The following is a 144179-nucleotide window of genomic DNA, read 5'->3' as shown; positions in this document are numbered from 1 at the left end:
CGCCAGGGAGAGTGCGTGACGTGAGTGAGCGGTGCGTCGTCATCGTGTAAGATTGAAAATAAAGAACAATTAACGTCGCCACCCGATCATCAGACAGAGAACACCTGTCCGACTCCGGCACTATCTCGACTGTTCCCCAAGTCCGACCCTTCAAATTTGGAACGGTGAGAGTCTGACTCTGTCTCTGAGACGAGACTGCTCACAAAATATTTATAATGTAATCGCCTGTCTTTCCAGTTGAGCTGCCTAGTTATGTGAGTGTTAACAACATGTCTCAGATGCGCAGCGTAGTCAATACTGAATGGTTTGTCTGCATTATGCATGTTCACGACGCGCGTGTGTATGCACATTTGAGTGTGTGCCTGTGCATAACCGAGAACTCACGAATGCATGCGTCTGTGTGCTCCTCAACTTGTGTGTGTTCCTGTTGTGCGTGAGTGCGTGTGTGCGTGCATGCACATTTGTGCGTTCGTGAGCACGCGAATGTGTGGTTGTTTGCGTGAGTGTTTGTTTCTGGCTGCCTTTTATATGCACTACCGTGCTTGTTGATTTGAAGGGTGACATACGAGCAGCGAGATACGCCTTGGTTAATGGCAAAGTTCCCTCGAGCATACAATATGAACATAAATCTGATTTATATTAACGATGTTGTTTATCCGGACCGGAAGATTAAAGTGTCTTAGATTTTACGTGTCATTTTATCGCACATATTGATCGCACGTGCCCCTTTTCGATAAGCGGCGTGCCTTGATGTTCAGCCGTTTGGGTTAATTCTGTCACGTAGCGTGCACAAAATGAAATATAACAGACTGCCTGTCACGTGATTGTTCCGTGTCAGTGCCATCTCTCTTTTTAATAGATTATTTGGAGAGGAGGTCAGGCCGTGTGAAGAGGAACTGATAGATCTCCGCATTGCCTGTGTATTACTGACTAAGTAGTAAGTTTAAGTTAAAAATGTGGCAGTGCAGTGGCGGCACTGGGGCACACAAATGCAAACACGGCCCTGAGGTCCCTGTTCGGGCGGGTGCACCACCAGCCAGGCTCGAGTCAAGCTGGCTTAATTCTTCCTAACTCCTATGCCCCACGCCATAATTCTATATTAGGCATTATTTAAAAGGCTCATCCCTGGTCTCAGGCTCCATCTCAAAAACACGAATCCCTGTGCGTCCTGAGCCCAACCCCTGTACTGAGTCGAGAACAAAGGAGCAAGGTGACAGACGACCAAAATACCCCTTGTTCAGGCCTCAGTGCATGAAATGGAAATATTGAATTGCAGGCACTCACTAATTAGAGTACCTGCTTGCTCCTGAGAAGTGCTGGTGCTCTCCCATTAAATATGTTACAGCAGTGCTGAGAGGTGCAGATACTCTACCCTTCACATTCAGGAAGTGCAGGCACGCAGTACCGGGCAGTATCTTCCCATTTAAAGCACTTCCCTTTCCCTTTTCTCTAACCACTTCACCTCGCCCCTAGAGAAGACTCCACCCCCCCTGCCTTCTATTTATTCCCTGCGTAGCATGCCCCCCAGAGATGACCTCTGCCTTCTACTCTCGGCACAGCACTTCCCAGAAAAGAAGACGCCTTGCCTTCTACTGCCTGCATAGAGTCCCCCCTCAGAGATGACCCCTTGCCATCTACGCCTTGCATGGCATGGTGTGCCCAATCGGGGTGATGCTCTGAAGACTATCAGATTTTGTGCACTTGATCCTCTTCAGATTAATGCAGTGGGCGTGTGTGGACAAATCTACCTGGCTGGGTGGGAATATGATGATGCTCTCCAGTTGACAAAAAGGGCACCTTGGCAGATCTTTCGAGTGAGTGTTGCCGGGGACTGCGTGGTAATGGCATTTTGTTTGCTTTGATACTTGCACAAGTGCCACCATTGCCTTTGCCTACGAATGTAACGTTTGTTCTTGTGCTCAAGTGTCTACCATATATTGCTGTATTATACCTCCTCTAATTATACTTTGTTTTCTCTCGAGCAGGCTTCACTTTAAAATAGTTTATTGCAGGGGATTAGACTGTAGACACCTAGATCATTAAAACACCTTCCTGAGCTCCGCCCCGTCCGGACCCCCTCTTCCGGGGCCCCCACCTACGCTCCCTGCACAGGGCCACCATGAGCCTAGAGCCGGCCCTGTACGCCTCCAGATAATAGAGTCACCAATCCCCTCCCTGTGAAGCGGAGAAAATGGAAATGTTTTAATCAAGAGGCATTTCAATGCGCCCTACTTGATAATCTCCCTCCCCAAAGTAGCTCTATTCAGGAGACTTGGAACAGTTAAAGAAAATGGGTGACTGATGCTCTGGATGTGATAGCACCCTGGACATCCAAGGCCCCTGCTAGGCAATGTAAAACTGCCCCCTGGTTTTCGGAAAACCTTAAATTAGCCAAAGCCAGGTGCAAAAAATTGGAATGGAGCTGGAGAAAACACTATAACCCAGAGGATAAATTACATTATAAAAGGGAACTGAATAAATATCATAAATTGGTTAGATCTGAAAAAAGCTGTCACCTCAAGAACAGAATCGATCAAGCGGGCAACCCCACCAAAGAACTGTTTACCATCTATAGAGAACTTACGGTCCCGACCAGACTTGACGCCCAAGATACATACTCCAAAGAACTGTGTGACGCTATTGCCGATTTTTTTGTCGGCAAGATCGATAAAATCCATGCTACCTTTATGAAGGACGAGAATCTTTCGAGCAAACCTTCAGAAACCAAAAACACCCACATGGGGAATTCTCGTCTCACATGTTTTACTACCCCTGAGAGACAGGAATTATTAAGCATTGTCAACAGCATTCGATCTGGATCGCCTTGCGATGTGTGTCCCCCAACCCGTTTTAAAGGAGTTATGGAAAACATGATAATTGATCTGATCAGTCTCATTGTATCTCTTTCTTTCCAAGAATGTCTAGTGCTGGATGCTTGGAAAACGGCTCAGGTCATTCCCCTCAAAAAGAAATCCAACATCCACATTTCCCAATTCCAAAATCTTCGCCCCATTTCCCTTCTTCCCTTTTGTGCAAAGATTGTGGAAAAGGTGGTGAATAGACCGCTCATGAGATATCTGGAGGAACAATCTCTCCTACACCCCACCCAATCGGATTTCAGAGCTGGCTACTCTACGGAGTCAGCCCTACTCTTTTCCACTGAGTGCCTTAGGAAAATCGTGGATGCAGGAGAGACAGCAGCGTTGGTTCTCTTAGATCTTAGTGCAGCCTTTGACACCGTGCTGCACTCAACGCTGCTGTCTCGGCTGTCCGATATGGGTGTGGAGGGACGGGCATTAGCCTGGATTAAGTCGTTCTTGGCTGACAGGAGCTTCCAGTTGCATTGCCCCCCTTTTAAATCCTCTCTTAGGAAAGCAAGCCATGGGGTTCCACAGGGCTCGAGTTTGAGCCCTACCTTATTTAATATCTATATGGAACCCCTGGCTCGCATAGTGGAGGCATTTGGGGTGGGCATTGTCAGCTACGCTGATGACACCCAACTGATGTTCAAGCTCACGCCTGACCACAGAGAAGATGCCACCAATTTCTCCAACTGTCTGTCATCTGTGGCAGTTTGAATGAACAGCAATTGCCTACGCCTTAACGGCGATAAAACCGAACTGCTGGTAGTAGGGAAATTCGCCTCAGCATGGTCACACTTGTGGTGGCCTGCGGAACTAGGTATCTCTCCTTGCCCTGTGGACTCAGTGTGCAATCTTGGCATCACACTCGACTCTAATCTCTCCTATAAATCCCAGATTAGCAAGGTGACAGCCAGGTGTTTCAGCACACTGAAAGTTCTCCGCAAGGTCTTAGACATTCTCCCCATCGAATCCAGAAAGACCATAGTCCACGCCTTGGTAACCCCCCACCTTGATTATGGGAATGCGCTGCTTCTGGGTTTGAGCAAAAAAGGCCTTCACCAACTTCAGTGTGCTCAGAGTGCCGCTGCTCGCCTGGTGCTCAGACTCCCTCGCAGAGCATCTGGGAAAACTGCGCTGGCTAAACTCCACTGGCTCCCCATCAAGGAGCGAATAAAATTCAAGTCCCTCTGCTTTGTGCATCGTATTGCCCATGGAAAAGGTCCGAACTATCTGAAAAATCTTTTCACCATACATCGTCCCATCAGGAACATGAGATCATCCGGTACGATGCTGTTTAAACTTCCCAAAGTCACCAGAGCCAGGATGGGTGGGTGTTCGTTCAGATACCTGGCCTCCAAATGCTGGAACGACCTCCCGCTCGATCTTAGGATGGAACCCTCGGAAACTAGGTTCCGGGGAAAACTCAAAACTTTCCTTTTCCCCCGGTATAACTCCATTTTCTTCCCTCTGCACCTTTTGGCTTCCTCACTCATTCCTCGGGCAATTTAGCAGTATTCAGCGCGGGGACACACTGTTTTGTTGTAGCCAGGCGCTTTAAAAATGGTTTATTATTATTATTATTCCTGTGAGCCCCCCTGCCCTCTTTTGTGGACCGATCACTCACAGATTGATTTTCGTATCTCGTCAGCACATATATCTGAAGATCGTAATAACAAACCTAAGACAAGTTACAGTAGACAATGGCATAAAGTTACTCCAGACACTTTCACCAAAGAATTTGCCACTCTAAACATAGAAGAGGCAGAAGAAATGGAAGAGGCACTCGAAAAATGTCATGCATCCTTAAACACAGCCATTGACATCTGGGCTCTGAAGAAAATCCATTCTTCAGCTAGATAAGCTCCCCATGCACCTTGGTACATCTCCAAATTACGCCGGGAGAAAACCCAGTGTAAAGAAATGGAGAGACACTGGCAATCAGCCCACAACCCTGGGGATAGAGAAGTCTATAAAAGAATCCTAAGCATACTATCATGGAAATATCAAGAAAGCACGTAAAACTTATATCTCACAGCAACTTGATGAGGCTGGATATTCTTCTAAGGAACTATTCAAAATCCTCAATTCCTTTATCAGTCCTCTGGCCTGTATAACAGATACCCCACCTTCACAAATGCTTTGTGAGGCCATAGCAGACAATCTGGAAGATAAAGTAAATCAGAGCTATAACAATCTGTCGAGCTCATCATACTGTGTAAGCTCGGAATTTAAATGCACTCCAGTAAAGGCCCCCAACATCTGCATATTAGAGGAGTTATCTCCTCTCAATCTGGAGTCTACTCTCATAGCCTTGAAGGCTGCCAAATCAGGATCCCTTTCAGATATCATTACAGCCAAGATAGCAGCTACTTTATCTAATCAGCTGGCTCCGACCACATGCTCATTACCAAATCTTTCACTAAGCACTGGCAAAATTCCTGCGGAATGGAAAGCTGCGCAGGTCATTCCGATTCGGAAGAAGACTAACCTTCCTGCTTCAGACCCCCATCAGGGGTAACAAGCGCTATCTAAATGCAAACCTTTTTCCCTCAATTATCCTCCGCTATCCAAATAACTGACTAACCTATCCACTACTCAAATTACTTCCATATTTCACTATACTAATTCAACACTAATCCTTCTTGGGTTCCGGAGCAACGTGCTACTCACCGAAAAAGCGCTTCAACACCTCGTCTGGGGTAGTAAGCGCTATAAAAATGCAATTACAATACAATTACAATACATTATGCAATTATCGTCCCATATCGCTTTTCCCCTGGTTAAGCAAAATCATGGGAAGTCATATCAACAAACAACTGATGGAGTACCTTAGGATCTTTTAGACCAGTGCACAGCATTAAAACTGCAGTCTTAGCAGTTACGGACCATATTAGATGATGCCAAGACAAAAAACTGCCATTTATGCTTGTATTACTAGATATTTCCGCCACTTTTGATACAATACCTCACTCAAGACTGATACAGAGTTTAGTGGAGATAGGCATTCAGGGCACTGCTCTGCAATGGTTTAGAAATGTCCTGTCTCATCTCATCGAACCCAGACCATCAATCTGGGACCTTTTAGATCATGTACCATGGAAATTAACAAGGGGTTGCCTCAGGGCTCTTGTTTTAGCCCCACAATATTTAATATATATGTAATCCCCCTGGCAAAACCTATAAGAGCCTATGCGTTCACACCTCTCTCTTACGCGGCAGACACTCAACTTCTGATCTCTTTTGACAAAGACCTTTCCGCAATGAGAGATCATTTTACTAATGGGATGAAAGCCATCATGGCCTGGAAGGCTGAGAATTTCCTTCAGTTAAACAGCGGCAAAATGGAAATTATGCTTTTCGGCACTGCACAGCAGCTATTGTCTCCTGACTGTTGACCTTCAGAATTTGGAAGGGCACCTGTTTCAAATCCACTGTGAAAAACCTGGGCGTTCACATGGACCAGAATCTTACTATGAAAGATCAGGTAGTGGCTACCACTGGTACCTGCTTTCATGTAATGAGGCTACTGCGCAGAGTATTTCCATTGCTCCCACTTGCTGTGCCCAAGACCTTAGTTCAGGCTTTCGTGAATAGTCACCTGGACTATGGCAATGCTCTTCTTGCCACGGTCAATGAATCCCTTTTGGATAAACTCCAAATAGTCCAAAATACAGCGGCTCACTTAATTCAAAATCTACCTGCTACATCTGACTTCGTTCCCCAACTGCGCTCGCTCAACTGTCCGCCAGTGCGTAAAATATTTCTTTTCAAAATCTGCTGCCTAGTGCACAAAGCACTTAATAGCAAGGGGTCCAGATACTTCATGGAGAAACTCATTCCTTATTGACCAGGAAGGTCTTTAAGATCAATGAACACGCCACTACGTATGGTCCCACGAAATAAGAAATCTCACTCTGGAGGCAGAGCTTTTTCACTTCTGGGCCCCCATTACTGGAATAAACTTCCTATTCACATACGAGAATGTACTGCTCACCGTAGCTTCAGGAAATCACTTAAAACAAACTATTTTAGTATTATAGTCAACTGCCTGTGTTTTCTCCGCTGCGCCGATATACCCATCTGGGAGAGATTCATTAGCATTACAAATAGTTTTAGCATTAACATTCAAATTAACATTGGTGGTCCCCCAACGTTACAGGACCTTCCTACTGGGTTTAGTTCATCATGACATACCGCTGGTAAGACCTCTGGGGCAAGACAACACCTTTGCAAGGCGTGTTGTCCACTTCTTTTGGCCTCAGATGCATTCTGTAGGTCCTGTCCCACCTTCTAGGCCAGTGATAAGTCAGACAAAAAGTTTAAGGCTCCCCAGACTCCATCACCTGTCTTTGGCACTCCCTGTGAGAGGGTAGGAATCAACATTATTGATCCCTTGAACCCCAAGACAGCTTTAGGCAACAGGTTCATCCTGGTCTTGGTGGACAATGCCACTCGCTACCCAGAAGCCATCCCTCTTATTTTGGTGACTCACCTGCGGTGGCCAGGGCCCTGATAGGGATTTTTCACCCTTACGAGGTAGTATCTGAAAGAGTCACTAACTTCATGTTAGCGTACATGAAGTCCACGTGGGATGAGTGTGGGGTTACTTATAAGTTCTCCACACCCTATCATCCCCAAACCAACGGTCTTGTGGAGAGATTCAACAAGACCTTGAAGGGCATAAAAATGGTTCTAGCTGAGCCCTTAAGGCGCAAGTGCGATATCCTCCTTCCATGCCTTCTCTTTGCCCGCTGGCAGGTGCCACATATAGGAGTGGGGTTTTGCCCCTTTTAATTCCTCTATGACCACCTTCTCAGGGGACCTCTTAGCCTGGTAAAAGAGGGGTGGGAGCAAGCTCCCAGAAAACTCTTTCAAGATGCGGTCAGCTACATTGTGCACCTCCGTAACCTGAGGCACCACTTCTGGCAAAAGGTGAAAAGCAATCTTGAGGCCAGTCAGGAAGTTATGAAACTCTGGTATGACCAGAAGTTAACTCTGGTTTAATTTCAGCCTGGCCAGAAAGTGTGGGTCATGGAGCTGTGGAACCCAGAACTCTCCAGGATCACTGGACAGACCCATGTGAGGCGAAGGAGTGGAAGGGGAAGTCCACCTACTTGGTGGATCTCAAGACCCCTAGAAATCCCTTAAGGGGGCTCCACATGAACCTCCTCAAACCCCACTTTGAAAGGTCTGAAATTAGCATGCTTTTGGTGACAGTAGAGGGAGTAGAAAATGAGAGTGAGCCTCTTCCTGACCTCCTGTCTGCCCAGGAACACAATTCGTCAGTGGAGGGTGTCAACCTCTCCCCTACACTGACCCCAGAACAGCCAAGTTACTGGGGCAGTTCGCTTCTCTGTTCTCCCTCACCCCTGGACTCACACACCTGTGCGTCCATGACACAGATACTGGAGAAAGTCCATCTGTTAAAAATAGGATTTACATGTTGTTAGACAAGGTGAGGAACAGTATAAAAAATGAGGTCTCCAAGATGCTGATATTAGGGAAGATTGAGCCCTTCAACAGTCCGTGGTCCAGCCCTGTGGTGCTGGTACCCAAGGCTGCCCCACCGGACGCCACTCCAAAATGTAGGTTCTCTGTGGACTACCAGGGTCTCACCTCTGTCACAAAAACTGACGCCCACCCCATTCCCCAAACTGATGAGACCGGCTTGGCATGGCTATGTTTCTCAGTACTTTTGAAATTATATCAGGGTACTGGCAGACCGCTCTGACTGAGGGGGCAAAGGAGAGGTCTGCTTTCCCAACCCCAGAGAGCCACTTTCAGTTTCAGATGATGCCATTTGGTTTGGAGGATGCCCCAGCCCCCTTTCAGAGGTTGAGAATTGTCTGAGAGACTGGGTTTGTGATAAGCCAGGAAGTGTGGCGCCTTGCTATGTTTGTGTTGTGTGTGTTTAATATGTGTGTGACACGGTGCAACCAGGATAGGGGACGTACCCTATAACCCCTATATGTGTGTGGGAAAAAAACCTGCACTTTATGAGAAAAACAAGACCCCAGGTTCACGTTTTTAGGATAAATGTGCTTAATAGCAAAGTCTTAGAAATCGCAAACTATCTACTTAATATGTCCATTCAAGTTTTTTTGGGAAGTTTTTCAAATCTTTTACTCATTGTTATCGATAAGCACAACCAGCCAACACGTGTTTTGTCACAGCGGGAAGTATCCCGTGACTTCTTCAGGGCTGAAAAGCAGAACGGAGATTCTTCTAGACAACCCTCTAAACGGGTGATAATTCCAAACCGGATGGGCTGTGTTTGGTAATGGAAGGATTGAAATCAATGGTACAGGAGCATTTGAACCGGAATAGTGGAGATCCTGAGAGCGAAGTGTCTATGTAGAAAGTTGCGCGGCAGGTATGCCTATAACGCAACACGTAGAACTGTTCAAGGCAACCGCCTTGCTGGTGAAAATATCAGAGTGGCTGATCTAAATAATTAAGTGGTTTTCAAAAGGATAAGGTGGTAGAGTAGGAAAACCGAAATGATGGAGATCCTGAAAGGAACGTGCCTGTGCAGTGAATTGTGCAGCGGTAATGCCGTGAAGAACCAGAGCACCGGCGATCCTAATGCCGTTGACCATGACCTTAAGCGGGTACGCTGATGCAAAGAACAGGCACTGGTTCACCTCTGTCCCTAAAGTGAGACACACAGATTCTCTTGTTTAATTTCTTTACAACCTTGAGGAAGCCTGGGTCCTGAAGACCACGTAGGGGCGAAACACGTGTTGGCTGTATGAAAGTGCCTTTTTGTGTTTTACCTTGCAATGAATATTGGACAAACACAATAAACATATTTTGGATTCTTGAAGCAATTCCTTACCTAAAATGAACTGAGAAATGGAGGAGGTACTCACATACTTCTTTCCTTTTGTTGTTGTGTCAGCAAACGCTAAGCATTCAGAAATTATATTTACATCAGCTTTTTCTGAAACATAATATTAGAACATAACATGTACCAAAGCTGTAGCATTCTGCATGAGAACATACAACAATAAAATGTTCTTGGCCACACCATCCTATATTCAGGCTGCTTGGAAGACAAGAGCCTGAGTTCGGAAAGCATTGTGCATACTTCTCAAGCAAAACTTAAATTTAAACACAGATGTATAATAGGCCTCCACTTATCTTGAAGATCTCCTTTGATAAAAACCAGAGACTCCCCAAGCATTTACAATGGCGAAAGCAAGCAACTGTTCTGAACTCAACTAACTTTCTCCTAGACTTGTGCTGCAAAAAACGCATCACACGGTTTTAGTGAGATATTCCAACGGAGAAAGTTTTTCTTCCTTGTAGTTAATTTGGTGCAGTAGTACTCTGATTGTTTGAGGGGTTACTATTGAGGGCAGTATGAATGCACTTCCACTTTATGCTCACAAAAATAACTGTGTTTTAAGCATCCCTTGCCATGCTTTCATGTGTTATTTGCTTTTTAAGACATTGAAATGGTCAGAATTTAATCATTTTGCTTTTAGATTGTTAATGTTTCCCCTGCAACTATAGAAACATCCTTTTTGGCTTCATTAATAGTTGTAATAATCAAATCATAAAAGTTTAAGGATCATTTGTATTTTTATCATTTGTAATTCTAAAGCTAACTGCAAATTTTAAACGTGAAGGTTGTGTTTTTCATTGAGTTGGTAATTGTTATGGCCTACTTCGACTGCGAACAATAACATCTGGACTGTGTTGCAAAGACCTGGATCACCCCCACAGTCCTCAGAACTGACGCATCGTCCTAACGGTGTGGCGCATCCACAGCTCAGGTCCTTGAATCTCTCGTCAACAGCAGCCTCAATGAAGATAACGCACTCCACATCACTGCTTGGCAGCTCCTGGCAACGAACGCACTGCCAGTTGCGCTCTTTAAGCCCGATGCTGGACTGTGCATCTTAAACCCTGTTGATGCGATCCTCGACGAGAATGCAACAGGACCTCACACCACAGCCTCGCCCGTTCTCCGAACTGATGCATCGCTTCGACTGCATGGCACATCTTCGGCACGGATCCACGCAATGCTCCGCAACCAGGATGTAAGATACTCTGTTCAGCGGCCTATCCGGGTCTCTGTAGCTGGCCCTCACTCCATCGCGGTCAGCATGAACTTTGTCTTGGTCTGGCACGACCAAATATCTCCAATTGCCGTTTTGTGTTTTTTGGCTCTATTTTCACAAATAAATTTACAATTCAATATCTAGGGTTCTACTACTTGGAGTGTTGTCATTTTGGTCTTGTTTTATTTATTAAAAATGAGCCTATTGTTCTAAATCTTTTGTGGGCTCCTTTTGTGTTGTATTTTCACTGTTTTACTTTTGAAATGTTGCCAAATACTTTAGACATTACCTCTAAGTTAAAACTGACTGCTCTGTGCCATGCTACCATGTACAGGTTAATTTGGGGTTTGGTGGTGCCTTTCCCTGACGGATTGTGGTTGCTGCTTGACCAGGGCTTACAAACCAGTCAACCAACAACCCAATTTCTTACAAGATCTTTTTCTGTGTGTCAGACAGAGTCTGGTCTACTGACTTCTCTTGTGTAAAGTTCTTTTGTTTTTGTGAAACCCAGAGCCCGGCTATGAAACTCAGTGTGTGTGTCAAGTGCATAGTACATATATGGTAGTAGGACCTTGTGTGTGCTGTAGGTTTGAGTACTGGGGCCAGGGGGATCCAGTTTGGGTGCCCTTGGGTTAGTGTGGCACAACATGGAGGATCAGGACAGATTTCCCAGACAGTGGAAGTGTATTGGTTGTGTTCCTGCGGCCCAAGAGCAGAGACACAGACACTGAAGTGAGGTAGGATGGATACAAGGCTCCTGTTATCAAAGGGCTTCTGATTAGTTCTTCACACTCTTTTGTTAGATGGTAGTGGTGAGGGAAAGACCTGCAGTTTAGGTTATTCATGGTGAGGACGCTCATAGGCAGACCCTGTCTTGTTTCTGTCCTTGATTACTGCTTCAGGAAGGCTGGTGAAAGTCAAGTGCAGAGATCTCACACTTCATTGTGTCCTTCTTTTGGATGCTCCCTCTTGGGACCAACACCATTGCCCTGCTGCGAAAGCCATCCCCTTGCACAAAGACTGAGTCTGAATAGCAGCTAGAAAATGAGACTTGAAAGGGAACCAAGGTAAACAGGTCTGAAACCTCAGACAGTGGGGCTACATCCCCTCTGTGATTTAAACCACCCACCGTGTTTAAGTTCCAAGCTCTTGGCCAAACAAGGGAGTTCTTCCCTGAGTACTAGAAGAGTTACTGTGTGACCAGGGCTGATATCTGCATAATGGCTCGTATCCTAGAGATGTGAAGGCATCACCTGAAGTCGTCTGTGACACTATCAAGAGCATCAGCCAGAAAAGTGCCCACCTGCACCGCCTGACCACAACAGCATGACTAGATAACAAGGCCTCGCACTAAACACTGAACTAGATGCAGGGACTGTGTTCTGCTGTGGGAAAAATAACTGTTGTCTAAGGAATCCCTTTAATGTGGAAATGATCTATTGAACTAAACTGCAAGCTACTTCCAGTCAGTAGAGACCTAGTGAACTGCACCTGTGCCTAATTTGTACCTATTTTTTTTTTTAAATATATCTTTTATTAAATTCACAGCAGGAAAACCAAACATAAATGTTACATCATACATATTTCCACATCGCAGTGATGTCTGTCATGTTCGCAGGACGTATCACATTACAAAGTAGTACAACGCTTCATGTAGCTTAACAGTGGTATAATACAAATGTTCCAGCCGTGTCAGCCCAGCGAGGAAGAGGATACCAGAAAATAAACAACAAGGAGAAAAAAAATAAGGAAGTGTGAAATGGGGGTGAAGGTCATCTAACTTGGATGCGTGGTGTGTGTTTCGGATCGGGGGTGTATCAATGCATTGGGGGCTCATGGGTGCTATTGAGTAGTGACTACGAATTCCTGTCTGGTGTCGGGGAGGGCTATGGGTAGGTAGCGGGAGGCGTGCGGCATGGGCAGGGTGCCTGGTGGGGTAGCACCGTGGCGGTCAGGGTGGGACGTCACCGGTGGGCGCATCAGTGGCGTTTTGTGGGTGGTCATGTGTTTCCCCGTCGGGGTCGTCTGGGTTAAGGTCTATATTCTCTTGGCAGTCTCTATGTAAGGAGCTTAGCATCCCGTCCCACATTGTCGCAATCGGGAACTTTCTCAGTCCCGCCGTTTCCTCATTGTGGAGGGTGATGCTTTCTGCCTTTGCCCAGTTGTCTAGGGAGGTGCGCCAGTGCTCCGCCAGGGGTGAGGTGGTTCGCTTCCAATGTTTTGTAATCAACCTTTTGGCCGTGAGGAGTCAGAGGTCCCAGAAACGGGAGGGGACTTTATTGTGTTTGGTCCGCTTGTATAGGCCCAGTATGCATGCTTCCCATGTGTGTGGTATCGGCATGGCCATGCAGCGCTCTAGTGTCGGCAGCACCGCACGCCAGTATGTTTGAAGTTGTGGGCAGGTCCATAGCATGTGTAGCAGGTCTGCTTCCCCTAATGCGCATCTCGGGCAGCAAGCTGCGGCGCCCGGGAAGTACTGATTAATTTTGTCCGGTGTGAGGTACGCTCGATGTAGGATATAGAACTGGATCAACTTAAAGCGCGCATTTCGGGGGATGTTTTTAGGGCCTGTCAGGATAACCGTCCACTCTCCGTCCGTCCATTCCTTCCCCCTGTCAACTGCCCATTTGTCGCGTAGCGGCTGCGAGGAGCACTGTGTGTGTGACAACAGCGCTCGTGTCAGCCAGTGTACCACATGCGTGCCGTTTCCCATGACATGTAGGCTCTGTATCAGTTGATGTGTGGGTGGCTCCTCAGTGATGCTCCCCCATCGCTGCGTGTAAGCCATAACTATGGAGGCGTGCTGTAGGAACTGCCCCGCTGGAAGACCCGTGTCACTGGCCAGTGTCACGAAGGGTATCAGGGTGCCATCAGCGTATAGGTCCTCCATGGTGTCCACTCCCACGCGTGTCCAGTGTTCCAGTGCTACCTCCGTGACTACGGACGTGGTCTTGGGTGTGCCCAGGAGAGGAAGCGCCGGAGCGTACGGTGTAGTGTGTTTTGTTAGTTTTAAGCACCTGGTGTAGCATTTTACAGCCACGTCCGCATGTAATTGAGATGTCCTCCTCGTGTCCGTCAGGGGGTGGAACAGGGAGTGTATCTGTGTGTGTGATAGAATATCTGTTGCCGTGGCTGTGTCCCCTAGATTTTTCCCTGCGAGCCAGGCCGTCACCCATTGTAGTTGTGCAGCTAGATAATAGAGTTCAAGGTTTGGCACTGCGAGGCCACCGTCACTGACCGGCGTATATAATTTGCACAGGGCCACTCTGGGTCTCCCGGTGTTCCATATCAGGTCTCTGACCATGGTTTCTAGCTCTTCAAAAGTGCGAACCGGGACGTATGTTGGGATATTAGCGAAGTAATATAGGAGTCTGGGCAGGACGATCATTTTTGTCAATGTCACCCTGCTTGGCACGTTGAGTGGGAGGGTCTTCCAGAAGGCTATCTGGGATCTTATGGACGTTATAGCTCGTGTCAGGTTGCCGTCAAGGATATCCGGAGTTCTATATACATGTATTCCCAGATACTTAAACGAAGTATGGTGCCACGGCAGCCGTTCTCCATTGATCGTGACTTCAGGGTCTGGTGTGTCAGGAGCGAACGCATACGCCCCCGATTTGGCCCAGTTGACTTTAAGGCCTGACATGGTCTCGAAGGACCGGAAGATGTCCGACAGCTCAGGCGGCAACCGGGTAAGGTCCCTGACATACAAGAGCAGGTCGTCAGCATACAGCGAGACGATGTGTACGCTGTCTACCATTGGAATGCCCCAGTGAGTGCCTTTGGCTCGTAATACCTCAGCGAGGGGTTCTATAGCCAGTGAGAAGAGCAGCGGGGACAGTGGGCAGCCCTGTCTGGTGCCGCGTCGGGACCTGATGGCGTTGGATATCAGCTTTCCCGTGCGGACTCGCACCTCAGGGTATCTGTACAGTAATCCAACCAGTTCAATGTAGTCGTCCCCTAGCTCGAATTTGCGCAACACTGACAGCAAATAGGGCCATTCGACTGAATCGAAGGCCTTCTCAAGGTCCAATACTAGACAACCCGACCTCGGCCACTCTCGCACCGCATAGTTCTGCATGTGAAACAACCTCCGTATGTTGTGGGAGGTGCATCTTGCGGGCACAAAGCCGTTCTGGTCATTGTGTATCAGGGCGAGCACCAGGGCTGCTAGGCGTCGAGCTAGGGTCGACGCCAGGATCTTATAATCTGTGTTCAGCAGCGCTAGTGGTCTGTACGATCCGAGGAGCATGCCATCACGGCCCGGTTTAAGAAGAGACACCAGTGTCGCCTCATTCATTGACCGGGGCAGAGCTGAGTCTTCCAGCGCCGCCGAGTACACCCTGAGGAGTTCTGGGATCAGGATGTCGGAGCAGGCTTTATAGTATTCCGCCGGCAACCCATCCGGGCCGGGGGCCTTGCCATTCGAGAGGGAGAAGATGGCCTCGCGTAGCTCATCTGCCTCCAGCGGCGCTCCTAGGCCGTCCCATTGGTCATCCGATAGGGCTGGTAGTGTTATGTCGTCCAGGTACGCAGTAATGGTCGGTTGTGTGGCCATTAGCCGGGACTCATACAGCGCACTATAGTGTGCCACGAAGGCCTCGTGGATTTTCGCCTGGGTGTATACCACCGGGCCAATAGCCGGACAGATCGCTGTCACGGGAGATGTGCGCTCCTCACGCTGTATCAGCCAAACCAATAGCTTGCCAGGTTTGTCCCCAGTGTGGTGTGTGCGGGCTGAATGGGCTATGTAGTTGACATGTTTCAACCTAGCAATCAGTGTATCATGTTTCGCCTGTGCCTCCAATAAACCAGTGTTGGCGCCAGTGACCGCCGCCTGTTCTGCTTGCATCATGTCTGACTCTAAGTGTCTGAGGTCAGCTTCTAATTGTCGTCGGGAGTGGGCTTGGGTGCCCAGGCATTGTCCCCTGATGACCACCTTAAACGCGTCCCATTCGGCCTGTGGTGTCGATGCCGTGCCATTGTTGTCCTCAAAATAGTGGGCCGTTTGTGTGCTTATAGAGCTTCGAAATGGGCCATCCAGTAGCAGATCAGGCTGCAGCCTCCATGTGGGTATTGGGGGCCATGGTTGCTCCCACGTCAGGTCTAGGAAATGTGGGTTGTGATCAGAGTGTGTGCGGCCCATGTAACAGGTGTCCGTGATATGTGGTAGGATCTCACTGGTTACCATGTACCTGTCAAGTCGCACATGTAGGGCGTGAGCTCACGAGTAATACGAGTAGTGCCTGGTATGTGGGTTACGGCTGCGCCACGCGTCCTGTAAGTCCCATCGTGTGGACCACGCCTGAAGCGCGTTTGCCGCCTGTTGTGCCTGTGAGTTGGGTGGTGGAGGGTGGTGGAGGGTGGGAGGGTGGGAGCGGTCTAGTGCTAGATTGAGTGTGCTGTTGTAGTCACCGCCGAGCACCCAGGGGACGCCATGCCAGGGGGCCAGTGTATTCGACATCTGAGCAAGGAAATCCGCAAGTCCTGTGTTGGGCGCGTACACTGAGACCAGTACCAATGGGTTCCCGTCCAGTCTACCGTGGACCGCGACGTATCTCCCCCCGGGATCTGTGTGCACATCTAATGTTGTCCATGGAACGCCCGGCCTGACCCACACCAGTGTCCCTTTAGCATAGGATGAGAAACCTGTGGCATACAACTGCCCACGCCATCTACGACGTAGTGTGGGGAGTTCTGTGACGTTTAGGTGTGTCTCTTGTAGGAGGGCGATTTGAATGTGGTGTCGTTTGAGGTACGAGTAAATTTGGTAACGACGTGCTGGTGTGTGTATACCTCTCACATTCCACGTACATATCTTAACAGTAGACATTACAGTGCTTGAACAGTTCCAATCACCCAGTACGCCCATTCCCACCCCGTGCACCCCATGGTCGCCATCGAGCAATCGCCCCCAGTACTCGTGCAGATACATATGATTACACACCACATCATTGAGAACGAAGGAGGGGATAGTAACATGGCTATCGGAACAGTGAGCCATTGAACATTATGTACATTCAGAATACCAAAAGGTCAGATGCGAAACGTGCTCCCGTCCATACTCTCTAGGAGAGCAACAAAGTCTAAATCTAAGGGGGTGGTTGTGCTACGCGCACGGTGACAACAGTCACGAGTCAATAAAGTCGTTATGTGAAGGCCTGCCTCCTTCCCGGGAAGGACGTGCCGGTCTAAACCGCCCTTGCATACAGGGAACCCCATCAGCACATGTAGGAAATACCATACTTTACGTGTCTCAGCCGATCCGCTGCCAGGCGAGGCGTCACCGCAGCTGTGCGCCGGTCAGGTGCAGGCATCCATTGTCACTCATAGTCCCTTACCCTCTGGGGGGGGTGCTAGGCGTGAGTCGGCTCCACGCTGGACTTCCTGTAGCAAGGATGTAGTCCGTTGTGGTGTGTGTCTTCCGCTGTCGCAGCGTTGCGATCTGGCCTGCGTGTTCCAGCGGGATCTAGTGCCGTAGTCCATGACAATGTCTCCAAGGAGTGCCGACCCCTCTGTGTGGTTAACTGATGTAGTCCGCCGTTTGCGGGGTGACGTCCGGCCTGTTTCCTGATGCTTGTGAGTCCGGTATGCCATAGATGGCCTCATCATCACTGGGGAGGTCCTGCACGCTTCCGCCCGCCGCGCCGCTCCGCACAGGGGATCTGCTGAGCTCCATCACCAGGCGGAGGGCATCTTGTTTCTCCTGCCTCGCGGCGTCTGCTGGGGGGGGAGTACTTGTCGTTTCTTGCGCACCGGTCTGCGACCGCTGGCGGGGTCTGCGCCTCCTTCTCCTACCCCCGAATTGTCGCCGGGGCGCGGGGCCCGTGGCCTTTCTGGGGTCAGTGTCCACCCCGCTGTCCAGCCAGGATTCCACCTCTGTTGGGTCATTGAAGAAGTGAGTGCGCTCCCCAGCCACCACTCTCAGTTTCGCAGGAAACAGCAGAGAGTATTGCAGTCCCAACTGTCTCAGGCGTTTCTTCACCTCTAGGAAGGAGTGTCTTTGCCGCTGTACCTGTGCAGTGTAGTCCGGAAAGAACACCACAGACGTATTTTCAATCCGGATCTCGTGGAGTTTGCGTGTTTCGCGCAGGATGGAGTCCCTGTCTCGATAGTTCAATATGCGGAGCAGCATGGGCCGTGGGTTGGAGCCCGTTGTTAGAGGTTTGGTGGGGACTCTGTGGGCACGTTCTATCACGAAATGTGGGGAGAGCGACCCCTCCGGAAGCAAGTCCTTCAGCCACCGTTCCATGTGCTCCTCCGGGGTCTTCCCTTCCCATTTCTCCGGGACCCCAACCAATCGCACGTTATTTCTTCGTGCCCTGCTTCCGCATCCTCGGCTCTGTCCTCCAGGAACTCCACCCTGTTTAGCAAGTCCTGGATCTGCTTGTGCGTTTGGTCGGCTTGGGGCTTAAGCACCTGCATTTCGTCCTCCAGAGTTGTGGTGCGGTCCCCCAGTTTTTTATGGTCTGCTCTCAAGTGTGTCAAGTCTATGACCACGCTATCAATTTTCGTGGCCAGGGAGGTGCGAGTGAGCTGTATAGATTCTTCTAATCTCTCCATTGCAGCCAGCATGGTATCCAGTTTTGCCGCTGTTTGGTCTGGGTCGGTGCTCTTCCCGGACTTGTCCATCTTGCCCTTTGTGTTTGCGCCACCGGTTCCAGTTCGGGTTCTAGGCCCGTTAGACATCTGACTCGCTACGTCTCCTCCACCCCAGCGGCGCGGTCTGTCTCAGGTGGACTAGCTGGCGTGTATGGCAGCCTCTCGGCTACCGCGGCCCGGGCGCGGGCAGGTGTGCGTGACTGCGCCTTTGCGTCGGCAGTTAGTGGCGCCACGTGTCAGCTAGGCCGCTGATCCCTCTTTGGCTTGTGGTATTGTACCGGTGTGGGCCCCTCAGTGATGCTATTGATGTGGCTGTGGGTCGTGCGGGCATCCGCGCCGCCCACGTGGCGTAGTTGTCTTCGTGGACCCTGTGCTTCTCAGGCTGCGAACGTCCGTGTCCTCTTACCGCTCTCAGTCGACCGGTGGGTGTCCTGGCACCCAGTGGACGTTCCCGAGTCAGCGCAGCAACAGCGTCATCAAGCCTGATCAGCCCTGCTGCCCAGACTTCCCCCACTCGTTCCACACGGGTGAATAGCGCCCCTAACGTTAGTCACCTGGCGCTGGGGCGAGTGTTCGGGCCCTCTTGGGTGACAGCTGCAGCTCTCCGTGTGTGGTGGATCAGCTCCGCCTTTCCCGCCTCCGGTCCGCGGCAGTCCGGCCGAAATTGCCCGGCCGTGCGTCGTTACCCCTATGGGCAGGCCTCAGGGCGGGCGGTGCGTGGTGAACGGGACCTCCTGCTGGGTCGGGCCGGGCCCCGGGCGCTTCTGTCGTGTCACCGTGCAGTGCGCCGGGTTAGTAAGCAGGCCGCAGCTTGTGGCCTATCGCGCCCACCAGAGCCTCGGCCTTGCCTGGGTGCTCGCCGAGGTCGGAGGCGACGTGAGCGCCTTGGGCGTCCCGGATTTCTCGGTGCGGCGCGGATGCACCGATCTCCGCCAAAGTCGGTGGGGTGCTCAAGGGTGGTGTCCCGCAGCTGCGCCGGCAGTTTCCGGCCGGCTGAAATCGGCCTTTCTCCGGATAAGTGCGCCGGGAAGGGGAGCTCGGAGCGGAGCTCTACCCCAAGGCGGCCATTCACGATGCGCGCTTAGCCACGCCCCCTAATTTGTACCTATGACTACATTAGAGTAGAAGATCTATAGATGTGTTAACAACTCCTAGAATGAGGAGAGAATGCCATAGAGGAGGGATTGCTTTACTTTGCATCATAGTTAGATATCTCACCTTGTGTAATATTATGTTCTGCTGTTAACAAAATACTGTCTTGTTACTAAAATAAGCACTCGGTTGAACAACACATTTACTGTGTCTATTGTTTGATTGTTGATTTGTGAGCTCTTGCCTCTCACTGTACCTCCCTGAGTACTCTTTGATTACTTGCCCTCACTACCCCGAGAGTCAATTGCAGAAACATTGTACTTAGCTCAGTTTGCAGAACCATAGGAGGACAAACTCCATGACTCAAGTGGCAAACATACTCTGCCATGCTACTGGGCCGCACACAAGGGACACAATATCCCCTGTCTACCCTGTGGCTCCCTGAATCGGGTCCGACACCTAGCATAACTAACAATAACACCCATCATAATTAAACTGCCATAGCTGTGATATCTATCTACCATAACTACCTGCATACCTAGCAATGGGTATGTATCCTACCATATAAGATTGTCATACCCAACCTACCATACAAGACCTATATTACATTCTTACCTTTCAAACCTAACCTACCATTACCTATCTGACATGCTTCCATATCTTCCATATCTTCCCTAACAGGCCTAGCCTATCATACCTACCTACCTTACATATCAAGCATACCTTGTCTACCATACTTATCTACCAAACGCAACCTATTATGCTTTTGTATCTATCATACCTGCCATATTGACCTGTCATACCTAACTACTATACCTATCTAGCATAACACACATATCCTGCCATGCCTTCCTAGCTAACTTGTTTGCATACCTAAACTACCATTGCTAATCTACCATACCTATCTAATATATATCATTGACTACACCTACCTAAGATAGATACTATCCATACAAACTACACCATACCTATGCTACCATACCTAATGTACCATACTTACCAGCCATATTCCTCATTGTTTACTATAAACCTTTATTGGAAGGTGGATTCTTAGCAAGAGTAAGTGTGCACCGACCACTAGCAATTAGGCCACCAACACAATAAAAGTGAAGGTCTCAATAAATTATTCCCTTGGTCAACTCTTGGTAGCTGGCAACAAGCAGGCAGGCTTAAATTATGAAACAGGTATGTAACGCATTTAAAAACACCAATTCATCAAATAAGTAAGACACAACACACAATAAAAAATCTCACACCAATTTATAAAAATAGTAAATATTTGTATCTTTGAAATGACATAAAAAATAACAAAAATACAATATAGGGAGCAAGAGACATGAATTTTATAAGATTTAACAATTTCTAGAGCTTAAAAACATATACCACCAACTCGGGACATCTGGTCGAACTTGACCGTGACAAAGCCAAAGTTTGAGGCTGACCGCGTTGGAGCCCTGATTGGATATACTAAGCGGTTAAAATTTTACCTTTTTCTCTTGACATCGAACAGACCTCTTCAGCAGGCTGGATTCGGAGAGAGTTCATTGGCTTGGCTTTGTGCGAGGCCCTGGTGAAATCCTGGAAGTCTGGAGTTCCAGAGTTTTCAGCTGAACAAACCTGAAATTCAGGCTGGGTCGTGGTTGAGGGTAGCCGGCTTGACTTTAGACATCTGGTTGGTCTCCTTATGGAGCTTTTTCGCAAACGTTCTCCAATCTTTAGGAGATGCTTCCTTGAATTCCTTTTGGGGATTCAAATGTCCACAAACAAAATTCAAGCTTCCAGACTCTGAGTTGCTCCTCGGAAGTTTGGAACTACGATTAACGCAGTGCACCTGGCCACATCCTTAAAGGTCCACTGGACGCACTCCAGGCTGGGAACGTCTTGAGGGAGATAGTGCAGGGAAGCTCTGTTAACCTGTGATTTTCAGGGAATCTACTCCATAATCCTTTTTCAAGCAAGGCAAAGTACTCTGGGCTGTAGTTCCAAGTGTGCAGAAGGAGCAGTCCTTCAGATTGCAATCCTTAGGATTGCAGACCAGGGTTTTAGCAGGGCAGTCATTCTTCTTGCAGTTTCAGGCAGCAAATCCAAATTTAAATGCAGCTCTCACATATTTAGTCAATGGTCCTTGGCTGACAAGCAGGGGGGTCCCCCTATCCAATGAGGTGCAGGGTGCCACCCAAAACCATGACAGCTTCCTCCAAAGTGTGGAATATTATTGTCCCACAAAGCACTGTTCTTTAAAATGCAAGATGGAGAAAATCTCTCCAGTGGAGTAAGACCTGGCTAAACCAACCTATTAGTGTGTGTCATTTATATTAAAACTCCCCCTCCAGACCTTCTGCAAACGCCATTCCTGGGCCTGCCATCTGGGTGGGTTACTGGAAGAAAGGGTAGGCCTGGCTGGCATTCCTAGCTGTCCTGCTCTCTTTGAAGCTCAGTTTCATTTGCCCAGCCCCCTTTATGACCTGTTCTTTGCAGCTGCCGTGCTCCCCCACCAGATAACCTCTGCTCTGTGCAGGACACTTATCACATCATCAAAGCATCTTGGCTAAGAACAACTGCTAGAAGGCTGGATTTTGGCTCACAGAAAAGAAAGTTCTATAACTTTTTTCTGTACTAGTTATGATAAATACAACAGTGGCAAGTTGTTGGATTTATCATTACCAATCTTTAAGTCATTGAATGACATTTTGAGCCCCTCCTAGCAATATTTATACATAAATAAAATATTCTAATGTTAGTCAATGGAGCTAATAATCGACAATTGGAAAAAAAATAATTTGGCAGTTTTTCCCTCATCATGGCCTATGAAACATATTTTATAATGTCCCATAGTTACATGTCACTCCATCCCTGGGCCACCAAGGGGAGACGTTAGGGGTGCTGTCAGGTAGATTATCACTTGGAAAGTACCTTTAATTCTGAAGCCGGATTTGCATGTGGTTTACTTTTAAAGACAGTCTGCAAGCAGGACTGCCTTTAAAAATTGACAGTAGGCCCACAGCAGCGCACATTCTTGTGCAGGAAATCTACTGGGCCTCTACACCACCCTGCCCTATTGCATACTATTCACTTATAGGTAGTTTGAATCCATTGTGCCTTATTATATATTAGGTACTTTCAGGGGTCTGTCATCGCCAATTATAATTATACCTAATTACCAATACCTTTTTATTCAGAGCACTGGCTCTGGGGCTGGGAAGCAGAGCCCAGGGCACAGTCAGAATCAGTTACCACCAGTATCAATCAGGCAAAATGGGGGTGAAAAGGGCAAAAAGGGTGACATTCTAACAACCTCGTAGTGAAATGAAGGAAGGAGAGTGTGTGGCGCTGCGGCCAGGGCGACTGACGCTGGAATCTGGGGATCAGGGTTCGATCCCCGGCTCCGGCGGCAGGTTAGCCCAGCACCATGCGACTCTGGGCAATAGCTCGCTTAATCTACCCGACGGCCCCCAGCGCCTAGAGACCCTAACGGGTGATTGTGCGCTATACAAATGTGTATTATTATCATTATTATTATTAGAGTGGGAAAAATGAAACAAACATTAAGGACATTTTTGAAGAAGTGCAAACTGAGAATTTATGTCAAACCCACAAACCCAACAACTAAAATTAGCCCTGCCTCTGTGTAGGTTACTCAGAAATCTTACTGTAAGTCTCTCTGGGTGACCAGGCCACTGTGTGTCCCAGCCTCCAATGAACGGTTCTCCAGCATCTCCATGACAAGTGCTGTTTATGGCGTCAAGCTGTTCTTCTTTTCGGCGGCAAATACCAGTAGAATCGGACAATATCTAATGTATTACATGTAACCTACTTAACATACCTCCCCTACCATATCTGCCTACCTACCATACTTTCTCCACCCAACTAGCCAACCTCCCCAACCTACCATACCTATTCTTCTGATCGATACTTCCAAGCACAGATTCCACACCTTTTGATTATTCCTCAGGCATCAAACCTAGATCCGAAAACTTTAGAGCAGAACCTCTGCCCGCCAGTAGGTGGCACCATGCAGCTCCACACTGGCCCTGTTCCACTCTGAAATGACATGCAGGGTCACAGCCGGACTGGGTGTGTGGGGGGGGTGCTACTGAGAAGCGTTTGTCGGAGGGGGATGCTAGTGTAAAGCACTGATTCTGCTTTTGTTACAGGGGGTCGGTATTGCTGCATAACCGGCCCCCCATAACAAAACCGCCCCCCACGGGTCAAAAACCGTCCCTCGCCCTTCCGGCCCACCAGGAAAACGCCTGGTGCCCGCTACTGCCAGTCTGGCCCTGTGCAGGGCCTATGTGGGTGCCACTCCTGTGCACTGTTAGTTCCTTTCTTTCAAGGCTACAAAGACTGGATCCGGAGCTATCTCTCATCTTTAAGAGCCAGCTTTTCAGTCAAATTCTTCAGCCACAACAGGTTTTAAACCCGGGCGCAAACAAATGTCTGTGAGAGATCCTCATCAGGTTTGTCTGTGATGCCTAAGGTCGAACCCTGACTCTAAGGCATGCAGTGACTGCGCATCAATGAAGCCAATGACCAAACAGGACTGCGAGGCAAAACTCAATGTTGCCAAGCACCAGAAGACTCCGCAATAATACAGGTCCAGAAGTCACAAGAGTTGTTCCAGAGGTCGGTTGTCATCACACTCCAAGTCTTTGGGTAACTTAAAAAAAAAAGAGAAAGCCAAGCAGGATTCTTACGCCATGGTCATTGGTAGAGTGGCCAAAGTTCTTGACCTCCAACTTCTCACCTTGGAGGTCAAAAACAATGTCTTAATGGACATTCTCCAGCTGGGAACAGCATCTACTGAGCCCCTCTTGCTCTTCAAAGAGGCCTTTTGGGGTCATGGGCCTAACCTTGCTCTGGCCCTCCCAGTCAATCTCCAGATTGCGAGACACCAACCTGCCACAAGCAACCGTGCATTTTTGTCACAGCACCCCTCTGCTGAAAGGGGTGGTGGTGCAGGCATCTACAAGTCAGACAAACCTGAATACCTTTCTGACTACTCCCTACAATAGGGAGTTCAAATGAGTGGAGAACTTTTGGAAGAGGGATTTTTTCCATCTGCTTGGCTCTCAGGTCTGGGAAGGCCATCTGCCTTCTGGAATGCTATTTCCACGCTTTTTGGGGTTCAGTGGCTCAAGTCCTCCCAGGTGTTCCAGGTGACCACAACCTATCCTGACCAAGCCATTCAGGATGATTGTGCTGCAGCCAAGTTCAAAATGTGTTCCGTCAGGCAGGGCATTCACCGCCACGTCTCTCTGAAGTCAACTGGTTAATCAGTCGGTGTGCAATCATACCTTATGAACATGCCATTTGACTAAACTCGCCTGTTTGGGGACGAGGTAGATTGCACTCGGGAGTGGATCACGAAGAGCAGGGCCACAGCATACTCCCTGGGCTTATCTGCCTCGCCTTGTCAGCTGCATAAGCCCTGCTATTCCTTCTGCCGCTTAGGTCGAGCTAACCCATATCATCAGCCAATTCAGTCTCAGCAAGTTGCACAGCAGTTTCGGGCTGTTGCCATGGTGTCACCACGATCACAGACATGTTCAGTGTGCCTCTCAGTACACTTCCAGCCCCCCTGTACATCCCCACCTGCTAAAACCCTTTAGAGTGCCAATAGTGAAGTACGTCTGCCTGATCGGAGGCTAGATCTGATCATTCTTGCCAGGTTGGCCTCGTGGATTCTGCAGACAGTCATGCCCATTTTTGCCACTCTGCCACCCCTTCCACAATCCCCAGTGTAAATGACAAAGGATCATCTCTCTGTCGTATAGCAGGAAGTGCAAGTCCTTTTGACCAAAAGATCTATTGAACTATTGAATAGGTTCTTGTGCCAGAAGTAGGTTGCAGTTGTTATTCCCACTATTTACTGATGAAGAAAGACAAAGGCCTATATCCTATCTTAGACCTATGGCCACCCATAATGCCATCCTCTGGAATGGAAAATTCAAGATGCTCACATTGGCCCGGATCTTGGCTGCCTTGACCCTGAAGACAGAATAGTGATGTTGGACCTGCTGGATGCCTATTTCCATATACCCATCCTGCAGGTCCATCAGCGCTACTTGCGGTTCGTGGTGGGAGAGGAGCTTTTTCAGTTCACCGGGGTCCTCTTTGGTCTCATGAGTGTCCCTCGGGTGTTCATGAAAGTTATGGCAGTAGAAGCAACACAACTTTTAAGGTCAGGGATCCCAGTCTTCCCCTGCCTCCTCCAGACTATGGCAAACCTGTCCCCTTTGGGGTTCATTATCAATCTGCTGAAGTTACACCTGAATCCTTCGGAATCACTCCCCTTCATAGGAGCCATTCTGGAAACAGTGTGGTTTCATACCTCGCCATCAGAAAGGTGAGTCCAGGATATTCAACCTGTGTTCCCAATCTTTTAGCCTCCGTCCTGGATTTCAGTGACGTCGACCCTAAAGGTACTGAGACTGATGGTCTACTGCATCCTGCTGCTCGAGCACACCAGGTGGCATATGTAGGCTCTGGGGGATATGAGTTCTCAGTGAGCCCAACTTCAAGGGCAACTCTCTGACCACATCCAGATCTCGGAGGAGACTGCAGTGGTGATCACTATATCAGATCAGGTCAGCGGCAGACCCCTCTCCCTTCACCATAACGGAGTTTAGGGTGGGGACTGATGCATCTCTTCTGGGTTGGGGCAGACATCTTGAGGAGGTGGAGATTCCGGGAAGCCCGGCTCCATATCAACATCCTGTAGCTGAGGGTCACCCGCATGGCTATGAAACCCTTCCTTACATCCAACAAAGGGAGGTTGGTGCAGGTGCTTACAGACAACACTACTACAGTGTAGTACTGCAACAAGCTGGGAGGAGGGGGTCCTGGGCCCTGTGCCAGGATCCACTATGCCTCTGGACACAGCTAGACCATCAAGGCATCTTCCGGTGGTGAGCCACCTGACAGGATCTTTAAATGCCTGGGCGGACTAGCTCAGCCATCGACGTCTAGTGGATCACGAGCGACAGTTACACCTGGAACCAGTGCAAGCTCTCTTCTGTGAATGGGGAGAACAGTAGCTAGATCTATTAGTCACCACAGAGAATGTTCAGAGTGACTCCGTAGGGTTAGCAGTATCGCAAGTGAACCATAGCCTATTGCCATAAATTTAGTTACCCTGGTTCTTAGGATTACTGGGTAAATTCTGTAGATTATTATTTGTGGCAGGTGAAGTGGCAGTGGGTGCAGGTTAAAGGTTCTACTGTAGAACATGGGTTGGCCCGGTGGCAGTGTTTGTTGCAGCATCCGGGGTTGAGTGTGTACAGTTCGGCGATAGGGTATCTTCGGGGTAAGGAGGGCCAGGGGTTGTGGCGGTAGGCGTGGTTCAGGCGCAGATGGGAGTAGAAGGACTCAGAGGCACGCTCGCTGATCACATTGCGTCTTGCATGAAGTAGGTCCTGGTGTGGGCGAGATTCTGTTGGTGGAAAGAACGGGGACAGGGAACACCCGGGTGGGACAGTGGCATTGTCAATGGATCAGCCAGACTATGTTGCGCATTAACCTTCTTTGTCTCCCGGCCGCAGGCATTCTGCGGTTGTTAGCAGTTTGCATTCTGCCCTGGGTGATCTTCAACCACATGCCACTATTGGCCTAATTAGGTCTCTCCCTCCCCCTACCCTACAGCCAATGTGGCATCTCAAAGCTTGGTGCACACAGGATCCAGACACCTCTGACTATATAAAATCAGAGAGCCAATCCTTCTTCCACTCTTCTGATGGTTTCCCTGTTGCATACTACCGGAAATGTGGTTCCCTCCTGTTACTACATGTGCTGGTCTTATACAATGAGGCAGCTGACATGGGAACCTTTCCCCAGAGCTAGACAGGTCCAACACTGTGGTGATCCCTAGGGTGGGCCGACTGATCTTCCTTATCAACACGGAGATCAAGGTGTTTGCCAAGATCTTGGCCAATGGCCTGCAAATGACCCTGCCCTATCTGATTAACCTAGATAAATGCAGCTCTATGCTGGCTCTAGGTACGCTGCACTGCATCCGGATAGTTCAAGTAGCGCTCTCTCAAGCATAGGCCCTGAGACTTCGAGAAGGCCTTCAATACACTTGACTGGTTCTTCATGGATGCCGTCCTGGAGCATGCCTGACTAGGGACCTACCGCCGGGGCATTATCAAGGTTTTAGATTCCCACCTGTCCTCGCAAGTCTTAATCAATGGTCCCCTGTCCCTTCGGCATCAAAAGAGGCACCTGGCAGGGTTGACCCCTTCTGCCCCCCCCCTCTCTGCACTGGCATTTGAGCCCCTGGCTAGACTCATACACTTTGATCACTGTGATCCTCGTATATGGAGGTGGCCATGGGGCATGGGTTCAAAGGAACTGATTGCACTACATGCAGATGATGTCCTCCTCTTCCTAGTGGTTCCACAGACCCCTGGTCTGCATTGCCTGGAATTCCTTTACATCTAAGAGGAGGCCTCAGGTCTCCGAATGAACATAGACAAATCCCTGCTGGTCCCGGTATGGGGAGACCTGAGCACATGCGCTTGGAAGTCGGCGATCCCTGTGCATCGCCGGTCATTCCACTATTTGGGTATCCATATATCCCTGCTCCCAGAGTTGACATGGATTCTTAACCTGACTCCTCTTGTGGCCAACATGAAGAGACCTGGAGAAATTAAGACAAATTATGTTGCATTTAATAGGACAGGTGGCCCTCTTCAAAATGTTCCACTTCCAATCTCCAGGCAGTGGTTTCAGCAACAGAACTCCATGCTCTGCATTTTTGTGTGGGCAGGTGGACGTCCCAGCATAGCAAGAGTTAACTGTCGGAAGCCCCCTACGGCGGTGGATTGGGGATGGCAGACCTATAGGATTATTAGATGACATTGCAACTGGTCATAATTAACAAGTGCTTTAACTGACCCTGATGGGTTTGGATGGGGTAATGGCCATAATATATGAGGCCCAATCCCGATATCCCTCCCGGCAATGACTCAAGCAGTATTCCTCAGATGGAGAGCAGCACTCCAACTCATAGGGTGGAATGGTAGGCTGACAGCGATGACCTCCCGCCACCCCTGGGGGAAAAGGCTGAATCACACATCAGGATTAGAGGGGTTCTCCACGTGGGATGCTATAGGTACAACATATCTCTGAGATGTATGGGCAGGGGACCACTTTCAGGCGTTTTAGGAACTGCAACAGCAATTCCAGGTGTCACGCACTCAGGTTCACAAAAATGTGCAGTGAAGACATGCTCTCTTGGCTGACATTCCCCCGGACACAGACATCCCAGATTGTAGCCCCCTTGAAGCTAAACTGCTGACCAGGAGGCTTCACAGGGGTGCCATCTCCCAGATTTACTGCATCCTAGTTTTCAATGCACTGGACCACTTTGACAGACTGAGACAGAAGTGAGAGGTGTGGATTGGTGAGCTTGAGGACACAAGGTGGATGCCACAGTGATGGCCTTCAAGAGTTGCCCATTTCCACAAGGCTCAGATTGATCCAGCTTAATTACTTACATCTCACATATATGACCCTTCAAAGGTTACACCGAGGTTGCAAGATTTCCGAGGCAACCTGCTTCCGCTGCTCCTCACCGGACGCAGGCTTCTTTTGAGTGGTGTGCTCTCTCCTTCACTATGACAAACACTTTAGCTCAAAGCCAAGGGGGGCCTGCTGGAGGCCTTAGGCGGGCTGAGGGTAGAACGTTTGTTAATTGGGATCCCGACACTGTTTGCCATGAAGGACACTGCACAGAAGTGGAATTCAGAGGGGCTGGAGGGCGGGTGTAGACTGGTGCGCCCAACAGGAAAAAACTGTCTGTGAGGCCTGGGGATGCCCACAAAAGCACAGGAAGATATGGAGCAAATGGTGGTAGTATCATGGTTTGGGCGGGTGGGATTGACACTGTTTTGACTATGATGTGTGGAGGCTGTGAGACAATTGCAGGGGCTGTAGGTGTCTTTTTACTTGTAAAAAAACTCAATAAAGTTGGTTTTTCCCCAAAAATAATTCATAATGCTTTGTAACTGGAAGATTTGCACTATTAAAATTAAGAAATTCAAAATCAATAATACTTATTAAAAACAATCTCATTCACTTTCAATTCCCTTTAAAAGTCGGACAATTCCATATTATTGGTTCTATTCTAAAATTATAAGTACATATAAGTATCTATCACAATTCAAGTATATTGCACAACTAAATAAAAATGTAACACAAGATATTTCTCTTACATTAATGTTTTTAACAAATCAAACATTTACAACATGCAACATAAATAACAAGCCAGACCATGTAGAAAAGTGCCTCTTTTTGCATGGTTAGCCCCTACTTTTTGCTGGATGTCTGATGTAATTTCGAAGTGTGAGTGTACTGGGGTCCAGATACCCAGGTCCCCAGTGCCAGATCTCCTTCCCCCAAACATGTACCCGATTGATAACTTCAGTAAATCTTATAAGTCCTTAGTAAATGGTACCCCTGGTAACTAGGGCATTGTTACTGAAGAGGGGCCCCCAGAGCTGCAGCACGAATTGTGTCTCCCTAGGGACCCCGCACCCTGACCATGCTGACTGCCCTCGCAGGCTGCGTGTCTTGGTGCAAGAAAATCCGAAGAGGCGACATGGCACACAGCCCTGTGTAAAAAATCAAAAATAAATGATTGTGATACGCTCAAATACACAAATATCGACAGTTGTTAATAATTTACATTACAATATTAAACAGAATTTTATAAAACTTTGTGTGCAATGCTCTAGAAGTACTCCACCCTGGCCCAAAGTAAACTTCGAAAAAAGACTAGGACAGTAATGTCCTAAAGACAGCATGCACAGTAATGCCTTAGGGCTTCTTAGTACACAATGTGCTAAAACAAATTGTTCATCCGGTGATTCAATTGAGCAGGTAAACAGTCTTGCTCCAAGAAAAACATAAATGCATTCAATTGCTTGCGGCAAAATTATCCTCTCCACAAATGTTATCGTCATTTCATTTGCAAATTTTCAAGGATGTTGAGTCTTTACAGCAGATATATCCCCAAAATGTTGCTCATAAGGCCCAATGCATTTCAGGTGTAAATTACCCTTCATCGCGGGGTAACTATAAATGATGGAAAATCACTCTTTACAAATTTGTCTTAGTACAAAGTTCAATACCCCCCCAATCATATAGCCAGGGGGGTCCTCTTCTGATTTGCACATCTGATATGTTTGAGGTGTTCATTCTTTACCTTCCTGTAGCATGTTTTTAATCCATTTGGCATGTTTTTTGCTCAGGCGCATTATGTCATTTGTGATACAATATTATTTTACTGTGATTAGTAATATTTTTGTCGCTAAGGGGTTTCTCTGTTCATGAATTGATCACCGCAGAGAGGCATAAAGTGTTTACTCAGCAAAGACTGACGCTATCTCACTCGATTTACAGCAAGTTTGACCAGTTGAATAGTTTCTTGTGATTGATCCTAGAAGCCATTTTCATGGTAGCTAACCAATAAAGCAGCTTTCCAGATTCATCCCTCATTTCCCATACTAGCCTAGTACTCCAGTACTGCCAGGCTCTTTCAGGAGCAATTAGAGGTTGGGAGGCCCTATCTGTCTAATTGATGGTGGAGGACCTCTGATGTTTCCCTAAAGCAGCAACACTCATGTCAAAAAATCAAGATCTCCAGGGTGACACACTGTTTCTTCTTGTCCTGTTCCTGTTGTTGAACATAGGTCTTGGCCAAGCCTCTAATGCTAGTTTTCCTGGCTATCCATAGCATGCCTGAGGAGAACTTGAAGCCTTGATTCAACTCGACCTAAGATTGTATCTCTGTGGAAAGGTACTCTGAACACCGGTCATCAACTAAATGCCAAGCACCCAGTCTCAATATGGGGAGATGGTCGGTGTGTGTCACACCCATCCTAATAGTAATAGGGGAGTGGGCCGAGATGTCTCCTGGAAGAATGTTAGTCTCTCGAATGTGGTGTGTCCACTGTTTTAAGGAGAAAATGATCATTCCAGGATACAGTCTTGTGTGTCGCAGACGTATGTGTGTATTGTTTGTCGTGGCAATCTATATTCTACAGCCAGTCATGCAACACCTAGCCCTCCTTGCCCTTTTAGCTTTGGGTGCACCCGTGGAGTCCATCAAGGGAATGGGCAGGTCAATGACGTTCCCTTTGTAAATGTTCTATTATTAACCCTATTGGACACAGTATATTTGTCAGACAATATTTAAGCAATGATACACTAGTACCGTACCACACACTCCGTTCCACCCTTCTGACCAACATATGTACAAAACCTAACAACTAAAATAAATATGTTACACATAATCCTTCAAATATACACACATACCATCACATCTCTTAGGATGGAAAGGAAGCTATTTATGCCTTGCCGGAATGCCACAGTGCTTTTATTCCGTCTTCGACAAATTCAGTCTTGCCCAAACTATGACAAACCTTAACACACTTGCCATGAGGCACCGCAGACACATTATCTTTGTCCCACACTTTAATGTCCTCCTGATATCTCTACATCATCTTTCACATCATTTATCTCCCCTGGAGTTCAATGAATCCACACAGTCCTTTTCACTCTCAATACATCACCAACTATTACCTCCATAGCCTTTCCATGGTTACCTCTCCACTTCTCTTGGACCACTTGTCTCACATCCAACACACCACTAAAATGCTCCTCGCTCACGTTTTGTGTCCACCAACTCCCTGCCCCTACTCCTGCAAGGAAGCAATAATTCTACCCCTCAATAATGTGAACAGCAATACCATCTACTCACACGCGGAGAGGTAAGTACTGCCACCAATATACTTTTACACTGACGAGAGTGAAATGCACCTGTTTGTGTACCACTCTGTTAAAAAGCTTCAGTACCCGTTGCTTCTAGGATGGTACAAAAACATCCTAGCATGTCTAGTTCCTACTAAAGTTAAAAATTAAATCAGAAGTTTCCCCTCGTATTGTTTCCCTACAAAGTATCAACCACTTCTGATATATTCCTCCACAGCGGACAGCAAAGGATCCTCTCCAGACACATTCTTAGCATCTCCTCTGTACTTGCCCCCTACAACACTATAGGCAAATGCATGCATTGCTGTGTCATTATAGGAACTAAACAATATGAGCATGGCTGCAGCAGAGAATTAATTATAGTGTATGTCTCACTGAAGGGAACTATTCTGAGCAGAGGAAGATAGCTCCAGGTACGGAACCACATACAGAAGTGTACATTCATGTTTTCTTTACAATGATCTGTTCAACGTAGTTTGATGTACATGTTAGGTAACAGTATAAGTAAATGCAGGGAAGACTACAGTAAGAAATTCACACAGATAGGAAGGATCACATATGTTATAAGAGAAATAACAAAGATGGTTGCAACTGTATGGTTTTCAAGTTTGGTAAAATAGAAAACATGTATATCAATATGAATATATGTACATATTATTATACATTAAATATTTTGCTACACAATAGTGCTGTGTCATATTATGCAGGAAAGGTTATGGGAAATGTATCTTTGTTAGGAAAAGGAAATTAGGAAAAAAATAAAAATAGCTGATTCATTTGTTAGCATGCATTTGATATCTTCATAGCCAGTACCAAGCGTACTCTTTTACTACAAACACCAGAAAAAAATATCCATGAATAAATAGTAGATTTTATTGTCTCATTAATAAAAAAATCATTACAATATATATAAAACATTAATTACAACACTTCACACAGCAATACATTAATTGCAATCAAGGTACATCTATGTTAAAATTAAATAAGTATTGGCATAGCCAATAGGTCTCGCCTTTGGGACCTTAAGTGTTTAGCCGGAACTATTGGCTTTGCCAATGGTTTTAAGCTAGCAGTGTGGCTGCTGTGCACCATGTTGAAAAATTATAATAAAAAAGTGTTACAAGCATTTTTGTTACCTCATATTTAACCAAGAAGACATTATGTACAATTGAACAACCCTATTCAAAAAAGAATTAACACAAAAATTTATTCTAGTTTTTGGTCCCTTGCAATGTTGGCAACGTCTTCCTGTCTGTTGTAATGCTTGTTTCTAATAGTTTTTTTATTATTATTATGGTTTGAATTGCCAACATGCAAAAATTGAAAAGCATCATTAAATGAGCCCACACTGTTGCATCAAAACGTATCTGCTTAAAGGGCAAGAAGAAGGGTCCACTAAATGAAGTTTAAATAAATGATCAGAAAAACACTGAGAACACAAGCAAAAAAAGAGACAGATGTCCTTTTGAATAACTTATCCAACTAGCGCAAGTATAGTACATCGTAATACGCCGATGCCCAAAACCCTCACCATAGGCAACAAACACTTCATGCTTTGAAAATGCGAGTGCATTAGCAATCTAGCTAACCCCAGCCCTCCAATTGAGCATAACCGTAACCCGGAACCTTCACCTTCATTTGAACACTTAGACTTAACTAAGGCTCTAATTTTGGGCAGTTTTTTTCTGTGAATTGTACTTGCAATGATATGATATTTGCAATCAGCTCAGAGGGATAAATTATGTCAGATAGAACACCCCTAAAACTCTTAATCTGTTACCCTGATTGTCATCACCCAGTAGAAGCTTTCTGCAGAAGCTGGCTCCGCCCTCTTCATCACACCTACGAGACACATGTATTATCAGTCCTGCTCTGGACAAACAGTGTGATTCTGGGCAACTAGCTACCCAATTATAGAACTCTTAAACTGTTAGCCTGATCACCCTCACCAAACAGAAGCTTTCTGCAGAAGCTGGCTCCAACCCCTCTGCCTCACCTACGAGACATGTATTTTAATCAGCACAATTGGTCTGCACAAAGCTCCTTCAATCTATAAATAAAAATAGTGTGGTATAAGTGAAACGGATGCAGCGCCGAGGCAGATGCACAAAAGACTGCACATTCCATGTGTTGAGCTGAGCTCCTGCTGTAGTGAAGGGACGAAAGCTTTAAAATCAATGTTACCATTTACGTTTTACCCTGCCTGTGTTAAAGTAAATGCTATAGTCAACATAATGTTCATCCGCACAATTGGTCTGCATGACGCTCCGTCAATCTATAAACAAAAATAGCATGTTTAATTGAAAAGGGGGCTACGCTGAGACAGACGAACAATCCATTTCACTTATAAAAAGTGCTTGTTCGAAACTAAAAATGAAAGTCCATAGATACATAATACAAGGACAGATGTTCAAGTCCTGCGGTGATACTCCATGGGACATAATAATAGCGAAAAAGGTGGTCAAAACATGGAACTTTACCCACTTAGAAGCAACATTTTTTAAAGGACACAAGCATAAGCCAGTTAAAAGCTGTGGGCAGGGTCTAAGCCCATTGAATGAATACAGCATGTCTCAAAGACAGCGCATTCGCACTGAGTAGCTCGACCCAAAAATATATTGAGTGGCTATAACCATCATCTAGAAAAGGAGAGATTTACAAGTCGCTAAAAATTAGCTGCTAAAAAGATATGTAAAATTGTGCAAAATATTGTGCAAAGTAACTCTAAAGTGCTTAAGTAGTTACAATCTGTGTTAAAATATTAGGAACAATTGACCTAGAATTGGCTCTACAGAAATTAATGCAACTTGACGTTTGAGGTGCTTCAGTAAATATGGGCTGATTCAAAATGTTAAATGTAATGAGTCTAGAATCCCCTCGATACAGCCATAAAGAATATGAGACTAATTTCAACGTATTATCCACCAAAAGCAAGAACTTGATAAATCGACAAAATAGAGGGATTAATCTGCCAGATAAGCAAAGCATAATGGCTTGACTGCATGTTCTCACACTGATTCAATAAATAAAGGTTTCAAAAAAGATCGTCAGGCTTGTAGTAGACAAGGGCTGACAGAGACTATATGCAATAAAGTTTCTTTTGAATAGCCACATAGTTTGTAACAGTTTGTTGGCCATTGTTGTACCCACCTTGGAATGCCATCCTTGGTTGAGTACCTGCCAAGTCTTAACTTGAGAAATAAATCCCTAATATGGTTGGAAGTGTGTCCGTAAATAAAGCTGAACCTCAAGCTTTTCAAATAAAATAATGACAGCTTTTTGCAGCTAAGGACTCTTTATCCGATATAAAAGATAAACAAGAGCCCAAACGGCAGATAGTTGAAGGTATGAAAGCATACTGGTGGAAGGGCGAGATTTTGATCGATACCTTATCACTATTGATCTAAACCTCGATCTGGTCGACTGAACCTTTGTTGCCTGTCATTGAGGAAGAAAGTGCCTCTCTTACCAAGCTAGTTCACCCAATAAAGGACTCCGCTCCCAAAGATCACAAACAACTTCTAGCTTTCAAAAGTTTATTGTAAGCTTAGAATAAGCTGCAAATACAGGCATCTCAGAATGAGATTCACGAGATACACAGGTCCAACTACATACATGTGCTCTCGGAAAGCCCTCAGACGAGCAACGGAAATTACTAACACAAGTTCTAAGAATAATAAAGCTATCAGCATTGACGCATATTGAGATCTCTCCTTCATTTAAGTTGGAGGAAAAACGCACAGGTTAGGCTGTCCCTACCCTGCTCTAGATGGTATCCCTACTTAACCAAATCTCAACCTAACAAAAGGTGTCAGCAGTGAATGACCCCCAAGGGAAGTCACTCACTCTTAGTCTCTTGGTGAAAACCTATAGTTCTCCAGTCATGACCCCTCTCTGCCTACCCATCCGCTCTCTAAAGGGTCCTCAGGCATCTGCTCTAACTCCCCCCAGGGGTGCTGTCCCTAATACAAAACAGTCAACAACATTTGAGACGCCCCTCGTGAGACGCCCCTCACGTGGTGTAGCTTCTGGCTTTTTCCATGCTGCTTTGTATTGGGCCTCATACGTTGGAGTTGACCTTGCTTCTCAGACTCTTCTCCGGCCCGCTGATACCCCTTAAACATTCCGGAACCCTCCTCCATGTCTGGGCCGTCTCCTGAACAGACCTCTATTCATATTATTTATAATTGGATTCCCCCTTTTCTCTTGCAGACAGACATCTGCAGCCAAGATCCCAACTCTCATAGACTTCCAAAAAGGTTCGCAACATTTCTTGGCCCAGACCAGTACGTATAAACCAACGTTAAAACATTTCAGGCCTACAGCATTTCTCATAATGATTATAGCATTCAACTTCTTCATTAATTAAAGCATGTTAATACTCTTTATTCTATTATTCAGTAAACACATCTATAAATCATGGCCCATTAATGCAATGACCAAAACATTAGTGCAATCTATGTCGTGGAAAGAAACACCTTCCCCTTCCCTTCTAGCTCTGGCCCTGAGGCCTACCACATTCTACGTTTAACCACATGCCATCTTACATTTTAACAGCTACACGACATGGATTCAGGAATAATCACATCTAATAAAATCATATAGTGTCACACATTTCTGTATTTGTTCCACTTCTACTTAAATCTCTACATTAGCTATACATTCAGAATATAATTGCAGATACTATTAGCACTCATGGCATTTCTCCTCATGATTTGTGCTTACTACGGGTAAGTGTGATGCACTCATACATTTAGGTCAGTTTGCGCTCTCTCAGTTCCCCCCTTTGATGACCTCTCGGGGTCATCACTAACATTTAAACTGCAGTTATTGCTAGCATAACTTGTCTCTGTGTTTCCAGAGCCCTCAGACTCCTGTACTGATTATCTTGTATGGCAGCCAATCTCTGCAGCTGCTCTCTTTGGGCCCTTTCTGACCTTTTTGCTCTGTACCATTTGAATACCCTCACCAACCCCCACAATATGATCCCACAGATCAATATTATGATGACAGGTTTTAGTATATACCACACAAAGCTTTTGCCTAGGGTGGAGATCCACCCTCCAACTTCACTCATTCCGTGGCCCACCTTTTCCCAGACATTTTCTCTACTCAAGTCTTCGATCTCCTTGTGAATATCAGTTATGTTCCTAATAACTTTCTCAAGGGGCTTTGAATTGTCTGGAATGTAAGTACAACATTCCTGGACCTTCAAAGCCTTACAGACTCCGCCCTCTTTTGCTAGTAGGACGTCTAACGCAAGACGGTTCTGAAGAACCATAGCCCTTATCGATTGCATCTCTCCTTCTACCAGCATTAAGGACTGAGCAGTGCTGGCAGACAACCGGTCGATGACTGTTGCCAGTCGTCTAATTTTAACATCATTAAGGATTAGACCCAAAAGAGGGAACATAGCTCCAAAGACATCTCCAACCATTTCTGCATCTCCTATATCTCTCCTTCCCCTCGATGATGTCTTGCCCTCGATGATCTCTAAGTCTTGTGCATGATATATTTTGGGGAAGACAATTGCTAGGTAACATGATCCATACCAGTTGTCAGGTAGTCTCACGTAGGCATTTCTTCCACATACAAAATACACATTTGGAATCACTTGCATTCCCTTCAGGAAATCTTTAGTATAGTACTCTATATTGAAAGCATGTTCACAGTCTACTTCTCCCACGTATACATTTTCATAATACGTTTTGGCTCGGTGAAGACATAGCTTTCCTCTCTGCGTCTTATCTAAAGCTATTGGACCACTACTACCCTTTCTCTTGTGTGCCTTCTCTTCCTCGGTCCAATCTGTTTTCCATTGTCCTGATTTTTTCAAAATCTTTTGTCTCCTGTAACGATCATCCACCTGCCCTATGAACTTCTTCTCGACTTCTGACACCTTGCATGTCAGGTTATTTCTACGGGCATGTGAAGTATCTAAGGTATTCCAAGGAATGAAGAACTTGGCCAATCTGTCTTCACTCTTCCAGTAGTCCCATTTGTTCATCTGCTTATAATTTGGGACTTCCGGCAACACTGAATCATAGTTGGAGAAATAGTATTCAAAACTATCTCTCTCATAAAATATACTAAGCAATAAGCTACATGTAATGCCATATGTCAGCGGGAGGTGATGATATCTAATGCCTTCATCTACAGACGCCGGCAACTGCATGCAGACGTAACAGTCCTTAACCTCCATGGCATCCACGTATTCATATAAGAGTTTAGCATAAGCATTTGACCTAAAGTCTCCTTGGGACTCATCTACGTGTAACCTGCGGGCTTCTGCAGCTAATAACGCTTTCTCTTGAGTGTTTTCCCTTTTCTCACCAGCAACAGTGGGTGTAAGCGTTTCTACAGATTTCACATCAGTTACCTTCGCCTCTTCCTCATGTCCCTTTACATAAGAAATTGTTACCACTAAAGCTATCAATATTATCACTCCTACTATTAGTGTACCTATTATACATTTAGCTCTGCGGTTCTGGGTGCCGGCTTCCATTTCGTCAGACAGTATGGCTCTCTCTTATCTTGGCAAAAGTTCTTTTCTTCTCGTTCCTTTACAGTCTCTTTTTACTCTTTTTGTCTTTAGAATCCACACAACTGGAAGCTGACAACCTTCTTCGCAAAGGTCCTTTAATAGTTCAATAAAGACAACCCTAGCCCTTCTCCATCAACTCAAGGGAAGATCCCTAATATTCTCTGCTTCCTGGGCGCTAGGTAATCTTCTTTTTTTCTGCTCGCTTTATTTACAAAGTCCTTTAAGCATCTACTATCAGGTTTGTGCCTGCAGCTTCGATAGCAAAGTTCAGTATTTCCAAACGAAGATTGTGCTCTTCATGGGCTGTTATCGTTGTACCAAAGTCGGGGAATTGCAATTCTGAGAGAAACATGTGTTTTAACTTGCTGAGGCGGGGAGGTCTGGGGAGCATGAATGTTAGTGACCCTTCTTGTTCGACTCCGGGTACCAACAGTCGTATTTCCACGGTGACGATGGGCTCAGAACTGGACACCACCACCGCTCGGATCCTCCCTGTCTCCTGTTTCACAGACATTTGTCGCCAGATATGTCCACTCAGGGGTGGAGTATCTTCTGCTAGGCACACGCACTCTTCTTGACCTTCTTCGGTCCGGTGCTTCAGCGCCCTGAGCACCTTCTTCCGGGTCTGAGTCTTCTGATATCGGAGGAAGGGTTATCTCTGGAGTTGACCTCAGGCTAGAGCTCCTTCTTTGCGGCCAATTAGCTTCTCCACGTGCCCTTCTACTCCTTCTCCTTCTTGTCTGTTCCCGCTCTCTGTCAGACTTGTCAGTGTCTGACTCGTACTCCCAGCTACTTTCTCCTTCTGTAGCGTCGTCTGTTTCGCTGTTGTACTGACCGTCCTCAGCTTCGTCAGACTCGTTCCCTGCTTCCGCTGGCACCTCTACAGCTTGGCTAGCCCCCTCTATGGCTTCTCGGTCCTCCGCTGGACGTCTATCCGAGAGAGGAGCTGTTTCTTCCAGAGGTGCTGGAACCCTTCGCGTATGTGACGCGTGGATCCAATTGGGCAGGCCTCCCACCTTCACAGCCGTGTTCGTGATCAGGATGATCTGGAAGGGCCCACGCCAACGAACATCCAGGCAGCTTCTTCTCACATGTTTTTTCACCAGGACCCAGTCCCCAGGGTACAGGTCATGGCACGGGCCCTGGCACGATGGAACCTCGGCAGCCTGCACCTGAAGGGACACAGAATGAATGGCGTCAGACAGCCCCTTACAATAGTCCAGGATCATATCATCTGTGATATTTAACAGTGCAGTAGTTGGGACAGATGGCAGCCTCATTGCTCTTCCCATTAACACCTCATGTGGTGACAACCCCGTTCTTCTGTCTGGGGTACTACGAAGGCTCATGAGGACCAATGGCAGGGCGTCAGGCCAACTCAGGGTCGTTGAGGAACACACTTTTGCAATTCTGGCCTTGATCGTGCCATTGATCTGCTCCACAATTCCTGAGGCTTCTGGTCGGTAACTGCAATGCAATTTCTGATCTATGTTCAGAGCCGCACAAATCATCTTCACAAGCTCGCTGTTGAAATGCGTTCCCCTATCTGATTCCAAAAAGGCCGGCACCCCGAAGCGCGGAATGAGTTCCCTAAGCAGTAACTTGGCCACTGTGAGGGTGTCGCACCTACGTGTAGGGTATGCCTCAACCCATCTGGAGAATACACAAACAACCACCAGGACATAGCGGAGGCGGTTGCACCTCGGCATTTCAATGAAATCTATCTGCATTCGATTGAATGGACCTCCAGACCTTCCTATGTGGCTCAGTGCAACTGGTGTTCTTTTCCCTACGTTCAGCTGCTGACAGGTCACACAACGCTGGCACACTGCTTCTGCTGCTATTCTAAACTTAGGATTGTACCAGGTCTGTCTAAACACTCTCAGCATAGCATCTCTTCCTAAGTGTACGGGACCATGTATGAGTCTGGCCATTGGGCTCACCATCTCATTGGGCAACACTGCTCTGCCGTCTGCTGAGACCCAAAAATGGGACTCACCCACTACACATCCTGCCTTTTCCCATGTTTCTTTTTCAAAATCAGGAGCATTTTCTTGCATGTTTGACAGTTCATCCCAAGTATCAACAGTTTCCAATATCATGGCTAATTCAGTCCTTACATTTATTCCACCCACTTCCACCTCTGTGAAAGAGTACCCTTGCTCCGCGCAATACCGCGCAACTTCATCGGCATATCTATTGCCTTTCGAAACGAAGTCCTCATTTCTGGTATGTGCGGTGCACTTTACAACTGCGATACCTGCTGGACATTGCAACGCCTCTAACAACAGGCGCACAAACTCTCCATTGCGAATGGGAGAGCCTGAAGAGGTCATGAACCCTCTTTGAGACCATAACTGCCCGTAATCATGAACCACCCCATAACCATATTGGCTGTCGGTGTATATGGTGACTCGAATTTGATTGCTTGCCAAGCAAGCACGTGTCAAGGCAATAATCTCGGCTACCTGAGCGGAGTGTACTCCTTCCAGGCACCCAGCTTCCACAACTCCAGTAATTGTACAAACAGCATAAGCTGCTCTCAACTGCCCAACTTCGTCTCTTACACATGAGCCATCGACAAAGAAAATTTCGTCTGGGTCGGTCAGTGGCTCATCTACGATGTCGGGTCTGGGTTTGGTGCATAGTTCAGTCACATCGAGGCAGTCATGGTCTGTACATTCATCATCATCCTCGATATCATTTGGGAGTGGCATCAAGGTGGCAGGGTTCAAAACAGAGCATCTCCTGAGGGTCACATTCTCTGCAGCAAGAATAACTTGCTCATAGCGCGTGAGCCTGCTGTTGGTCAGATGCTGTGTTTTGGTCCTGGTCATCAACAGTTCAACAGAATGGGGCACGCACACCTCTAACGGGTGCCCCATGACGATATTTTCACATCTTTCAATGCTGACACCCGTTGCAGCAACGGATTTGAGACATCCGGGCAACGCTGCGGCTACTGGGTCTAAAGTAGCCGAGAAATAAGCAACTGGTCTACGGGCATTCCCATGGATTTGGACTAACACAGACAACGCGCAACCTTCTCTCTCACAACAGTAAAGCAAAAATGGTTTATTGTAATCAGGCATTCCCAATGCCGGAGCACGACACAGGTCCTCTCGCAGCTGTAAGAATGCCATCAAACAGTCTTTGTCCCATGGTACCGGATCGCTCACCTCCTTGTGCGTCAGTTTTTGCAAGGGCTTTGCTTTCAGTGAAAAGTTCGCGATCCACTGTCGGCAATAACCCACCATCCCTAGGAACATCCTGACCTCTCTCTGTGTCCTAGGCGCATTCATTTTCATGATCGCCTCTATCCTGTCTGGTGACACCTTTCGTTTTCCTTTCTCTATTCTGTGTCCCAAGTACTGCACTTCTGTCAGGCAGTACTGCAATTTTCCCGGGGACACCTTGTGCCCATTGGCAGCTAGGTGATTTAACAAAGCAATGGAGTCCTCCCTGCAAGCTTCTTCTGTTTCTGACGCCACGAGGAGGTCGTCTATGTACTGGACCAGAACTGACTTCTGGGGCAGCACTAGACTTTCAAGATTTTTCTTCAAAAGCTGGTTGAAGATCGATGGGCTTTCTGTATACCCCTGAGGAATACGACACCATGTTAGGACGCGACCTTCCAGCTTAAATGCGAAAAGAAAATGGCTTTCTTCGTCCAGAGGGATCGAAAAGAAAGCCTGACAAAGATCGATCACAGTGAACCACTCAGCTTGGAATGGAATCTGAAACAGTATCACTGATGGATTCGGCACCACTGGACAACACGAAACGACTATGTTATTAATCTTTCGGAGGTCCTGCACTATCCGAAATTTCCCATTTGGTTTCTGCAGACCCATAATCGGGGAGTTGCAGGGACTTCCCACGATTTCTTTCAGTATTCCCTGTTTAATCATGGACTCGATCACGGGTTTTATGCCTGCAATCGTTTCTGGAGTCAATTTATATTGGGGTGTTCTTGGGAACTCAGCATGCGGTTTCACTACAATTTTCACTGGGTCCACCCCTTTGACCAATCCTATCTCTTCCCCAGTGAAATCCCATACTTCTGGTGCCACTGTCTCTCTCAAGTCCCAGGGGAGCTCATCTACTGTCAAAGTAGGGTACAGCTCCACGCATATTCTTGAGTTTGCAACTTTGAAGTCTGCGTCATCATCATTAGTCAATACCTCCACTCCCTGAGGTGTACAGTATATTGTACAATTCAATTTACACAACAGGTCTCTCCCTAGCAGACACACAGGACTTGAATCGCAAACCACAAACTGGTGCTCATCGCTATACTTCCCTATTTTCACCTGTACCGGTTCTGTCAATTGGCTGGTTATTCTCCTGTTTGCGACCCCCACCACTTGTATGGTCTCTCCAGACATGGGCAGGTCTGGAACTGCAGCTGATCTGATCGTGGATCTAGTGGCTCCTGTGTCCACCAGAAATGTCGTAGGGCACCCTGCTACTTCTGCTTCGACATAGGGTCCCCTCTGGTCCACCTCCAAGGCTGCCCCGAGGGTGCAGTCTTCTCTTTCCACCCTCTGTCCGGTTAATGGGTCCACATAATAGCACTCTTCTCCTTCTACAAACAGGGGCATTTGTCTATAGGTCTTACCCATAGTCCCTACTCGAGGAGGTTGCGGGAACTGGGCTCGGGGAGGAGCCCCCCCCCCCTTTGAGCACCTTTCCCTGGTATGGCGTCACCCCTCTTGTAGGCGCGCTCTGGACCTCTTCCTCCTCTATCTCTTGTTCTCCTATCTCTACATTGTAGGGACACTCGCGTTTCCAATGTCCCACCTCGTTACACTGGTGGCACCTAGTCGTTTTCTTCAAGGCAGCTATGTCTATTCTGGGTCTAAAGGTGGAACTCTCCTCATTGCCCTTGTTCTGACTGTACTGCTTCTTTCCTCCTGTACCTGTTCCTTGCTGCTGTTGCTGCTGTCCCCCCTTCCCTGCTGCCTGCATCTGTACCACCATCAACTTTTCTTTTAGTTTCTTAGCCTTGGAGTCTATCTCATCACAGCAGTACCTGGCATATCTCAGTATTTCGTCTAGGGGTTTATTTTGCCAACAAATCAAGTGTTGCTGAATCATTAAACTAATATCCGGTCTCAGTCCCAGGACGAACTTGGACACAAATTGCCCTATGTCTTTTGGATCCATTACATCCAGGCCACTATACTGTTTAAACGCCTTCAGCAATCTCTCGTAATATTCGTGGACTGTCTCTTTGGGTTCCTGTCTAGTTCGGTCTATTCTGACCCAATCTATGTCTTGCATTGGCACTTTCTCTTTCAGCCAAGTCATCACTCTCTCGAATTTTGCCATCACAATCTCGGACGGCCCATTAGTCTTAGCATCTCTCTCCGGCTCCGTTGTGGGCCACTCAGCGCTAACCTTGCATGCTGTCCACAGATCTCCTGGTACTACAATGTCAAACAGCGTGTTCAGATCTATCCATAGGACCTTTGAGATTTTTACAAATCTCTCAACTTGCTTGTACCACTCCACTGGGTTTTCCCGCAATTTGGGGAAGGAGGTGGTAAAAGCAGCTAAATCTCCCCTACTCCAAGGGACATGCACATAGTTCCCATTTGCGACTTCACGCAAAGGGTATGCTTCTATTCCCTGCAGCCTTCCTGGTGTCATACCAAGCGTGCTTCTCCTGACGGTCCCTTTCTTGGACCACCTCTCTTCCCACTTATCTAGTGCCCTCCATGTCCTTATTCCAGTGATCAGTTCCCTTATGTGCGTTTTCAGCCCAATCGTTCTCCTCTCATCTAGGTCTCGATCTGTGTAATGTAGCCTGTGGTTACCCTGTAATGCTTTGGTTCTTGACAGGTCCACCATATATTTGCCTGCTAGTTCGACTAACTTCTCATGGATTGCTCTCGCCTTTCGAGTGATGTCCTTTGCCATATACAGTATTTCATCCTGCTCATACATTTCTATTCTTTCTAAAGGCAGGGTACCATCTACCATGTCATCCAGGTCTGACCTTAAGCTGGCGACATCGAGTCTCTTGGCTTTTATCTCAGCTCGCAATATGTCTTTCGAAGGGGGCTCACTGGTCTCCCTACCATCCCAACTCCGAGCTCTACGTTTGGGCTCGGGAGAGTTAATGAGTGCTCTCCCTTGCTCCCATCTCTCCAGGTCCCATGCTCGGCCATCCGATCTTGGAAGGTGATGGAACACGGGCCTGTTACCCCCACTCTTGCTCTGCCCACTCTCTTCTTCTTCTCTCCTTTCACCGTACGCCTCTCTGTTATTTTCCCTCTGGTCGCTACTCTCCCTTTGCCTAGTATCGCTCAATATCCGATACGATCCTTCCTGGTTCCCCATATTCCCTGGGCTGCGCTCGTGTCCGTCATCACAGGGACTATGGTGCGACCTCTCACAACTCCCATTCAGTTCTCTGGTGCCGGGCACACAGTGGGTACACTTAAAGCTGTTCCTGTACTCTTGCGTTCTCCTCTCCCCTTCACTGAGTATTGGGCGCGACACCCCTCCACTCCCGGGGCCCCCATTTTCCAGGTCCGTTCTATCTCCACTCCGGGCCCAATGGGTGACTCCCCTACTATCTCTCTCTCTCCCGTCCCACTCCGGGTTGCTCTCCCCAGCCCCGCAGTGAGTCCGAGCTCTGCTGTCCTGACTTTCCCTTTCAGCTTCCGCAGCTATGATGCTCTTGTGAGCCTCCACTGCCTCATCCCACTTCTTCATGTACTCATTTAGCTCTTGAAAGGATTTTCGTCCAGATCCCCTCATATCCACTGGCCATCTAGGGCCCCCAGGATCCCCTCCTGGATCCCCTGCTGGGTGCACCGGGGTGCTCCACTCTCTTGGTATCGGCATCTGACTTGGGAAATTGATCGTATCGTTCCTCCTTGCCGTCTCTGCTCTTTCTCCGTCCTTCCGTACCCGTTCTTCCCCTCTTGCTCTCTCTTGGTCATATATCGATATTATAGGACCTATGGTAACAGGTACCTGTAGTGCATCTGGTAATGTGTAGGATGTGGCGCACTTCGTTTCCGGCGCTCTTTGTACCACAAACCTCCCGACTACCTGTTGCACCTGACTAGGCTGGGACAGCTCTTTCTTTGCCTCAGGATCCCACTCTGAACTGGGAAGCGGTCCATGCTCTCCTGCATTGCCCCCCTTTTCTCTTTCACTATGCTCGATCTCCCCCCCTGCTCTATTATACGGGGGTGGCCTGTCTGTCAATAACCTGTTTATCAGGCTGTCCTCTGTTTCGCTCTCATCATCTTCTTCTAGGGGGCTTTTATTTCCGGGCACCTCTAACACTGGGTACAGTTTATTGACTTCCATGTTATGTACTCTCCATCTTTTAGCATCCGCATCCCATCTGGCATCCTGCACTGCCCTTACCGATCGTTTCACCCTTTCTTGTCGTCTGTTCATATTCTTTTCATGCGCTGCCCTAATCCATGCATCAAGGGCTTCAAACTGGGTCGGTCTAGGCAAGGGTCTCATTGAGGTCATGACTGATTTTAATCGATGTAACACCTCTAATCTGAACGTCCCGTACTTCGGGAACGTCAGTTCCTCATTTCCTTCCGTAATCTTACTCCACTCTGATATCCAAAGGATCGTATGCAGCCCAACATTCACTGCCATGTAACGAGCCGGCGTACCCTCCGGCGGGGCTTCTTCCCCTTCTTCCGATCCCCGCTTCTCTTTTTTAAACGCCGCTCTCAGCCATTTAAAACACTTCATAATTATACGCACAATATCCAGCCTCGCTACTCTGTTTACTTCCTGATGACAATCCACCAATCCTATCGCGGCTTTGCTAACTTGGCCTATCGCAGCGCGGTCTTTCTCCGGTCGGCCAATCCCAGCTCGACACTTTCTGACGTCTTTGCTAGCTGGCCTATCACAGCGCGGTCTTTCTCCGGTCGGCCAATCACAGCGCGACACTTTCTGACGTCACTTTTCTCCGCTTCGCAGCAGCACCCCTCCTTTCTCAACTCGTCTCCCGGTCATGCATGCGTCCCATTCATACACCGAAAAATGACTACTTCCGACCAAGCGGTCACTTCCCTCGACTGTACGTCCACAGTCTATATGTAACTGTCAACACAACTGACGAAATGTCTATCGTCTCTCTGATAGGTTGCTTACACACACAGTAACCTCCGACCAGCGTCCGTTACTCACGCACTCACTCTTACGTTCCCCCTATCTCGGTCTTTCGGGTGATCAATGGTACCTCATGACCCCCTTCACTCCAGTTGACAATTACTCTGGGTGTCCGATACACCCGAACCACTTAAGCTCTCCTTGAACTTAAGATTTCCACCGGTTGCGCGCGCTCACAACCTGTTCCACAGTCACTCTACAGACATTCAACTCCGCCAGACATTACAACATAGATACAATCCAAAAACACCGCAATCTAACACGCATGACCCTTTATACTCACTCTCGACCGATACTGCTGCTTTTTCTGTCTCACGTCATCCGGATCTTCTTCAGCGGGCGGTTCTTCTGATCATCGATCTCTAGGGGCCTTGGGGTAAGCTAACCTGGCCTAGGTCACCGTCCTCAAGAAGGCAACCATCCTCTGCTACCAACTGGAAGGGCGAGATTTTGATCGATACCTTATCACTATTGATCTAAACCTCGATCTGGTCGACTGAACCTTTGTTGCCTGTCATTGAGGAAGAAAGTGCCTCTCTTACCAAGCTAGTTCACCCAATAAAGGACTCCGCTCCCAAAGATCACAAACAACTTCTAGCTTTCAAAAGTTTATTGTAAGCTTAGAATAAGCTGCAAATACAGGCATCTCAGAATGAGATTCACGAGATACACAGGTCCAACTACATACATGTGCTCTCGGAAAGCCCTCAGACGAGCAACGGAAATTACTAACACAAGTTCTAAGAATAATAAAGCTATCAGCATTGACGCATATTGAGATCTCTCCTTCATTTAAGTTGGAGGAAAAACGCACAGGTTAGGCTGTCCCTACCCTGCTCTAGATGGTATCCCTACTTAACCAAATCTCAACCTAACAAAAGGTGTCAGCAGTGAATGACCCCCAAGGGAAGTCACTCACTCTTAGTCTCTTGGTGAAAACCTATAGTTCTCCAGTCATGACCCCTCTCTGCCTACCCATCCGCTCTCTAAAGGGTCCTCAGGCATCTGCTCTAACTCCCCCCAGGGGTGCTGTCCCTAATACAAAACAGTCAACAACATTTGAGACGCCCCTCGTGAGACGCCCCTCACGTGGTGTAGCTTCTGGCTTTTTCCATGCTGCTTTGTATTGGGCCTCATACGTTGGAGTTGACCTTGCTTCTCAGACTCTTCTCCGGCCCGCTGATACCCCTTAAACATTCCGGAACCCTCCTCCATGTCTGGGCCGTCTCCTGAACAGACCTCTATTCATATTATTTATAATTGGATTCCCCCTTTTCTCTTGCAGACAGACATCTGCAGCCAAGATCCCAACTCTCATAGACTTCCAAAAAGGTTCGCAACATTTCTTGGCCCAGACCAGTACGTATAAACCAACGTTAAAACATTTCAGGCCTACAGCATTTCTCATAATGATTATAGCATTCAACTTCTTCATTAATTAAAGCATGTTAATACTCTTTATTCTATTATTCAGTAAACACATCTATAAATCATGGCCCATTAATGCAATGACCAAAACATTAGTGCAATCTATGTCGTGGAAAGAAACACCTTCCCCTTCCCTTCTAGCTCTGGCCCTGAGGCCTACCACATTCTACGTTTAACCACATGCCATCTTACATTTTAACAGCTACACGACATGGATTCAGGAATAATCACATCTAATAAAATCATATAGTGTCACACATTTCTGTATTTGTTCCACTTCTACTTAAATCTCTACATTAGCTATACATTCAGAATATAATTGCAGATACTATTAGCACTCATGGCATTTCTCCTCATGATTTGTGCTTACTACGGGTAAGTGTGATGCACTCATACATTTAGGTCAGTTTGCGCTCTCTCACTGGTAAACAGCATCTCCAAACACTTGAAAAATCATGATTCATAAGTTCTTGTCAACACAAATTTGCAAAAGAGCCAGTTTCAGATAACAGCAGGACATGTAGACTTTTTAAAAAGGCAGCCTGTCTCACTAAAAGCCAAAAGAGCGGTGATAATATTATCTCCCTATCAACAACGCGGCACTAACATGCATTAGCGCATGTTAGCTGCCGCTTTTGTAACGCCACGCATCTTAGCGATATACATCGCTAATGAGATGCAAAGAAGGCGTTCCTGACCATTACTCCATGTAAATAATCGCTTACAAGGCTTCGCAATATTTACAAGCATGGAACAGATCTGAAAAGAGATGAAAAAAGCTGCGCAAACCGTGGTTTTCGCCGGAATCTAACACCTGATAAAAACCTGCCTAAGCTATCTGTAATATGGGAGGTGGATTTACAGGTTAAGTCCACACTCCCATATTATCAAGCATTCCCTTAGTGCTGTGAAATCATTGCTTGATTTCACACGCTATTGCCGATTATCGCCGTCTATCGCGGGTTTTCACATCGCCATTTAGCAAAGCGTTGCTAATACGCCGCTAACACGGCGATGTGAATCAGCAATAGACAGCGATAATGGTAAATGCGATAAGCGTGGTTTGCATTGTCTTATCACATTACCTTGATAATATGCCCCTCTATGTGTAGCTGGTCCAGTAATTTGCATCCAGACCTCGAAAGATTACAGAGCATTGGGCTAATGCAGCAACCAGTTTTGTATGCATGATTTTGACTAAATGCTCGAAGCGAGGGAATGGTAGCTTGTCACGCAAGGTTTTAAAAGCAAAGATGGGAGAAGCAGTTTTAGTTAGCCCTTAAAGTGTAAAAATGGCCCTTAAACAACACTCTGACTTTAAATAAAATTCCTAGATATTTGTAATATCTGACTGATTCAATCGCCATTCCCCATACTTTTCGTTCTCCGGGTCGCGGTCTAAGTCACCCTATTGACATTCATTTTGTTTTCTTTATATTCAATAAATAGGTACCACCAGACCTTTCCTTTCTTCAGGAAATACTTTAAAGTGATTTTGATAAATAATAAATAACCCATGAACCCCCTGCAGAAATCACTTTCAAGTGGTCCCATAAATAATACATAACCCTTTGAAACCCTACAGGAAGTAGTTTGATGTGGTTTCCATGAATAAAGGGTAGCCCCAGGCCACGTAACGGGATCTACTTTGAAGAGATTTCGTGATATAATACGTAACCACTGGACCCTGCAGGAAGTATACTTTGAAGCGGTTTATTGTTATAATATGTTACCACTGGACCCTGCAGGAAGTACTGTGAAGCAGTTTCTTGGCATAATATGTAACCACTGGACCCTGCAGGAAGCACTTTGAAGCGGTTTTTTGATCTAATACGTAACCACTGGACCCTGCAGGAAGCACTTTGAAGAGGTTTCTTGGCATAATAAGTAACAACTGGACTCTGCAGGAAGTACTTTAAAACTGTTTTTTGAGACAATACATAACCACTGGACCCTAGACCCGGCAGGAAGTACTTTGAAATAATTTCTCGATATAATACATAACCACAGGCCACCCTAAAGGAAGTACTTTTAAACAGTTTTTGATATAGTACGTAACCACTGGACCCCACAGGAAGTACTTTGAAGCGGTTTCTTGATATAATACGTAACCACTGGACCCTACAGGAAGCACTTTGAAGTGGGTTCTTGGCATAACAAGTAACAACTGGACTCTGCAGGAAGTACTTTTAAACAGTTTCTTGTTATAATACTAACCACTGCACCCTGGAGGAAGTACTTTTAAAAGTTTTTTGATAGAATACGTAACCACAGGCCACCCTAAAGGAAGTACTTTTAAATGTTTTTTTGATATAATACGTAACCACAGGCCACCCTAAAGGAAGTACTTTTATAAGGTTTCTTGATATAATACTTGACCACTGGACCCTATAGGAAGTACTTTGATGTAGTTTCTTGTTATAATACATAACCACTGGACCCTGAAGAATGTACTTCGAAGTGGTTTCTTGATATAATACGTAACCACTGGACCTGGCAGGAAGTACTTTGAAGCAGTTTGTTGTTACAACACGAAATCACTGGGCACGCTGTAGAAGGTATTTTGAAGAGGTTTCCATAAGTACTGTGTGCTGCAGGCCATACTACCAGCGGGTACTTAGAAGCAATTTCCAGAAATAATAAGCAAATAAACTCAGGCCCTACTGCAGGAATCAATTTAAAGAGGTTTCCATAAATAATACAGGAACAAGAGGCAATAAATAAAAGACCCAGCATGCCCTTCCCAACAGAGTCCCAGTAAAATTGCGCCCCATGATCCTTTGCTCTTAGTTCCAAGTTAATCTGCCGAATGCAGCCATCTTTTGCTTCTCAGCCAGGACCTTGATAGGAGGTGCTGAAATGTCCTTCAATAATCCGATGCAAACTCTGATTTCTGCCAGTTCTATTCAACTAGAAGAAAACATATATATTCGATAAATACAATGAACAATGGGGAATACAATATGATTTCATACAAGCACAGCAAGCCAATGAGTTTATTCTGCTTTTTAATGCACTAAGAATAAGGGCCTGATTTATATATTATTGGATTGTATACTCCGTTGTGATGGAGTATATATACTGGTAATATGAAGGTCTGCCCTGTCGATCTAAATACGGGCAGAGGGTGGCAGAGATTTTCTATGCCATGGCCAAACTCCTCCAACAGCCCTTGGGAGTAAGGGCCATCAGAGAAATGGCTAAATTTGGATGGGCTGACATGTAGTCAGTAGCAATACAATTGTTATAATGATCCCACGGCCATGGGAGAAGACTTCCATTGTGAGAAGAGCATTATATATTTTTTCAAAAAGAAAATCCTGGTTTAAAAGAAAAAAGGATTACTCTGTGCTACAGGGCTTCGTCCTGCTTCTGCAGCCCGTAGAACAGAGTAATTTGCATTGCCAGGAACTGCAGTCACTGTGGTGTCTGGGAATGCTTTTATAAATGACCACCTGCTTGGCAGTCATTTATAAATTCTCTCCACCATTGGGATGGAGTAATTTACTCTGTGCCCATAGCGGAATGACGGTATGTCTGTGTGAATTAAATCGGGTCCTAAGTTACTTACCTTCAATAACAATGTTTCTGATAGATTCTCTACCTACCTGCACTTCTCAACAACCAGGAAAAGCCATCCCTGGCATAAAATATCTTCCGCCAATCTAGAGAATGCTCTCTCTGTATTTGCTCCCACACCAATCCTGACATATTGGCAACAAATTATCAGATCTGGCTAAGTAAAGCCATAAATACGTAGCACTGACCATTTCAAATGGACAACGCAAAAGTGCTTCTGAAACTTGGTACTTCCCCAGTATTAAAGTACAAAAATAGGTCTGTCATAAGCTTGAACAGAAGTGGAGATCACAATATAACGAGGAGGATAAAATCAAATATAAGCAAGCGCTCAAAACTTATAAATCAATGATTTTTGCAAATAAATCTGCGTATTTCTCAGAGAAAATTGAATTAGACTCAACCAAGGAACTGTTTCGGATGTTTAAAGCCTTATCAAATACATCTCAAAACAAGCGGAGCAACACTAGTCAACTCTTTTGTAATGAGCTGGCAAAGACTTTTCAATCGAAAGTACTCTATGTTTTTTCCACTTTTACGACTAATGTTCCCAAATTATCTAGCTGCCAAAAGCCCCACCCAGAAACCATCACTCAATGTTGTTTTACTAACTTCTCAACTATAACCCAAGAACAAGTTAGGACGTGGCCACGCGACAAGATGGCTGCTTGAGCCCGGAGCTCCGTGCCTTGGGGAGCCCTGGATAGCGGCAAATGCTTTTTTACGGGCTCTGTGGCTGAAGAAAACAAGCTACTCAATTCGTGGAAAGCCCAGAATTTGACATGCAACATTTCCTGCTAAGAAAAACTACCCCTGTCACGTGTTGTGGGAGCTTGTCTGGCCAGAGGAGAGCAGCCCTGTAAAGCTCGGGAACAGCAGTCTTGGCCTGCGTCATAAATCAGAGTGGCTCAGACTAGCCTTGGTATTTCTGGAAACTCTGAGGAGAATTCTTTACTTATGCAACAATGAGACGCTGCTGCATCATGGTGTCTACCACTCTTCATTTCGGACAGGTCTGTTTTCATTTTAACTCCAGTCAATTCTTAGATGACTAAGCACATCACCGGATACACTGTTGCTAATAGCACAGACTACACCAGAGCGTACATTTGCCTGACCTTTCCTACTGTTGCTATTTTACCAGTATAATAGTGTGCTGAACTCGGAATTTTAAACTGACAAAAAAAAGTGCTGGTCCCACACTGCTATTATACTGCTGAACAACTATTAACCCGTTGGCTGCTTCCGCGATTTCGCGGCAGTGCGGCCGTTTTAAAAAACGGGCGCGGCCGCGTAAGCCATTGGCCGACGGCAGCACCAGCGAGGTAGTGCTGCCGTCGGCCAATGGCCGATGGCAGCATGGAAGGGTTTAATATAATACAACTCCTGTTTTGCAGTACAGGAAAACAGGTGAAAACATGCCTCAGATACAAAATAAGTATTGACTTATATTGCTATTTTACTTAACTCTGGTGTAACAACACAAATCATATGCAGTAGTGAGTTTATTTTACTAAATGTGAACATTGAAGGAGAACTACCTGACTCTTAGAGCTTAACTTACTGCAGATAAATATCAGCTTTACACCACGCTGATTCTGGTCCAGGACAGTTATCAAGATTAATAACTATTAATCACCCTCTACATATATAACTTGTTACCAAACAGGATCTAACTGAATTCAGCTTCGTTCTTTATTGGGACAGCCTAATTCATACACCAGCAGTTAACATAATATTTTCTACTTTGTGTGCGTCCTGCTCAACTACCGCTTACAGGTTTGGATTGACCCTATGTGACAAGCATATCAGATAAATGAGAGGATCTCAGAAGAAATCTCTACAATAAAGTTGATACAAAGTATAGATTTGAATTTACTTTTAAAACCATACAATAAATTACTACCTACTATTCTCCAATAATCCTTCATGATATAAGGTCTACTACTTTACTCCATGTGAAGTTTATTTGAAAAGAAAAATGTCCCTCACAGTTCTATATTAAAGGACTGCCGCTACGAAGAAGAAGATGCCTTCTGGTAAGATATAAATGGGAAACCTGTAAAACTGTCCCTTTTCTCAGAGGCTCTTAGCCAAGGTCGTTCTACATCGGATGTAAGGAATAATACTACTTTGACATTAAACCATCCTACTCCTATGGCATCATCATCTTCAGACTCCACTATGGAACGTATCCTCCAAGAAATTTCTGCTGTAAGCCGACGACTAGAGGGTATGGAATCTTCTATATCTACCCTTAACGATGACCTCGTCTTCGTCAGCTTGATGCCAAGTATGGTCTTTTTGAGCCTGCATGTTTACAAATCACCAAGGATGGGATTTCCAAATACTTCTTGGATCTAGAGGACCTTTGTCATTTTCTGTATAATCTTTCCCCCCAAAACATGGAATATGCATATTCCTTGCCACAAGCCCAATACCAGCTTCTACCATTGAAATCGATGATATATTCTGGGGAAACTCGACATGATTCAAGCGTTCCAGAGTAGAGGACGATATCTAGATCGACCCATACGTTCCTTAGGAGATTGAGAGGTCCTCCAGGCAGTAGCTACCCTTACACAGGAAAGAGACTGGGATAAATCACACTTTCCTCTAAAATCCTCTTCATTAGAAGAAGGAGTATCTTGATCTATGACTGATTAATTGTCTTTCTACATTAATCACCAGGTGGTTGTTCATCCCGTTGATGGTCATTGGAAAGGATGATCAGATTAAACAACAGTTGGGAACTTGTGCCATTGTAGCTTGCTGAAAAGATGATCGAATGAGTACTTGAACATCTCTTTATTTGTCATATGTATTTGTTATATATTATTTATAATTATTTGATTGGTTCATCCTTATTCTCCCCTCTACTTTTCTTTTAACCCCTTCGCCGCGGCATGAATTCTGCTGCGGCACTTCCGTGCTCATGACGGAACCGAGCCGTCATTAGATATGGGCGGCATGTGCTCATGACGGCGTGGTTCTGTCATGACCACGCCCGCTCATCAATTCGCCCACACAGGCGGGAAATCAGTGCCCCGTGGGCGGAGCGGCCGCAGCATGACAGAACCACGCCGTCATGAGCACACGCCGCCCGTGTCTCATGACGGTGTTGTTCCATCACGAGCACGGAAGAGGTTAACCGTGTATCAATGACACTACCTAATTATTATTCTCTTATTTTATCCTATTCTTCCTCTTATCTAATATATTCTAATATATTTTATTATATATATAATGTTTTGCTTCTCTGTTATAAACATATTTTAAGTTTCACATACACTACGTACCACAATATTTTTTCTTTACACCTTTCTCTTCTTTTTTATTATCGTACATATATAACAATACATTTAATTGCTTTTAATAGACAATTGTTTGGATATTTAACTATAGTGATCTGTATTCATAATATATCAGTTCTTAGGAATGGTACCATTCAATTGTTCTAATGGCAAAATTAGGAAATATTTAACGTTATTTATTCTTCTTCCTCTTTTGTGTAAAGTCTGTCTTATTATAACTTGCATATGATCTATTAATAACCTGTTCGCTAATATTTTCCCTCTTATTAGATATTGTTAAAACTTTATAATATAGACATGAGATTTATTGACTAAATAGATGATTGATCGTCTTTTGTTATGAATTGGACATGAATTCATTACGAATTATTGGTATTGCTTTGCTCCTCCTTTACCAACTTTTCCTACCTATCTTCCCCTTCCTCCCTTCCTCCTCTACTTAAATACTATAAATACTACATATGATATTACTGATATATTATTTATATATGGTATGTATTATTTAATTGCCTTAATATTCAATTATTTAATTATGATATTATTGTCTTTTTACATGATGTTATTTTTATAATGAGATCATATTTAAATGTGACAATAATTATATATGTTATTATTTGATATTTATTTACTAATATTAATTATTAAATAATGTTAATATTAGCTTCCTTGACTGTTCTATATATTATCCTGTTCTTTCTCTTATTTATTTTTTCCCTCTCCTTTCCTTCTCTCTTTCTATTCCCTCATCCCCTCTAACACAATACCCTCAAGCTATCAATTTCTCTTCTACACTCCTCTAGTTCTATAATTCTTCACTCCTTTATTTTTGTATTTCTCTACTCCTTTAACCATAATCTCAAATTCTATTCTACTGTTCGAAAACTGTTATTATTTTTATTTTTGCATAGTTGCATTCTTTATCATTTACTCTGCCGCCAGATGGGGCTCCTCGGGCACGAGTAGCCCACAAGTTTAGACCAGCAGTAAGCAGTTCCTCTCCCTGGTGCTGTGCTTTCTTTGCACAGCATATTTACCACTCTTTCCCTTGTATTTTCATTAGTCGTTCTTGATTTAGGACCCCAAGTTTTGTTGCATACATACTCTCTCCTTTCATTTTAACTTCATTCTATATCTTTACCCTTTCTCTCCTTCTTCTTCTTTATTCCTTCAAAAAACAAAAACTTATACATTGTTTACACTATACTTTTTAACAAGTTTGTTTTTCTCCATTCTTGATTATTCCTACATACCACACATGGATGCATTTGTGGTGAGCCAGGGTTCTTCTTTTCTATCTCTCCCTTCCTCCTTATATTCTTTCTAATCTCCTCTTCTCTTAACCTCGACAAGGACATGGTGTACTGTATTCTTATTTTTTCCTATTGACATTTCTTTAGCATGACGAGCACTCATCCTCTATGTACAGTTACATGGAATGTCCATGGTCTCACCCGTTACATTAAAAGGAAAATAGTGCTTTCTTATCTCCAATCCAAACACGTAGATGTGGCCTTAATACAAAAAAAACCATCTAGGTACGCTAGAATATGTTACACTATGCAGAGATTGGGTGGGGAGGGTCATTCACAGTAGCATTCGAAAGGGTGAATCCACAGACGCTGGCCCCATTCGCAAATGTGGAGTTGCAATTCTTCTTCGCAAATCACTCCCAGTCACCGGTCTCCAAAACATGGTTGGATTCTGAGGGATGTTATGCGTTTGCTAAATTGCATATTGGAGATTCTTACATTTGTGTGGGATCAGTCTACGCTCCGACTGGGACCAAGAAAATCATTCTTCCTCCAGTTGAACCGTCTATTAACAGAGATAGATGTCTCACAGTACCTCATTGGCGGGGATTGGAATCTGGCGCGAGATCCAATTCTAGACAAAACTGGTCCATTTGACAGGAGGAATGCTGCAGATGGAGCTCTATTAGATGACTTAATATCGGATAACGGACTAGTTGACCACTGGCGTCCTAGCCATCCAACAGACACGGAATACATCTTCTTCTCTCCCACCCATGGCACATTCTCTCGCTTGGACTATTTTCTGACATCACAGAAAGGGGTTCAAATGGTCACGGATCTCGCAACTTGGAAACAGCTTTATCTGACCATTCCCCTGTCCTCTTATCCCTAGAACTAGGAGTCTTTGGGCCAGGGAGTAAACCCTGGCGTATGAACATCCAACGACACAGGACTCCCAAGGGAAAATCTCAACTACAATCACATCTCCAAGACTATCTTTCCACTAACCAGTGTTCTGTTACCTCTACCAGGACTTTTTGGGCTGCAGCTATCAGGGGTCAGTTAATGCTTGATGCAGCACTTGTTAATAAACAGAATGCTGCACGCAAACAGAACTAGTACGCGACATTCAATCTTACTCTCGCCTGTACACACTAAGCCCAACCTTGCAGAATCGTAAATCACTGGAGCAAGCTCATATGGCTTTAAATAACCTTTTTACATCTAAAGCTGAATAGGCTCTGCAGAGAATGAAGGGGCGACATTACGAACAGGGGTGAAAGGCAGGGAGACTGTTAGCTGCCCAATTGAACCAAAGAGAGGCACCTATGGCCATTCCAGCTATTCGAACAGCACAAGGTGATATGCTTATGACACCACAAGATATTGTCAATGAATTTGCTTCTTTCTACCAATCTCTCTATACCCCAGGTACTCAGATAGATTTGGATAAGATGTCTACTTTTCTTACAAAGGTGGATCTTCCCCGTCTCTCTGATGATGGTAGAGCTGTGCTTGAAGGTGAAATTAGCAAAGATGAGATTTCCCGAGCCATTGCTAACCTACCTTACCACACAGCTCCTGTGGAAGATGGATACCCTGCTGAATTCTATCGATGGGAAGGACACAACGTTATTGATACACTACATGCTGCATTTTAAGAAGGGGATAATGTATCTTCATTGGGGCCTCTTTCTAACAAAGCACTCATCGCTGTGCTACCAAAACCTGGTAAAGATCCCTTGCTATGCAGTAGTTACCGTCCCGTAAATAAATTGTGATATTAAAATATTGGCCAGCATACTAGCGTCCCGCCTTCATAAAGTATTACCTTCCCTGAGACACCACACTCAAGTGGGCTTTGTCCCTGGGCGCTCCTCTCGGAACCATCTTCGTACATTAGCCCATAAACTGTGGTCTGCTAAACAACTTCCAGACGATGCATTAGCTCTTTCACTTGACGCAGAAAAAGCGTTTGATCGCATTGATTGGGACTACCTTTTAATAGTAATGGAACGATTTGGGTTGGATTGATCAATTTTTAACCAAGTACGCTTATTATATGACAATCCATCTGCTCAAGTGAATTGTGGTGGTTTTTCATCTGACACATTTCCGATTCGGAGAGGAACCCGCCAAGGATGCCCTTGATCCCCCCTTCTTTTCCTCTTAGCTATGGAACCATTAGCTGCCACAATTCGACAAACTGATGAAATCACAGGTGTTACTCTCCCAATCGAAAACTCTAAAATGTACATATATGCAGATGATATCCTACTCACCCTACAAACCTTCCCTGATCTATTCCGTCTCTCCTTGAACTACAAAAGCAGCTATATAAGGTTTCCCTTTTCATTGGCAACCTTCACAACTTAAATACCTAGGAGTTCTAGTCAATAAAGGTTTGGAAGACATGGTTATAGACAATTTAACTCCTCTGATTTCTCAAATGCAGTGTGATTTTGACAAATGGAAGGCTATAGGGCTTTCTCTTTGGAGTAGAGTCCAAGCTATTGAAATGGTCAATCTTCCATGTTTCATACATATCTTGGACATGCTTCCCCTTCAGATCCCTTTAGCCACGCTTTGATCAATCGACTCCAAGAGTAAAACCTTTATATGGGGTTCAGCTAAGCCTTGTCTTGCCGTGACAAAATTGAAAGCTCACCAGCTATATGGGGGTATGGGCCGCCCATCGATTGAACATTATGCCCTCACATTACACGTCTCTCAAATATCTTATTTGGTGCCAGGGATCTCCACAATGGGTGCATATAGAGCGCCATCTTTTATCCACAGATTCAGGTCTTTCTCTTTTATATGGAAGCGGCACTAGTCGTTCTGACCCCAAAAACCTGATTTTATCAGCTATGCATAAATCCTGGCAAAGGGGACATCGTTCACTAGATTCAAACCCGCGCATCTACAACAAGGTTCCCTTATGGAATAATTCAGGTAACATATTAATGGTGGAACTCTATCTTGGCCTTTGTGGCAAACAGCAGGCATTAACTCTATAGATCAACTTCTTCATAAGGGCGATTTCAAATCATTCTCACAACTAAGGGAGGAATTTAATCTTCCTGCACAACATTCTTTTAAATACCTTCAACTCCAACAGTATTTGAAGAAACATTTGGGATTGCCCCCTTGTTGTTTCAACTCTCACCAATATTATCCTATTTAAATACATATGGTAAACATAAAGGAGTAACTTCTGGTCTTTATAAAACATTCACGTTTCACCTCTTTTCACAATCCCTCTCTCATAATCTTCACCTTAAATGGCAATTCCGTTTATCAAACTCTTATACAGCTAATGAATGGGAACAGCTATTGTAGAATCTGCATAAAGGAACCCGTGAAGCAAGGATTACATTTTGCTTATTTAAAATACTCCATGATTGGCATTCGTCGCCAGTCAAATTGCATAAAGCCAGCCTACTCTCACATACTAATTGTTGGAGATGCTCCAATTCTGGCTGTGACACAACTCGCATTATCTGTGAATGCCCAAGTATGCAACATTTTTGGAAGTATGTTGGTAAAATTTTGCACTGCACAATGCCCTTACATCTACCACTCACACCTGCCAATACTCTTTTACATGATTTACATCATTCCCCAAAGCTCTCTAAACCACAACACCGTATTTTCCACACTGCATTGGCTACAGCTAAAATATGTATTTTACGTCATTGGAAATGATCCTCTCCAGCCTCACAGGAAGAATGATTAGTAGCCATGATACAAACAGCTTCACATGAACGCACGATCTATAATCTTCAGGATCAAACTGACATATTTCTTCAGACCTGATCACCTTTTGTAAAAACGAAAGCTGATGATACTACTAATTCTCCCGTTCCTCTTACTGCACCCACATAATGAGACTAACTTATTGTTCTACATCTTTGTTAATTATGTCTTTCCTATTTTTACTTGTTCTGTCTCTTCCACTTTTCCCATATTCTTTTCATTATTACCGTCCCTTGTCTCCTATTTTTCTCCCCCACCTCCCCGTACCATGGCTCTACCCCTCCACATTATCCTTCATATTTTATTTTTTTCTCCTTTTCTTTTTATTTACACCATTTTACTATTTTCGCCCAAATCTACTTTGTCTTAAACTTTTTGCAATGTGAATATTTTCCTATGATAACACATTTCTCTTTGATTATTATGATGATCGCATGCTAAGCTATTGACTCATATTTATATTTGATCTATTTATATTTAATTAATTAATCATATCTGCTGTATCACTTTTATTATTATAGAATCCCTCATGTATTTATTAACAATTTATTAATGCATCCTTACCATTATTTTCTTGATGTATTTTTATTGCAAAATTCAATAAAAAAAATTCAACACAAAAAAGAACAAGCCGGACCCTCCTTGCTAACACAAAATCAGGTTCTCCAGAATACCCATGTCCACCCAAAGTACAACATCTCACTACAGAGATAATCTCTGGACAGCTCACACTTGTATTTAACTAAGTCATATACACTGGTATTTAACCCAAACTTTGGAAGAAAGGAGCACTACTCCCCCTCATAAAGAAGGCAAATATCCCAGCATCAGATCCCTCAAACTATCGTCCCACAGCACTTTGCCAGCCAAAATACTAGACAAATTTCTAAATCAGCAATTATCCGCCTTCATAAAGTAATACAACCTATTAGAAGACTCGCAGTTTGTATTCCGGTGCCAACACAGCACTGAATCCACCCTTATAACTGCCGCAGAGGACAAAATGGGGCATTAATACTGTTGGATCTCTCGGGGGCATTGGACAATCATGACATTCAGCTAAAGTCCCTTTTTGAGATTGGCATTAGGGATAAAGCCCTCTCCCTATTAACATCATTGTTAGCAGCTAGAGATCAATACATCACCCTAGAAAACTTCTCATCCACCACTTGGAGTTTTCCCTTTGGAGGCCTTCATGGGGCATCACTGAGCCCTAATTTATTTAATCTTTACACTGCTCCATTAGTAAAACTCATCAAGATCTTTGGTTTCTCTGTTGTCTCCTGTGCAGATGACATGCAAATCATCGTGTCAGTCACAGCAAACCCTGCACACAGAGCTGCACAATTGTGCCTCGGTATGGAACAAATCCGAATCTGGATGGCTGAAAGCTGCCTGAGATTAATCTTTGTCAAGACCGAGATATTACTCTTCGGAAAAACATACTGATTTCTGGTCCCCAAGGCAAGACCCTGCTCTTGCCTTGGCACCAAATCCACCTTATCTTTCTGGAGTAAATGTTTTACTTCCTTTTGCAGCACTCGTAATGGGTCTGGCAGGAGAGCAGACGGGAAATGGTAGGTCGTACCCACTTTTCACAATTGGCAAGACCCGGAGGTCTAAAATAATGGCCCTCAAGGCTTGTGGAAAGGAGGAGACCTGTTCTCCAAACTAAGGTCTGACAATTGGGAACTAGGGCTACATCCCTGCAGAGGCTAGGAGGAGTAGGAAGAGGAGAGGGAATTGAAGGGAACAGTAAGGTACCTGTTTTCCCCTGCCCTCTATATTGTTTGAACAGTGGGTTTGCCTGCTGCTGTTGCTTGTGGAAGGATTGATGCTGATGGTCACAAAAAGAAAAACCTCTTGAGAAGACATGAAATATGTTAAACCGGTGATAAACTCTCTGCTGCGTCTGGAGTTCCAGGGATATTGCTGCTGTCTTACTTTCCCTGAACCTTTCTAAAGCAGAGTCAACTTTTGCCACAAAGAGACAGGAACCATCAAAGGCCAGGTCAATGAGTGTTGTCCGGACATCGTGAAAGAAAACAGAACTTGTCAGCCATGCATGGCAGCACAAAGAAATGGAAACCACCATATCCCTGGCAACAGAGTCTGTAGTGTCCAGGCCGACTTGTTCACTTGTTTTGTTGCAGCTAGTCCATCCCATATTAGCTCTGAAAAGAAATTTACAAATGATCCAGACGGTTAGGTAGACCCAGAGAGAGTACGTGGAACTTTCAATGAGACATGTGGCATTTACCTACTTGAGGGCCATGCTGAAAAGGTCTTCTCCGCCTGTTGTTCAATACTTTTGGATTCCCTATCTGATGGAGTACTAGGGAAAGCTCCGGGCAACAACTTCAAGGAACAAGATGCAAAACAACTAGGATTTCCAGTGGTGTATTGAACAAATGTAAAAATGGGCTCCCAGGTACCAGCCTATAGCATCTTGCAGTTGTCCTGTGAACTGCAGCGGAAGACATGGACGTTGTGCAAATCGCAAGAATGGTTCTGTGATTGATTCATTAAAGTGGAGCGAGGGCTCTGTGGTATGTGATGTAGATGCTGACTTTAGTTTCGGTGGTTGGACCCCGGAGGTCCAACATTTCCACTGCTATTTATATCACTGAATGATAAGTGGTGACCTCAGATGGAGACAGTCCAATTCAGAAATACAACTCCTAATTCCAGTGATGTATCCAATCCACTGGTGTCCTGTAACCCCGCAAAATACAGGTCCAAAGCCCCATAATCTGTGTCTTGGCTGGGGCCTTAGTAAGGATCAGGATCCCCAAAACAGAACATCCTTTCTTCGATGAGCAGCTACACCTCCTGGTATGAACGGTGTAAAAGGATTCTCAGGTGGGGGTAACGCTTCTGGCCGGGTTAGTTGAGGTGCTGATTGTGTGGGTTGTGGAGCCAGGGACAAGGGTTGTAGTGCTGAGTGTAGCTGAATCGTTTGAGTTGCCGGACAGATAAGAGAGGCCGGCACTGAAGTTGAAAAGCTTGATAGAAGGCTGCAGGTATCACTGGACTCGTAGGCAACATAGGAGCCGAGATTACCAGTGGCAGCGGGAGTAATTAAGTGAAAGGATCCAAGCGTATGCAATGGGAGGGCTCTGAAAGTGTATTCCATCTGACCAATGAGGTCAGTTGGCACTCCACAGAAGAGCATGCTTCTTCTGAGCACGTTGTACATAGAGTTCAGAAATATTGCTGGATCTGTTCTAGGGGTGGGAAATGCTGGATTTGGCTGACCAAGCCGAGGCCACTGGATGGGCGCCACAGGTGGTAGCATCTCCGGCATTGATGCAGGGCCCCATGTTATGGTAGGCGCCAGATGCTTCGTGGTATCCTCCACTACTTTGGGCTCTGATGTGGATGGTTGAGGGGAGGAAGTGGGTCTTGGCAATTACTTATGGAAAGGCGTCTCTCAAATTTGTGTCGCCTCTTCTTCAAAGACTTCAACAATGGCTATGTTTCTTTCTTTTGCAACATACTTGCCAGAACGAAGAACAGACTGAGGGATCTCTACAACATAATTAAACAAAAAACTAACCTCACCTCCCATCAGGAAATAATAGGCACTAATGAACGATGTGAAGAAATAGTTAAAATCTATTCTGAAAAAGTAATGAAAATGTAACCATCTCTTATCCTCATTGAAAGTCAGACAGCTAAGCTCTTCTACTCCAACGATGTACACATCTCTATAGTAATCCCTCACCAGGCTCTACCTCAGACCTGAGAAACACACAAAATCAAGAAGGATCTTCACCCATCAAAGAACACCAACTGGTCAGAGTTCACATCGCTGACAGAAGAGGACGTCCACAAGATAATTGCAAACTTCAACACCACATCTCATACCACTGATCCCCTCCCACCTTCCCTAGTACAGAACCTCAACCACTTCATCTCTCTGTTCTGGACCAAAATCATCCATCCTACTATCTCGTTGGGCTGTGTTCCTGATTCTCTCCAACTAGGCCAAGTCAAAACCTGGATCCTAATGGCCTCAACAACTTCAAACCTGTAACCAACCTTCCTTTACTAGCAAATGCAATTGAATAATGCATCTTGATCCAACTCCTCCAACACATCGAGAAATTCAACCTCCACAACACCTTTCACTCAGGATTCATGAAAGAGTGTGGCACAGAAACTGCTGTGGCTCAATATATCAAATGCCGTTCTCAAAACTTGAGATAAAGTTGCCTCTTGCCTCTTAATCCAACTTGATCTATCGGTGGCATTTGACACAGTTAACCACCAAGCTTCACCTGAGACCCTCAAGAATCACACTGGTATCAATGGTACGGTCTTGAGAGGACATACAAATCAGCAGTTTCCTCTCACAGCCTACACGAGTTTCACAGGGAGTTCCACAAGGCTCCATCCTCTCTCCAGTCCTTTTTAACGTCTTCATGGAACCCCCTCACAATTATACTGAATCAAGCAGGTGTGAAATATCACCTATATGACGATGACACGCAACTTTACTACAAAATATCCCATAATTATATATGCTATTTGAATTCAACACTAAACAACATACAAACCTAGCTAAGCACCAATCACCTAAAAATGAACTCCAATAAAACTTAATTTTAACTCTTTTCCCCCAATTGCAAGCCATTATCATTCGAAGAATGGCTCAAGAGCATTAATGCTATGAACTGTTCTTTCATACTCTGCAACTCCGTGAAGTACTGGGAAGAAAAGTCACCTTGCGCCTCTAAGAACAACTCTTAAGGCAGCCAGTAGACTCCTCACAGGCACCAAAATATTTAACCACATCACACCTGCACTCAAGAGTTCAATGGCTCCTTATAGAAGGAAGATGCATCTTATAGACAGCCTGTTTCACTCACAAAGCCTTTTACACTGCAAACTATAAATATTTAGAAAACAAACTTTTGAAAGAGGATTGAAATCAGGCCTTTAGAAGATCCAACTCACTCCTTCTCATTGATCCCAAACTGAACAAAACACCCCAGAAACGTTCTTTCTCAGGTAAAGCTCCATGGATTTGGAACTCAATTCCTGAAGACCTCTGTTGTAATCCTTCCTATATTTGTTTTAAACGGAACCTCAAATCACTACTGATGAACACATACTCCAACCCACTTACCAGAGCTTGCTAAACCGACAAGATCATTTGAGACGGCTGCCTGACCCAATTCAGCATTTAATCTGTCACTAATGCCTCTGGTGGGATTATGTTGCACTATTTGTTGCTTTTTGATTTTTGATATACATATTTAATGTTGCACTGTTTTTTTATTCCCCTTTGATATACTATGTCAAAGTTGAATCCTTCTATTAATGCTATGGTCTCGGTTCACTTGTCTTGTAAAGCACTCTAATACTCTTGGGTTTAGCTAGCAATATATAAAAATCTAAAAAAAATAAACAACACCAGCGTACTTCCACTCATCCTGTACTTGTGTCTTCTTTAGTGTTCATCCTTTGCTCAGGCCATAAACATCTTCCCTCTCCTATATGGCCTAGGGGTGCATACCCCAAGAAGAGCCTCACGCCTTCACATTATGGTTGGACCCATCAACAGATTTCAAGAGGGTCAGTGATTCACATCTGTCCTTCGCAATTCCTGCACTATTTGAATCTGTTCCATGTCGACAACCTCCTGAGATTTGCGTTTATGGCTTGGAAAAAAGGGAACTGGAGTGAGTCCTCCGACAGGGGCGCTTTATGGCTCTAGTGACGTCAAAGGTTTGCCGCTTCCAGCATTGAAGTAGAGTCAGTTTCCCCTGCTGGCGTGGAGAGCTAGTGAAAAGGTTCCGGGATTCAGCCTGGCGCCTGGGATATTTAAAAAATTAGGAATATCAGAATATAAGTATCCATCAGAGACAGTACTCCAAATAAGGCTTAGAGATCAGGACAAAGTGCAGCAGTGAGATCTAGAGAACTGGACACTGTATTCCAGATAAGGTCTAGAGAACTGCCATTAGACGTCCGATGAGTCCTAGAGAAAGGGACACATTTCTACAGTGGCACCTAGAGAACAGGACCAAGTGATCAAAATGAAGTCAAAAGAACTGGCACAAAACTCCAGGAGAGGCCCAGGGAACTAGGCACAATAGTGTAGGCGAGGCCTACAAAACCAGAATGCACTTTAAAAAACTCACCATTCTAGTAAAGGCCTAGTGGACTCCATCTGCATGCTCACATTTTGCTCTTGGATGTAACGTTACCTTTCACCTGGTGGCAACAAGAGCAAATAATGCAGAAATAAGACACTTGCCAAAAGGGCGCTAATACGGTGTGTGCACGTTAGCACTAAACTGAACAGAGGGCACAAACATTCAGCGATAATCAGCACAAATGTTGTGTGCTCTGGAGAGTTTTTTAGCCTGATTTTCTGTGCAAGGGAATACTGTTAACCGTTGGCCACCTGTGCAACTAAATTTGTTTCCAAAGGTAATCCCATATGACTGGTTGCTCCTACTCCCAGAGGTAGAGTGTGACTAGTCCCACAGACAAAGTGTGCCACCCATAGACTGTGTGTTTCCACTCCCACAGTATGCAACCCAAGGCTGGGTATATTCTAAACCCACAAACAGCATGCCCCCATAGTCTGGGTGTGTCCCTTCCAGACAGTCTACCCACATACTGCGTGTCCCTTCTCACAGAGAGTGTTTGGCACCCTGTGTGTCCACTGCCACAGTCGGAATGTGTCACCCAAAAACCATGTGTGCCGCCTCTCAGAATGCGCCACCCACTGGTACCCCAAGTGTATGCAACCGTAATCAAGTTTAAAAAATCCTGATCCATCTAATTGACATGAATGAGGATGCTGTTGTGCCAAACAAATATTTTGGAGGATTTAATTGCTGCTAGCATAATGTATCTTATTGATTATTCATGTGACAACCTTGGTTGGTGTGCATGTTTTTTCTGGTGCACAGGGTTTCTGTGTTAAGAGGCTACAGGGACCACAGATTTGATAACATCTGCCCTGATGATGGTCTCTTATACCGTAGAAATGAAAAGATCGAAACGTTGACTTGTGTTGCTGCTTTTTGTCACTTAACATAGAGATGGATGTACCTAATCTACTTATAATAGACATGGTTAATAGGATGAGTTTAGAAAACAACAGTGAGAGGGCCAAAGATGCAATGGTTTAATTGTGTGTCATTATATTTCTTGCTTTTGTAAGTTGTAATTAGTCCACAGTGTATTTTGTATAATTGAAAAAGCGATTAATTAAGTAGAATATTGAAAAACACTGATTGACCCTTGGTACGTGCCTGGCTACAGCGTCAACTTGGGCATATATGAGATGAAGCTGTAATAGCAAGTGGTTTCACAAAATTCTGTTATCTCACCAAGCCACAAAAACATTGTGCAATGCACCCACTTACTTGGCTCGTCATCTTCTGGACAGCGAACGTCTTTGCAGATGTCCTCGGCTTGAGCCCAGAAGCCCTCCTTGCATTCCAGAGCAGCAGTCAGCTTCTTTTTGGTGTCGTCTTTGGTCCTGTCCAAGAGCACCTCCATCAGAATATTCTCGTTGTGCCTCAGTGCCTCCTCTTTGTAGTTGATCTTCCAGTCTACTTCCCAGCAACTGCAATCCTTGCCACACTTGTAGCTGAACTTCAACGCCAGTCCGGCGAATACCAAGAATACCAGCATAGCCAGGCCAATCAACTGAGGAGAAGGGAAGAAGACAGACAGAAGGTAGTTACTACATAGCAGCGAATACGAAGAGCACCAGCAGAGCCAGGCCGATCAACTGAGCAGAAGGGAAGAAGACAGAAGGGAGGAAGTTACTACATAGCAGCGAATACAAAGAGCACCAGCATAGCCTGGCCAATCAACCGAGCAGAAGGGAAGAAGACAGATGGAAGGAAGTTACTACATAACAGTGAATATTAAGAGCACCAGCATAGCCTGGCCAATCAACTGAGCATAATGGAAGAAGACAGAAGGAAGGAAGTTACTACATAACAGTGAATATTAATTAAGAGCACCAGCATAGCCTGGCCAATCAACCGAGCAGAAGGGAAGAAGACAGAAGGAAGGAAGTTACTACATAACAGCGAATACAAAGAGCACCAGCATAGCCTGGCCAATCAATGTCAATGTCAATGTCAAATGTTTTTCTATAGCGCGCTTATCACCAAGGAGGTCTCAAGGCGCTTTGCAGAAGAGAGGCATTAACCTACCAGAGTGAGACACCTACAAAGAGACTTTACTAGGGAAAGAGCCACGTTTTTAAGCCCCTTCGAGACTCCAAATGATTGGAGAGGGACAGGAGGTGAGGAGGTGACTTATTCCATAGTTGGGGAGCCACATATGAAAAGGATCGGCATCCATTCCTGGACGTCCGTACTCTAGGCTGGAACAGCAGGAACTTAGAGCTAGAGCGAAGCGCTCTGGACGGATATACCAGGCTAGTTTTTTTGTTAAATAGGAGGGGCCTATACCATGAAGGAGTTTATGAGTTAAACTCAAGATTTTAAAATGGCATCTTTGGCACACAGGAAGCCAGTGTAATTTTTTAAGGATAGGTTTGGAGGCAGATCTAGGAGGCAGACCCAGCACTAGCCTTGCCACCGCGTTCTGAATAGTTTGTAATTTGGTTAGTTGATTCTCATTAATGGAGGCAAACATGGCATTTCCATAATCGAGCCCACTAACAATCAATCCCTGGACATGGGGCTTTCTGGCTTCAATTGGGAGCCATTTAGAAATTTTACGCAGTTGTCGAAGAATGCCAAAACATGTCCCGGCAACCTGGTAGACGTGAACCTTCATGGAAAGATCCCGATCAAGCATGATCCCTAGATCTCTTACAGCTTCTTTAGGCTCAGGGCAAGGCCCTAGATCAATAGGCTACCAGTCCTGCGACCAGAAGGTCGTGGCTATGCCAAATAGTAAGATTTCAGTCTTGCTGCAATTGAGTTGAAGCTTGTTATCACTCATCCAGTTTTTAATGTGGATCAGACATTGTTTGAAACGGATACAGGTTTCCTGGGAATTAGATCTGCAGGTAATGAGTACCTGCGTATCATCTGCGTATGACACGGTGGAGAAGCCATAGGATTTTATAATATGGGCCAGAGGGCAGAGATATACATTAAATAGGAGGGGACTGAGGATGGACCCCTGTGGGACCCCTACAGAGAGAGGAATAGTGGCAGATGTGTGAGAATTCATCCTGATGTGAGAGTGACGATCCTTGAGATAGTCCACGAACCAGGCCAAAGCATTGCCTCGGACACCAACCTCCCACAGCCGATGTTTCAAAATGCTGTGGGAGATGGTGTCAAAGGCAGCGGAAAGATCTAGTAATACCAGAATTGCTGATTCGCCCCTATCCAAGGAAAGTCGGATGTTATCCACTACTTCCATTACTGCGGTTTCCGTCCCATGAGCGGCACGGAAGCCTGATTGTGACGGGTCAAAGAGTGCATGGGTTTCAATGTAAGAGGACACACGTTTGTTTACCAAAAATTCAAGAACCTTGCCAAAGTAAGGTAATAGAGAAATTGGTCTGTAGTTGGACACAGTGGAAGGGTCTCTATTAGGCTTTTTGAGAATTGGCCTGACTTGCGCCAATTTCCAGCTACTAGGGAAAGAAGCACTCTCAAAGGAGGCATTAAAAATACTGGTCAAAACGTCGGCCAGCAATGGAAATAAATCATTGCACTTACGGGGGAGCAAGGGGTCATTAGGAGATCTTGACTTAATTTTCTTGAGTGCAACTAGCACTTCAGCAGGGGAAGTGGGCTCCAATTCTATCATGGATGGAGAATCCGTGGTTTCAGGGGCGGGCTCAGAATTACAGAGAGCCTCCACGCCTGCGGCCACACTTGGAGGTGAGGAAGGAAATGAGGAATATATTGACTGGATCTTATTGTGAAAATAGGAAGCCAGTGAATTCACCCATTCTGGTGAGGGGTCGAATTCAGATTGCTCGACCTGTGGTGTAGTAAACTCCCTGACTATTTTGTACAGTTCTTTACTAGATTGGGAGGCCTTATTTATTCTCAGCGAAATATAAAGAGATTTCGCTGCCTTTATATGTTTCATATAATCAGAATGAATTAATTTATACTTCAAGCGGTTTTCAGGCGTTCTGGACTTACGCCATAGTCTCTCCGCCGTTCTACAATCAATTTTCTCTCGTTTCAAGGTCACGGAAAACCAAGGTGAAGCTATCCTTTTCAAATTTACTTTCCCTTCCGGGATAATTTCGTCAAGTGTATTTCTAATAGATATGTCCAATTGCATGGCCATTGTTCCAACATCATTAGGATTACTGTCCGGAGGCTTAAAATGTGTCTTAAACGCCTCGGGAGTCATTTTATACCAAGGTCGAATATTATCTCCTAATGAAGAATAATTACCAACACTTGTTTAGTTGCTAATGCAGGAAGAAACTCTTCTCTGAAATCTCCCAGCAAAAGGCTGAGAAGGAAGAATCTAATCAAATGCAATAGATGGCTCTACCCCTATGGGCCTTACCCCTCTACAGCCCACCACTTTTCTTCACCTGTAGAGCCCACTTCTCCACCTCCCATGCGGAACCTCTTTCAAGCAGTTTCTGCGCTCTTTCTTATTCAACTCCCTGCGTTCCTCCCAGCAGTTTCTGCTCTCCATATTGTCCCCTCGCATCTTTACACTTTGTTACAATTTCCTTGCACCCCGTGCAACCGATGCCTCTCTTCACTTACATTGCCTATCACTCCATGGGTCAGATGTACTAACGTGTAACTTTCCGAATCGTAAATTGCTATTGTTAATAAATCGCATTTTGCAATTCGGTTAGTGAAATGTACTATCAAGTCAATGTTCTAAACAGCGATTTCTTAAGATTCGTATTTCTAAGATATCGCAAAGTAACGATTTATTCGCAGCTGCAAAATGTGAACATTGCACAAACACACATTATTGACATCAGAATTTGGAGGTGAACAACTTTTACAACGCAACTTTTACCACACAATGCCTTTACGACGCAACTTTTACAACGCAAACCATTACAACGCATTGCGCTGGGGGGCGCTCTAGGATAGGGAATAGGTTTAATGTACTATCCCACACCTTCCCTACTATCCACGGGGACTGGAGTTGGAATAGTAAATTAAACTATTCACTATCCAGCGCCCAAAAGCATTATGCGTTGTAAAGGTATTCGTTGTAAATACCGCGTTGTAAAGGCATGCAATGTAAAAGCATGCGTTGTAATGTCATACATCCGAATTTGGAATTACATTGTTTATATCACAATGGAAATCATAGCAGCTGCAAGGAAGCCAGAACTGAACATACCATCTACTGCAAACTACAACACTGTTGAGACAAGAACGTCAGCAAGACCACCATGCGTGGTGGGCAGAGCAGCTGGAAGGGACGGAGGAGTTAGGGAAAGACGCCATCTTCTCCACGTATAAGACAATCAATAACAATATGCATGCAGTGGCGGTTCCTCTACTAAGGCGGAGGAGCGTAACCCCACTGCTCTCGGAGCAGTGTGAAAGCAAAAATAAAATGATAATAACAGAAGTTATTTCTGGTATTATGTTATGTTATTGATGAAGCAAAGCTTCGCATTTGCGACTTGCTTTTGTCATGAACCTCGTCCATGTATAACCAGGTAATAATTTGTACGTCTTACTAACGTTTATTTCATGTTTAAACGAAATCAATGAAGCTTGCCTATGTGTATTCCTAATACAATTAACTTGAGTCCTAAAAATGGCCGCTGCTTTGAAATAGTGTCTGCGCATGCGTCAGTCACACTCACGTGTCCTGACGTGTTTGCAGGTTTGGAGGGAAATAGTTGCGCATGCGTAATACATAGCTTTGCCAGTAACGTGGTACTGCTCGTGCCACTGCTCTTGTGCTCGTATATATGTAGCTAACATTTACACTGCATAAGTATCTTTCTTAGTGATCAGTTGAAAGTACAAACCCTGTGATGTGTTTTCATAATGTTATTTCTATGTATTAATTTGTTCTCGCTTACTTTTCATGTACCGCGGGGAATGGGGGTCTGACTGAGCCGAAAGCCATCTTGGAGGGTACTTGTGCGCAGACTCGCCAGAAGCAATCTTGGCATTAAATTGCTGCCAAAGAAGGTTGATACCAGAAGCCACCCTGGGAAGCAGCACCTTCGCCCTGCAGCATCACGATATTGTTCTATTATGTTGCTAAAATGTATTCTTTCCCTGTATTCTGCGCAATTTTCTCATGGGAACCCCAATCTTGCTAGGCGGTGCCCTGAGATGTAAATAAGGCCTCCAAATGGTGTGTTCTGATTGGTGTGTTACCCAAAGCCTATCTTAGGACCAATCCAAATTGAGGGATTCTGACACTTTGCAACATTGGGGGGTGGTACACCGTCTCCAAACTGTATATCTACCCTGGGTTCACCTAGGGAAATTGTCCGACTTGTCTGGTTTAGCTGACCTCTCACTGACCCATCGCACTCAATAGGTGACTGAAGATACAGAGGGCTGCGGAGCACTCTGTCCGAAATTGACCATAGACTAAGGTTCTACTGAACCTTAAAGTGCTGGCGAAGCACTTTGCTGGGAGTTCGCTGACCCAATCGGGGTCTTGATCGATAGCTGCAGAGAGGGTGGAGCGCAGGCGTTGCTTCCGAACTGCGGGTGCTGGTCCTGTCCTGAGGGTTTCCTGTCCTGTCCTGAGGGTCCTGTCCTGATTCCTAATCTGAGGGTTTCCTGTCCTGTCCTGGGTGTCCATTCTGCACCTGCTGTCCATTGAGGGGTATCCTTCCTTGAGGGTTTCCTGTCCTTAACTGACCCGTGGCCAGGGTTTGGTTTCCACACCAGTCTAGGTAAATATTGCTCTAAATTCTTTGAACTTGCACCTTTCTATTTTTCTGTCTTTTGCTTCAATAAAGACACACCTTTGCATATGTGGATTTTCCATGCTTTTGCTGCAATTATTGAAACGTAAAGACATTGCATATTTTCATAACGTGTTCCCATGTTACCCTACCTGTTAGAAATCATATTTTGCATTGCAGTTTGTCATTTCCTGATATGGTCTAGAACGGCCTTACTTAAACTGTCTAAAGAACTTTTACCCTGAATGTATAGCGTTTCCTGATTGCATCTCATATTAGCATTTCCATGATTACCCTGACTTTATTTCTCTATAGTTATGTACTTTTCGTTATCTTGATTATTGATTGCCTTATTCTTGTAAATCTAATGCTTACCGAGAACGAACTTTAGATAAAGATTTTAAAACTTCCAGTTGTCCGTGGTCATTTACAACAGTATTGAATGTCATTTTGAGTTTGAATTTTGCTGCCTTTCCTTTACAGCTAGCTCCCTGATCCGTTGTGGTCATAGGTACCCGTGTCGGTGGATGGTAAGTCGGGTACGCTGAATAATAACAGTAGGGAATTCACACAAATTGGTAGCAGCCCGTGAAGTCACCCGGTCAATGTATATGGTGAATTGAAATATATGGGCCCGAAGCCGGAAACGGCGAAATTATTGGTTGGGTGACCTCGCGCGCTCTATCATATATATTATATATATATATATATAATATAAAAGTTATGTTAAACTTATTTATTAGGCGCACAGATGGTCCAGCAAAGGAGCGTCCTGGCGCCCGCCAGGTAGAAACACAACACAACAGGGCAGAGGAGAAGGAACAAGGGAACTAAGGAAACAAAAAGGTTTTTACCGCCCGCCGGAAGGAGAGCAAATCCCCAAGTGCACGAATCTCAAAGGGAAGGGAATTCCATAACGCGGCGGCACGCACTTGGAAGGAGCGGCCGCCGGCCCGGCAACGCTTAAACCGGGGAACAACAGCAAGTTCCAGGTCAGAGGATCTTAAGGCACGGCCTGGAATATAACGGGATAGAAGGTTGGAGAGAATCAAAGCAGGGGATCCCTTAATGATCTTGTAAGCCACACAAAGGACCTTAAACTGGATCCTACGAGTAATCGGAAGCCAGTGCAACGTGCGTAAGGTATTGGATGTAGAGCAAAATCTAGGCAAGCCCACGATCGCTCTTGCCGCTGCGTTCTGTACACGCTGCAGGCGGGTGAGTTCCGCCTGATTTAAGCCCAATAGTAGGGCGTTGGCATAATCGAGGCGTGACATCACGGTTGCCTGGATAACGAGTTGCCTGGTGTTCGCATCAAAACATTTTAGTACGGGTCGAAGTCCCCGCAGGATGCCAAAACAACAGGCCGCCGTGCGCATAGTATGGCATTCAAAAGAAAGAGATGGATCGAGCCATACCCCAAGATTTTTTAGCTGAGCGACCGGGATGGGTGTGGGGCCCAGGTCCGATGGCCACCACCTGTCGCCCCAGAGTTCCGTCTGCTTGCCAAAGATCATAACCTCCGTCTTACTTGCGTTCAGCTGGAGACAGTTGGAAGTCATCCAGCTGGCGACCGCCCGGAGTCCATTCTGGAATCTGGGGGCATCCACATCCGCATCCCCGCTGATTGTAACCGCTAGCTGGGTGTCATCGGCATAGGACACCATGGTCATGCCCCAATGCCTGACAACCTCAGCCAGCGGTCTCACATATAGGTTGAATAATGTGGGACTCAGCGAGGAGCCCTGGGGGACCCCCAGTTCCAGAGGATGGAATTTGGATTGATAGGGCGGAACGGCCACGCAGAAGGAACGGTTGGCAAGAAAAGATCGGAACCACTGGAGCGCAAGACCGGTGACACCCGCTTCCTCCAAGCGCCGCAGAAGGATCGGGTGGGCCACGGTGTCGCAGGCGGCGCTTAGATCTAATAGCACCGGCGCCGCCGTTTGACCCGCGTCAAGCACGGAGCGCAAATGCTCCACCATATAAAGTAGAGCCGTCTCCGTGCTATGCCCTGCCCGAAAACCATTCTGCGTTCTGTCCAAGATGTTAGCTTGTAGAAGGTGATCAGAGAGGACAGAGTTGACATGCGCCTCCGCAACTTTGGCAGGCCACGGGAGAAGGGAAATTGGGCGGTAATTCTCAGGTTTATCGGCATCCAAAGTTGGTTTCTTAAGGATGGGCACAACAACCGCCTGTTTCCACTTCGCTGGGACCACGCCGGCAGCTAAAGAGATGTTAATTAAGGAGCAAACCGGTGAAAGGCCATTGGATGGTAGGTCTCTAAACAAAGCCGGGCGAAGAGGATCAGCCGGGGATCCTGACTTGACCTGTTGGGCAAACTTACCAAAACTCACCAATGTTAATCTCGGGAAGGAATGTAACACATCCAAGGTAAGGGGCTTGGGGGGACTGCCAGCAGAGGGTGCAGCCGTAGGAAAAGCTCTGTAGATGGCATGGACCTTTTCCAAAAAGAACGCCGCCAGAGCGTCACAGTGAGCAATGGAACCCTGGTGAGTCGCATCATTTTATTTTTAGAATCAGCCAGATTGGGCGCGCCGGCGCGGTGCAGGTCTAGTCTCCCATGATGTCCGGGAGGAGGAGTGGTTGCTGCACTCCAAAGTGCGCACAACTGTTGGGACGGACAAACAGTCATGCACACTTTGCATGTCCCCCACCAGGCTGCATTACGCAGCCTGGTGGGGAGCATGCCCAGCCTCCTATTCCCCGCCTGAGCGCCGAGCCACGGAGCTCAAACCAATCACAATGCTGCGTTGTGCTTGACTTAGGGGAGGGAGACTGTGTGCTTCCTGGTTCTGGCCACAAAGAGACGACGGAGGAGAGACGACTGAGGACTCGAGACGCAGCAAAGAGGTAAGTGTTTTTTCTGGTACCCCCTCTCCCGCGATCCGCTCCGCTCCTCCACTCTTATTCCCTGAAAGCCACTTCTGTATGTGTGACACACTAGGTAAGCTAAGGGACAGATGCAGACAAGATGTGGGTGACCTTGAAGATATGGACTGGGAGGCAGCGCTAATGCACCCTTGGGAAGTATCAATTAAATTGCGCCTGATTAAATTTAAGATACTGCCCCGGGCATACTACAACTGCCAAAGGCTGCACCAAATGGAGAGGGCCTCTACACTGTTATTTTTGCAGTGTGATGAAGGGGTTGGATCATTCCTGCACACACATTAGAAATGTCCCTTATTCAGGCCTACTGGAAGACAATTATACAGGAACCCTCAGATATACTGGAGGTATCGCTACCGTCAGAACAGAGGCTTGTGTTGCTGGGGATCCCAAATGATGTAGATATCCCCCGAATTAAGATTCTTTTTAGTGCACTGGGCTTGGTGGTGGCAAAGAGAGACATGGCCAAATATTGGGGGTGCTGGTAGTGCCCACTGTGCATGAATGGCGGAAGGGTATAGATTTATATATTGCAGCAGAAAAGGTGGTGTACCACAGCAGGGGATGTTCCCGTAAATTCTACAAGAGTTGGGGCTGGTGGAGGTCCTACTATGGATTGGGCACTACAGAGGATAATTCTGATTCACCTCCTTGCTTGACTGTTTCCTAGATACAAACCGTTTCGTAGATGTGTGTATGCCCTCATTATATATTTTTTTCACATAAACTCTATGGCTGCGCTTAGACCTAATATTTCATTATCTATAATGAACATCAATACCATCAAAATGTAACTGCAGACAATGGCGCTTGTTGCCCATGCCTATTTTGTTTTTCTTTCTTTTGGTTAAAAATAAAAGACAAAACCTATTTTAAAAAGAAAAAGAAAGTCAGCAGAGGAGTCAGAAAGGAAAAGGAAGCAGACATTTTCAGATGAAGAAATAGAAATATCTGTGGAGGAATGTGTGGCTAACAATGAACAGCATTTAGGAAAAGCTTTTTTTTACAGTTCCAGAAGCAACACAAAAGGAATCTGGAGCAGAAACCTGGCTGCGAGAAGAGTCCATGCCAGACAAAATGCCAGACATAGTTCTGGCCCTTCCCCAAGGCTACGCAATTAAAAGATGTGACGGTGAACAGGGTTGGACTGGCCGTAGCGGGCACCAGGCGTTTTCCTGGTGGGATGGAAGGGTGGGGGCCCGTTTTTGAGTGGTGCAGGACGTTTTTGTTACTGGAGGCCGGTTTTGCAGCAGTGCTGCAATATCGCCCCCCTGTAACAAAAGCAGCAGCAGTGCTTCTGAATAGCACCCCCCACCCACTCCATTCCCCTCCTGCCTCCCCAGGCCAGTCCAACTGAATTGCCAGTGCTGGTTTGAGTTCCCAGTCGAGTCCTGACCATGAAGACAGAAGATGAGGGGGATGCAATAATTTATGAAGAAAATATAAAAGGTCAGCTCTCTCCCATAAAACGTCCAGGAAGTGAATGCCTAATGTTTTCTCTGGAACTCTCAGCTATCTTTACCTTCTCAGGAATTTTAATATATCGTTCCCACGGCCTGCTGCAGGATTTAGCTCAGCACTCCCGGCAAGCGCAGGGACGCCTCTTCGCTGAGGCAGCTGCGCGCTATACCAAACTACATAACAATAACTCCCTGAATTATTTGCTGAATTTAGTTTGGAAAAATCTAATTTTATAGTACTAGGTGATCTGAACATCCACTTCAATAATGATAACATTGAAAGTATAAAATCATGCAGGATACGGCAGCAAACCAGATGACTCAAGTAGTAAAACATCCCACCCATAAACTTGATCATACATTGGCTCCTATTTTTTCCAGTATTGAGGAGCTCATTGTAGATACTCCAATCCAAATGTGCTGGTCCAATCACTATGTAGTACCCTTCTCCCTTAACACCACTAGGGAAACAATTGTGTTCAACAAAAATAAAGCGCTTTTGATCTAGATTAGATGCCAAAATCTGGGAACATACCATAGTAGATTCAACATTAACAAGAGGAGGTGGAGTGGATAAGAGATACAAAAACTTTGAGAGCTGACTTAGAGGATCTCTGGATGCTCCTATCCCTATGAAATGAAAGTAACGGGCCGTCCTGCACAAAGCACACCTTGGTACTCCACTAACCTCAGTGAATTAAAGGGAAAAGCAAAAATAGTCCAAAGGCAGTGGAGAAAAAAGTATGACGGGCAAAATAAGGCATCGTACAAAAGAGCAACAAGTGCTCAGACAATCAGTTTAGTGGTGTAATACACTGGCTGAATTCTTTTTAGGAAAGGTGAATAACATCCTAGTTGCCCTTCCTACAAACACTAACTCCGAACAACATACTATCAACACATTGGGTGCTTTAGCTAGACATAAACGTACAGCTATCCCTAAAGTACAAACTGAGACAAGTAAGGAGATCCTCACCACAATCAAATCAAGATGTCCCCTCGACAGCGCTCCTCTCTACATCCTAAAAAAAGGAGGGACATAATATTAGTTGAACTGACAAATCTCCTCAACGACTCACTAGAAAGCAGCATGGGTCTCCTACACAGGAATCTACTAAAAAATGTTTCAAGCTATGTAACTGTGATAATGTTAAAACACCTGATAGGAAACAGGGTATTGATATATGACCCTCTCGTTCCTTTCAGGCTTCATCCGATAAACGCTTGGAGAGAGAAGCCCGATTGGAGCGCAGATCAGAAGAGCAAGTGAAACCAAGGAAGGACTCGCAACGCTCATATGATTACATAATTAAACAGGAAGATAAGCCTAAAATGTCGAAACTTCAATTCAAAAAGAAGAAGGTAGCTGGACTTAAGGCCAGGTATGCCCCGGATTTGGAGGACTGTGCTTCTAAATGGGGAATGGGAATTGTCAATGCTCTACAGTGTCATGAGAGTTTGCCAGAACCTGATGGGTTGTCTGGTGAGAGTAGCGCCACAGTGATCGGCTAACGTCCAAACTGTTATAAAGGTTCTGTGAGTCTTTATTGGGACATACACAAGTGGCATACTACATTCTGATCAGTGTCCGGTGTTTTGCTCTTGGGCTTAAAAAGAGGCCATGGGAAGTTTAGATGTGACGCTACAAATCTCGTCTCCCTATCATCCCGAGGGAAATGTGGTAGTGGAGAGGAAGAACTGGGACTTAAAGCGGTCTTTAACAGCAAGGATACTATGCGCTGATTGCAGTTGGGGCCATCACCTATATGGAGTTCAGAGGGCATTGGACAATATACCAAGAAAGACCTTGGGTGGTCAAACTCCTTATGAGATCATTTTTGAGGTTAATATGTGGGTCCCAGACCTCGATAATGACAGCACAGTGGCGGCGGAAACACTGTTTGGCATTAAAGAATGTTTGGTTATTTTACAGGAACTGAATGATTTCCAGGTTGAACAAAGCAACATCCAAGTAAAAAGCACCGCCACTGGAGAAGTGAAGGTGGTCCTGGCAAGAACTGGCTGGATCCCAAAGATCGGGGTTCTGGTCAGAGAAATGATTGTGGACAAGAAAAAGTTTGGGCCTCCTTACAAAGCACCTATTCTGGTCCTGGCTGTTTAAGGTACACAAACCTTACTTTTCCCACCCCTTGCCAGACGCTGTAACAAAAGGTTTGTCTCTATTGATCGGATCAAATCAAACTATGTGGCCGATTCTAAACAGTAAGCCACATGAACTCCTGGGTAGCTACCAATCTCCTCTCTGCCATACAGGAGGTTCAGATGGAAGCCTTATTTACAAATGAAGCTTGTTCTCTTCAACAAAAGACATTGACAAACATCAATGAAATATGCGTTCTGCTAGTTTAAAAAACAACTTCAACTGTCTTGTCAACAGGTAGAGAAACACAAATTTCTATTCGGAATCCTGAGAATGAAAAGGTCTACGTCAATGTACCACAAATTGATTCTGCATCAAGTTCAACACAACCTGATGAGCTCCCAAAACTAGACCGGACAGCGTCTGGATACTTCATTGACCTTGATGACTTCTGCTCTGAGACTTCGGAACTACCTCCACCCCCACCGCCCCTGCCATTTGAATTGTTTTTTTAGCTTGACTATACCTTTGGATGACAATTGCAATACTTTTCCTGGTTCTCTGGATTGGTTTGGCGACTGTGTTCTTTCCCCTACTTCATGGACATTTTGTCCCTGAACAGAATACATGGTTAACTTGGTTCTGCAACCACATGCTTCATCATATCGTGAACAGGGAGACTTGTCCTTGGGGAAGATTTCGCCTGTTCCATTTCCTGGCGGGATTATATGGGATCTAATGTTGCCTCTCTCATGTACTAGGTTTGAATATTTTGTATTCTTTTCCAATGATGCCATATTTCTTTGTGTTCTCTCTCATGTACAGTATCTCTAAAGGTCTCTGTCACCTGAAAGGGTCTTGCTTGCGCTAAATAAACCTCCAAATAAATAAATAACTCTTCTTCCACAAGAGAATGTATAATGACAAAGCCCGACGTTTGTGGTAATCATCCAAGCATAGGGCAAAAAACTAGTGTACATGCATACCTGAGATATTTATGTTTTTGTTTTTAGGAATTACCTATCCCATATCAAAGTACTGCAAGTTGGTTATCAATCAATCAATCATATAAATTGTAAAGCGCACTACATACCCGCAATGGTTTCAAGGAACTGAGGGGTGGGGAGGAAGGGGGTGCCGTAGCTACTGGTCGAACCAGGTCTTGAGTGGTCTCCTGAAGTTTAGAAGGTCTTCGGTTTGTCGTAGGATGGGGGGGGGGGGGGTGTTCCAGTTCTTGGCGGCGCAGTGGGAGAAGGATTTGCCTCCGGCTGCGGTTCTGCGGATGCGTGGGATGGTAGCCAGGGAGAGGTCTGCGGAGCGGAGATTCCTGTTGGGTACGTAGAAGGATAGTCAGCTGTTGAGATAGGCTGGCTGGTCTTGTGGAGTGCCTTGTGTGCGTGGATCAGGAGCTTAAAGGAGATTTTTCTGTCGACAGGGAGCCAGTGCAGGTTCCTCAGGTGGGGGGTGATGTGGTCGCGGCGCGGGATGTCGAGGATCAGGCGTGCAGAGGCATTCTGGATTCTTTGCAGTCTGTTGATGAGCTTAGTCGGGGCTCCGGCGTAGAGGGCGTTTCCGTAGTCGAGTTTGCTGTTGACTAGGGCCTGGGTGACTGTTTTCCTTGTGTCTGTCGGGATCCATTGGTAGATTTTGTGGAGCATCCGGAGGGTGTTGAAGCAGGAGGAGGAGACAGCGTTGACTTGTTTGGTCATGGTGAGTTTCGAGTCGAGGATGACTCCCAGGTTGCGTGCGTGGTTGGTGGGGGGTCCCCAGTGATGTGGGCCACCAGGAATCGTCCCACTCTGAGGGATTGGGCCTGAGGATGAGGATCTCCGTCTTGTCTGTGTTCAGTTTAAGGTGGCTATCCACCGTCCAGTCGGCGACGGTCTTCATTCCCTGGTGTAGGTTGGATTTGGCCGTGAGGGGGTCCTTGGTGAGGGAGAGGATCAGTTGCGTGTCGTCGGCATAGGAGATTATGTTGAGGTCGTGATGTTGGGTGATGCGTGCGAGAGGTGCCATGTAGACGTTGAACAACGTCGGGCTGAGGGAGGATCCCTGTGGGACGCCGCAGATGATCTCGGAGGCTTCGGATTGGAACGGGGGAGGCAGACTCTCTGGGTTCTGCTGGAGAGGAAGGAGGAGGTCCAGTCCAGGGCCTTGTCTTGGATCCCTGCGTCGTGGAGTCGTTTGCGTAGTGTGCGATGGCAGACGGTATCAAAGGTGGCGGAGAGATCCAGGAGGATGAGGACCGTTGTCTCGTCATAATATCCTGATGTCGTCTGTGGCAGCGATGAGGGCGGTCTCGGTGCTGTGGTTGCTGCGGAAACCTGTCTGGGAGGGGTCCAGGATGCTGTTGTCTTTGAGGTAGCGGGTGAGTTGGATGTTGACTACCTACTCGATGACCTTAGCTGGGAATGGAAGCAGGGAGATGAGCAGGATGTTTTTCAGTGCGCTCGGTCCGCTTTGGGTTTCTTCAGTAGAGCGATGATCTCTGCATGTTCCCAGCTTTCAGGGAAGGTCACGGTCTCGAAGGAGAGGTTGATGATGTTGCGTAGGTGGGGTGCGATGGAGCTGCCGGCTTTGTTGAAGATGTGGTGTGGGACAGGGTCAGACGGCGAGCCGGAGTGGATTGTGCCCACGGTCTTGATTGTGTCTTCGATGCTCACTTTGGCCCAGGTTGTCAGGGGGTTGTTGTCGGTGGGGTGAGGTTGTTCCGGTGTGTTGGGGCCTGTTAGAGGCATCCGGGGGTTGAAGCTATCGTGGATGTTGGCGATCTTGCGGTAGAAGAAGGAGGCGAGGGAGTCGCACAGGGCTTGCGACGGTGGGATGTCGTTGGCGTTGGAGCTGGGGTTGGAGAGTTCATTCACGATGTTGAAGAGCTCCTTGCTGTTGTGTGGGTTGTTGTCGAGGCAGTCTTTGAAGGAGGTTCTCTTGGGGGTCCTGATGAGGTGGTGGTGGTTGCGGATGGCGTCTTTGTGGGCAGTGGGGCTGTGCAGCGACTTCTCGCTGAGCCATATGTTCTCCAACTTTTGACAGGTGCGCTTTGACGCAAGGAGTTCCGGGGTGAACCAGTTGGCTCTCTTGTTGGTGTCTTTGAGGGTTGGTTTTTTCAGCAGGGCTTAGGTGTTGGCGCAGTCGTCCATCCATCGTCAGAGGGTGCGTGCACCCTCGTCGGGGTTGGAGGGGTTGGTCAGTGGGTTGAGTACGAGGTTTGTCTGTAGTTGTACTTCAGTGATGTTGCCCCAGCAGTGACGGGGGATCTGTTGGGTGCGCTGAGGTGCGACGGATTTCCGGAAGGTGAAGTGGATGCAGTGGTTGTCGGTCCAGGTGGGTTCGGAGATGTGGCTGACGGAGACGTGAGGGCTAGAGGAGAAGATGGTATAGAGCGTGTATCCGGCGATGTGGGTTGGCGATGTGACGACCTGTTCTAGTCCGAGGTTGGCGAGGTTGTCTATCAGGGTGGCGGAGTTGCTTTCCTTGTTGTTCTCCAGGTGGAAGTTTAGGTCTCCGAGGAGGATGTAGTTAGTGGAGGTCAGTGCTTGCTTGCTGAAGAAGTCGGCGATGGCGTCGCAGAATTGCGGTCAGGGTCTGGGTTTCCTGTAGATGAGGGTGCCTCTTAGGGTGGTCTTGGGGTCCGTGCGGATCTGGAAGTGCATGTGTTCGGCGGTGCTGAGAGTGTCGTTGGTGTTTGTTGAGACCCTAATGGTTTTCCTGTGGACGATGGCGATTCCTCCTCCGTTGGTGCGGTCTCTGTGGGCGATCTTATATCCGTCGGGGATGGCTATGGCGATGTCTGGGGAGGAGGCTTCGTTCATCCTGGTCTCGGTCAGGAAGGCGGCGTCTGGAGATGCAGTGTCGAGTAGGTCCCAGAGCTCGACGGCATGTTTGCGTGCGGAGCGGGTGTTGATCAGGATGCATCGGAGCTGGTTGTGTTTTGTCGTGGCGGTTGTCTCTGCGTCTTCGATGCAGGAGAAGCAGCAGTTCTGTCAGGTGAAGGGGCCGTGGGTGCGCTTCGGGGTGGCTCTGCAGCAGGAGGGTGTTCGTCCTGGGTTAAGAGCAATGACGGTCTTCATGGCAGGTGCGGGGGTCAAGGGTTCTGGCGCTGGGCGCTGTCCAGGCGTGGACAGGAGCAGACGGGCATGCCTTAGGCGCGCTTTTGGCACGGCCGCACAGCTGCCGCCATTTTACAGGGAGCTGGGAGGGAGCAGCAGCTGGGAGGCGGGAGGCAGGGGTCAGCGAGAGGGTGAAGGGGGGCAGGTCGCAGGGGCATTAGCGGCGGGAAAGGGATCAGTGGGCAAGGGGGGGCGAGGAACAGCGCACAGGAATGGGCAGCAAGCAAGGAGCAAAGCCAGGGGCACAGGGCACAAAGCGTTGGTGGAGCTGCAGTGGGGCAAAGCGACCTACCGCGCAGCTGCCGCCAATTTAAGGGGAGCTGGGAGGGAGGAGCAGCTGGGAGGCGGGAGGCAGGAGGCAGGGGTCAGCGACTGGGCGTGGTGGGGCGGGGCAGCAGTGGCAGGAAAGTGATCAGTGGGCAAGGGGGGGTCGAGGAACAGCGCACAGAAATGGGCAGCAAGCAAGGAGCATAGCCAATGGCACAGGGCAGAAAGCGTTGGGGAAGCTGCCGCGGGGGGGAGCGACCTACCCGGAAGGTCAATGGTCGCAGAGGGTTAGAGAGGTATGATATTCAGATACATCAATTCACAACTGCAGTTACACTTATTTCGCAAAATGACAAGATTCTTAAGATATATCTTTGTCTTGATTCAACACTCTCTGTGGACCGCACTGAGTAACTGAGTGATTATGCAGTACTGGAGTCCTGTATCTTTGTTTTCTGTCTTATTCCATTCCCTTTTACCTCCTTCTACCTCTGTTCCTCATGTACTCATATATGTGGTTACTAGTGAGGTGGCAAGAGGCTGGAAAGAAAATTTATGCTGTTGGTTCATTCAAGGTTAATGGTGACATATGTATCCCTAAGAAACAATCAAGTCTCTATTCACTTCTTTTCACCATTTATTGCTACCAGTGGCGGCTTCTCTGCAATGGCTGAGGAGCATCACCCCACTGCCTGGCTCAGAGCCAGCAAATGTAAAATAAACAATGTTCTTGTATAGTACTATTTTACATTTGCTGGCTGTTAGCCAGCGGTGTTGGAAGGGGCGGGCCTAGGCATGGCAGGGGGAGGAGGAGTGGTACATGCACTACACTCCCTAAGTGCTCATATGTGTTTTTTTTGCCGGCTGTCTCAGGCCGACCAAAACACATATGCACACTTAGGTTTTCTCCAGCCCAGCTGCATTGAGCAGTTAGGTTGGAGAAACCCACAGACTCCTTGGTCTGAGCAGAGCATCTTTCCTGCCTGCTCAGACCAATCCCCGCACTGCTCTGTAGCGCGGGGATTGGACAGGGAATCTGTACCAGGGGCTACTGGGACCAACAGGCAGGAAGAGGAGAGGCGGCACAACGAGACGTGCCGCTGGAGGCAGCCGGCGGCAAAAGGTAGGTTTTTAAAAATTATTATTAAAATAATGTATTTCTAATGTATTCTCTGCCGGGCAACCGCACCCACCTCACCACCTTTTCTTGATGGTGGCCGCCGCTGATTGCTACTAGGTTTAATCACGCCTTCATTAATAGTTATTATTTTAGATTTCTGTCAAATAATTCAACTCCCGGAGAAACACATGCATTTATTGACGATCTTCAGTATTACTGGCATCAACACAAAAATTGATTACTAAAAAAGAAAATTGCCAGCATATAGAATAACCTTGTATATTCTTCTAAATAGCAATACCAATTGTCATACTTATCTGGCAGTAGTGCATATTCCAAAGTTTTATTTGGCACACTGAAAATTAAAGGAGAGAAAAAGCAGCCCTGTCTGGTACCCTTTTCAATTAAACATTCAGAGAACACTATTTTATTTGCAAGACCTCTAGTTTTATTTAAAGCTTTTATACAAAGTATCTATTCGTTACTAGAGGTGTGGCGCAGCGGCCAGGGCGACTGACTCCGGAGCCCGGGGCTCACGGTTCGATTGCCATCGGCAGATCAGCCCAGCACCATGTGACTCTGGGCAATAGCTCGCTTAATCTTCCCGATGTCGCCCAGCATTTTGACACCCTCGGGTAATTGTTCGAGCTTTACGAATACTGGACATTTACTAAGTTTCATTTGTTCCATGACCACAAACAGATTATCTCATACAATACTGTCATGATCTTTTTTCTGCATCTAAACTAATTGTTGGACCTGGCCTCGTGGCGTGGTTCCCCCCCATTCCCCAGCACCCTGTTAGCCTAGCCCTGCACCCAGAAGCCCCTGGTCTTCCTGCTCCCTGTTAACCCAAACTCCCTGCACGACTCCGCCAGCCGACGACCAGCCCCGCATGCCCCCGGCCTCCTTCCCGGCTCCGAGCGCCCAGAACCTGCATCACCCCACAGGGCCCCCGGCAGCCATTTTCCCTTCCCGAGGCCTCTGACTCCCTGGGCCTAGCATGACCCCGGCCCCAGCTAAACTAGACTCCAAGGCGCGCCAGTCCCGGCTGGGGGGTAAAGGGCTCCCTGAGTAAGATAAGACAGGGAGTTTCGATGGCCCTCCGGCCTCCCCAGAGAGACTGGTTTTTCTCACACCTCTGGCCTTCCCCTGTGGGCCGGTTTCGATCGCACCTCTGGCCTCCCCGAGTGCTAGCTCCAGACCCTGCTGGCCGTCTGGGAATTCCCGGACGTATCTTCAAAAGTATCAAAGGGCCAATCGACGGACCTCTCCAACGACCAGCTCCCAAGGCCTGAGACCTCCGCCTGCGAGGGTTCGGACATCAAAGGATCCCTGAACTATATCAAGGCCCGCCCAACAACTAGCGGGCAGTTGTATCCTGGACAAGAAAGCCCTGCTGATCTGATCGTGGCTGACCCTTGGGGAAAACTGAACCTTCGAACTCTTGGAGCCCTGCTGACGCTGTCGCGGCTCCTTCTCGTAACAAGGAACTGGAACACCGGAGCCCTGCTGACGCTGTCGTGGCTCGTCCTCGTAAAGACGGAACTAGAACATCGGAGCCCTCATATCAAGTCAAAGCAGTGCAACATAATGAGTGGCGCATGCAGAAACATCCGATGATACAGGAGAATCATACTTTTCTTGATCAGATGCCATTTACGATAACAATCCCTCAACCCCCCCCCCACCCCCTGAGCCCACCCCCCTGGTCAGTGTGCCAGCTTCGACTCTCCCAATAACTAATTAACAACAGACAGTCGCTTCTCCAACCCAGTCGAGGGGAGGAGATAGGTAGTGCACTTCAGCGGGGGACCCGAGCCCCCAGGATCTCTGTCGTTACCTATTGCAGTGGTGTATTGCACCTGGAACGGGGAACCTCACATTAGAGCCACCCTATGGTGTCGCTATCTCGCTACCCTCACTCTGGTCATTCTCTGGCAACTGCAGTGCTGTCACTAGAGCCTCCCACGCTCTTGCCGACTCTAACGCCCTGTCGTCATCTAGCCGCCTGGCCTGTCGCAGCTGCAATGCGCTCTCTGCCTTCGCCCACCTCTCCAGAGCGGACCACCATCGCGAGTAACTGGGGCCCCGGCTAGATTTCCAATGCATGGTGATCTCTCGTTTGGCTAATATTAGGCCCAAATCATAAAATTTGCTGGTAATGCGAGTGCGGGGTGTATGAGGGAACCACAACAGTAAGCAGACGCCCATGGTTGCTTCAATGTGCCGATCCGTGACAGCATTCAGGCAGGCCACTACCGCTTCCCAGTACTCAGTGAGCTTCGCACAAGACCATAACATGTGGGCAAAATCCGCGTCCTCTACACCACATCTGGGGCAGAGTGAGGATGCGCCCTCAAAGTATCGCGAGATCTTAGCTGGCGTCAAGTATGCACGATGCAGGGAGAAAAACTGGACCAGCTGGAACCTGGCATTCCTAGTGCCCTTCCACGCTCGCCGCACAAGCTGCGGCTACGTCGTCTCAGGGATCGGTCGCCCGATATCCCCCTCCCACTTGGCTCTCAGCCCATCCAGGGGTTGCAACGGCGCAGTCGATAGTCTCCGGTATAGGCAGGTGACGGCCTTGTGAGTGCCAGCCGCCATGACCACATACTGACAGCCCGCAGATGTCGGCGGTTCAGAAAGGCCCTTCTTCCAATGACTCCGGATACCGGCCACCAGCGAGGCATGCAACAGATAGTCCCCCCTCGGGAGGCCGTAAGCGTCCTGCAGCTCCTGAAACGAGAGCAGCGATCCCTCTTTGTACAAATCACCGATCATTTGCAGGCCAAGTTCCTCCCAGGTCGCCAGCGCAGACCAATCCCCCCCATGCGGGAAGGCGGTGCACATCCCTAGTGGGATCTCGGGAGCATAAGGGCGAGCAACGCCGGACCGCCTATGACACCGCAGCCAGCAATTTCTTATCGTCCGCTCCTCCCCTGTGAGCTGGGAAAGGTCCAGCTTCTGGCCTAGAATTATAAAGGAAATAACGTATCTCGGGAGGGTGGCACCTGCGGCCCCCTCCGGGCCTCGGAATTCCAAAGCCACTGCCTGGGTAAGCCACTGCAGCTGCGCCGCCAGATAGTACCACTCAAAATCGGGGGCTGCTAGTCCCCCGTCTGATCTGGGGCGCATCAACGTAGTCAGCGCCACACGTCTCCTGCCCGTTCCCCAAATGAACTCAGTAATTAAAGAGCGAAGTCTGGTGAAAACCGACGTCGGAATCCAGATCGGCAGCGTGCGGAACAAGTATAAGCCAGGTGCTCTATGGCGAGCGCGAACAGGAGGGGGGACAGGGAACATCCCTGCCGGGTCCCCCGTCCCACTCCGTACGGAGCAGAGATGGTAGCCCCTGTCCTGACCCGAGCTGTGGCCGCAGCATAAAGCAGGGTGGTCCACTTCACAAACCACTCGCCCAACCCGAAGGCCTCCAGCACTCGAAGTAGATACGGCCACTTGACGCTGTCGAACGCCTTCTCAATGTCAGTCGACAAGACAGCGGCACCCGGCAGACCAGCAGTAGCGCCCCCCATGACCCGAAGCAGCCGGCGCACACAGTAGGCGGTGGTGCGTTGGGGGATAAAGCCTGCTTGGTCTGAATGCACCAAAGCACGCATATGAGCCAGTAGCCGCGTCGCAAGAACCTTACTCAGGATCTTATAGTCCGTCGTAAGCATAGACAGTGGACGATAGGCCGAGCGTGAGCTAGCTGCGCCGCCCCGCTTCAGCAAGGGGATTATCAAGGCCTCTCGAGCGGTCGCAGGTAGGACCCCGGTTTCCCAGGCCTCCCAATAAACCGTCAGTAAGCGCGGTATCAATATATCCACGTAGGCTGCATAAAACTCGATCGGTAGCCCATCCGTGCCGGGGGTCTTACGACGAGCCATGTGTTTAATGGCAACTGGAATTTCTCCCTCAGAGATGTCACCGCCCAAGCGATCCGCCTGCGCGGGGTCGAGCCTGGGGAGCCCCGCCGCCTGGAGAAACCCATCCAGCTCCTCTGGCACACACGGCATCTCGCTCCTATAGAGGCGCGCATAGTATGCCAAAAACTGGTCATTAATCTCCGACTGGGTGTACACCTCGTCCCCTGCCGGAGTGGTCATACCCACAATCGGGGTACCGCGGGTCCCCGGCTTGGCCAGCCAGGCCAGGAGGGAGCCCACCTTGTCGCGCTCGGCATGAGCTCGGGTCAGGAATTCCTTATAATCGAAGCAGCGCAGCTTCTCCGTCGCCGTCGCCACTTCCTCCCGCGCGGCCGAAACCGCCGCACGAGCGTCAGGGGCCACGTGGTGACGCCGCTCCTCCTCGCGCAAACGAGCCTCACTCCGCGTAACGTCCTGCAGGAGAGTCTTACGGACCCCCGCGGTAGCCGAAATACAGACTCCCCGAACCACCGCCTTAAAGGCGTCCCACTCTAATGCTCTACTGGAGGCAGTGTCCGCGTTAGCCGCAAAATAGCCTTCCACCCCATTGCCCACCTCAGCCTTAAACACCGCTTCCTCCAATGCCAGCGGGTTCAACCGCCAGGTCGGAATAGGCTGGCGTTGCCGCAGCCATTGGACCACTACTAGACAAGGGTTATGGTCAGAAATTGTTTTGGCCAAGTATTCACTGTGGCGAACCAAGCTTTGAACATCCGGCGAGCACAGAATGCTGTCAAGGCGAACATGAAGCGCGTGCGGGGGGGAATAGAACGAAAAATCCTTCTCTGTTGGGTGTTGGATCCGCCACGCATCAACCAGGCCCCAGCTACTCTGCCACTCTCGCCTACTCTTCGCCAATCTGTGTGCTGCCGCCTGCGCCAAAGGAGGGTGAGACCTGTCTAACTCCACATCCAGTACGGAATTAAAGTCCCCCCCCATCAAGACCGTGTTGGCCAGTACCGTTGCCAGTTTCCCTGACAATCGTGCAAAAAAGGCAGGTTGTTCCACATTTGGGGCATAGACGCTGCAAAGGGTCACGTCCCTCCCATCCAGGCGGCCCTGTACGGCTACAAACCTCCCCTCAGGATCAAGCAATGTCTGCAAAGGTTGGAAAGGGACCCCGGCACGCACCCAGATCAGAACCCCCCTCGCAAAAGCTGAATAGGCCGTATAGAACAGCTGTCCTCTCCACCTGCGCTGCAAAGCCCGCCCCTCCGTTTGGTCAATATGCGTTTCCTGCAGGAAGGCTATTTGAATCCCCCTCCGAACAAGATAAGCATGCACCTTGTGGCGTTTCAGCATAGAGTTCAGCCCCCGCACATTCCAGGTCACACACTTTAATTCAGGTAGGGTCCCCATTCAGAGCACCAAGTACAGTCTGGACGAAAGATAAAAGTCTAGGCACACTGACAACCTCCCAAAACCAGCCCTGGAAAACCACCCAACAATCCCAAGCCCCACCCACCCCCAGAATAGGCCCCAAACAGTAGAGTCCCATCCAAAAGTCAATGTCCCGAGTATAACAGTCTCCGGTAACTACCAGAGTCCCACAATAGGTGTGAGATAGGGAGGGTGGCCTGTCGCTACGTCCAACAGACCGCGAGCTGCTCGTATCACCTGGCCGGCCCTCCCCAATGCGCCCCAAATGCCCCACACCCCCACCCCTGCAAAGGTAGAAATCACCAGCGGCGGAAGGCAGACCCTCCGCAACAACACAGCTCTCCTCTCACCCAAGCCGCATGCCTCCACCCCAAGCCCAGACAAAGGTCCGGCTGCAAATACAATACCAGCACGGTGGGTCCGGAAGATCATGCGTCCAACAAACCATCAGCTGTTCCAGGCGTGACATGCGGCGGCCCGGAACCACCAGCACCCGATTCCTCCGACACCACCTCCTCCGAGCCCTCTCGAGAGCCCGTCTCCACTGCGGATGTCGAAGCCACCGCCTTGGAAATAGTAGAGACCGCCCGAAGGGCCTCCTCGCGCTCCAGCGCAGTCTGCGAGACAGACGGCGTCCCTGCTTTCGGCGGTCGCCTCCTGGGTCTCCTGGTCCGCTTGGGCTGCCGCGCCATCCTCCGCTGTTCCCCAGAAACGGGACGACCATCCGCACCAGCTTTGTAGAGTTCCAACCAGTCCCAGACTTCATCCGGGGAATTGTAGAAGGAGGATTTACCATCCATCATAATCCGCAGGCGGGCAGGAAACAAAAGAGAGTAACGGATCCCCTCTTCTCGTAGAGCTTTCTTGACTGCCAGAAAGGTGGAGCGCTGCCTCTGGACCTCAAACGAGTAATCCGGGTAGATGGAGACCTGAGCGTTGTCCACCCGATAAGGGACCAGCGCCCTCGCCTTCCGCAGGATAAGATCACGGTCTTTGTAATGCAGCAAGCGCGCCACCACCGGACGTGGTGGCCTGCCCTCAGCAGGAGGTCGAGCGGGTACTCGGTGGGCGCGTTCCAAAGTGTAGAACGGGGTCAGACCCTCCGGAGCCACCACGTCGCGCAACCAGGGCTCCAGGTAGCTCAGCATGTCCGCCCCTTCAATTTTCTCGGGCAGGCCAACCACGCGTATATTGTTGCGGCGGTTGCGCCCCTCCGCATCCTCCGCCCTCTGCTCCAGTAGGCACACCCTGTGTCGCAGCTCCACCAGCGCAGCATCAGTCGCCCTGGTCGCCGGCTCCAGTGCGTCCACTCGAATCTCCGCCTGTTTGACCCGGTCCGCCAGCTTACCGTGGTCCGCCCTTAGAAGCCCCAGGCTCGTGGACACCTGTCCGATGTCTTGGCGCAATGCCTCCCTGGTATCGGCAATGGCCTGCAATATCTGTTCCAATTGGCCCTGTGGTAGGCCCGGGGTCGAGCCTACGTCCACTGTAGAGCCCTGGCTGCATGCCACTCCCTCCTCCACCTCCGTCGGGGGCTTCTGGCGTCTCCCCATGGCGATCGCCGGCCGCAGGCGTAGGGTGCCCTCCAAAATCTTTCCTCCCCCGTCGAGGGCGCAAGACGCGTTGACGGGCCCTCAGCCGCAGGGTTTCCTCCTGAGGCGCGCCCGCCACAATGCAGAGGCCACCAGGCCCGACACCCCACAATAGGAAGTCCGCTCGTTGGCAGCACGTGATTCCCCCGGAGGTCGTGGGTCCCAATCTAGGCCAGAGGAGTCAGCACTACAGTGCGCCAGGTCAGAACCAGTTCCAGGGTTACAGTGCCCAGCCAGTAGCCTCCCAGGAGCAGCAGCGCCCACGTCGGCAGCCCCCTGCAGGCTCCCCCAGGCCCCAGGCACTTCAAAGATCCCCCACGTCGCCCCCTCGGGGCACTCACCGCCAAAGTCCACAGCGGTCAAGCAGGGAAGCAGCCGGACAGCAAGGCACCCTCCGCCCGACGCCGAATCCCAAAGTCCAGCCGGGCGCCCCGGGTGCAGGTCAAGGAAGCCCCCGCCGTTGCCTGTGCCGGCCTGGCCCCTCAGCCCGTGAGCTCCGCTAGCCTGCCGTGTCCCAGCGCACCCGCCGGGCCGCTCGTCCTCCGCCGCCTCCGGTCGTGACGTCACCGACCCTTGCAGTGGTCGGCGGCCGGGCAGCTCACTCCGCAGGTCGGCCGCTCGTCCAGCCGAGGTCGGGGATGCAGCCGAGCACCCAGGCCGCTTCAAGATGGCCGGCGCCGCGCCGGAGAGCCCAGGCCCAGCGCCTCCCCGCACTGCCGCCGGGACAGCGTCTCCGCACCAGGGAGAGCCCGACAAGCTGCGGGTAGGGATGTGGTCAGGCCCCGGCCAGCAAGGCCAGCGAGGGGGCTAAAACCCAGGATAATCGGGAAGGCCGTGGCGGAGCTCCGAGCTCACACGTCCATCCTCAGCAACGGCCAAGCCACGCCCCCAACAACTGCCTCTTACATTGCTTTTCAATTTTTTATTTTGGTCCTAGTGTCATTGTACTCTTTTGAATACTTAACCCTGCAGTGATTTTAGATACCCCATCCTCCGTACTTTTCACGTTTAGACTATTTCTTTCTACGGACGAAAAATCAGAATAGTATCTTTTCCCAACTAAAAGGCCTTTACTGTATCATAATCAACTTATATATTCCTGTCAAATGTCGAGTAAAAATGCGTAAAATTAATCTGGTATTTGTATATCTAGGAAAAGCTGTACATTCGCAGGTCTTTATTTGTGCTAACTCTGTCTTCGTTTTTATCTTTACTCATCATATGACAACAAATCAATCACATTTTACCAACAGTCCCATTACCTTTGCTTGACAAGAAATAAGGTTCACTCTGCTATTCGTATATATCATAAGGGATTTTAAGTACTTTTTTGAAAGTACTTAAAATGTTAAACCTGTTCTATCTCTGGCCACACATAAATCGTCTTAAGCAATTTTAAGTTGCCCTCCTTCTGTTTTAAAGCCTTCTCAAATTCTATCGTTTTACTGAGCTCCCTGCCATGTATATCCGTCTCATTCGTTTTGAAGGATTGCCAAACTATTTCCATGTCTTTAAATTGTACTATTATTTATGCCCAGGATTTCCTTGAGCTCATTAAAGATTTGGTGTCATAAAGCATCATTTTGTAATAACACAGTCTTAAGTTTTTAGCTTTTAGGGAGGCATAATTGGTTCTATATTTAGGAATATACCAACTGTTGTATGATCTGATGAATTGCCAACATTATATAACACTGATTTAGAAGGCAGAAAGTAGTCTATTTGGGAGAGTGAAATAAGCAATTATGAATAATAAAGCACTCCCTTCCTACTGGACGATGCAGTCACCAGACATTGGGCAGATTCTGATTAACCTGCATGTTACTTAGCACAATATGATCTTTTATTTTTGGCGTAATATTTTTATCCAACAGGAAATAAGGAACACAATTAAAGTCTCAGGCTACAATAATGTAATATGTCAACTTAATTATTCCAAAGTTTTAATTATTCAGCAATATTTTCTGTGCATCTAACATTTGGAAAACAGCAATTAACTGGCATAATTTCATTCCCAGATAAATTAAATCTCACCAACAAAAATGTGCCAGCTTTATGAGTGGGTAATTGTAGCATTTAACATTTTAGATTTCTATGGATCAAAATCACGAGATCGCCTGAATTTGTGTAATAGCATAGGTTAAATTATTTTGCTCAGAAGCGGCACCTGAGTTTTATTGATTTTCCCTCATGCCTCTTGCAGAAAACCTTCCGCTTTGTGCACCTTGTAAGAGTCCCTAGAATGTATCTATTTTATTACCTCCCATAAACTCAACTTAAGGTAAGATGATCATTCTATCCAATAACTATATATAGGATAGAATGAGCATGTTACCTTAATTAATAGGCTGACTTTATGGTTGTGTGTTGAAAAAGAAAAAGCCCAGTGGTAATCACCTCTCTAAACACAAAGGGGTCGATTCCGATTCGGGAAAAAAACCGTCCGTACGATTTGTATCTGGAGCCCTCTCAGTACGAATCGTACCCGTCCGTCCGAGTCGCGAAGTACGATCCGTATTCCGTGAATCCGTCCGAATCGTCGCGATCCGTACGTATTGCAAGGCTGAAACCGTGAACCGTACGACTCGTACACATACCGTACGACTCGTACACATGCCGTACGACCCGACGAGTACGATCCGGACCGTGGTATGAGGACGCGATTCGTACGGTCCACGTCAGGTAAGGGTGAGTCGTACGGAAAAGCACACAAACGGAAAAGCACACAAACACATACACACCGTACGGTCCGTACCCCCCATGATCGCAGGGGTACGCACCGTACCCCTGCGATCATGGGATGTACGAGCCGTACCCCCATTGTACGATGGGTGTACGAGCCGTACCCCCATTGTACGATCGGTGTATGAGCCGTACCCCCATTGTACGATCGGTGTACGAGCCGTACCCCCATTGTACGATCGGTGTACGAGCCGTACCCCCATCTTACAATGGGGGTACGGCTCGTACACTCATCGTACAATGGGGGTACGGCTCGTACACCCATCGTTCAATGGGGGTACGGTTCGTACACCCCATGATGGCAGGGGTACGGTGCATACCCCTGCGATCATGGGGGGTACGCACCGTACTGGGGGGGGCGTTCCGTACCTGTTTCGGCGTGAACTCTGCTTTTACGGCTGTTTTCAGCTCCTGTAGAAAAAGGGTCATACGGTGCGTACCCGACACGTATCATACTTGCTGGGTCGTAAAAACCAGCCACGAACCGTACAGATGTCGCGTACAGCGGGTTCCGAGGGAGAATCGTACGGAGATTAGAGTCGTACAGTGTCTTGCACGACTCGTACGGAGTAGGGCTCCTGGTACGAATCGTACTTCGTCGTACGTACGGGGGACGTTCCAGGGTACGATTCGTACGGGAAAAACGCTCCAAACTGCTATTCGGAGCGGTTTTTCCCGAATTGGAATCGACCCCTTATTATCCTAATGCGTTCCTCTACTTTTACAACAAAACAAAAGATCAAAGTATTTAGCATTCTTGAATTCATGTATTCTGCAGGATAACTGTTAGTAGTTTTAATCAATGTAATCTCCATATCCAAGATTACAATAATGTGCTCCATGTGCACACTTTACAATAATTGAGTCCATATCCACCAGGTGTTTCGCAGTCCTACCTCTTTCTCAAGTCCCAAATTGTGTTTTAATATTAATTAACTTCTTGTACATTGAGTCTAGGGTTAGGTTGACAATTGAGTTTTTAATTCAGAAAAGCAGTTGCATTCTTATAGGTCTGCAAAGAAGAGTATACACCCTTATCAAGTTCCACGAAAATAAGGGACAAAATCTAATTACAATTATCAGACTGGAAAATGACTCAGACAATATGACATTCCTCAGTAAATAAGATAATCAGAAAAGGTCTTTGGACAACAGAGTAGCCTCGCACAATAATTCAGCAAACGACGCTGGGGATTCTAGTCAAGGCACAGTAGAAGTATGAACCCTGTGTTTTTATGTGACAAATCGACACACTCTCCAGTACTATCAATATTTTGTATGATACCCACAATGTAATTGTAACTCTAATTTATATAGCACTTACTACCTTTGACGAGGTGTTGAAGCTCTTTACAGCAAGTAGCACTCTTCTCCGGAACCCGGATGGTTAAAGTTAAAAAAGTAGTAGATTAGTAATATGTGCTTCCTTTTTACTTTTTGCTTCCTTCTGGTAAGTTTATTAAATTTGTGCTCCTGACAACTCATAAATTGAGTGTATTGTTTTGAAAGGGATCAATTCATTGAATTGAATTAGTAAAGGGAAGATGTGAAATGTAATTGGGAGGGGGGATGATGTGCGCTTGTTAGTTGGATGAATTGGGCGAAGGCTGGAATAATTTTGAAAGGATGTTTTGGGATCCCTAGTAGTCAGACAGGTTTGGTATGAGTCAGAGTGGAGGAACAGGCAGAGTTTGAAGGGAAAAAAGTCAGACTCAGATGTATGATAGCCAGGTTGCCTCGTTAGCATCAATGGAAGTCATTTGATCTGCACTTTCACTGAGCAGCACAACAAGGAGGGTTGTGGACACCTTAATCGCTCTGTAGAAACAAGTAAGGATCAATCAGCCAAAGTCCCCTAGACTTAAATGCACCTTAAATTAGTTTTATGAAATGTCATTTATCATTTAAAGGAGGCTATTCGTATATCACTATCGCTAATCGCAATCTAAATGAGTTTTAGGTAATCCAATTTACTTTTTTTGGAGGTGATTTGTTTTGCACTATCATCAAGCTTTGTAATAAGGGGGTTTTACTGGAGCATTGTGGACTTTGTGACAGTCCCGTTGAAACAAGAAAGGATCAATCGGGTGAAGTCCTCCAGAACTAAACAAACACTGGATGAGTGTCATGCAATGGACAAGATCAAACCTCTCTTGTTCAGAACTCATTAGAATTGTATTATCACTAAGTTTGTAATCAAGGTTATCATTTAATTGTATTATCACCAAGTTTGTAATCAAAACACTTGATTCATGTGTTTATTCCGAGTTACTATACATGTAATGGTTTTAATTAACTACACATGCTAAATAAATAAATGTTTTAAAAAGTAATTGATTATCAACTTTTTAAATTTGTGTAGATTGTTTTACTTTTAATTTTGGAATACTTTTTTAACTTGCGAGATTTTGTAACAGGGGCCAAATGACTTTTATTTCTGCTTTACATTTGACTCTTTACATTAATAAAGAGTAAAATTGGCTGTGATGCAACCCCTACTCTTTCAATGTGTTCATCAAAAGATGTTTCCGACTCCACTTTAGCCTGCAGATTGGGCAGAGGTAAATCATACCTGCCTTCTTTCCAGTCTTCTTGGATGCTATGGGATTTCCACTAATTGACTGTAATTTCCATTGAAATGAATGGGCACTCCATGACGAGCTGACCTTGTCATTAGCATGGAAGTGGTTTTAAAGAGTACAACACCCTGCAAAAACATAGTAATTCAGCCTGCTACGAAGACTAGGAGAAATTGCCCAACCGTATAGACAAATTCTGCCTAACTCTCACAGGCACAGATCCAAAATGGTTGCTGAGCTGATGTGGTGCTGTATTTCAAGCACCAATAGGGCAGTGAGCATGAATGGCATGTCCTGGTCATCGTGACTTCTTACACTGGCATACAAGCACATATGTGTCCCCTGAGTTCCATGCATAGGCGAGCGAGTGCATGCCACTTAAATGCATCTAAGACGGAAATTCTGTCGTTTGGCACAGCTCAGGCCATCTGGTCCCATAGTTAGTGGCCTGCTACATTAGGTCCAGCCCCTTCTCCAACCTCTGTGGCAAAAAATGTGGGGGTTCGCGTAGATGTTCTGCTATCCATGAAGGACCAAGTAATGACTACAACGGGGACCTGTTACTACACCTTAAGCCTCCTGCGAAGAGTGTTTAGCTGGTTGCCCCTCTCTGTGCACAGTCCCCATATGCAGCAACTGCAGCACCACTACCACACAGCAGACAAGCAGATACACCCTGGACTGCGAATTGAGAACAACCACTGTGAGCAAATCAAGTCACACTGGTGTCTAAGTAAAACCCTGCTACATGCACCATCATACACTGAAAGAGGGGTGGAAGCCCAGACGGAATTCACAATCAGTCTTGCCAAACTTCCCACAGATATTAAGCTATCACTAAATAAAACACAAGGACAGATCCCTGGAGTATGACAGAAAGCTTTGATGTGGCAGCTAGCTGACATGTTATTACTCAACACAACTAATAATAGCATGCTTTCTGCAAGGAAGAAGGCAACATTCCTACTCTAATTAGATATTGTAGCATCAGAGCAATGTCAGCCCTTCATATCCCAATGATTGTTGCTGGCAGCATCACATTGTCAATGCATCGCCCGTTAATTGAATCAATCGACATTTTTATTTAAAACACGTCAGTCTTTGTTGAGTCAGAATTAAAAAATGCATACAAGCCATGCCAGGTACATTTGGCAGGAGTGGCTCATGAACAGGAGTGGGGAGGTATGGGGCCGAAAGTCTATAAGTTGGGTCTGGTGGCTCAGTGGACTAATGCATCCACTGCAAGGGCCTGTGTTCGGCCTCATGGTCACAGGTTCAAATTCCGGCGGGTCCACTCAGCCTTTCCACCCTTTGAGGTCGATAAAATGAGTACCATTGAGTTGGGTAACAATAAACATCTGTTATTCAGCGCCAGGGCACCATTGGGTAATCGTGCACTTTACAAATACACCTGTTATGTTATAAGTGAAAGACTGGCAACACAACAACTAATCAATTAATATCAAGGGGCCAGATGTAGGTAATTTTTATTTACCGATTCCTAAATACCAAATTTTACCAATTCGGTATTTAAGAATCGGTAAATAGTATGTAGGTAAAAAAACTGTAATTTTTACCGATTCGGTAATATTCGTTATTACCGATTTGGTAATTACCGAATCAGTAATAGGGAATACCTTCCTATTCATTTCTATGGGCCTGGAGGCCCATAGGAATGAATGGGAAGCCATTCACTATTACCGATTTGGTAAATACCGAATCGGTAATAGGGGGAGCATATTCAAGGGTGGCAGGGTGTCACATTGACACCCTGTTGCACCCCTGAATCGTGCATGTGTGCACATGTGGCGCACAGTATGTCTGCCACATGGCACTTTTAAAAAAGCACAAAATTGCTTTTTTAAAGGTATTCGATATTTACCACCAACTTGTAGTTGGCGGTAAATAACGAATCCTTAAATCAAAAATGCACTCACTTGAGTGATCCCTACATAGGATTTAAGGACTCGGTAATTTACAGATTCAGTATTTTAAGGATACGGTAATTTACCGATTCCTTAAATTATCGAATCGGTAAATTACTGAATCCTTAAATCCAGCCACCTACATTAGAAAACGATAAATACCGGTCGGTAACGGGAAATTTACAGAATTTCGGCCGTTACCGACCGGTATTAAGCTACCTACATCTAGCCCAAGATGTATAATCTGGAGGCGGGGTGGGGGCTTCTGGACTATTCAACTCAAATAGACATGAAACAGACATGATACTATATTTGAAACCGTTTCTCAGTGGCCTGGAGTGGGGAAGGTTTATATAGAGAGAGATGCTGCAAAATATAATTTGCTTCATTTACCAGATTTGGCTGAATTTGTGATTTGGAAACGTTTTGTTCCAAGTTATTAAGGAAATAGCTCTTTAAATTTCATGACTGGACACATCGGCCTCAATTCTCCATTGATCTTGATATTAGTATAGTAGCGCAGCAGCCCCTTACGTGTCCTGCATTTGGACACTATTTTTGCTGGTATCAAAGCACACACAGAGGACAAGCTGCTCTGGTGTGCTCTGCCCTGTGCTGGACGATCCGCTGCGTCAGCGACCACAACGTCGCAGTTTGGCACCAAATTAACAAAAGCACATTGCTGCAGTGCCAAACTGAGAAACACCAGGCAGCATGCAAATTACCTTTGTAAATCCTGCACTTATACCTCAAGCAGCGGGAGTTGCTTTCCTACAGTGCAGCTTGCTGCAAAACCAGTTTTAGGTTTCGCCTGCGGTGAAATTGATTGTATTTAATGTAAATCTTAAAAGGGACTTACATCCCGCCCTTACTTTTTATTTCTTCGTGTGCTTGCCACTTACTTTTCCTCCGTTTCTATTGACTGTATAATATTATTTCCTGTTGTTCCTTGTGTGTTTCTCTTAGTGTACCATGGCCTAAGTACTCCTTTTCATCTGCTTTGGTGGGTGGAACTTCTTTTATTAGGTTTTGCCTGCACTGAGTTTACTGTTTACCTTTACCCAATCTCCAACTGGATGCACGCACTTCAAGCATACTTGCCAGCTGCATTTATCTGTTTGTCCAACACCTTTTATTTAATCTCCTCGTGTCAACATGCATTTCAAGCATGTTTGTTTTTTAAAGCCAGGAGATTAAGTGATACTGCCCAGAATCACTGGATGTTGAAGCAATGCCAAGACTCAAACCCTTTGATCCTTAGTTCCAAAGTGAGCTGCTCTGACTGTAGCGCCACATCCTTCTTCTCCCGCCCTCCTACTCCTCCACGCAAGTTGAGCATAATGGGCACTTTATGAGATCCGCCCTCCAGTGTGCAGCATAAGTAGTCAGCATACGCCTGACAGGCGAAAGAAAATCGCCCGAACTCGTCTTTGCTCTGGTATGCCTAACGGAACTGATGTGCTGAATTGTATTTATTTATTTATTTATTTTGCGCCTGAATCGACCCCGAAGGGGTATCTTTGCGCTTCGGACGGCAGCAAGAAAGCTAGAGGACGGGATCAGAATCAGAAGTAAAATAAGATGGTGTTATGGTGCTTTCTGAATTGGAGATGGTCAGGGCATTGTCTCAGGTGAATGGGCAGCTGATTCCAGTACAGAGGGCCAAGGTGGGAGAATGCCTTCCCACCCAGCCTGGATTTCCTGACTCTGGGGATCACAAGAAGGGATTTGGTTCCTGAGCGTACATGCAGAGGACATTCAAGCTCTCTGTCTGACCCAGAATACTATGCAGCGCAGAGTGTAGAGGTTCACGGCACACGTAAGATATACCATTGTTAACCATCTCTATTCTCTGCACAATACTATTCTCAACAGTAGCGCTGTACAGTGTATCAGAGTGCCCATAAAGCGCCCTGAGCCTCATTGCAGCGCATTCTGCTGTACCAAGTGCATGTACAGTAAGGCATAGTGTGTACAGCATCAGGGAATGTTTTATAAGTGCTTTATGCAAATAGAAGATGTGTTTTATGAACATCGGAAGATCTGCTGTATGCTTGTCGCACATGGTATTGTGTTGTCCACAGTACTGTTCAATTTTGAGTGCATTGCGCATGTACCATGAACTGTTCCAGCTCTTCATACAAATATGATGTATTCTACATCAGAGCACTCTTAAATATGTCAATGGCACGAGGCACTGCACAGCACTGTGCATACTGATGGCATCTGCTGTGCAGTTATGAAAATAATATGAAATGTACATCAGAGTGTACACACCTCACTTCCTACATAAACATGAGGTGTTGTACACCCGAGGGCTGAGAACATTATGTACAGCACATGGTATAGCACCCTGCACTGCGCCAACAGTATAGGCTGGTCTGCACTGCTCATATTAAGAAAATCATGTATACACACACTCTACGCAGTTCACCAGAGTATGCACGACTCGCTTTACCCTGCACTGAGCGTGGGTGCATGCAAAGCATTATAAGAATTACAGCGCTCGACACAGTAGTGAATTTTAAGCACCACATGTACAAAAAAATACATGCATACTTTTGACCAATGTGCAGTTTTTGAGGTTTCATCTTAATTTTTGCTACTTCAGTTTTGCCAGAGAACATACAAATATATTGCATTGCCAAATGTGCATTTTATTGCACAGGTTTGCCATTGAGACAGATGCTAAGAATCACCAGTGGGAGTCAATGGAGGAGCGTTTCACCAAGGACTTATAGAAAATCTGGAGTAAATAATGATGGATGTGAGAACTCAGTCAACAGAGTGACAGGCAATTTTTAGGTCTCGGCCTGCGTAGGCTGCGCTTGCGTAGTCTCGCTAGCGAGAAAGTTTGTTTTTTAGTATGGGGGCTTGAACCCGCTCCTCTTCTCCATTTGCTGGCTTCCTAAACGGAGGCCAGCCATAGGAGGAGACGGGCATCACTCCGATTAATCCCGGATTCGGGGGGGTGTTTTTTAGCTTCTTTCTGTTTTCTTTCTCTCCTCTTCCCATTGGCTGCAATTTTACCTTCCAGCCAATGGGAATAGGAGAGAAAGAAAACACGCCCCCGAACCCAAACATTACGCTGCGTTTCTCCGAGGCATTTCTGCCTCGCTTTGGAGAAACATGGTCGTGTGGAGCGCTCCTCTATACAGGTCGACCCTAGTCTCGGAAAGATAATTGGCCATGCTGATCAATTTTGGGTTTGTTTGTTCATTTTATTTATTGGCTATTCTTCCATAGTTAAGTCCGATGAAATGAGTCGAAGCGGTTTGCTTAAACTTATCTTTGTTTTCGGTCATCTCGCTGCCAAAATGACACGGCATCCGCAACAATGGCGATGGGCGGGCCTCATTTTCTGCTGTGTCAGACATTTTAATAAATGAACAGATTGATGGCGATCTTTACCAGAACCCACGAATGCGCTCGTGTAAATATCAGTCAGTGCTCGTTAGCGCTGAAACCTCAAAAATGTATTGATCCACTTTTTTCTGCCTACGGCCATTGATTTTACCTACGACTTTAAAATGGCTACGGCAGAAGACGTGGTCTACATGCGCAGTCTATTCAAGGAGTGTGGTACTAAAATACTTATAACCCAGCGCGGTTTGTTTTCGTTCAACAAAAAATCCCGTCTGGAAAGTAGGAGTGGCGGCGGTCGGAAAGAGGTGGCACGACTAGGAGGGAGGGCGACACTACCCTTTACAGCAAGTGGTGGAGCCGTGGTGCTGTAGCGCGCGTCGGTGGTTCGCGGTCTGGCGCGTTCTGCTTCCCTCCTTTTGCATTGCCTCGTCCTTCTGCTTCCCGCGACCGTTGGGCCCCGCGCTGTCCCGCCAGCTTTCCCCGTGGCGGGTGACGAGACCCCCGACCTCTCCCCGCCCCTCACCCGCTCAAGCGCACATAACATGAAGGACAAGAGTAAACTACGGGAGCGCGCGTGGGCCGAAGCAGCCAAGATGGTAAACACCTAGAAGGTGGCGGTGGCGGGGGCAGCTACTTGGAGTATACAGTGTAGACGGGGAGCGGTATCCGTAATTTGGGTGTAGGGAGAGGTAGCACATGGGACTAACCACAGCGAGGTACACATTGATTATGAACACAGTTTTATAGTTGCAGTGGAGTTTGAGTGAAGCGGTCGGTACAGGTTTTCTTGTGGCTACACATGGTATGGGTGTTTTGGATTTGTGCTATTCCCTCAAAGGCATAGGTTTGACGGCACACCATGTGTGTGGGATGGGACGGGTTTATGGTAAACAGGAAGTATGATGATCTGGTGAGCACAATGTAGCTTGGGGGGAAGTGGGTGGGGTTCTGTGGGATGAAGTGCAGTGGGGAGGACGGGGTGACGAACTAAAAGAGATGGCATGGTTGGTATACTGTGTATTAAAAAGGGAGGTGTGGCTCCTGAGTTTTGTAACAGGGGATATGTGTACAAAAGGCCTATTTCCTCATGGGAGGGGGCAACTGTTTTATGAGTGTTGGTATCTATTGTAGAGCCTTTTGAAAAGCATGCATGTTTTGGGTGAGATCTTCTCTACACCAAATACTTTTTCATTTCCTTGGTCATTGTCTGTAGAGGCACAGTGATCGAACAAGCATTGACAAAGTCAGGTCTGGCATTGTCTCTTTACCAATTTGTTGAAGTCCAAGGGCAGGGTCGTCAAGTAAGAATCTGGAGCCATTCAGATAGGCGGAAAGTTCTTTATTGTTGTTATTGTATGTTAGGCCCTTCTTTTTCTTGCCTCTGATAGTTTTTTTCTTGCCTCTGTTCCCTGCTTCTCATTGTTTTTTTTCTTGCCTCTGTTCCCTGCTTGTCATCGTTTTTTTCTTGCCTCTGTTCCCTGCTTCTGATCGTTCCCTGCTTGTCATCGTTTTTTTCTTGCCTCTGTTCCCTAGGGCGTTACTGGGCAGAGATGGGCGTGTGGCTGACCTAGACTGAGGGATGTCTGTGTGTGTGTGGCTCTGTGTGTGTGTGTCGCTCTGTGTGTCTGTGTGTGTGTGGCCCTGTGTGTGTGTGGCTCTGTGTGTCTGTGTGTGTGTGGCTCTGTGTGTCTGTGTGTGTGTGTGGCTCTGTGTGTCTATGTGGCTCTGTGAGTCTGTGTGTGTGTGGCTCTGTGTCTGTGTGTGTGTGGCTCTGTGTGTCTGTGTGGCTCTGTGTGTCTGTGTGTGTGTGGCTCTGTGTGTCTGTGTGTATCTGGCTCTGTGTGTCTGTGTGTGTGTGGCTCTGTGTGTCTGTGTGTGTGTGTGTGGCTCTGTCTGTCTGTGTGTGTGTGGCTCTGTGTGTCTGTGTGTGTGTGTGTGGCTCGGTGGGTAGCTTTTTTGTAGGTGGCTCTATGTGTGGGTGGCTGTGTGTGTGTGTGTGGGTGGCTCTGTGAATGACTGTGTGAATGACTCTGTGTGGATGGCTCTGTGTGGGTGGCTCTGTGTGGGTGGCTCTGTGTGGGTGGCTCTGTGTGGGTGGCTCTGTATGGGTGGCTCTGTATGGGTGGCTCTGTATGTCTGTGTGGGTGGCTCTGAATATGTGTGTGGGTGGCTTTGTGTGTGTGGCTCTGTGTGTGGGTGCAAATGCAATAGGTCTCGCATTTGCAAGAGATTAAGCTACTGGCATTGTAAATGACAATGCCATTTATTTATATGTTCTAAAAACAAAAACATAAATAAAAATAATGTCATGAGCAATGCCAATAGCTCTAACTTTAACAATGCCGAGACCATTGCATTGTAAATGCTTGTTATATTTGTGCAGCACGGTGATGTCTTGGTGCTATGTGAACAAAAACAACTGCAGCAGAGTACACAGGAAAATATAACACCCAAAATTGAGAGGCTTTTAGCAAAATAAAAAGGTTGTAATGCTTCCACGTAAGTCAAATGAATATCTTGTTGGTGTTCCGAGTAGTTCTGCTTTGCTACATGTGGTATCGTGTCGAAATCCTCGGGATGATTGCATGAGGGCGTGGATGTCAGAATGGTGTATGAGGTAGGAGAATTCCGACAAGAGACGGTTGGGTTGACGGTTGTGGAGGCTTGTCTCTGGTGCCCCGTGTATTATGTTACTCTTTACCAATTAAAGTATTGTATTCTGCTTACCTTCTGGTCCTTCATCTTTTCCACAATGGCGCAGAGGATGGGATCCAGCGGCACCAGGGACCCCAGGAAGAGTCACCAGTGAGATCCTCCAGAGTGACGTCTTTTTCATTCTGCGGTCTCCATGTTCATCGTTCCGGTGGTGATGTCTCTGGAGAATACCTGAGGTGGTGCCACTGCAGTGCAGTCTGTGTACTTCTTTCCGGGTGTAGTCCTGAGGAGCTTCATTCCTGTTTCCACGTCTTGAGGTGAACTGTAACCCGGAGCATGGAGTAGTTGTTACAACAGCCGGTCGGACCCATGACGTCAGTCTTGCCAGGCCGGCCACCATCCCAGCAGCCATCTTAGAGTCTGCATCTGGCCCAGAAAGTGCAGAAGAAGAATAGCGCTCTTTGGCAATTACATGCGGCCATCTTGGGAGTATTATCACGTCATCTCGCACTGCAACACAGTGTGTCGGACATTTTAGTGCTGCAACGCCTTGTCGGCAATTTTGGGCCGGTCTGATGTACAGAGGTATAACACGTTGCAGATATCAACAACTGTCTGGTGAGCAGTTGCATGTCATACTAAGTGAGCGGTTCTTCAAGTGTTGACATCAGCATACTTTTCGTGGCTGTCACAGTCGGAGACAGGCACACCAGGTGAGCAGTTTGTTTTTGTCTGTTTCAGCAGATCGTTAGTACAATGAGTTGCATTTTTGCTTCACATGAGCTTCACGTGACAGGCACACTCCCGTTTGGGTTATTATTTTTATTTGTGCCTTCAGGGGGATTAAGTGCTTCACAGTGATAGGCACACCTCCATTTCGATTATTATGTGTGACTGTGCCTTCATAGTTCCAGATTGATTATTTTACGGTGTTGGCTATTAGCTTTAACAACGGTGATTGACACACTTTTTTTCCTATCAGTCCTTGACTTTGATATTCTTGTTCACTTTCTTGGGTTTAATATATTTTGTTTATTGTAAATTACCATGGCGACTATTCCACCACCTCCATTCCTTTTATGTTATGTTATGGTATTTGCACTTGTAAAGCGCACTGCTACCCTGAGGTGTCCTCTCGCTGAGTACTGGTGACCTGGGGAGCATCGAGCTATTTAGTGAGAGAAGAACCATGTTTTTAAATCCTTGCGAAAAGAGATGAGATCTGGGGCATATCTGAGATGGAACGGGGGTTCATTCCATGCTTTGGAAGCACAGTGGAAAAAGCTTCTGCCTCCCCAATTAGTTTTCTTAAAAGTGGCAGTTTGGACTAATTTGGAGCCGGAGTAATGCAGGGTTCTGCTTGGGGTGTACCATGTAAGTCTGGTTTTAAAAAACTCCGGGCCAATCCCATTAACCGCCTTAAAGACGACACAGAGTGCCGTGAAGTGTGATTTAAGTGGAACTGGGAGCCAATGTAATTTCTTAAGTTCTCCTCTGACCGAGGCAAACCTGGGTGTCCCCTTCAGCATTCTCCCTGCTGCGTTCTGGACCAATTGCAACTTGTTCATATTTTGTTTCTGAACATTAAGATAGAGACTGTTGCAATAGTCCAGACGGGACATAATGAGGGCAGTGACGACCATACTTAGGTTGCTCGCCGACAGGAAGAACTTAATTTTTTTAATTATTCTGAGGACCATGAAGCATGATGAAGTCACCTGATTCACTTGGTCCCCCATGGTGAGTTTGTTATCCACCATGACTCCCAAATTCTTGGCTTACCTGGAGGGTATTGGGCAAGATCCCAGATCCTCCGGCCACCAGTCCGGTGTCCAGACCCAGGGATTATTGCCAAATTTTAACACCTCAGTTTTAGCTGAGTTGAGTTTTAAGCAATTGCATGACATCTAGGGGGAAATGGAGCTCATACAGTTGTAGAACGGACCCCCCGCCTCCCTTTCCGCTCCCTCCGTCAGCGATAGCACAATTTGTGTGTCATCAGCATAGGAGGTGAGCTGGAAACCAAACGACCGGATGACACTGGCCAGGGGTGCCACATAGATATTAACGAGGGTAGGGCTCAAAGCCGAGCCCTGTGGCACCCCAGAGGGAAGCGAGAAAGGTTCAGAGGTGTTGCCACCTAGGTCTACCTTCTGAGACCTGTCAGACAAAAAAGAATGAAGCAGTTTCCATGCTAAATCCTTCACATCAATATCAGAGAGCCGGTTAAACAGGACCTTATGGTGGATCATATCAAAGGCTGCGGATCAATCAATCAATCAATCAATCAATCATTTGTAGAGTGTGCTACTTACCCGTGAGGGTTTCAAGGCACTGAGGGGTGGGGGGAGCTGCTATTGTTCGAATAGCCAGGTCTTGAGGAGTCTCCTGAAGGTCAGTAGGTCCTGCGTCTGCCGTTGTTGTATAGGATTTTAGGACCATAGTGTAAATTTTCCGATTCATGCCCTTATATAGGTATAAATCACCCTATCCTTATATAGGCATAGAAATCATAACCATATTTAGACATAGCTCATGCAGTCCAAATACGGCATGGCTACTTCCACTAGTTCCGAAAATTCATAACGATTTCTTGGAAAAATCTCCTTCAGCAGTCAGGGACTTCCCCTTGCTTGAATATTGATTTATCCAAGAACTCATGGAGTTTTCAAAGAACTGAGACTCGTTGATGACGTTATTATGTCCAACCTTACGTCAAACTTGGCACCTTCAAGGTATAAATATGCCCATACTTGCCCAAGCAAACACACGGTGGTTTGGAGCAGTACGACTATCTACTTGCCCGACGCATCCTGCTGCAGCAAGTGCCGAAGGAAGCCGACCCTCCAGCAGACGCACTGAGACGCTGTCTTTTCTCTTGCCGAGAAATCCAGCTCCAGTGTTTCCAAGCTACCCTTGCGGGTTGTTGGGAAATCGAGTCCTGAGACAGAGAGATACCAGACCTCATTCATTCTAAACCAAGGTACGGAGCTGATTAGACCCTAAGAGAAATCTTGGATAGATTCTTGGCAAAAAGAATACTAAACTTATGCTACACCACACTTACTTCTTCCCTCGTACTAGACTTAGATTAGGTACATCGGGGTAGGTGTATTTTAGAAGCACCAGTTGAGTACTTTTAGTCTTTATTTATTAATATATGTATTTTATGGCTTAGAAACCATACCATGCTTTTACAGTATTATTTTATAATACTCTTCGTACTGTACGCATTGTACTTTGCAGTCAGTATTACGATTGTAGCAGTTCATTTCTTTTGCATGAGAAAGAAGACTGTTCAATAAATACTTTTTATTGAAAATGCCCGTCTCTCTATTTTCTCTACACCTCTGATGAAACGAAGCATGCACGATTGACTGGGTAAAATATCTATTGTTTCCACAACTCTGAAGATCAGTTTTATCTTGGGGAAACAAAGTTGTCATGTTTATGCGGTTGTCAGAAACTAATCCCTTCTTGTTTATTCGAGAAAGTTTCTAGTGACCTCTGAGCTAGCTGGCACTCACAATTAAGTCTAATATATTCGATAGAGACATAGTAGACATAAGTCCTACGTCACATCTACAAGATATATTATTACAATGCGCAGAGCCTATTGGGAATATAGGAACTACACTACACTGTAGGTGGAGGGGGAGAGTGTTCCATGTCTTGGCGGCGAGGTGGGAGAAGGATCTACCGCCGGTGGTTGCTCTTCGGATGCGGGGGATGGTGGCAAGGGCGTGGTCGGCGGGGGGGGGAGCTGGCGGGTGGCTGTGTAGAAGTTGAGGCGGCAGTTGAGGTACGCTGGTCCGGTGTTGTGGAGTGCTTTGTGTGCGTGGGTGAGGAGCTTGAAGGTTATCCTCTTGTTGACGGCGAGCCAGTGCAGGTCTTTCAGGCGGGGTGTGCTGTGGCTGCGGCGCGTGATTTTGAGGATCAGACGTGCTGAAGCGTTCTGGATGCGTTAGAGCCGTTTGAGGAGCTTTGTCGAGGCTCCGGCGTAGAGGGTGTTTCCGTAATCCAGTCTACTGCTGACGAGAGCTTGGGTGACCGTCCTTCTGGTTTCGGTGGGGATCCACTTGTAGATCCTGCAAAGCCTACGGAGGGTGTTGAAGCAGGAGGAGGAGACGCCGTTGACCTGCTTTGTCATGGAGAGGGTGGAATTGAGGATGAACCCTAGGTTGCGTGCGTGGTCGGTGGGTGTGGGGGGCATTCCTAGCGAGGAGGGCCACCAGGAGTCGTCCCAAGCTGAGGGGCTGGACCCGAGGATGAGGACCTCCGTTTTTTCTGAGTTCAGCTTCAGCCGGCTGTTTCTCATCCAGTCGGCGACAGCCGTCATGCCCTCGTGGAGGTTGGTTTTGGCTGTGTGAGGGTCTTTGGTGAGGGAGAGGATCAGCTGGGTGTCGTCGGCGTAGGAGATGATGTTGAGATTGTGCAGTCGGACGATGTGGGCGAGCGGAGCCATGTAGACGTTGAACAGCATGGGGCTGAAGGAAGAGCCTTGGGGTATGCTGCAGATGATCTTGGTGGCTTCGGAGCAGAAGGGAGGAATGCGGACGCTCTGTGTTCTACCGGAGAGGAGGAGGTGGTCCAGTCCAGGGCCTTCTCTTGAATCCCTGCGTTGTGGAGGCGTGCACGTAGGGTGTGGTGGCAGACCGTGTCGAAGGCGGCGACAGGTCCAGGAGGATGAGGGCCACACTTTCACCGTTGTCTAGCAGGGTTCTGATGTCATCGGTGGCGGCTAGGAGGGCTGTCTCGGTGCTGTGGTTGCGGCGAAATCCGGACTGGGACGAGTCCAGAATGCTGTTTTCCTCGAGGAACCTGGTTAGTTGTATGTTGACGGCCTTCTCGATAACCTTCGCCGGGAACGGGAGCAGGGAGATGGGTCGGAAGTTTTTGAGGTCCTTGGGGTCAGCTGTATGTTTCTTCAGTAGGGTGTTGATCTCGGCGTGCTTCCAGTCCTCAGGGAAGGTTGCTGTCTCGAGGGAGCTGTTGTTGATGGCCTTCCGGAGGTGGGGTGCGATGACGGTGCTGGCCAAGTTGAAGATGTGGTGAGGGCATGGATCTGTCGGGGATCTGGAGTGTATGGAGTTCATGATCTTGATGGTGTCGTTGTTGTCTATGTTGGTCCAGGAGGTCAGGCGGTTGGTGCGAGTGGTGGTAGTGGGTGTCTCGTGGTTGCCGGGGCGGTTGCGGTGTTGAAGTGTTGAAGTGTGCAACTTCCTTGCCTTCTTCTTCCACCGCAAGTTCGCAGACATCCACGACAGCTTCGACAACCAGACCACCACGGCAGCCAACGACACCTCAGACCCCACGGCCACCATCCACAGCAACCCCCTGCTTACATGGACTAACATCAATGACGACGATACCATCAAAATCATGAGCACCATCCACTCCGGCTCCCCGTCAGACCCATGCCCTCACCACATCTTCAACAAGGCTAGCGCCACCATCGCACCCCACCTCCGCAAGGCCATCAACATCTACTTTGAGACCGCGGCCTTCCAGGAGAGCTGGAAGCACTTCTAAATCAACGCCTTGCTCAAGAAACCCAAGGCAGACCCAAGGGACCTCAAGAACTTCTGGCCCATCTCCCTGCTCCCGTTCCTGACGAAGGTCATCGAGAAGACCGTCAACAAACAGCTGACCCACTACCTCGGGGAGAACAACATCCTGGACCCGTCCCAGTCTGGGTTCCGCAGCAACTACAGCACTGAAACGCCTTCATCGCCGCGACCGACGACATCAGGGCCCTGCTGGACAACGGCAAGACCGCTCCCCTCATCCTCCTGGACCTCTCAGCCGCTTTCGACACGGTCTGCCACCGCACCCTACGCACTCGCTTCCACGACACAGGAATCCGCAGCAAAGCACTGGACTGGGCCACCTCCTTCCTCTCTGACAGAATACAGAGCGTCCGCCTCCCCCCTTCCGATCCGAAGCCTCCAAAATCATCTGCGGCGTACCCCAAGGATCATCCCTCAGCCCGACCCTGTTCAACATCTATATGTTTGCCCGCATCGCCAGACTGCACAACTTCAACATCATCTCCTACGCCGACAACACACAGCTGATCGTCTCCCTCATCAAATACCCTTGCACTGCCAAAACAAACCTCCACAAAGGAATGAAAGCTGTTGCTGAATGGATGAAGAACAGCCGTCTGAAACTGAACTCGGACAAGACGGAGGTCCTCATCCTTGGCACCACCCCCTCAGCCTGGGACGACTCATGGTGGCCGACTGCCCTGGGTGCAGCACTGACACCCACCGACCACGCACGCAACCTAGGATTCATCCTCTACTCAACACTCTCCATGACCAAGCAAGTCAACGCTATCTCATCCTCCTGTTTCAACACCCTCCGCATGCTCCGAAAGATCTACAGATGGATCCTCACCGACACAAGAAGAACGGTCACCAAGGCTCTCGTCAGCAGCAGGCTGGACTATGGAAAAGCCCTCTATGCAGGAGCCCCGGCCAAACTGCTGAAACGACTGTAACGTATACAGAACGCCTCCACACGCCTGATCCTTGACATCCATTGCCACAGCCATACCCCACCTGAGAGACCTGCACTGGCTTCCCATCAACAAGAAGATCACTTTGAAGCTCCTCACCCACACACACAAGGCACTCCACAACATCGGACCAACATACCTCAATAGGCGACTCACCTTCTACACCCCAAACCGCCAGCTCCACCGACCTTGCCCTCGCCACCGTCCCTGCATCCGAAGAACGACCACCAGCGGCAGATCGTTCTCTTACCTCGCTGCCAAGTGCTGGAACGCCCTCCCCATCCTCCTATGGCAGACCGAAGACCTTCTGCCCTTCAGGAAGCTACTCAAGACCTGGCTGTTCGAGCAGTAGCAGCACCCCCCCCCCCCCCCCCAGCACCTTGAGACGCTTACGGGTGAGTAGCATGCTCTATAAATGCTTTGATTGATTGAGTACTGAGGGATCTTTAGCATTATTCATATGCAGGTTTAGATCTCCTAGTATACCGTCAGTGCTGCCTTTTAGGGAGTTTTGTAATATTAGATCTTTTAAGTCATCGAGGAATTGTGGGCTATCCCCTGGAAGGTGGTAGATTACATGAAATTTGATGGGGAGGGCTTTAGGAGGAGAGCTGACCTCCTACATATTCAAAGGTAGGTATTTTGTAGTGCGGAAGGGAGTTAGGCAAACATCATTTTTGTGAATGATGGTTAATCTACCGCCCTTGTAATCCTTGCAGTCGCTGAGAATGATTTGAATAGCCCTGTGGGTTAAGTAGGTTGATGTAAGGGGATGAGTGGTCGTTAAGCCAGGTTTCTGTTAAAAAGCAGATCTTGGTGTTGTGTTGTTTTTTAATGATTGTAGATCTAAATCAATAAAAAAACTTGTATTGTGTTGTAAGATAGTTTCAGCTATATCAGTGGCATGCTTGACTTCTGATCAACAGTTAAGTTGCATGCAGCAAGGCGCAGGTAATGATCTCGGGCCATGCTGGTTGAGTTGGATGGCAGTTAGTTAGATGGGTGGCCTGGGAGGTTGGGTGGTATTCAGGGTCCTATTCATGCCAAGGTTCACCGGGATCTTGCGGTGGCAGTGTTGCCTGGAACACTGTCATAGGTGTTGCTCAGCAATTAAGCTTCCTGCTGCGAAATTCCAGTTGTGATGCGTCTAGGTTTGAGGTGGTGGTGAATGTTGGGGATGGTTTGGCTAGAGGTGAGGGATGAGGATCACAGTGACTGTTTGTGGCAGGGACGGTGTGCACCATAAATGTGTTTGGTTGGAGTAGGGTGTGGCTAATCTTTGCGTCTAACAAAGTGATGAAATTTGTTTCAGAATAGTGAGAATATTATAGGGTCAGTTGAGAGAGGGTTGGTACTGGTGTGGGGAGGGGAGTGTGATGGCGCTCACTGGAATCTGGGGTGGGGGCTATGGTGGGATCCAGCCGGCTGAGGTTGGTGGACTGAGAGGATATGGGTGCAAAGGATAACTTGAGCTGGGTAGCGGAGTTGTGAAATAAGTGTGAAGAGGGGTGAGGTAATTCTGGTAACGAAACTGTAGCGCCAGGGCGTCTGGTAGTGGAGGAGGCTCTATAGGGGATGGAGGAAGAGACAGTGCAGAGGGTAGTGGGAGTAGAGAGTTCAGCTGGAGGTGTGAGTGCATGGATCAGTTCTCTGGGAGATGGTGGAGTGGTTGGTTACCTAGTTGTGTGCCACAGTAAGGGGAAAAGTAATTCTGGTGGCGATACCTTCAAGTCAGGATGTCTGGTAGTGGCTGAGGCATTGCAAAGGATATTGAGAGTAGAAGGTTCAGCTAACGTAGGTATGGATCAGGTCTGTGGGGGAGGGTGGAGAGGTTGGTTATCTGGGAAAGGGGGGAATGGTGGAATTGAGACCGGGTGGAAAGGAGGAGCAGAGCACAGGAAAGTTGTGATCAAAAGTGGTTAGGTTTTGTTCAGTGGCTTGGACTAGGGTGTTCCCATTTCTGTAAAAAGTAATGGACAATTCTCCACTAAAGTTCTGAGATGGGGCACTTGTCTGATTTCATCATTTCATTTTTTGAACTACTTCTCAGTAGGAAGGTGTGGCCTATTTCTTCAGCAGGAATCTAGTTTGGGAGGCTCCCTCAGTAGGAAGCTGTTTGGGCTACTTCTTCGGTTGAAATTTATTTTTGGTCCGCCTCCTCAGTAGTATGTACTTCAATCACCAGTCTCTGTTTACTGTTTGGGCTACTTTTCCAATTGAAATGTATTATGGGCTACTCCCTCAGTAGGATTTTTACCAATCACTAGTTTCTATGTCATCACTACCACTCTATGACTTCGCAGTGATTACTGCCTTCCTTTTTGCCAAACAAGAAAAATTGGATGTATGATCATATTCACGTCAGAACTTGATATTGTACACCTTACATTGTTACCTAGAGCGTTCACCATACTCATATGCATATATTGTTACATATGCTTATAAGATGATTTTTGTCTACCTTATGCTAATATTGGTTCCTTGTGCATATACTGTGATTTTGTGTTGACGCTGGCTATTGCCTACACTGTGATTTTTGCCTATCCAACCTCATGCCAGCAGTAGTGACCCTGCTTTCCTGATGTTTATTAGCACCACTATCATATTCATATGCTTTCCTTATGTCTATTAGTTCATGCTTAACTAACACCTAATGCATGCTGTGTGTGCACAAAGTGTGTATATGACCTGGTATTAGGTAGGCCTCTCCGGCTAACCAGACTTCAAACCCCACCATAACCTCTAGTTCCTAAATACCCTGGCCACTAAGAACTCGAAAAATCGAGCAGGCTCATCAGTACTCTTTCGCCATTCAAGGCCCCATCTACCACGCAGAAATCCCACCAAATCTTCTTGACAAACTCCTTTCTACACACCCCCATCACTTGTGCCCTACTCTGCCAAAGGACTCCCCTCCACTCCTCTACCAAATGACCCACTGCTGAAACAGGCTATATTCACAGAGGACCCCCTTCTCCACCCCCAGGAAGGGCCCAGTCTGCCGATACTGCAGAAGGACCACTCAGCAATGTCCCTCGGCAACACTGTGATTGAAAGGTACAGCCCCAACTCATACTGCATTACATTTCCATGGAAACAAGCATTCTCCAAGCATGCCGTAAAACATTTCAAGCGCAAAATCCTCAAAGAACATCCAGAAACACTAAAAACAGACATGTTCTAAACTCCAATTCACACAGAATTTAAAACTGGCTTCATCTTCTACACTAAGAAACCCGCCAAATGGAGAGACAACTTCCTACAACACCTTCACGTAACGAAGACTGCCAGCATCCATCATGGAACTAAGCTCACCATAGTTCCAAGAAACTTGACAGAAACATATTGTGGTTAGTTCAGATGAGCCACCGTACCAAAGAGGTCATAAATAGTTTAGCTAAGCTATTGAATGAAAATAGGTCACCACAATCTTCATCTGCTAGGGGAATGGGCCGAGATGCATCAATCATATAAAAGCTCACTTCTCCTGTGTGCTCTGCGGTCCCTCACACCACCTGTCTTAACACATGCAAAGGATATGGCAAGCACGGCCAGAGCACATACACAGGATGAGATACCAAGTGTCTCATCCTGCTTTAGAACATATCAGGGGAGGCTCCGCCAGTAGGGCGGAGGGGCGTCTCCCCAATGATTTCTCGCTGTGCGAGAAGCAGAAACATAAAATGGTATTTTAAATACCATTTTATGTTTCTGCTTCTCGCGCTGCGATAAAGCAGAAGGCAGGATGTACCTGGTTCAGGGCAGGCGGGAAGGTATGGCTGGTTGGGGGCGGGTGGGTAGATGGGCCGTGGAGGAGTGGTTTCCCCACTGTTGTGGGCCCTGACTGTTTGGTCAGCCCTCTGGGGCCGACCAAACCAGTCATGCGTACTCTGGATTTTGTCTAGCTCTGGTTCCCTTTATTGGATTTTTGTCATTTTGGTATCATTTTGAAAATACAAATATTTCCTATTTTTATAAATTGGTGTGGGGTTTTTATTGTGTGTTGTGTCTTACTTATTTACTGTAGTAATGTTTTTAAATGCTTTTCATACCTGTCTCCGAAGTTAAGACGTATTGCTCAGTGTCAGTTACCAAGGGTGGAGCAAGGGATTAATTCAAAGAGACCCTTTTTAGGATCCAGTACTGTGTCTGCGGCATTGACACTGGTTGTAGGTGCATACATACCACCACCAATAAACCACCTTCCACCACCAGGAATTGATTTAAATAAGGCTAATTAACAACTAGGCAGCGCACACTTATGAAATGTATAACATTCGAATGCTACAAACAGTAATGCCTATGAAATGTATAACATTCTGATGCTAGAAATAGTAAGACCACAGTGTTTTTACTGTTACAGTTAAGGACATGAGTATAGAAACTTATAGGAATCTATAACAGTTTTTAGCTACTGCTGAGCCTGAGCACTGGCAGGACCAGCCATGCCTAAAGCTGTGTCAAGCAGACAGGTAGGTGAAATTAACATAACTGCAAGGTAAAGCAGAGTCTTCTAAATAGGGAAGATTTTGTGTTGCCATGCTTCTCTGAAATATAAAATGGTATACATATGTAGGTATGGGTTGAGGTATGACAAGGAGGTGTATGGACTTGTTATTGAGGTAGTATTAGTCAGTCAACCCAAAAGCATACCTCTCAATGATCTGCATCACCACATAGGGTGAGACGGATGAGTTCTGGAGGGTGATTCCATTGACATCAATGGATGTGACCAATCTTTTGTGGAGTCAGTCAGGTTTTTTTAGGCAGGGAATCCCATGTAAGGCTTAGGGAGGCATTTCAGTTGTTTTGGAAGGTGAAAATGATTAGGGGTGGGGTTACCTGCAAAATTAGGATGAGACTCATGCTTATTTTTTAAAGTCTCATATGGGTTAAGCTGAGCAGATCTACAATCTGAGTCGAAGGTAGTTGCAAGTATACTGATAGGGTTGCACCTGGCTGTTCTTACACCGGCATGGCCGGTATTTTAGTGGCCCTGTCCATATAGAAATCGCTGTAAAGCTGGTATTTTTTTCCTGTCATAAGTGTGGAGTCTGTGTTGTTAGTTGATAAAGGGATGTGGGCATTCTAGAGTGTGGGGATCGGTGATAGCTGAAGATAGCCTTGGATAAAATCAGGAGCTCATTGTAGAAGTTACAACTTGCTCTAACTAAAGACGTTATGTACCTTGCGTCTTGAAGGAGTTATTACAATAAGTGCATACTTTAATTAGTAAATGTTAGAAGAAAACACTTTAATTCTGCACCTGTCGTAATGACCACTGACTGATAAATAAATTAAACGAAGGCAGAAAGGTAAGGTAAAAATTAATTGCGATGATTACAAATAAAGTTTTACTTAAGCATACATGTCAACATTTTAGGACAGCGAAGTGGGAGATTTTGAAACAGAATTAGGGAGAACGTATATCCCCATTGACTTCTATTGAAGAAAATTTAATTTCCGGCGGGAGATTTTGGGGCCTAAAATCGGGAGTTTCCCGCCCAAATCTGGTCTATTGGCATGTATGCTTAAGAATCAGCTCCGGGCCTTTTCAGAATCTTAAAACGTGAGCAGAGATGGCCGGTATTTTCTGGGAAAGGTAGCAACCCTATCAGAGTGACGGAATGTTTATTCACATGTTGTGCCAGAGATTCAAATTCAAATCTCCGCAACCGATATTAAGGAAACCGCTACACCAACCCCTCAGATATGACTTCCGTATTAGGAATCTTCAATGGTTTTACCTTTGCAGCGTGCAAGAGAATAAAGACAACAATGCGCATGTCCAAGATGGCCGCCGCCTATTAAAGCAATTCCGGATCGTCACTTCCCGCCTCATGCCTAACCAGGTAGTTGTATGCCGGAAGCAGCACGTTTTCCAAGAGAAGAAGCCCAACCAACATGACTCCTGCCTCAGCTACATACCGAGAAAGAAGACGGATTCTAACGAGAATGTGTGCGAAGAAACCGAGAACCAGAGGCCCGTGCACCCAGGCTACGTCGTACCACCATATGTACAGCATCGCAAACCTTCCAATAATTTAGGATTAGTTCCATATTTCTAGTAAAAAGTACATTTCAGGCAACGTTTTAATAGGTAGATACGGCAAATGAATCACGCAGATTAAACAATTCGAGCCTCTGACGTCATTTGATTTTGTTGTACCCAGTCCTGCCATGTAATTAATCTTTTAAACATTCTTCCATAACGTTACATAATAATATCCTGTCTTATAGCCTGACACTACGAGCTCTGTAAGTAATTGCTGTTATTAATAAGTATAACTACAGATTTTATTAACATGACAAGCCTGAAAAGCTAGTTTCTAACTGCCAGGATTCGAACCGTGGCCTACAGGTCACACACAATGTCAGCAGGGAGAGTCATTCAGTGACCTGACACTTGGAAAGTTAAAAGTGCAAATTAATAAAGTTGCCATTCTTCCCTGCGGGCCTAGACCCGGGTAAAAATTAAACCGGAATCTGTTCATGGACGCTGCGTTAGCAGAGTGCCAGCATACTACAACAGAGAGAGAGAGAGTAATTCCTCTTTCAATGCAATTGTGCAGTTTTACCCTGCCTTTGACCAGTGCACAGACAACCATAAAGATACATTAATCTACCCATTCACTTAATTATTGCATCTGTTAAGCACTGTTAGGGATGTGCAACACTGGTGACAGCTACACACTACACAGAGAACCACAGGAGCGCTTTGAGTGACACACCATCGTCACATTACAAAGAAGAAAATGGCACTCGTTGACTCATTGTTTCCTGGAAAATGCAAACTTCCAGGAAAAAAAATATGAATCAGCAGGCTATGTTTTGAAGAAGTGACAGTAAATGCTGCATAGACTTTTATTTGTGAAACACGGTCCCCTGTTGTCAACTTCTGAAGCACTTCTGGTCCAGCTGTTGGAGCAGGATGGAATGCAGTGAGGTCGTTGCTAAGGTAGGTGAACGTTGCTAAGGTATGTGAAAAAATTCTTTTTCTATTGACTGGTCTGTAAAGAAAAATTGTCAAATTCTGTCTGTGGAACTGTCTTCTTTATAAGGCTACTTCCTACCAGGTATGTTCCCAGCAAGAATTTGAGATCTGCTAATAAGAATTGGGTAACAGTTCCTAGGTTTAGGAAAGTCAGGTGGGGGAGAGGGGGAGGGTGGGGGGAAATCTCGGTGATAGGAGCCAATCTGTGCAACCTGCTCCCTCTCCCAATCTCAACTTTGGAAATACATTCTTCATTCCGGAAATCTTTGAAGACCTGACTTTTCACCTGTTCTGATGGTCATCTGCTGGTAATCCTCTAGCCTCGTAGTTTATGAACCTTTGACACAATGATCTCCGACCGCAGCGTCTTGATGCCCCTGGGCTAAGTCCGCGCTTTAAATTTTTTTATATTCATTCATTCAAGTTGAGAGTTCACTGTTAAGTAAGGCAAACTTCCAACTTTTAAAGCATACAAGTTTATAGTAACCATGTATTCATCATGAAAAAGTTCCAAATGCGACCTTAAATGAACCCAGTATTTTAGTGAAACTGCCCAGATAAGTAAACATTTCAGAATAAATAAGGCGTAATTTCTCGCCAGTACACCATACATAACTCTCACATAAAGAATGATACTGCTCAATGTGAGACATCCCATTTCTGTCAAATGGGCCATAACATTGACTGTTAGTATTTGATCTTCATAACAAGCCTAGAATCTCTCCCAACCCCAATTATTGCTCTCACATGAGCTAGGAAAATGCTTCCATTAGAGTCAAAAGGTTGGCCTCACAAAGCACCCCTTATCTGCCTTCTTGGCATGGAGTAACATTTTGTTTTTGTTTTGTCTTCTACAGAAAATCTTTTTATCTTACTTTTTTCCTATATTCAGTTCCCCTATTTTACTCTGACACAAACGCACTACTAGATATGTCCTGTTTTACTAATATTTTGTAAACCACAAAGCACCTTAACTAACGTAATGGTAAAGAGGGAAAGGTGTTGTTCACATCTTATCTTTAGGTCTTTAGGAACTCTTTAATTTGTAAAGACATTGTGTACCAATCTTGTAGGAATATGGAAACTCTTCAAAATTAAAAAAGAAAAGTGTATTTAATTAACATGCAGAACTCTTTCACCTTAGTGCATCAGACTAAATTAATACGCACTGCGCCACTCTGCCCTTCACCTTGCTGGCATTAATGCTGCCCTGAAGTATTCTTTTTGACCCCTTAGCTTTAAACGAAATATTGGAAATGATACAGAATTACTATAGTGCAAAAAAGGTTTATCCAGTTTCGAGTGGGGATTCTCCACCCATAACATTTTGAGAGGATGTGCCACACAAACCATGCTCCTAAGGTCGATGCATGTGATTAAGAGTTCCCAAGTAATGGCTTTGTGACTGTGACTTTACAATATTATTTAATTCACTCACACACAGCAACAGTCTGAACAATACTTGGGTATAGCGATAGGAAAAGACTGAAAGTTATCAAAGAATTACACTCATTCACTTGAATGCACTAGGCACTTGTTTATGAAGAATTTCGCATAAGTATATGTACAATGTGTACTGTCTGATATTAATGTACAAATATCCATACTGACACGCTAAATAGTGCAACCATATGTAAGAATCACAACTACCTGAGAAACTATACACGCATGGATTGAACATTAAAAAGTACTCTTATGCGATAGATTACAACACACAAACAAGTGTAACTAAAAATCTTTCTATGTTTAGTATATATGATTATACTTTTATCTCTTGGTTTTTCATCTCTGTCTTTGTCTCTCTTTCTCTCACTTTCTGACAGTCTTATGGAAGCTAGTGACACCTGGGAGTAAACTAGCAGTCTGATTGACACAGTCAACAAGATAACTTCCAAGTTACCTGTTTTCTTTTTTCTGGTGTACTGTAATTGTGAATTTACACAAAAGTGTCTACTATACATATTTCTGCAACAAAAGTACTAGCACATTAATTTCTATACTGACAATAACTATACAACAACAAAAGGCTACTCCCGCCATCAAACATTTTGCCTTAAAGTACGCTTATATTGGAGTCTGGGTGGTAAATTAACCTTCTTCTAGAAGAAGAGGAAAATAATTTTTGCCCAGGATTACCAGTTTTTAACAAAGAGGTATGTTAGTAGGTTGAACATATGTCCATTGCACATCAAGAAACCCAATAATGTTGTTGTCTAGTGGACATTTTGGTTCTCAGAATAATGAACTGGATGCAGACTGTTGAGTTTCTTTCAGTGATACTGATTTGTTCATGTAAAAAGGTGGTCAGAATTGCTCTAATCCTGGTGTGTATATCAGGTACTTTCTTAAATAGAAGTTCACACAACCTACCTTTGACACGAAGGACCAGTAACGGTAACACCTTTCTTCTGCATCAGTGGAATGATCATCTTTGACTCTGCAGACAATGAGATCTGGGCTTTCTATATCCGAGCAAAGATGAGTTGTCATGCAGGCGACGGCGTCTCCATTCAAGAACACAGCTGTTGCCCACATGAGCAAGGGGAAGAAAAGTTGTGACAAAAACCGACGTGAAGATAAGCCGGCAAACTGAGAGCAAGATATTTGCCCCCAGCGCCACCTTTTCCACTTCCATGTCAGCACATTTAGTATGGAGAAGGCCAATCCTGGAAGCAGGAAAAACAAAATCCCAAACCACAAATTGTGGTCTATGTGGCATGGGCATGCAAATGCAAGCTGTAGCATGTTTTGGAGTCCAACAAAAATACTCCCCAGCGCCCCCCACAGTAAGAGTCTCAACGGGGCCCATGCTGTGAGGTCTTTGATTGATGATCCTGTTGTTGGGGGGCTTGACTGCTCAGCCGAAGACATTTTAAAATAATTTTTGTGTCCCACTTCTGACGCCTGATACCTTAAAGAGATGTTACGTGGAGTGAGATGTCCACACACGCCTTAGGCTTTGCAGAGGTGCGTCTGGTTTCCTGTAGTAACATGTCCGCAGGTGTCAGTCCTTAAATATTGTTGTCTACGCCCACAGTTGGCACTGATTGGCATAGGTGATATGAGGTACAACAGGAGGGTAGGAACTGTGTAAATTGCTTCCGGCCGTGAATGTAATATAAATCTGCAAATCAGCTCCCTTTGCTCCAAACACTTTTAGCCAAATAGTAGGTTAGATGTGTATTCTATATTAGGTATGGAGCAGTTCTCTCAGCTATAATTTAGATTGAAAGGGTTTAAGATAGGCATCGAAGTGACTGCATGAATACCAAGCCTTTTTCATATGTGCAGGTGTGCAGGATGGACATGGCTTCATATGTATTTAAACAGGAATTCAGAAAAGTTTTCCAGGAGTAATTTTGGGAAACTTTGTGATTTACAGAAATTCGAAAATCAACATTAAAATAGAGGTGTAAATTTACAACTTAACATTGTAAAATGTATGTTTGAATAGGGAATACTTCGTTTTTTAATTTAATTATATTTTTTAACAGTTTACAATAATAGGCAAGAAAAACTGTAAACACAATCTTTTAAGTACACAGTGTTATCCTCTAATGAACAAATTCAATTATATCTAAGCAAATACGGCAGAGTAACCTGCCCACCTAGCTGACTGTCCACTCATCTCATTTAGAGTTGGGCTGACTGTGAGTATTCTATTAATAAAGCCCCCATTGACTCAGTTACTGGAGTATTTTCTCCCACAGCCAGACGGACTAGGGGGGCGTTGGATAAAATACTTTACACCATCTGCCATACTTAGCGTGAAGGGTCTAAAAGCTTTTTGTTTTCCTGTCCGTCATCGCCAGTAGACACCTGGCAGCAAAGGACATGAAAAAAAGCCAAATGAAAACCACACCATGGAAAACAAATTAATGCCAGCGGTTCCTGTCAATGTAGAGAGTTGTATGCAAGACCGGTGGACAACTCAAAATGTGGTTGGTAGAGGTCCCCTGGGCTACCGGAGGTAGTCCTCCACTATACAGATGGCATTAATTCTGACAAACTCTAAGGGCCTGAATACAATTTTGGCGGTGCTGGGTCCGCCTCATCACTGCACCGCTAAAGCCGTGGTCAGACTGCCTGCCACATTAGGAGTTTCCTCTTGTCTGGCAGGCTATTTTGGTGTGCTCATAGCAGTGCCTCTAAAAATGTGCACCTCAATGGGAACGCCAAAAAGTGTTCCTGCACGTCACCTGGCAGTCTGGGTGCTGGAGGACATTACGCCCGGCCTCCATTACTGATTACCAATTACTAAATTTGGAGATCACTGCCAAACAGCAGTGATCTCTATCCTTCAGAGGACTTGCCGTCACAAGTAAATAATGATCCACACATCCAGGGAATGTATTTCCTGGGTGCGGGTGTAACTGTGTTTTTTGCTATCTGTGAGTTACAGGTTTTCTTGGCATTGAAGGTCTGAAAAAATGCGATGTCACCATCTGCTCTGAATCTGTTAGTGGTCAGTTGGCTTTATTCTTAAGACCCCTACTTTTTGGGTTATCAGAATAAGTTTTCCAGTGGTGGAGCCAGTGGGAACACCATCATCGGAAAACTTGCTATCCACCTACTTAGAACTGAGAGAGCAGACCTGATGAAGAACAGAAGAAGACTGGACCTTCCGTCAAGTTAATGATTATTTTATCCTGGAGATTGATGTTCACCGTTCTATGACAGCAGTTAGAGGATTTTGTAAAGTGAGATGTCTGACAATCCTTGTGAAACAAGGCTGTATGATGTCAGTGTTTCTTCTAGCACACAATATTTAAATAGCTTGTAAATAAGCAGTACAAATGATTCGAAATATATCAGGAATTCGGAAAGCTCCTTTTTTGCAATCCAAAAGTGTGATGGAAACAAAGATTTTAATAGACGTAAAAAAAAAATCTGAACATTTTACTTGGTGATGTGCAAATGATAAATAATTGCAGAAACCCTATATCCAAACATTGTTTGTACGCTATGTAGATTTACTATAATTGTATGCCAGTGGGAAATTTATCTAACCCTGAGACAACTTGCCAGACTCTTAGGCCCCTTGTCCTCTTTCAGCCAGGCCATATTTCAGGGCTCCCTTCACTAGCGGGCTCTTCGGAGAATAAAAGCAAGAGCTCTTCGAGCAGGTTTGTGGTAGGGGGACAAAATCTCCCTGGATCAGGAGGCCGAATCAGAGCTGAGTTGGTGGTTGGACAATCTGGATGCCTGAAATGGATGTGCAAACTTTGGATCGTCCCTGGATTACATCCTCGCAACCATTCCAAGCTTCTTTTTATGGGGCGCTCCTCTGGGAACTGAGAATACCGGGGGACTGTGGTCCCACACAGAGATGTCTCACCATATAAACTTTCTGGAGCTAACCTCAGGGCTTTATGCTTTGATGTGTTTAAAGCATTCCTAACAGGGCATATCAACATTACTGAATATGGACACTGTTTCGGCAGTAGCTTATATACACCGTCTAGGTGGCACAAAATCCACAGATCTATCAGACCTGACAAAGAAACTTTGGGTGTTCATTCTGGAACACAAGATCACCCTCAAAACAGAATACTTGCCTAGGGGAAGCCAGTGTTTCAGCCAATTGAAATAACAGGTTTCTGAAGGACTACAGCGGCTGGAAACTGAACGTACTAATATTCCGAAAATTGTGTTTCCTACTGGGTCCACTGAAATTGGACTTGTTTGCAAGCATTCTCACTTACCAACTGAAGAGATATTTAAGTTGGATGCCAGACTCTGGTGGCGAACTCCTTCCTGCAGTCCTGGAAAGTAACTCAAGCTTACGCATTTCCCCCCTTCGCGATGATCCAGAAAGTTCTTCAGAAAGTCAGACAGGCGGAAAGCTCCCTGGTCCTAATAACTCCCCTTTGGCCATCTCAAACATGGTTTCCAACGATTTTGGAACTTGCCTGCAACATACCCTTTCTTCTTCCCCAAGAAGGACTCCAAAGAAATATTGATGGGGAGGAACATCCTTTGATCTTGACAGGGACTTTGAACCTTCTTGCCTGGAAGATATCTGGAGATCTAAAGAGATTTACGGACTTTCAGGAAGAGCTGTGGAGCTCCTTGAAGAGTCCTGGGCTCCAGGGACCCACAAGAGATACAATGGAATATTGAAAAAAATGGTTTGTTGGTGCCTATAGAGGGATCTGGATGCCATGGAGGCACATATAGTTGACGTAGCTAATTTTTTAGTGGAACTGTTTGCTAAGGGACTTAGCTACAGAACACTTACTGCTATAGGTCTGCAGTATCAGCTGGTCACAATTGTTTTTAATATATATCGAGAAAGGATTTTAGAGTACATCCACGTACAACTGCCCCCACTGTGTCTATCCCTATGGCCTCAAAGCCCCGAAAACCGGACAGCTGCGGCAACTGTCTGTTGTTCCACAATGGAGTTTCCTTGGTGTGTCTCCCCCACCAGCCCATCAGGTGGAGTGACAATCTCCAAATCTTGAAGATTGTGGCTGTAGCGGGTGGTAACCCGCAAAGCAGTGCCATCGAATAGAGAGCCATGTGGAGGGTGGTGTCGCCTAGAAGCCAACGTTCCACAGCATAGGAAGGGTCGCCACGGTCCCCATACCACCAGTCATTGAGGACAAGCAGGTGGGAGGCCATGTAATACGCCTGAATGTCTGGGGTGGCCACTCCACCGGAATAAATAGACTGGAAGCAGGTCCTCAGGGCTTCTCGACGCACCACCCCCCCAAAGAAAGCAGGCGAGAATAGCGTTTAATTGACAAAACAATGTTGGTTTGATAGGATAGGGATGATTTTGCAGCTGATAAAGGAGACGAGGTAGAGAAATCGTCCTAAAAATAGCGGACTTACCAAGTAGAGATAGGGGCAGGTGGGACCACTCTTGTGTCTGCTCACTCACCTGTGCCCATAGGGGGGCGAAGTTCTTAGTCCACGCCAACGCTTGAGAAGTTGAGAGATGTACTCCCAGATATTTGAAGCTGTCCGGAACCACCACTACCTCGCGAGACCAGTCACCCAGCCAATCTCTGCCTCGCAGCCGCCACAAGAATGATTTGCCCCTATTCATATAGAGAACGGATGTTTCGCCAAAGATCTGCATGATGCGAAGGAGGCGCGTCCCGGTTCAGTCAAGGTCTGTGAGGAAGAATAAAACATTGTTTTTATTCACTTCTTGTTCAAGTAATAGATTTCTAAGCAAAAAAATGCTTTCTATGAAGTTAGCCTCCTCAAAGTGCCTGATTTCCTGCTGACGTGTGACGGATGTGAAAAATTTAGAGGTAAGCAACAGCGTTTATGATGCCTTTCGAGTGAAGCTCGAGATCATTAGAAGTACTAAAACAATGTCTGATTCTGTTTTTTTAATCCCAATTTTGACTCGTGCAAAAAATGTGTGTTGTTGATTATAGAATATATGAATATACTATAGACTATAGAATGAATGAACATCACTCACACTGTGTTAATTGGCTAGTCATTTCTTTTGTTGAACCTTTTAAAGCAGTGACTTGTGTAACGGTACCTCCATGGGTACTCCATAAATCTTTTGAGGTTTAGGAAGCAGTTAAAAACTCTGTTATTCAAGAAGGCACTAGATCTAGTTAAATACATTTATCTTAAGTTTCGGATCATCTTAGTTTCACGTATTGTTGCTCTGTTTGTTTCAAGCGCCTAGAGACCTGGTGGTGAGTTGGCGCTATAAAAGACTAAGTTAACAATAACAATAACAATAACAATGGGTAAAGGAACCATGAAGATAGCAGGTGTCGACATTAATAGATTTTAAGCACATTCTGTGAGGGGTGCTATGGCTGGTCAATTCTTTTGGAAAGATGGCAGACTAGAGGACATCCTTAGAGCTGCAGACTGGTCAAACTCTACTACATTTGCAAAACATTATCGTAAACCGACTGAACACATGTCAAATTTAGTCTTGCAAAGCCTCTGGTCTTGTAATGAAATAGCGATTCTCCTAATTACGATGCCAAGAGAATCTGAATTTGTTTATTCTCCATACTTCACTACAACCCACAGACCAATGGGCTTGTTAAAAGGTTCAACAAGACCCTGAAGGGCATAATCATGCGTCTGTTGGAGCACCTGAAATGTAAGTTGTCCTGTTACCATACCTGTTGTTCGCCTACAATAAGGTACCACAGAAGGTAATGGGCTTCAGCCCCTTTAAGTTCAGTCTGAGTACCCTGTGAGAGGACTTCTCAGTTTTGTAAAAGAGGGGCAAGCTCCCACGAAGCCCCTACAATATGTTGTCCATTACATGCTAGGTCTTTAACCCAAGATAGGCTGCTACATGATGGAGGCCACTGATAATGTAGAGGCCAGCAGGAAATGATTAAGCAATGATATGACCAGAAGGCCACTCTAGTACAGTACAGTCTGGTCAAAAAGTGTGGGTGATGGAGCCCGTGAATCCCAAAGGCCTCTGGGACCATTGGACAGGGCCCTATCGGGTAAAGGAAAGGGGAGATTTACCTCCAGTTGTCCAGAACCCTCTTAGGGGTAATGTGTTTTAGCAGGCTCAAATCACACTTTTAGAGGGCTACGGTAACAATGCTAATAGTGACAGATGGTGAGCAGGAGGAAAAGAGTTAACCCCTTCCAGACATCCTACTTTCCAAAGAGCAAGATGGTTCACTAAAGTGAATCATCCAAAACGGACATAAGAGCAACAGAGAGACTGTCACAAGTTACTTAGGTAGTTCTCCTCTCTGTTCTTTCATACTACTGGGCTTACAGATTGGTGTACCTATGATATGGATACAAGGGACAGTATGTCAAAAATAAAATGTACATGCTGTCTGACAAAGTGACAGCCAGCATCAAAAATGAGGTTTCCAAGGTCCTGGAGCTGGGGGAAATTGAGTCCTCCTGTAGTCCTTGGTCCAGCCCAATGGTGCTAGTACCCTAGAGTGCCTCACCAGGTATCACCCCAAAAACAGTTCTGTGTGAGTTACAGGGCCCTCAGTACAGTCACCATGACTGATGCTCATGCCATCCCCAGACATATTGTGTCCATTGACAGGTTAGGGGCTATCAAGTTACTCAATACCTTTGGTTTGACATCAGGGTACTGGGAGATTGCTCTAACTGAGAGGGGAAGGACTGTCAGTATTCTCCACAGCAAATGGCACTTTCAGCTCAGATTTGTGCCCTTCAGGTTGAAAGATGCCCCTGCCACCTTCCAAAGGTTGGTCAACCGGGTCCTATTTAGGTTGGAGAACTTCAGTGCCACCTACCTATAGGGCATTGCTGTCTTCAGTTCCAGCTGGTTTATCACCCGTATCACCTAAAATAAGTGCTATGTGTCACTATGTATTAAAGGTGATTTATCAATGTATATGACACCATTGTAGCTCCCTGACTGAGCTGACGTTCAAGAAGCAGCCAAAGAAGGTGATCTGAACAGAGGTTGTGCGAAAAGGTATTTGACACTGTGAAGGCAGCCATGTGTTGAGCACCAGTGCTTAAGGCACCTGACACCAGTAAAGAGTTCCTTGTACAGACAGAAGCTTCAGAGCATGGTATTGGGGCTGTTCTTTCACAGATGAATGGTGGGGATATCGACCCACCTCTAGGCTTCATCAGTAGGTGGCTACTACCCAGGGATCAGAGGCGCAGTGCAGTTGAGAGGAAAGATTTGAGGGGTCTGGGCACTGACAAAACTGAAATCATACCTGTTAAGAACTCTTTCCAGGTTTCAGTCAGATCACTGAATCCTCAAGTGACTGATGCAAATGTGGGAAGTAAATACAAACTGTTCAAGTGGTCCATCTTCCTCCAGGGTATGGACTTTATGATGGATCATTGCCCTGGGACTGACCATGCCAATGCTAATGGTGTTTTCAAATGTTGTTTTGCCTATATGATGAGAACTCACATGAGTGTGAATAGTTCTCCCTGCCTCCTGCTGGGTGGAGAACCTGTGGGAAATTAACATTGTGTGGTGCACCGCCAGATTTTTGCCTTGACTGTTGCTGGTGGGCTGTAGTGTGGTTACTAGAGGATTTGGGCCTAAAAGGCCTGGGAGCACTGTCTGTGGTGAGAGGTTGCTGCAGCACAGAAGAGGGCCCATTCCAGAAGCTGCTGCTCCTGCCGCCACCCTTTGAAGACTCACCACTCAGCCTGCAGCCATCCCATCGGAGCAGTACTGACCCAAGCAGTGCGCTTGGTGGTGCTCATCCCACCTGTGAAACCGCCCATGAGCCAGCAGGACACCCACTGCAGCCCTTCACCACCCGGAAGAAGGAATAGGTGGGGGACTATAAAAGCTAGTTAGCTCCAAGAGCTAACTGTGCTAAGAGAGGAGGGGGAGTGCTGCACATAATCTAGAAGCTATTTCATTTGAACCCTATGCTCTCAGAGTGGAGAGAGAAAGCGGGAGTAGAGTGCCTAACAGGGGCTCCATCATGAAGCATATGGGTCTCACCCCTAGTATCAGGTATTTAATAATTATTGTAGTGTTTAGTAGTGTGCCTGTATATAAAATATAGTACTTCTTTTTTCAAATGAGAAGCACCGGCCGGAACAATGTTCATAGTGAACAGCTGGGTACAGTCAGTGTTGAGTGCTGAGCTGGAATACACCCACACTGACCTTCTTGAGAAGCCTGTAACTGCTTGCAATCATTACCACGTAAAGTGTTGTAGAATGAGATGGTAAGATGTACCCCAGGATGTAACAGGTAAAAGGAGATGTGGTCTTGTGCTTAAGCTGCTCAGCATTTATCTTAGACACTGGTTTTAAAACTTGCTTTGGCATTTGAAGACAAATTGTGGGATTGAGGAGAAATCACCTTCATCTTCCTGTGCCTCAAAGTGTAACTAAGTGTATTCAAAGAATGTGGAAATGTCATGCGGAAAAAAAGCTGTAGAGTATGCTAGCTAGTGTTGTCACCATTGCATATTGTACTGCTCACACTTGTTCGAAGAATTAATTTACAAGTGGAGAACAATCTTACCCCACGCCCATTGATGAGCTATGTTCCAAAGACTAGTCCTTTACTAACATTGTCTTCCAGGTGCTTCCAGGAATCGTTGCTTCTTGGAAATCTGTTTGTCAAATACTTAAAAAAAAAAATAACCAACAAAAACAGACTGTAATGAATTATTGCAGGTGCAGGTAATGTCTTTCACCAAAATATCTACAGCAAAAGAACTGCCTAAATTCTGCCTCCAAGAACTTGTTCGCTCACATGCGATTGGACTACACTTGGAATTATTAATTGTCCCAATGTCCCATCACAGTGATTTCCTGGCAGTATTTCTAAGCTGCTAAAATGTAGATATGTAGTTAGGTTATTTAATTAAAAATAAGTAGATGTATTAACACAGTTAATATTTTTGCTGTCATCATTTATGTAGTGGACATTGTAGTTGTGCAGTTATTGGCCCCAATGTAGAATGTTGACATCCTTGCAGTGATGTTGTGTGATTGTCAATGTGTCTTTGTGGGACGGTGCCCAGAATTGCTGTAAGCCAGTAGTGGACAGAAGTTGGTCACACAATCAGAAGCCACCTTGACCTACCTTTGACATGATGGCTAGCACCTTATTTCTTTATCTAGGGTGTCTTTGTCTTTGAGCCTGCAGGGTACAATATCTGGATTTCCAGATACGGGCACTGTCTGGTTGTCATGCAAGCAAAGGCGTTGCCATCTAAAAATACAACTGTTAACCATATGAAAAATGGTAGAACCAATCAGGGCTAAAATCATGCACAGCCAAGCCAGCAAGTTCATTGCAGTTTGTTTGCCTACAGTGGCACCTCTGCATTTCTATGCTATTACATTCAGTGTGGAACTGCAGACTCCCGGCAGGAGGAAGAACAGTATTCCAAACCACAATTTGTGGTCCCTGTGGCATGGGTAGGCAAAGGTAAGCTGCGGCATCTCCTGGAGGCCTATGAAGATGCCTGCCAGCACCCCCGACAGCAAGAATTTCAGGGGGGCCCATTTAGTTAGGTCTTTGATTTCTGTAATATTGAATTTTGGCTTGATGTGACAGTGGTGAAGAGATTGATGCAGTGTAAGTGTGTCTAGCATCTTGCTTCTAATGCCTTCAGGGATGTTGAGAGGGCTGAAGTTCCCACATGTGCCCGGGGTCAACAAAGTGCATCTACCTTTAGGGTTATGTATGCAGGGTGTTTTGTCTAAATATTGAGTGCATGCCCACAATTGGCAGAGAGTGACGTGAGGTGAAATGGAAAGATAGAACGTATCTTTTGTGTTTCTGCCTTTAGGCCATTGCAGTAAATTTTACAGCAAAAGCAAAACAATAAATGTAAACGTTGAGAAAAAATAAGATATGAAGCCAATACTAGTACATTACATAGTCCTTGAATTTACCAGGTCTCCTATCCTCACAAGACCTGGTGTATGCCGTTGCAGGTACAGTTCCAATAAAGGTATGAGCACCTTCAGCAGCTCTGGTGACCAGATCACGACCTTTGTTGGAAACCTCACTGCCTGTAGCATGTTGTACCCATTGTGTCCAATCCAAATCTAAACCTAAAGTTTTCTTTTGAGTAATGATGTTTGCCTGCTGATGAGGTAGCCTCACTATTCCATACATTCCACCAGCCTTTGTCTTCTAACAACACTGGACCTTTCTGACCTTTCCTTAGTTGGGGAAGAAAGAATTAATTCCCCCTTTCTCACCATGATGGGCTTTATAATCAGGATATATTTGTGCGCCTACAGGAAGATGTCACAGTTGTGAGTGTTGTTCCCAGTCTGGTAATTTTGGCTTGTTTCACCTCAACCCTAGGAATACAGTTTTCCTTAATGGTTAAACTAGCATCAGTATCCTTGATGGCTAGTTGGTCCTTCGAGCAAGTTGGGGACAAAGCGGAATGAACTTTTCTCCCTCTCAACATTAGGAATGGGGTAACTTGTGGTGATGTGTTGTACTCTCACACTTTCTGCTTGAGACATTGTTTCATATCCATTCCAGCTACAATGGCCATTTGCACACCTTCCTTTATTACCTTGTTCCCTCTCTCCACCAAACCATTGGATGATGGGGAGTAGAGGGCAACCTGTAAGTGATTGACATCATGTTTGGACAATTTGCTCTGACAAGAAATGTGTCCCGTTGTCAGCACCCCAAAGATCTGGGAGACCCTTCTATCAAGAAAACCTGCTCCAAGAAGTTAATAGATGTATCAGTAGAGGAAGAGTTTATAAAGGAAAAAAATAACCACTTTGAAAAATAATCAACCAAAAGAATGACATATATCATGTACCCTGGCAAGTTAATATAAGGTCCTGAAAGTCAAGACCTAATTTGTCCCAACGTGAGTCAGGAAGGGGAACTGTCCACTTCACCTGGCTATCTAAGGCAGGCCACCAGTAGTATTCCTTGGTGCGCATGCATGTCTTAGTGTTGCCAAGATGCTCCCGATGTGCTTTGGAAATGATAAAATGGTGCATTTTGGAGGGGGAATATGCAAATCACCTCTCAAAATCAGTAAACCAATCAATGAGAGTTCATTGGTTACTTGTGCATATGTTTTTAAATCACCCTGGAGGCATGTAACAGGTCAACCTTTCACAGTGTGTGTGCCAACTTGTTTAAGCACCTCATCCTCCTGACATGCTTTTAACCACTCATTGGTACAAAAGGGGGTGGTGATGGACGGAGCATCTGAACCAATCAAACACTCACACCCAGTCAAAAGATCTGGGTTTAATCCATCACCGTTCTTTAGCCCACTCTGCTACCCCAGTTCAGACATGGCCATATGCAAATCAGTCTGACCCTGTGCCTCATGGGAACAGTCCAGCCCGAACTGCCAAGCCATGCCTTTCCTGGACCGGAAACAAGCTTCCGAGGACCGGTTTCTGGCATTACAGCCGTCTTCAGCCCGGCTTGCTTGAATCCAGTGGCAAAGTGAGCAAGGGACTCACATCTGAGCATACCCTGCCACACTTATGGCGGCCAAAGCGGTACAAAAGCGGGTGGTGATGGACGGAGCATCTGAACCAATCAAACACTCACACCCAGTCAAAAGATCTGGGTTTAATCCATCACCGTTCTTTAGCCCACTCTGCCACCCCAGTTCAGACATGGCCATATGCAAATCAGTCTGACCCTGTGCCTCATGGGAACAGTCCAGCCCGAACTGCCAAGCCATGCCTTCCCTGGACCGGAAACAAGCTTCCGAGGACCGGTTTCTGGCATTACAGCCGTCTTCAGCCCGGCTTGCTTGAATCCAGTGGCAAAGTGAGCAAGGGATTCACGTCTGAGCATACCCTGCCACACTTATGGCGGCCAAAGCGGTACAAAAGGGGGTGGTGATGGACGGAGCATCTGAACCAATCAAACACTCACACCCAGTCAAAGGATCTGGGTTTAATCCATCACCGTTCTTTAGCCCACTCTGCCACCCCAGTTCAGACATGGCCATATGCAAATCAGTCTGACCCTGTGCCTCATGGGAACAGTCCAGCCCGAACTGCCAAGCCATGCCTTCCCTGGACCGGAAACAAGCTTCCGAGGACTGGTTTCTTTTGACTGGGTGTGAGTGTTTGATTGGTTCAGATGCTCCGTCCATCACCACCCCCTTTTGTACCGCTTTAACCACTCATCAGCACTAAATATGAAATCACGATCTTGCAAAGCGTGAGTGGCATCAATGCAAGTAACACATTTTATATCGTCATTGTCACTTTGCTCATCAGACTCTGGCAATGGCATTCCGGAGAGGCAGTCTGCTCTGAAATTCCTACCGCCAGATACATGGCTAATAGTGAAAGTGTACTCGCGTAGTTTCAACACAAGTCTGGTCAACCTGGCTGAAACATTGTTGTGAATGCCCCCTGTAAAGATAAAAACTAAGGGTATATGATCCGTATGAAGTTCAAACCATATTCCCCAAACATACATCTTAAAATTTTGAACTGCCCAGATACATGCCAGCACCTCACGTTCTATGGTGCTGTACTATTTCCCAATATTTCGAGTGATCTGGAGGCAAAAGCGATGGTTTGTCACTTACCTCCTATCTTTTGACTCAACACAACATATAGCCCTTGAAGACTGCCACCCACAGTGATTATCAAGGTACAGTCTTCCCTGAATGCAGTCAGTGCTGGTGCTTGTACAATTAAATCTTTTACATTTTCAAAAGCGGTTTGTACTTCCTTGGACCAAACACATTTCTGACCTTTTCTAAGTAAAGACCAGAGAGATTCCACAGCTAAAGCGCATCCTGAAGCATACCTCGCGTAGTATTCAGCAAGACCCAGAAAGGTGCAAAGCACATCATGGTCCATAGGTGGGCATGTCTCCTTGATGGCTGTCACTAAAGAAAATGTGGGTTTAATACCAGATTCTGATATGGTGTGCCTCAAGTATTCCAACTTCTTGGTGGCTCATTTACATTTATCCTTCCTGCCTGTCATACCCCTGTGCATTAGGATGGACAACATCTTGTCAACATTGATATTCTGTTCTAGAGAATTTTTAAAGACCAGTATATCGTCCTGGTAGGCCTGGACCCCTCTGATGTCGGTAAACTAAACATCCATAAGCTTTTGAAAGAAACAGGCAGCTGATGCCAGTCAAAAGGCAGCCAAGGCCTCATTTAAGACAATCAATCAATGATTGAGAACCACTTTGTGCTGCCTAAGTTAGCTAGCGTTTCCTGTATTCTAGGTAGGTGATGGCAGTCCACTAAAATGTTACCTTTCAAGTTTCTCAAATCAGCACAGAGCCTGATCTTACCGGATTTTGTTCATGCATCTATGAACGGAGCCACCCACTGGGATGACTCTGCAGGTTCTATGATGCCTTGGTGTTAAAATCCTTTAGAAATTGTTTAAGCTCATCCCTGACAGACAAAGGAATCTGTCGCACCTTGTGAACGAAAGGTTTGGCATTAGGGTTGACTCTGATGTGGTGGATAAAACCCGTTGACAGTCCCAGCCTGTTCACTGAAGAGTTCCTTGTACTTATCTAGAATTTTCACAAGTGCTTCCTCCAAGCTACATACTGACTTCTCAGGTGTGTCACCTAGCATCACTGGAGTGTCAGAGCCAGGAACCAGGTATAGACCCATTTTGGCTAGGTCCTGTACTTACCTTTGATTACTTTAGTAATGGTTTCCCTACCCAGACATTGTATCTTTGCTGTAAAGAAACCTAGCATATCAAGGGGTTTCTCGCCGAATGCTTAAGGATTAATATCAGGTGTGGATAGAACTTTTTCTCGCCCCCACTTTTCATAGAAAGTTGTGTCACAGAAAATAGTAATTGGCAAGCCTGAGCCCGCCATAACCTGTAAGGAAAATCATCAGTTATGGCATCACAAGTGGGAGCTTTCACAGCTGTGCACACCATATTACAATCAGCGGTCAAAACTACATTGCTGATGGAATCAATGTATAAGTCAGCTTCCGCAGCAATGTAGCTAACGCGCACAGGAGCTTTGCTACTCCTGCACACCACTTGGAAGTCTCCTAATTTATTGCAAGACATGCAATGTTTGCCCACTGCTGAACAACCAGTATAGTTGCTAACATGGTTCTGGAATCCACATCGGTAGTTGAAGCATTCTTTGTATTTCTGTTGTGTACACAATACTTTTCTCTACTGAAAGATGCACACAAAGTATCACCTTCTTGTTCTGTAAGTGTGTTTGACGCCAAATTTACTGTAGACACATGTTAAACCTAGCACTTCTTGGTGTGATTACCCCTGATTTTTTGCCTCTACCTCCTCTATTTTTGATGCTGTGCTGGATTGCGTTTGACTGGCTTAGATGCTTTGGGCACTTTGCCACTGCTAATCAGTGTCAAAGAGCAAGTGCTCCCTGTATAACGTGTAATGGTAATTGGTTGTCCATAATTGTTATATTTGTTTTACTAGTAAAGTGAGTCCCTAGGACAGTGCACTATGTGTGCCAGGGCTGGTAATGCAAATGCTACTAGTGGGTCTGCAGCACTAATTGTGCCACGCACACAAGTAGCCTTAAAGAGAGAACTCAGGCCTGTCACTGCAGTGGCTGCGTGCAGTTTGTTAAACTGCCATGTTGTCCTGACAAGTGCACCCACTTGCCAGGCATTACCCTTCCCTTTCTATGCACATAAGACACCCCTATGGTAGGGCCAAGGTACCCCCTGGGCAGGGTGCAATGCATGGGAAAGGTAGGACATGTACTGAGGTGTGTACCATGTCCTGACAGTGAAATACTCTCCATTTAGTTTTTCTCTGTTGAAAGGCCATCTTGCCCATAGGACAGTATGGGGAGACTGTGTAATATGTTTTCCAGCCTATCTTCCCAAAGGCTTAAGATGGAGAGGTGAAGCTTAGTGTGCCTGAACTCACAATTCAATAGCACATCTTTTTGTGAAGGTGGTTTTTGCATTGTGTGTTTAGAAACCTCTCTGTTAGACGTGGCTGGGTTTTTGTGCTCTAACATTTCTATGTGTCTCTGCCTGGTTGTGGATTGACTGTCTGGATTTGAAAGTGATACAATCTGGGGACTGTCTTGACCCAGGGGAGGAGGTGAGACAGCAGCAGGCTGACCTGCATCTGGAATATAGGGGGGAGGTGTAGCCACAAGAGGTGAAGAGGCCTGGGTTGCTGCCATAAAACAATGGTCCCATCTCCTGCTGAGTGAAGGTGTCACTGGCAAGGAGGCACCCAGAACTAGTTTTAACAGGGGTCAGTGCCCCCCTGAACACAAAGACTTCAACGACATTTAGGGGTATAACTAAGAGGGCTGAAGCCCCTGAACTTGGGAGAAATGGATTGATCAAGACTGAAAAGTTTTGAACCTACTTTGTGGTCAAGAGGAACCTCTGCCAAGGAAAAAACAGCTGAAGAGACTGTCGGAAAGGACTGACCCTTGCTGTGTGTTCTGGTGCTGGCCTGCAGTTTGCTGCTTTAACCAAGGAGAGGCTAAAGGGACTTTGCTGTGTGCTAGGTCCCCTTGCTTGAAAGGACTTTACTGTGTGCTGTGTCTGGAAGTAACTTATCACCAAGGGCCCGAGGTGAGCTGGCTCCCAGTTCTGTAAACTCAGGAACACAAATGTTTTCAGGAGAGTCTCAGCGACGCTGTGTGCGTGTGCTTTTTGCAGCCTGAGACCCTTGTAAGAATTACCCTGTGATTGTGGGCACCTAGAGTCCAAGCGAGTCTAAGCGACGCTGTGTGCGTGTGATTTGTGCAGCCTGAGCCCTTTGTGAGGATTGTACTGTGATCGTGTGCACCGGAGTCCAAGTGAGTCTCAGCAACGCTGTGTGCGTGTGCTTTAAGCAGCCTGAGACCTTTGTGTGGATTGCCCTGTTATCGTGCACACCCGGAGTCCAAGTGAGTCTCAGTGACGCTGTGTGCATGTGGTTTGTGCAGTCTGAGACCTTCAGGAGAATTGCCCTGTTATCGTGCACCCGGAGTCCAAGTGAGTCTCAGCTACGATGTGTGCGTGTGCTTTGTGCAGCCTGAAACCTTTGTGAGGATTGTCCTGTTATCGTGCACACCCGGAGTCCAAGTGAGTCTCAGCGACGCTGTGTGCGTGTGCTTTGTGCTACCTGAGACCTTCGTGAGGATTCCCCTGTTATCGTGCACCCAGAGTCCAAGTGAGTCTCAGCGACGCTGTGTGCATGTGCTTTGTGCAGCCTGAGACCTTCATGAGGATTGCCCTGTTATCATGCACCCAGAAATCAAGTGAGGCTCAGTGACGCTGTGTGCGTGTGCTTCGTGTAGCCTGAGGCCTTTGTGAGGAGTGCCCTGTGATCGTGCACAACTGAAGCTCAATTGAGTCTCAGCGACGCTGTGTGCCCTCTTGCAGCCTGAGATCTTCGTAGCATCAGCGGCCCTCACCAGCAGCCCCAGGGGAGCTGGGCCGCGGCCCGAGCCTGCCGTTGCCAGAGCGGGACCTCGAATCAACCCCGTCGAGGGAGGGCCCGAGTTCCACTACCCGGAATCCACAAAGTTGCATTGCAGGCCCAAGTTGCTGGAAGAGGAGAGGAGAAAGAGGTCGCACCCCCCAGGTAACAAGTGTCGCCGCCTGGGGCGGGGTGTGGGCTCGTAGAGAGATGCTCTTGGCCTCCCCATTCCTGCAGTGCGAGCCTCTGCTTCGGCTCATATCGCTGTCCGTACTTGCAAAGGAGTGGCAGTACCGGGGCCTGAGTGCAGAGCTGCACCTTGGTTTACATCATAACCGTGTGGGGGCATCTGTTGATGGAAGCTGACCGTGAGTCAGTACAAGTGGCGGAGAGACCGCCTAAGGCACCGTGATTGGTGCTGGAGTGTATTACGCATTGCACTATTTCTGCATTACGAACTACCTGATTGTCGTATTACGCATTGCATTGTTTCTACATTACGAACTACCTTATTCGTGTATTACGCATTGCATTATTTCTGCATTACAAACGACCTAATTGTTACATTACGCATTGCATTATTTCTGCATTACAAACTGTCTGATTGTTGCATTACGCATTGCACTATTTTTACACATATGCATATGTTGAATTTATATCGTGTGGTCTCATTGTATATCTTTTTATATTAATGTATACTTGTTTTTATGAAACTCGTGTGGAGTCCATTTGTAGTGTCATCATTGGGTTACTGAGAGTGTGGTTGCAAATACTTTACACACTTGTCTTGAAGAGAAGCCTGGCTGCTCTTGCCAAGCTACCGAGGGGGTGAGCGGGGGCTATCTGAGAAGGTGTCCTTCCTTTCCCTGACGTGGAAGCAAGGCTCCCTATTTGGCGTATGGGTACCTACCTCAGCCAACTAGCGACTCCCAGGTTTAACAATGCAGAATTTAAAACTTTTGAGGATATTAAAGATACATCTATGCTCTAGGCCAAGTTTTAAGGGCCTCATTACGATGAGACCCGGCAAGCCTCCGACCGCAGGTCCCATCATGAGTTCAGTTTTGACCTCGACATTACGATGCAGGCTGTTGAAAGGGAAACCTGATGGTCATTCCGACTGGATTCTGATTGGATGATGGAGCCCATCAGGCAGACAAAGCCGTGCCCGTAATTTCCATGGACAGCGTTTTCCCTATTGGGCTTTCCAACATTGAAAGCCTGTTGGAAAGTGACACTGGGGTTCCATAGAACGGCCTCTTTCACCCTGTCCCCCGTTCATCCCTGCACCGTGTGGCAGGCACCCTGAGATGCCTGCCACACGGTGCAGGGTTGAACAGATCCTCCCATTTGTCTATGGGAGCTTGTGCTCTGACCAGTTACGGCAGCAGCACAAGCTCCCATAGACAAATGGGAGTATGCGACCACACCAAGTGCGGTCCTGTTGTAATGCTGTGGCTGGGACTGCCGACTGGTGGTCGATCAGACCCGATTCTACAACGGTGTCCCCCCGACATTGTAATAAGGGGTTGGGACAACTAAGTAGTCGTTCCTGGATCTCCCTGGAAGCACAAATAAAAATTAACTGGTCACAAATGTATGTGGGCCCGATTCACAGAACTAATTTAAGACAAAATCCTAAACGTACTATCTTTGGTATTCGCAGAAGGCATTTAGTAGTAATAAAGTTAGGATTTTGTCTTAAGTTTGACTTAAGACAAACTTAAGACAGACTTAAGACAAATTTAAGACAGACTTAAGACAGACTTAAGACAGACTTAAGTTAGGATTTTGTCTTAAGTTTGTCTTAAGTCTGATAACCTGGTAGGAGCAGTAGCCACTGGACGTTGCTCGAGTATTCACTCAGTTCGCCGACATCAATCCTCATTAGGAAATGGCAGCCGACTTCCAAAGTCCCGTTCTAATAGCGAAGGGAATATAGTCTACCTAGTCTGATAACCCGGTAGGAGCAGTAGCCACTGGATGTTGCTCGAGTATTCACTCAGTTCGCCGACATCAATCCTCATTAGGAAATGGCAGCCGACTTCCAAAGTCCCGTTCTAATAGCGAAGGGAATATAGTCTACCTGCTGCAGACCACGGTTACCCAATACCTTCTCAAGGCACCCCGGATCCCGACTCATGCCTGTAAAGCTCTACCCACCACCGTGTAGCAATTGAACCCCTGTCTACCTTCGTAATTGTTTAAGTAATTGACAAACATGAATTACAATGTTTGCACAAAGGCATGTTTATTTTCACTGTCCTGGTGATGATCCCATGATTCTCCCCTAAGGGATAAAAACGTCGTCGACATTATATGTACCATATGTTTCCAATAGTTCTTGATCACAAAATGCAATGGTACTCTTTTGTAAATCAAGTCTAAAAAACTACTGTATATAGACTTTGTGTTCTTGCCTGAAACTTCACCCCTCCCGTCCTTATATGTTTCCCATGTATGTTCCTAAGTTGGATACAGGTCTCGTCCCACTTGTATTTGTTTTTTGATCCTTTTGTTTAAATACTTATTAATAAATAAGTGCTGTCCGACTGGACAAAGAACATATGTATGTTAACCAAGTGCACCTTAAAACTCTCTCTTGCCTAGGGACCATTGTCTTTAGTAAAAATCTATACCCCCAAGGTCCCTAATTTATTGCCTCTGGGTTCCCTTGTCCTGTTTGAATAGGGTGTACATAAACAGGCAGGGTCCTCCCATTTACCAGGATGGATTTCTGATCAGTTTTGAGAGACCCCAGTAAGGTCCACAGATGCCTGTGGTAGGGTTGCTGGGTAGGTCCATGCAAGTAAAATGTAAGTGTTAATTAATTCAAAAGTGTTGCAAGTGAAAGTAGTGCAGTCACAAAACTGTCAGACTAGAAATACTGATCATGGTTTCTTGTTTCGAAGGTCTGAGATGTTGTAGGTGTGTCTCCCCAGCTCCATCTGGATATTGTAACATTGCTATTACTTGCTTCAGGTGCCTCCATCCTTCCAACTGGGCTAGGATAAAGCTAGCAACCCTTGGCTAGTGAAATGTTAAATTGATGGTAAAGCTGAACCAGTCACGTTTACTTCAGGTTCTCACATCCTGTGTGTGAAGCCTCACGATAATCATGGTGGCGGGCAAAGCATCTCCGGCAAATATATGTTTGTCTTTCTCCATCAAGGGCTGATAAATCAAAGGGTCAAGTTTCAATTCTAGTCCTATGTACATTTAGGCACTTTTTCTGCAATATTTGTTCAGCTTGTGAGGGTTTCCTCCAAGCTTTTCAGAACACTGCCAGGGATGGCCCCTGCAGGGCAGCAAGATGGGCAACAGTAATCCAGGTACTAGCTGCGCCTAGCACACTAGTGCATCTGCAGAGTTACATAAAATATCCCTCAGATACTCTGACCGGACTGGTTATAATAATAATAATTATTATTATTATTAATATACAGCTTATAGAGCGCGTGGTTACTCCAACGGTTGCTGCTGATCCTCATGTTAGTAGGTCAAACCTCTAGTGCTTCCTCCTCCATCAATTTTACTTCCTTTCTGTTCTAGTGCCTTCTTAGTTTCACACCAAATTCAGGGTGCATTGTCGGAGTGCCAAGTCCCATAAGCAGTTGAACATTGTCTCCTTTTGGTTATTTATATGCTATTCCTCAGTTCCACCTTGGCTGAAGTGAGTGTGGCCAGGAAAGTCTTTGCCAGCATTCAACCAAGGCACTGTAGAAAAGCGTGTGCAACTTGTAACCCGTGCCTGAGCTGCACCGCATTCCTCGTGCCACGTTTATCTTTAATACACAAAACAGAGGACCCTAGTCATTTAGGATCAAGTGAATGATAGACCCACACTGAATAGTATGTGTGTCCTTTGTCCAGCCGGACAGAACTTTATTTAGCTAGAATATTTTATATTGGTTCATATAATCAACATTTATACACAAGTGGGCACAACCTGTGACCCAAAGAAGACAAGACAAAACAAGTGAAATAAATTATGTAAGGGCGCACAAGGCGGTCTGCACTAGTAATTCAGTTCTACAGACTTAGATTCTTATCAGCAAACCATTGTAAAAAGGCGTTTGTGACTTTTATAACAAACATATGGCGCTGTTAGGTCGACGACGTTTCGATGCAGAGAGAAATGCAAGCATCATCATCAGGACAAAAAACATTGTGTCATGTTTGTCTTGAGAGCATAATAGCTAGGCCTCTATGACATTTTACATAATAACATAAAATAATTAGTGGTAAAACAATTTGGGGAAAAAAGGGGGGGGAAAACCATATGGAGAAATTACGTTAGTAATTATAATTATAACTTGCCAGGTATCATTTCAATTGTTTAAGTTTTGACAAATGAGATCCTTATAAATCTGTGTTGATATTGGTCGTGAGGTGACTCATATTTACAGTGCCAATTCACGTTTAAAGTGCCATGCGTGAGTAAACGAGGTGACACCATTAAAATAAACTTTTCGGCGCAATATTATTCATGCCCAAAATATCCTCAGGCAATTGCACCCGTGGCATAATAAAAAGCTGAAAATACAAAGGTTTAAAACTTCAAGCGGCGCAGTGAGCTAGATCCGGCGCAGTGATTTAAGTGCAAGGGGCGAAGAAAAATACCTTCGTGAGGGACGCGAATTGTACAGCGAGGGCGGGGGTACCGTTACTGCACGCTCGCAGGGTATCTCGGTTCTATCAGGGTGAGAGACAAGGGATGTACGGTACGTAAATGGAATAGTACTGTATGCCAACCGTTAGTAAAGTAGTGAGCAATTACTTACAATCTCCGTCCTAGCCGCGTGGCGCGTCGCGTGATTGGGGGCTGGAGGGAGAGAAGGAGGCGGGGGTTGGAGGGGTAAACACAAGTGTGGTGAAAAATAACCAACGCGGGTGGATCAGGACTTACATTTTAATGATTCAGGTGTTCCTGGATTAACGGCACGGCGGAGGGGATCTCCGGCGGGCAGGGTCCTAAGGGGAAAGAGACCGGGTCAGAAGCTGTTGGGGTCAACTTGTTTTACCACTAATTATTTTATGTTATTATGTAAAATGTCATGGAGCCCTAGCTATTATGCTCTCAAGACAAACATGACATAATTTTTTTTTGTCCTGATGATGATGCTTGCATTTCTCTCTGCATCGAAACGTCGTCGACCTAAAAGCGCCATATGTTTGTTATAAAAGTCACAAACGCCTTTTTACAATGGTTTGCTGATAAGAATCTAAGTCTGTAGAACTGAATTACTAGTGCAGACCGCCTTGTGCGCCCTAACATAATTTATTTTCACTTGTTTTGTCTTGTCTTCTGTGGGTCACAGGTTGTGCCCACTTGTGTATAAATGTTGATTATATGAACCAATATAAAATATTCTAGCTAAATAAAGTTCTGTCCGGCTGGACAAAGGACACACATACTATTCAGTGTGGGTCTATCATTCACTTGATCCTAAATGACTAGGGTCCTCTGTTTTGTGTAATAAGTTACCGCCCAAGGACCCTAGTGTTATTCCTTTTGGGTTTTCCCTTGTTGTGTAGAAACGTTTATCTTTAAAGCGACTTGGGCTGTGTTTGCAATTGAAGTCGCCTGTGCAGGTTGTGAGCAGTAGGCGAGGATTCCAGTTGACACCGAAAGTTGTTCTTCGGACCCAAGCCGTCTGGTTGGTTCTTGTTGTGGTGAGACTGAGTGCTGGAATTAACTTTGTTACTTTACATACCTGCCGGCAACAGAATGGCTCCAAGATATAATTCTATGCAGGATGACGTGCAACAAGGCCAAGAAAAGTTATTGCTATCTCTCGGTTGTCAGATTAAAAGCCTATTCACCAGTAGGGTGTTATAGGCCAAATGGGGCCGGAGCAGGGGTAACTTTAGTCCTGTTCTTTTTTTGAAGAAGTCTGCATGCAGTTATGCCGGATGTGGGGAAGAGAGTTGGCGGCAGTGGAGAGAGTTGGAAGGCACAACCATCACACACATGAGCATGTAGGACAGTATTGATCTTGTCATGAAACTTGTTAGCTAAATGCTATGGGAAAGTGCCTGTATTGGCCATGGTTAGCCCCCATGTTTTGCCTGATATTGAGGTGATCTAGAATGAAAGTGCACTAGATCCCTGCTATCCAGCTCCCCAGTGCCAGAGCTCATTCCCAAAAACTGTATCACAATTGGCTCGATTTCAGCAACCACTCTAAGCCCCACGTAAATGGTACCCTGGCTGGTACCCCAAGGCACAGGGACAGAAGAGGTTCCCCTAGGGTAGCAGCACAAATTGTGCCACCTTAGGGACCCCTCACCAAGAACATGCACACTGCCATTGCAGGATGTGTGTCTTGGTGCAGATAAAACCAAAGAGATGACATGGCACACGGCCCTGTGTGCCATGCCCTACAGCACTGCATG

At 46.3% G+C, this 144179-nt stretch overlaps 1 protein-coding gene across 1 annotated transcript; it reads right to left on the bottom strand.

Moving 5' to 3' along the window:
- Nucleotides 1-51094: 51094 nt before the first annotated feature.
- LOC144754004 (uncharacterized) lies at nucleotides 51095-121921 on the bottom strand. Its single transcript, XM_078641522.1, has 3 exons — nucleotides 121320-121921; nucleotides 67836-68121; nucleotides 51095-51449 (listed from the first exon to the last, which is right to left on the bottom strand). The coding sequence occupies exons 1-3, from the start codon at nucleotides 121818-121820 to the stop codon at nucleotides 51442-51444; spliced, it is 795 nt and encodes a 264-aa protein (XP_078497648.1). The 5' UTR covers nucleotides 121821-121921; the 3' UTR covers nucleotides 51095-51441.
- Between the last annotated feature and the right edge of the window lie 22258 nt (nucleotides 121922-144179).

This window comes from Lissotriton helveticus, chromosome 5_1, assembly GCF_964261635.1.
Source record: "Lissotriton helveticus chromosome 5_1, aLisHel1.1, whole genome shotgun sequence".
Taxonomy (NCBI): domain Eukaryota; kingdom Metazoa; phylum Chordata; class Amphibia; order Caudata; family Salamandridae; genus Lissotriton; species Lissotriton helveticus.
The sequence above is the reverse complement of the archived record's forward strand: the minus strand, read 5'-3'. Positions and strand labels throughout refer to the sequence as shown.

What these genes read in the sequence shown, in the direction of transcription:
- LOC144754004 (XM_078641522.1), bottom strand. Translation starts at nt 121,820, where the DNA reads ATGTCTTCGGCTGAGCAGTCAAGCCCCCCAACAACAGGATCATCAATC. An exon ending in ACTGGTCCTTCGTGTCAAAG is followed by an intron (nt 68,122 to 121,319) that starts GTAGGTTGTGTG and finishes CCTTCTCCTCAG; the next exon opens with TTGATTGGCCTGGCTATGCT.